We start from the raw sequence: 109,654 nt of genomic DNA on the forward strand, positions 1-109,654 counted from the left end.
AGAGGTCAATTTACAGTAGGGCTCCACGCTGCTTTGTTTTCTAGTCTGGATGTCATCAAGAAGTCATGCTTTGGCGCTTTTGGTGACTCCAGAGGGTTAAACAAATTGTTAAATATCTGGGAATTCAAGTTACAAAACATTTGGATCTTAGACAGCAGCTTAACTTCTACCCCAAAATTAAAAAAACAAAGTCAATTTTAATTTGTGGCTGCAGAGAGACCTCTCCAGAGTGTTGCTGTCAAAAGCTGAAGGTGTGTCAAGGTTTGTTTATCCGGCTAGGTCACTTTTTCTTAATGATGCACTCTGTAAAGAAATCAATAGATTGTTTATCAGTTTTGTCTGGAAGAATAGACACCACCATCTTAAGAAAGTAATTCTTAGTTTAGAGAGAGCAGGAGGAGGTTTGGAACCTTTTGGAAGTTTTTTCACCTGAATTCTACCTTTAAAGTTAAAAGGCTGAAAATATGTTTGGAACTACCAGAGTCACTATGGAATTTTATTCCACACAATTTACATAAAAAAAATAGGAGGCATAATATTTCTAATGAGCTGCAACTTCACAGTTTCCAACTTTCCACTGAAACTCTCAAAGTATTATCAGCAGGCTTTACTCTCTTGGAAATGATGCTATGTTCACAACTTTTCTCCTTCTTTCTCTACTTTGGAACAATGGTCAAATTACTATTAAAAACCAAAGTGTATAACAAAACAGTATGCTTTATAACAAATCATATGCTTATGATGGGTAAGTTTCACATCCACGAGATGAAGTTTTCCAAATCCCTCCCTAACTTTAGTGTTTTTACAATAAAAATGAAATTATATAGTATTATAGTATAGTTAGTATATTGAGACAAATAAGAAATGTGAACACACTCTCATACACTTTACAAAAATATTTTCAGAAAACCCAGTATAGTATAAAAGTAAGCACCTTATACCCTATGTACTTTATTATATTATTATTTATATATATTAATCTACAGTTACCATAACTGACATTTTTCTTTGAATGTCCGTGTTTCTCTAGTTGTTAATAAAGATCTGAAATTTAAAAATAAAATAAAATAAAATTAATGGATATATTGTATTTGAACGTTGTAACCTATGGTTGTAACAATAATGTAAAACTGGGGCCACACAAACATACATACTCACTTATATAACGCCAGAAAAATTAAATGTAGGTAACTATAGACAAAGGTTTTATTATTTCAGTTATTCTGGTAAAGTAGCAACGCCACAATGTAAAAAAAAAAAAAAGCTTAATTAAAGGTCATGCATTTAAATTTAAAATTAAAGGGGCACTCTACAGATTTTTTAAAATTAGTGTTTACCTATGCTCACAAGTCACCTAATTTTATAGAAGTGCAATACTAACTTCAAGAAAGTACAGAACATACTACAGGATCAATGGTTATTCTATATTAATCTCTATAGACAGATCTGCATATGAATACAGAATCAGAATAAAGAATTTGCACCACTAAATAAACTCAGGCAATATTTTATTTTAGGGCTGTCAAAGTTAACACGATAATAACGCGTTAATGTAAATTCCTTACAAATTACAAGCGCATGTTTTATGATGCCTTGCCGCTACTAAAGTACCTGTATGGGATCAGAGGCCGAGGGGAACTAACTAGTGGGTGTGGCCAAAACGCTTTCCAAAAAGTACTCAGTGGAAACACGCTTATGGTGATCCCGTGAATGTGCGATATTTGTGCCCTTTCATAGTGCAGTCCGGTTTTGCAGAACAAGGTGGGAGGAGACGATAGTGATGGGCAGTTCTGCACAGTAGCACAGTGCTAATAAGCTACACAGTTAGCTCTGTAGCAGTACAGTGTTATGTGCCGCAGCAGTATGTGCACAGTTAGCGACCTCCGTTTGTTTACAACAAGACACTCTGTGAACAATTAGCGATGCTGTTTGTTTACGATCAGCATTGGACACATTCTGTACAGTAAGCGTGCGGGTTTGTTTACAATAAGCAGTGTACACTGTGCACAGTTAACGACAGGGGCCACAGTTGTTGTGCTGCTGCTGAACGGTGATTCAATGACTGTCGGACCAAGTGGGATGGCCCCGTTCATAGTGGTCCCGCTTCCAACAGTCCCACCAATTTTCCACCTCTGTGGTTACCTCTAGAGGCAGAAAATTGGTGGGATCACTTGATGGGATCACTTCTGGTGCGTTCATAGTGCAGGCGAGACGTTACAGAGCCATAAATGTCCCGGCATGAAACAGCCCTGAAAGGAGCTATTGTGGTTGGTGTGCAGAAACATCCTCCAAATCAATAAAGAGCATCTTTTGAATGGCAAGTTCAGCTTTCCCCCCCTCGCCCCTCATATTTCACTCCTCACAGTACATGTGCAATTTATTTATTGTTTGTTTTGATATATTTTTTGTGTTTTGATCCCACTTAGTAGAAGAGAATGTTTTTGTGAGCCTTTATTATCCCCATGTGAGGTTAGAGACAGTTACACTGTGTGAGATTATTCACTTTAAGTGTCCAGGGAACTATCTTATCTAACTGACCAGTGTAACTGTTGTACAATGTGTCTGTTGTTGTGATGCATGAGGTCAATCATTTTGTGTTGAGCTGTTTTAAACGGGATGTTCAGTGTTAAGTTGGACACTACATGCTGTTAGTATTAGTGATTCATGTTACATTCATCTGTTGTTTCTTGTTGGGCCTCAGTTTGCCATGTTTTGCTTTCAGCATATTTTGAGCATGCAGGACCTTTGAGGTTATGGACAGTATTTGTCATTCTATTGGATTGTTGCAATAATAATAAACATGCATTTGCATAACATTACAATATGTGTCCACTCACACACTGATAAGAGTATTAAAAACTTGAAAAATATCCGTTAAGATATATTTAGATCAGATAAAATTATCAAATATTTTAATCCATTGACAGTCCTATTTTATTTACATAGATGGTCTTTCTTGTCCCAGGAGAGAACGTTGTTGTCAAAGCTTACACATGAACATACAGATACACACAAAACATACATTGGATATATGGTCATATATACATTCATTCCCCTACATCAGGGGTCGGCAAAAATAAGAGAAAAACAGTCGAAATGGAGCCGCAAACCTTATTTTAAGCCTTAGAATGAAGATAATACAGCCTGATAGGTCTAAATTAGCCAAGCCTTTTTTTTTTCTTTTTTTTTATTCTTCCTGTAAGTCTCTTAAAACTAAAAGTGTCTGCTAAATGACTAAATGTAAATGTAAATGTACCAGTCAAGTCATAATGAGCATTTATTTTTAGGATTTCTGTATGAAATATCTCAGGAGATTTGGAATCGAAAGCTAGCCTAGCGAGAGAAACTCAAGTCTAGACTTGAAGTTGGCAAAATTTAGAGTTTAGGTGCCAACCGGTAGACTTTCATAAGTTATAATGCACATTTTAGCTAATTAAAATGTTTTAAAAATCTTTTTACAGCCATGTATAATCTACACATTTTTACAATTGAAAAATACAAATTGCTTTGGGCCTACACCAGTGAAAAATAAAATGTTAAATGTAAAGAAATAAACATTTTTGTATAACGATTTTGTATAATTTTTTTGTCACAGCCACATGGAGCCACTGCAGATGGCCTGAAGAGCCACATGTGGCTCCGGAGCCGCAGGTTGCGGACCCCTGTCCTACATGTGTCCCCACATTTACATATATAACAGGTACATATATACACACATCCAATATATATTATTCAACAGTCCTCCTAATGTCTTGGCCTTGTCTAGTAGAGGAGTGCTGTGTTAAAATCGAGTGTTCATTTATGCACACTAACACACAATGCTAATATTAGTTCTTGTTGTTTGTTTTTGTTGTTCAGTCAGCTTTCATAATATTAAATAAGTCCATATTAATTATTGCGTTACAGCAGGGGATGTGTTATGACACAAATGCATACCCATAAACACACACTTTTAGACGTGCATGTAAATTGACACACACACATACACACGCCCTTTCTGCTGGTATTTTGCACCACGTTCTTGGTGCAATGAAGCATGGTGTTGTTAGTTTTGCAATTTGAGTCACCTGGGGCAACACATGTCCTGTTGTGTTAACCACTGTCACAGGCTTCAGTGTATAGTCTGTGGCAGGTGGCGATGCTTTCTGCCTCTGACTGTTTGTTTGTGTGTGTGTGTGTGTGTGTGTGTGTGTGTGTGTGGATGACAGACAGACAGAAAAAGATGTATTCAGTTTCATGCTACTTAGGATTTCTCTGTGTCTTTTTCTGTCTCCCTCATTCACACTGCAGCATGACAGAAGCCTTGAGAACAAAGACGTGTAATCAGGAACTTGAGTACAGGTGTTGTCACTGCTGCGCTTCTGAAAGGCTCTGTTTCATGCTGATAGTGCACTGCGAGTAATATCAATATTTCTCATCTCCCAAAACAGGATATGAAAGAGAGCTGGCTTTTTCTGTTACCCTTGATGAAACACTAGGTATCACTCACTAACATTTGTGCCTTATGACTGTTACACTTGATTAAATCCTCATATCACTCTGAAACATATGTTTAACCAGTCAAAATGATACTCTATGCTTCAGTAGTGTGTGTGGCCATATATTGAGCTCTGGACCATATGAGGAAAGAGCTACTTTTAAAGGGATAGTCAAGATTTTTTGAAGTGGGGTTGTATGAGGTACTTATCCATATTTGGTCTATTGACTACAGTAGATGGCGGTCTGCACGCCCCCAGTTTGGAGAAGCAGACAGCAGTACAGTCACAGAAGCTAAGCAATGTACTGCTGTTGATGGGGGCAGCAGCTAAACAAATTTTAGCCACCTATGGCCCACCTCAAAATCATAATTCCTCCAAATCAAACCACTAAATAGGTTGTTTCTTTCCTCAAATACATAGGGTTTCCAAAATTGTGCCCTTGCCAGTGGCAGGAAAACAACATGTCCTCATAAAAGGCTGTAGTTTCATTAGGTTTACGCTACTTAAGTTAGGGTTAACATTAGCCATGTTTCCATTAGGGGGGAAAGTGGCCACCGGGAAAGTCTCAGGCCACACCCTCTCAAAAGTCCGCTCACTCTGCGTGTCTCCTTTACAAGTTAGCCCCCAGAGGGATTTAGAGACTCTGGAGGTGACATACAGGTTTTCGCTGTCGCTAACTGTGCACAATGTCAGCAGCTGATCATAAAGAAAGCAGCATGGCTAATTATGCACAGCTTCTCCGCTGATCATAAACATAGTGATCGTGAATTAACCGGCATCACTAACTGTGCACAGTGTCCGGTGCTTGTTGTAAACAAACAGAGATCTCCTGTAGCAGCAGCACATACACACTGTACTGCTACTGAGCTAACTGTAGCTAACTGCTGCTAACGACGGCTCTTCTTAAGGAGCCGGCTCGTTAAGAAGAGTAAGAAAGAGTCACTGGATTTGTCTCCAGTCGCTTTCTTGAAAAATAGTCGCTAAGGGGGTCTGAAAATTCAGCTTACGTAATACAGCGTCTCCGCTAATCATAAACATCATGATCGTGAATTAACCGGCATCGCTAACTGTGCTCTGTAACTCATAGACTAAGGAAATGATCATAGATTTCCGCAGGTTCAAGCCCCCCCTTCAGCCAGTGAATACCTGTGGGGTGGACATGGAGGTGGTGCCAAGTTCTAAGTATCTAGATGTATACCTGGATAATAAGTTGGACTGGTCCCTAAACACAGACGCTCTCTACAAAAAGGGGCGGAGCCGCCTCTTTTTCTTCTTGAAGCTCAGATCTCTGGACATCTGTAGTAAGATGCTGCAGATGTTTTATCAGTCTGTGGTGGTAGTGTGTTGTTTTATGCTGCAGTCTGCTGGGGAGGCAGCATCACACACAGAGATGAAGGCGGTTGGACAGACTGGTCTAAAGAGCTGGTTCTGTGGTTGGAGCCAGGTTGGACACACTGGAGGAGGTGGTGGAGAGATGACCTGTCAACATGTTCCAGTCCATCCTGAAATACCCAGATCATCTGCTACACAAAACCTTTATGGACCAAAAAAACAGCAGTGGACAGTGGACTCCTCTCTCTCTGTTGCAGGACGGAGAGACAAAAAGATCCTTCTCTCCTACAGCCATCAGGCTGTCTCATTCTAACAGAGATTCTACCAGACTCACTGAATTACCCCTCAGGGATAAATAAAGTAATTTTGATTGATTTGATTGACTAATTGACTGATTGACAAAAACTGTGATTTCACCCTGCAGAACACAGGAGTTGCTGGTCTACCTCTGCCTTGCTCGGTTAGTTTGTGTTATTGTGTGACTTTGGTGTTTTAAAGGGTTAGCTCAGATTCACATATAAAAATAAATATAGCTTACACTTCTAAAATACACTACATTGCCTAACTTTCATGTCAGTATTCCTGCCTGTTTGCCCAAACTGTGGGTGTGCCAGCTGCCATCTACTGTAGTGAATACACTGACTATGGACAAGTACCTCATAGTACCCCACTTCAATAAATCCAAACTATCCCTTTAAAAACACATAAAGGTCTTAACTATAGAAAAAAGTACTTGTGGCATCCCCACTTTGGGATCAATACCAGGATCTTTAGCTCAGGGCCAAATAAAATTAAGAATTGCTTTAGGATAATGACAGTATCGACCAGTGCTCGGTAAAGCGTTTCAAGCTGTGGCAGGTTAATTCCCATCTATGAAGGTGTTCAGGGAGTCAGCCTGAGTCAGGTTTGACGGTCAAAGTAATTCTCTCCAGCATGGTGCTGCTGTAGCACTATGCACAGCACCTACTTTCCCCTGTACCACACAGCCATTTTAAGCTACTGCAATATAATTTACAACCTATTCTTTGGAAGACATGTGAGAGCCTCGATGCCATCACAGAAATGGAGAACACTTGGCAAAAGCTACACTCACATAGACCACCCTAGTAAAATCCAACTATTGCAAGGTTGCGGAATAATTTATCCTCTCTATTGGCATGTGCCTACATATCTGTAAACCCAAAAGTCCTCAGGCGACTCGCGGATGACATGTCATGAATTACAGGTCAGCATGAGTTATGGTCAGATCAGGCTACAAAGCATTAAGGCTGACACTGTAATATAACATAATAACACAATTACAGCTTAGAAAAAATGGTTAGGCAAACAATCCTAGGAAAGAATTAGCTCTTTTTGCATGTTAAACAACCACTTGCTCCAAGGACACAAAGAATTTTGGAAAATGCTAAAAGAAGTGTTTTAAGTTCTCCTTCTTCTTTTCAAGCTGATATATTTTTTAAGCAAGGTACTTTGAGTGAGCATTCCTTGTTGCGTATTCCCTCTGTGAATAGAAGTAATTTACCTTGCTCATTATGTGAGACGTTGAGGTGTTTTGATGTTTGGAGATGAAAATGCTTTGAGATGAAATATTCATTTTTTTAGTTGGCTTAATTATGTATGTGTCCACTGTCAAGTTGGAAACTGCTGCTCCTGTGAGGGATGTTTCAAGCGTACCTTTTTGCCATTGGCACAGAATACATTACCTCCTTATTACAGGGAATGCCTGGCGTACACTCGTATGCAACCTTATGGAAATATTAAATGAAGAGGCTGCACACCTCAGTGGACACACTGAATAAGCATGAGCATCTCTTGTTCGTGACTCATAATGTGAAGGTTGGGCTGATTGTCGTTTTTTTGCTCATTTACTGCGTCATCCATTGTTTTAACGCAGACTTGGTCATACAGACAAAGATTATACCTGGACTCTTTGTTCTTTTATTTCAAACAACCTTATTCCAACAGTGATGTAATGGGTTAGTGCTCTGGATTACGAGCAGATGGTAGGTGCCTCAGGTGTAATTTGTCCAACATCATGAAAGTCACATCCCTGTGTGTGTGTGTGGCTTTATGGTCATGTGAGGAATCAGCATGTCAAGCTGTAACAAGCTGAGGGGGATTTTCAGAGGGGCCATGTCAAAGGAATTGGTCAACATTTAGGGAAATACTTAAAATGAAAGTGACATGAGAAAATCAATACCACATGTTTGTACAGTAAATATGAAGCAACAGCTGGTAGCCAGTTAGCTTAGCTTAACATTAAAGGCCTTAACACACACCACCAACCATATCTGAAAACCAGAATAGTCATAGCCACTGCAGAGTGCTGGGCAAATAATAAAACTGTTGCTTGTCAAGATATAAATACATATAGGTTAAAAATAAAATAATACAGTGCATGTATTAGTGATCTTGAAGTGAACTAACTAGCTGGCAGGTTAGCTGTTTCCTCCCTACTGTATTTCCAGTATTCATGCTAAACTAAGCTATGCTATGCTAAGCTAAGCTAAGCCTGACTTCAGCTTCATATTCAAAGTAAGTGCTTGACATTTCAGGAAAACCATTTTGTTTTCTTCAAGAGTTAGATTTCTGTTAGCCAGTTGACTTAGCTTAGCAGAATACATATATACTTTAGCTTCTGCCTGGACGGTTTTACGATTTGTGGAGCGAAAAATGGAACCCCAAGATGATTCACGCAAACAACAAAGATAGTGGAAGGGGAGGGACGATTCCACAACATGATCGGTGCAGCAACACAGATTATTTGCATCGGACCTGGTGTCCATGGTTTTCATATGCAATTTTCTGTATCTGTACCACATTTTCGCAATGTACTGGTGTAAAACAGTTTTTAGTTGGGATTAATTGCTGGGTTCACTGGAGTCTCTGCTGGTTGTCTGGCAACCTCACATACCCCTTTTCGACCAAAGCAGTTAGGGAGCGTGTCTATGTTCCCCCGGGTTCTATGTTCCCCGGTCTGTTACTTTTTCCACCATTACTGGCAAATAGGCCTATGTGGGCATACGGGCTGTTTGGCACGCATATGCAAATAGGCCTAGACGTCGTGTTGTGTGAATTGCTGGCGTGTTGTGTGAATTGCTGGCGCGTTGCGGCCAATTGCTGGCGTGTTGTGGTGATTTTCTGGCGTGTTGTGTGAATTGCTGGTGTGTTGTGTGAATTGCTGGCGTGTTGTGTGAATTGCTGGTGTGTTTTGCACTTCAGGGCCACCGTACAAACCTGCAGGTCTCGAGCTAACCTTAACCCTAACCCTCCAACAGTGGGGAACATAGGACCCTTTTTCAGAAAAACCAAACTGACTACTTGTAAAAGTCTAGTCGTATATATCGTCTCTCAACTCAAACTTCATTCTCACGTTTCAAGATACTAATTGGACTGTAAACAATGATTGGGGCACAGAAAAGGTAGTCTTTGCAAAGGAAATCCATTATCTCTCTTCCACAGGGTGTCGTGCTGTGGTCCTGCTCGGCATCACTCCTGCTGGTCTCACTGCTGTGGATCTTGTTCGGCCCCAGATGGGAATGCTCCTCTCCTGGTCCTCTCTGTCTCTCTCTCAACCGTCTCTCTCTATCCTCCCTCCCTCTCCCCCTTCAACCTCTATCTACTCTATTCCACTCTGTTGATCTGTACAATGACATCTATTGCACGTCTGTCCGTCCTGGGAGATGGATCCCTCCTCTGTCTCTCCCTGAGGTTTCTATTTCTTTTTCCCCTGTTAAAAGGTTTTTTTGAGGAGTTTTTCCCTGGCTGCTGTGAGGGTCTAAGGACAGAGGGTGTCGTACCATGTACAGTCTGTGAAGCCCTTTGAGGCAAATCTGTGATTTGTTATTTTGGGCTATATAAATAAAATTGACTTGACTTGATTTATCCATACAGCCACTGACTACAACTGCAGAAATATCAGCCCTTGGCCCTATAGATTAAATCGTCATTGGACTGATATGGGTTCAAAGACTGACCCCACAGTTAAAACAATACTCCAGGTATAAAGTCAAGACTCCCGGCCAAGAAAGAGTCCTGCATCCCTCAAGTTAACCTTCTCCTGGCTGTTGCTTCATATTTACACCTCATCTAACTCTTGGCAAGAAAGGGAATAAGCGTATTCCCCAAAATGTCGAACTATTCATGAAACACTCCAACAGCAGATTTATACAAATCTTCTCATCTCACTCTAAGGAAGAAAAGATTAATTTAAACAACTGATCCCAGAACACATGGAGCGGAGAAAAATGGAAAAAAGTACATTTAATACTTTCTTTCTCCTTGCTGGATTATCTGCCTGTGTTCACTGTGTGTGTCCTAGCCTTTGTGCATGTATGTGTGTGTGGGATTTCCAACAGCCTGGCTCTGTTGCTCTTTTCAGACCTCTTCTCCTTTCCAAGCCATGAAGTCAAAGCCCTCTCGCTCTTTCCAAAGTTGTAAAACATGAAAATGAAACACTAGTCTATCTCACTTTCAGTTTTGTCCAGATGTCACCTTGAATATGTGATGCTCTCCACATGTTTCAAAATGAGACCTTTGGTGCACACTTGGCTTACACCTTTGGGGTAAATACTCAAGGTGATGAGGGTAGAAAACAGTTAAAAGACACGTGTGCAAATCTGCACATGTAGACCCACCGGAGACAAGGAAATGCCCACACATAAGCATCTGTTAGATCTGGTAAGTTAGATTATACTTAGTGAATTGGTAATGTAACTTTATGAACATGTTTTAAAGCGTCTGTATATATATCGCTCTTCAACATTTTTTTCTTGGTGTTTAAGGCCCATAGTATGAGCTTATGCCATATTCTATACATAATACTACCTTTTTAAATACAGCCAGGAAAAGCTTTAGAAGATTTCAGTGTTTAAGCCAAATCTTGGAATGCATCACTGATAATTTCCATAATAAAACTGCAAGAATCCCACTTGATTTCTTTAAACTTTTCCCCATCAGATTACTGAGCACTGTCGAGTGAGTTTCCCCTTCCCGAACACTTCATTACAAACACTAAATGAGGACTATCTCTGTTCATGTTTATTTCCAAAGCCTTACTGGCTGTTATGTTATTATTGCAGTCATTTCCTGTGCTGGAATTTCATTTTGGGGCTCCCTCCTTGCTCCTAAAACTTACTAGCGGCCTGTCACCCTTTCAGCACCTCTTGCTGGCTCTTGTAAAGGTGTGGGTGGCCATGGTTGGACCCTGAAGTGGCTGCACGGACGCTGAGCTGTGAAATTACATTAAGCCGCCAGCCTAAGGCCCATGGCAATCCTCCCTTAATGAAAACTGTTTCACAGCGCAGGCTGCTCGGAGCACCGGAGACAATCTGTTTGACAACCAGGGCTTAATATGGAGAGGTTGAGTAAAGGGACACCATAGTAATTGGCTGGCATTTTGGATGTTCATTTATAGTGCTCCGCCGCTATTCGTGTACAGAGAAAAATGTTCTGATGTTCTGTGAGTGTGTGTGGGAAAAGAGTAGGTGTGCGGTATTCATATTCATCCAGTGAAAACAGCAGTGGCCTATCACAGATTGAAACATAAGCACATACACAAACATAAACCACCCACACACTATTCACTCATAGCGCCTCATCATTGTACCTATATAACCACAACGTCTCAGATGTGTTTCCGTCTAATGGAAATGTGATGTATAGACAAATACACTCATATAGGGGAATGTAACCTTTTAACTTGTATTAAAAGGTTACTTTGTTCATCAGTGAAGAGTCCGCTCCATCATATTTAATGAGCTGCCACATTGAATTTCTGTGAAGTGAAGATGGTTTATTCTCTGAGATTTCTGCAATACAATGTAGGGTATTGTATTTTTATTTGTAGGGTATTGTATTTTTATTTGTTGCGCACCACACATTGCACAAATACATTTAAAGCTGCACTAATATTTTTATTTTAATAAAACAATGGCTCAAAGAAACATATGTTATAAGTAATGTAAAAGGGCTTGAAGTGATAATTATCACACAACTCTGCCAGCCTAGCCTTTTTCTTTTTGCATTTTATGTTTCTGCAACTACAGATGCGTTGTATATTACATTTAAAGCCATGTAGGTCCCTAGCCTGGCTAACACCAGACTATATCACAAATGAGATATAGTCTGGAGACCACCTATTCATTTTTCCTTAGAGGAGGCGTGGTTTATTATCATCCAGAGCCGCTTATTGGTCGCTACGAATGTCTATCATAAGCATCTGTACGTAGCTCTTAGCCAATCATATCAATTATAACAGCTGAACTATGTAGAGCGACATACATTCGATGAGGAAGCATCGAGGAAGAAGACGACTGATGTTTACACGATGGCGCCAAACGATTATTGCCGTTTGTGCAAGATATATATGAAGGAAGAAGGACACTCCACATATGCACGCCTCCTTTATCTGGTCCTCCATAAAGGCGATCAATGGCGAGACGACCACAACGACCGTGGTCTTGTTAAACCCCATTAGCTTAGCCACTAATGGGGCTAGTTGGTAGATTAGGCTTTTGCCAAATCCTGTTGGAAGCAAGGCTAAAACTTTTGGTGGTGATAAAGGAGTGTAAATCCAAACATTGCTCTTCTTTTAAACTTTAAACTTTTATACTTTGGCTCTAAACTATCTAGAACACTGTCTACAGCTAGATCCAAACAGAGCTTGGCGTCTGCTGCAGCCATGTTGGATCCGTAAGCAAACTACAAGCTTCCGTCTGTCCAATAGTACGCATCATCTTCTTGCTGTCCCTCCCCGTTCTGTGATTGGATACCAAAAGCAGGGCTAAGAATCGGCCATGGACACCATGCTGCCTTGAAGTTCGAAACGAAATTGAGCGTGTGAGGCAGCATGGGTATACCCGGGCTAGTAGATCCTCCTTAAACCAGGAGACTGATGTTTGTGTGCCGTTGATGGAAGTTTTGTTGTTTAGAAGTTATGTCTGGAATTAGTGATTTTTTTAAGACTAACCAGTGGTGGACTGTCTAAGGGGCAGAGGCAAAAAAATTAAAAGGCCACCAGCTGTATGTAACAGGGCACAGCATGAGAATGTTTTCTAGCATGTATCAGCCTATATGGCACTGCAACGTGTTTTCTTAAATCTAAGGCTACCCTGGAGGGCACTTCATCATGTTTTATATCTACCATACGACTTTTAATGTGTTTTCATTTGAACACCGGTGCCTCACCAACCTTTACTCTAAACTCTAAAAAGAGTTGTTGAAGTATTTAAAACAGTGATAGTCATGTGTTTAAAATATGTTACAGTCATCATGTGTTTGCAGTGTCTTTAAAGCAGCAGTCATCTTGTGTCACAGCCGCCGTATTTACGCCTCTGTGACACTTTGCCTCCCAGAGGCGTAATGGGGGACCAAGTGATCCCGGCTCTGTACCGCCTCCTGAGGTAGTAACAGAGACATAAAATTGGCGAGACTGTTCAAGGAAGGGGGGGGGGGGGGGGGGGGGGGGGGGGACATTAAATACGTGACACGTAAGTTGTTATTCTGTTTTGTCTAATTACTCGGGTAATTACAAAAGAAGTGGACCGTATCATCAGAAACATGCCATTCTGACCGTAATCAAATCACGTTAAGGAAAATGCAAAACAACTTGTATTTTGAATCTGTGCCGCGGGAAACAGCACAACGGCAGTTATTCCACCATCATTGTTTTGAATGCTCTCAGCGCTGCCGTTGCTTATTGTACACAAACTGCCGCTGCTCTGTTACACGGTACTACTGTCTCCTCCCACTTTGTTCCAGATGTTAGATCAGGCATGATCAGGCACTACCTGTTAAATCAGGTAGTGATGGGAATTTGGTCTCTTTTTAGTGATCCGGATCATTTGTCTCAGCTCACCAAGAAGATGTGGCTCTTTCGGCTCCCAAATGGCTCTTTGTTTTTTCAGATTTTGCGCTGTTTTGACTAGTGATTTGTATTTGAACACATCCCTTGTTACTCTCTAACTTGCTTGCAGAACCACTCTGGTACACAAAGCAGATAGAAAATGTCTATAAAAGCCTAAGCATAGAAATTAAAAAAGGACAGCTATTGACATTTTTTTTAATTATTCAAACACACACTTTACAAAACAAGTAAAGTACTGAAAAAAATAAAAATTAAATGCAGCAATCAAGTAAATGTGCTTTATTAATGTTAACTACTGACATCTGGACAAAAAATATATATATATATTTTTGGTATAGAGAAAAAGTAAAATAAATAAATTAAAAAAACATCTAGAATCAGGCTTGTAACCGGAAGGTCGTCGCTTCGAATCCCAGGACTGACAAGTCAAGTAAAATGCCAACTTTTATTCCGGCATCTGGGTTGGTTCCGTGGCACTCTTTGGTTCTACTTAGCTATTTTGGTTCTTTGTTTTGGTTTTACTGCCACCTATATTGTTTTGGTTCCATCAGCAAAGAGGCTCTGATAAACCCACTGTACACTACTTCCCCAGCACTTAATAGCAGAAACACAAAGTTTGCAATTACCTGATTACATGATGGAGTATTTAGTAAATAAACAGACTTTCTCTCAGCAATTGGTAGGGACCAAAACCAGAGCTAAAAGGAAAGTAGAAACATTCACCAGGTGGTGAGTAGAACCAAATATCTCTAAATCGATGCTAATGTTGCTCTGTGTCTGACGGATGTGTAAATATGCAGTTAATTGCTACCACATTAAGCATAACAACTTTAAATAATTACGGTGAAGAATCTAAAAATGGAGTGAACCCTAGTTTACACAGACTGTATTATGAAAACAGATCTAGTCTTCCACACTGATTGTTATTCACAACCATGATGGCAATCTGTCTCTGTCCTTCAGACTTGTGACTCACCTGCAACACACAGTTGTTTGGACACCACTGAGACTTTCTTTTGTCCTTTTGTGTTTTCACTATTTCTGACCCTGACAATAAAGCTGAGAGAGCCACACCCAGCTCTTACAGCAGCACAGATGCTCCTGCCAGCCTGGAGTGTGAGATGATTTAAACAGGATGTGTTTCAAACAGTAAAGTTACAACAAAAATGCATGTGTTGAATGTTGTTGTATGACTTCCTATTAAAACTTTTACAGCACAATTCTTATGATATGACATCATGTATGATATGTTTGTTGACATGTGATGCCCAATGTCACGGTTGCAATTACTGTTTTAAACATATTGTTAATGCTGTAAAGCAGTTAGAACATGGTTAACCACTATCCAACAAGTGAATTACTCTTAACACTATGTTGCTTTCTCATTGAACAAATCTTTGTGTAATACCTACAAATTCAGGTGAATTACTTTTTGTAGAAAATCTAACAAAGTGTTCATGAGGACAGCTTGATGTATTTGGGGACTACTGAGCATGGAAGAATCAGATTTGGATTTTACTGCATGTGAGCTTTTAAACAGACGTTTTAGAATAGTCTTAAGGGCTGTTTCTGGGCAATACCAGGAATGAAATGGCCATAAATTGAATACGAGCAGTCCGGAGCTGGCTTTTGTTCTTGTAGAATAGCAGGGCATTTTTCCTCCCCTGAAAAAAGCCTGGTTACTGATTGGATAGAACACTAAGCAGGATGTGACGTAATACTCTACACGACAACAACACTTAAAAGCCGGAAAAGCAATGTTCCCAACTTAACGGCTTTGTTGCTAAATTTAACGACTTTTCAGACCCCATCAGCGACAATTTTTCAAGAAAGCGACTGGAGACAGATCCAGCGACTCCTTCTTACTCTTCTTAATGAGCCGCCGTTAGCAGCAGTTAGCTACAGTTAACTCTGTAGCAGTACAGTGTGTATGTGCTGCTGCTGCAGGAGGTGTTCACTTAGCGATCTCTGTTTGTTTACAACAAGCACTGGACACTCTGTGCACAGTTAGCAATGCCGGTTAATTCACGATCACTATGTTTATGATCAGCAGAGACGTTGAAACTTTACTGTTACATGGCCCCCATTTACTTCTTTTTAAGATGATAATATGTCAGCATGGCATTTTCATGTTGTTCTGCTGCCCCCAAGTGGCCAAAAAATGAGCTGATGAAGCTTTTTGTTTTATCTTTAAATCAACTGCAACAACTTAGCAGCAACAGCGCATGTGGAAAACATTTTGATTTCTTTGAAAGAAAGTAGTTTCAGTGAGCTCATAGTGAGGTCACATAATGTATTTCCACTCACCTCAGAGACAGATAAATCAAAACCTCGACACATAAAACAGATGACCTCACTTGCCGAAAATATGCATTTTTTAAAATTGGATGCAGAACATACAAAAAGTCAACTTCACATCCAACTTAAATTCCATACAGGAAGGAAGTGGAAAAAGATAGAAGCGGAAAAGTCAGAAAAAATAATTTTTTCTGCATCACCTGATTATAAACATCATCTAGTCTCTCATAAAACAGTTCACACGTATTGTTTGACCACACGTTGCTTTTAACTGTGAGAGATGATGCCTCCAAAAATAACGCCTTGATCGACTGAGTCTGACGTCTTCACAGAGCGCACAAATACTGTTCCAGCCACGAGGACAAATGAACAGTAAAATGCAACAGGCGCTCCAATGAATACAGTATAAATTTACACTAGGCTGTCCAGAGGATGGCTGTCTCCTTTTGACAGTCACAAGAGGAGGGAGAAGACTGGGGCAAGCCTGTCTGGAGCACTGAGGTTGTGTATGTGCGTGCATGTTGGGATAGCTTCACACACACTTCTGGTCAGCCAAAACAAGTATATATCTTGGCCTGCCTTGGAGACAGGCAGCGTTACGTTCACCCACAGGTCAGGAGCACTCAGCCCCGTGGCCACCCACCCCTGTGGAATCATGGGAGTGGGAGTGTTTTGTGTTTGTTTGTGTAACTCTGAGCATTAGATGAGGCTTCTTCACCCCCATTGTACGCCAATCCTCCCTGAGCGTTATTATCTAATCTTCATTTTTAACTCATAAAGTGAAGAAAGAAAGGGAAAAAGGAAGTAAAGTAAAAAAAAAACAGTATGTTTCTTTCAATTTTGTCTCAGATTAAAAATGCACTATACTAATAGGATTTTATCCAAGAATCTGCTATGTGACTCATTATGCATGTTGCTTGGGATATCAAATGGCTTTATTGTTGATAAATATGAGAAAAAATTGTACAAAATGTTAACTTTCTGTGTTAGAAAATGTATTCTCTTAAACTGGATAACAGATAAAGCTCCCTCTAGAACACAATGGCATAATGTTATAATAGAATATATATATTTCTTAACTATCTGATATGTATGCTGCATGATAAAGATGACATCTATCATAGAATATGGGATCCTTTTATGTTATACATTGGTATGAATATTTCCACCATATTTACATGAGGATTTACATAGAACTGGAACACGTGGGGTGCTTAACTGTCATTTATTTTGGTATCTATATAATTTCTGAATCATCTGTCGGTATGTATTTTTCTTTGTGTCTGTGAGCTGAGTTGTAGTGTAGTATAGCCCAGTGTGGGTTTTTTTTTTTTGTTTGTTTGTTGTGTTTTGTTTGTTTTTTCACTGTGTGCTGTGATTGTTAACATATTGTTAAAATTAAAAAAAAAGCACTATACTGATTGAAAGACTTAGAATTGAAAATCAATTTATTGATCATGAGGAGTCATACACAGCATGTGTGCAAGTTTGAAAGACATGAGTGCCTGCAGGGCCAACTCCTTGTTGACAAATCCTTTGTTCTTCCATAATGGAGTCACAAGTGACATTTTGTCAAAATCAAAGCAACAAAGGCCAAAACATCCTGACTTTCCCCCCATAATGCAGTTTGATTGCATCTTTAATCAGACCCACCCTATCTGGTAGATGCAGAATTAAGATTCTTTACTTAAATGTGTATAACACTTAAAACAATGTTTACCACGTCATGTTGGTATCTTTTTTTTTACCAGCACAACCTCACCTTTATGACCTGATCATTATTTTTTCACTTTGACTTACTAGATCAACATTTTTAACCCAAAGAAACACAACAAAATGTTTCAAATGTGGACACAAGTTGCATATAAGAGGTAAAATGAGGATAACATCGAGTTCTATATTTTTATAATAAATATATTTGACCTTATCACCAGTTTTACTTGGCCCATCATCATCAAACAAAAATTGGCCTGGAGTTTTAAGCCAGTATTTTAGAGGGAAGTTGATGGCAGGGAAACACACTGCTTCATTTTTACACCATGACATCATGAAGAAGTCATATGATCGACAATGTTGGTGTGATTGGTGACTCCAGAGGGTAAAGAAGCAACACCACATTGTAAAAACATCCATTATAAGTAATAAAAAAATAAAAAAAAAAATATATATATATATATATATATATATATATATATATATATGTCATCACTCATGTTATTTAAGTAAAAGTATTATCAGCTAAATGTAGCTAAAGAATTGAAAGTAAAAGTACTTAATACATAAAAAGGCCCCTATGACTATATTATATAATATATGTATATCACAGTATATCATTGGATTCTTCTTACTGATGTATTTATGTTTATGCAGTATTGTGGTTCATTAATTCAAGGTCATTTCATTTCTGCATATGTTATTCCAGATAACCTCGGTTTTTTGTTCTGTTGGTTAGTTTAATATATAACTATGCATCATATTGTGTAAGATAATGGTTGTATTTTGTGTATGAAATCTTATTCTGTAAAGTGGAGTAAAAAGTACAACATACCTCTGAATTGTAATGAAGTAGTATAATAAAGTGGGATGAAATGGAAATATTCAATGGAAAAAACCCAGGACATTCGCCCAGGAGACTGGGAGAATGGTCTACATGTCCTATTAGAAATTGTGTATGAAAGTTTAAAAAAAATCCTGTCCCTGTCTTTTTTCCAAACCTTAACTAAGTAGTTTTGGTGCCTAAACCTCACCAAGTAGTTCTGTTTTACAACATTAACAACATGTTTAAAACAGCAATCATCTTTCATAGGGTATCATATGAACCATGCTGCAAAATATTTTAGTAAGAAATCAAAAGCCAGAGCAAAAGACCTTATTGAACACCTTTCATGGGCTGATTAGTCGTCCTCATGACAAGTGGAGAGGGCTGTTTAAAATCTGTGGAGTTCCCGTTTGAGTATTAGAATAATTTTGGGGTGTCTGAATAGTACACTTCTATCCTATTCGCCTTTTCCCTCAAACTAAGATGTTTGGGGTGTGGCTCACTCCAACAAGTGTGTCAGCTACTTCCTGTCTTGAGAAAAATCCATAGAAGAAGACGGAAGTGAGTTTCTTGGTGGAGGAAAACCAAGAGATTGACATCTAGTCCTCTAAACATTGCATTGTTGTGTTTCAGACTCTGACAGCACGCATTCAACCACTGTTGAATACTCCGGCTGATATTTGTTTCAGGAGCGTTCCCAAGGGGGCTGACTCGACCTCCAGAGAGAGACATGAGAAAATTCTCAGGCTCCCAATAAGATCTGTTTATTCGCTGCGAGCCAGATTGTTCTATGAATTTATAAATCAAAAAACGGGGTTTCCCTTCGAACTCGGCTCATTCTCACAGTTCTCTTTGTGCAGAGTGGTGCTTCACTTCTGGGCTGAAATTGATCTTTTCTCTTCTCCACAGTATCAGTTGCAATGTAGGCTCCACCTGAGCACTTTTAAAGTGTGTGTGTAGGTGTGAGTGTGTATCTTTTAGCTGGATAACTGCAGCGGCAGCTGAGCAGAGTGCCATGGCGCTGATAGTGGGGGTTGCTGGTCTGTGGAAAGGGGAGGAGGAGGACCTCACATTTAGCTGCCGTCCCTTGGGACAGATTAAGCAGTTTAGTCTTTGCTGTGTCTCTCTCTATCACTGCCACTGCCTCCTGCTTCTCCTCTCTATTTGGAGCAGGGCAGGGTGTACCTTTTCTGCGTCCTCCTCTTGCACTTTCTGTTCCTCTCTCCTACTCTCGTTTCCTCTCTTCTCTTGTTTTCTTTCCATTCATCCCGCCTGCCTCGCTCTTTCGCTTTCCCCCAGACTCTTTCTATTTTACGCCTTCTCCCCTTCTTTTCACCCCTCCGACCCCTAGACATCCAGCTGATTCTCTTAGCTGACAGCCCAGATGGCACATAGCTAGTGGGGTTTTTGGTTGGATGTCCGGGCCCCCTCCTCAGCTGCACCACAGCCCCTCTGTCCCCACTCACCGATAGGCTGCTCGGGCTCGGCCGTCCCACTGAGCTGATCCCCTGGTCCTGCGTGGAGCACCACGGAGCTCAACCACTACTCACATTAATCTCCTAAACGATCCTGGACCTAAGAGGATCAATACTCATTTTCAGGGAGCAGCATGATCCCTTAATGTAGTGGAGGATGGCTGCTTATCCCTCACTCTCTCCCCCCTCCTCGTTTCAGTTTCAACTCCCCATAGGAAGAGCAGGAGTCAGCCTTTCATTCCATTTCATGGCCCACTTTAGTTAAGACAATATCTCCCTTTTACTGCTGATGTCGTTATTCAGGTGAACAGCACCTGTATGTGCTCTTTGGGCAGGCCTTCATGATGCCAGTCTTTATTAGCTGACATATTAGTTTTAGTGTGAGGTGGCTGTTTTTTATGATTTTAGATCAATGTCTTGTAATTGACTTCTCTGACCCTGCATTCATTCAAATCATAGAGGGGTCGCCAGGACCTGCGTGTATTTACCAGCTCCATGTACTTCTCATTTGCTGCAGTATAAATTTGCTCATGAACAAAATACACAGTGATGTGCCAGAGAAAATAAATCACCGTTTTACTCCAGTTCCTCTGAAACACACCAGAGATGTCTTCAGGCTATTTCGTATTAGTAGTGGTCGTATAATTGTTATTCTTTGTTTTCCACAGACGCTGAAAAATGACTTCATGCTAATAGCGGCGTGATCCAAGGAAAATGGGAAAGATCGGACTTTCCATTGGATAACAAGCATCTTATTTTTCCAGGCTCGGTGTGCAGGGAACACCGCTACGGCTGCACGGTTAGCCGAGCGTCTTGTCATTGATCTTTGCTGATGTAGACTGTTTCTGGGGCCTTTTTCATCAGGGAAGGCAGAGAGAGGAGTCTGGGCACCCTCCCCTCACCGTGTCCCTCTCAGGCAGGCTGTCGATTGGTGGAAGAGGCCACCTGGAGCAAGTTTGGAGGTGTTGTTTATGCTGAAGCTATTACTCTCTGTCTGGGCAGCCTGCCCTGAGAGCTGGACTGTTCTGCTGCTACTGAATTATTCAGCCCAGAGATCTGCCATCCTCTGTATACAAGCTGTCACATGTGGCTGAGTGATCAGCTGATTGTCCAGCTATGAGAAGTTTGTTACCTTGAGTCTAAATTTAGATTTACTTCAAAGCTATATGCTTGGGACGTATATGGTTATATCATTAAATTAAAAGTGTAAAAGTGTAATCCATATATGTCCTGTATAAAGACAGACGTTTACCAAAATATAATGGCCTAATTTAAAGGGACGGCATCTAATCTTTTGTCTTACTTGTAGTGATATTTATCATTCTGGATTGTTTTGGTGTGAGTGTCTGAGTGCTGGAGATATCAGAATCAGAAGCCTTTATAGCATTGCACAGAAAAACAAGTACTAGTACAACGAAATTTGCCATCAACCCGTCCAAAACGTATAAAACACACATACAATATGATAGAGGTAAACAGGACAGGAAGACAGAGGTGAAGAAAAGAAATACAGTACAACGTGAGGAGAGGAAAGGAGGAAAAAACAATTTAAAAAAGTATGCAGCATGTCATTTGCAAGTGCCTTCATCATGTCAAGTTTTAATTGTAAAAAAACGAAAACAAAGAAAAAAGTTTTTGTTTGTCATTGAGATGTCTGTGTTCTTTTGAATATATTGAAATTATAAGGCAAGTTACTTGTGCACAAACCACCAAAAAATACATTTGAATCTAAGATCATATCAACATACAAGGCACCCTTTAGAGTCTGTATGTAACACAATGGGCTTTCCATTAAGTCCATCCAATGTAAACCCCAATTACGTAATATAAATAGAACAAAGGTCCGTTCAGAAGGCAGGAGGGGTGGTGGATGGGTCAAACAAACCCCTGGACTTTGATACCAGTATCCTAACCTGTATGAAACCAAGAGTCAGTGTTGTGCATGTCAGTAGAAATTAATACTACACATCTGCAAGATGCAAAACAAACATGAACTGTGGGGTCGGTGTCTCAGTAGATCTCACCATTTCTACATTGTGTTTGATTTAAGGCCTTACATATCATCTGCCATGGTGCCACTGTCACTTTTTCCACCATGATCTCAGTATTAATACATATAATATATACACTACAGGCCAACGTTTGAAAGCAACTTAAATTTTCTTTCTTAAAAACCAGTATGGATTCTTTAGATTTTTGGATGTGTTCACTACATGATCACACTTTACTTTCATTGAATTGAACCATTTTCCTCAATTGACCTTTAGGTATACATTGATGTTACCAGACCATTGCTGAATAAATGTTAACAACAGGAAAGAAGGACTTAGTTTTGGGGTTGAGAAGATTTGGAAGAGTCACATCTTCAAAGGTAAAAAAACAAATCACAGTTTGCATTATTCACTTTAGCTCTGTGTTCATATCTGTGACAAACTACCACAGAAATGGCCAGAATGAAGCAGCTGAGTAAAGAAACAAGAGTACAGATTTATACATTAAGGAAAGAAGAATACACAAAGTCAAATGTGTTCTAATAAGTGATTCTTTATATAATAATCATGTTTATTTTGTTGCAAAGTATAGCAATGAAACTATGATCTTTTTTTGGACAGATTTGATATTGCTTCCAAACTTTTGGCCTGTAGTGTGTGTGTGTGTGTATATATATATATTATTATTATTATTATTATTATTATTATTATTATTATTAATAATAATAACCCCCTGGAGTGTTGCCATGTTTGTTATTTACATCCCGCTAATCTGTTTGTTCAAGTCTATTTTGAAAAGCCAATATGTATGTAACTAACAAGAGGTGACACAACGCTCCTGACATTCTCTAAACTGATGCCTTGTGGGTCAGTAACTGTGACAAAGCTTCAGTATCTGATGAGTTGGGATGAGAATGCATTGGAAAAACCCAGCAACAATGTCTCTTTTTCAGAAATCATGGCTCGGTGACTCAAGATAATCCAAAGACAGTGTTATGTGCAGTTTTATGATGGAATTATTTTATTATTTCTAGTATAGTTTCTACATACACCACAAGGTCTTCAGATTATTTTGAGTAGTCTGGTCATGATATCTGGAAAAAGACATTGCTGTTGAGTTTTTCAAATGTATATATCAGCACTTGTCACATAATAATTATCCAACACGCTCTAGTGATTGCTTAGTGCTCAATGTTCCCCGGACAAATACTGAATTTGGAAAAACTGCTTTTATTTTTTCTGCTGCATCTACCTGGAACATCTTACAACATTCACTCAAACTCAACACAGTTATAACTCTGATAACCAATAACTCTGCCTTTCATTGTAACTGTTTTTAATGCTTTTGCATGTGTTTTGTCTGTCCTGTTTTATGTTTTCTCTGTACTCTCAACATCATTGATTCCTCGAGAAAATAAAGAAAGGAAAAATGAAATGAAATGAATATTCTGGTACTATGAGTACCCAAGTGAATTGCCATTTAGTTACATCATATTAAAGAGAAGGCTGACATCTCATCTGTGGATATCTCCAACAACTCACAACCAAACAATCTAGATTGAAAAACAACACAACATGTAAGAGAGAAACTGTGTGCTTTTGATTTAGGGGGCAAATTGTCCCTATAAGAGTCCATCGAGGACACCTAACTTGAGGTAAAAATGGGTTACACAGTCTAGCTGCCACAATAGACTGAAAGATGACAACATCTCACATACCAGAGGTCCATGCACCAGAAACCTTATAGTCATCTGCCTCAAGAATAGCCACAGCCCGGCAGCAACTGCTGCTCCTCTGACCTATAATTGCATGTCATGGGATCTCAAGCATCATTTCATTCTGTGCCGAGTTTATAAACTTCATCTTTCCTGTCACTATAAGTTTCCAGAAGAATTCACCTCAGACATGTGATCCTGGATTTTTTTCTCCCTTTCTATTTACACAGAGCCTACTGTGATAAGTGCTCTGTGTGTGTTTGTGTGTGTGTGCGTGGAGGTTTGTCTGTGTCCGCTGCAGTGAGCTCGGCTCAGGAGAACAGCAGGGTTTTTCTTTAGGTGGAGGATTGAATCAGTGATGACAGTCTCATGACCCCTTCCTCCAACACACACACACACACACACACACATACACATGACGTAAATAAAAGGTCGGTAGGTCGGGGTTGGGTAGGAAATTGACATACTTCAAGGCTCTTATAATAACATCATGTGAACTGATTTTTATAATTAATCTTCAACCAATTACTTTTGCCTTTGTGTGTGTGTGTGTGTGTGTGTGTGTGTGTGTGTGTGTGAGTGAGGGGGGGGGGGAGAAAGACAGCAACATTTGATATGAAATTACCAACTACGGTACAATATTATTTCTACCTATTATTTCTTCTAAAAATAATTTTGTGACAAAAATTTTTTTTAATTAATTATTAAGAAACAAAGTATTTTTTTTTATGTTGATGTGATTCTCAAAGTGGTCAATGGCACTCTGGTAGTGGGCTAATGTAAAGATTTTTCAGATTTTTTCATTTTAATTCTCATAATTTGTATTTGATTACGTTTACGAAAGGCTTCATAGTTAAACAAATGAAAATTTAATTTTTAGATCTGTATATTAAATCATAAATTCTGTTTTAATGTAAAGAATCTATGACTCTTACAATCTGCTAAGAAAAACATCTTCAAAATACATTATTTTTGTTGTTGTTCTTTAACATAATTAAGACTGTAGGGGTAAAAAAATAAAAATAAAAGAAGAAAAAATAGGCTACATCAAATTATTCCAGAGAAACAGATAAAGCTCTCTCTAGAACACAATGGCATAATGTTATAATAGAATATATATCTCTTGACTATCTGACATGTATGCTGCATGATAAAGATGACATCTTTCATAGAATATGTGATCCTTTTATGTCATACATTGGTATGAATATTTTAACCATATTTACACAAGGATTTACATAAGACTGGAACATGTGGGGTGCTTAACCGTCATTTATTTTTGTATCTATATAATTTCTGAATCATCTGTCGGTATGTATTTTTCTTTGTGTCTGTGAGCAGAGTTGTAGTGAAGTATAGCCCAGTGTGGGTTTTGTTGTTTCGTTTGTTATGTTTTGTTTGCTCTTTGTGTTTGTTTGTTGTTTACTGTGTGCTGTGAAAATCAATAAACATATTGTTAAAAAAACATTGATATTCCAAGGGACATATATGTACAATCTCTATCTTGTCAGAGGTCCTTGGCTAAAATAAATAAATAAATGAATATATCTATTTTTTGTATCACCTATACCTTTACCTTTGACTTTCTCCTATAAAAAGACAGGAATAAACCGCTGTATCTCCTGTTTGAAATAATTAAGACTATAAACATTAAGACTACTACATTATTTTTGTTGTTGTTCTTTAACATAATTAAGACTATAGGGGAAAAAAGAGAGAAAAAATAGGCTACATCAAATTATTCCAAGGGACATATATGTATATTCTCTATCTTGCCAGAGGTCCTTGGCTAAAATAAATAAATTAATAGATAAATGTATATATATATTTATCACCTATACCTATACCTTTGACTTTCCACTATAAAAAGACAGGGATAAACCGCTGTATCTCCTGTTTGAAATAAAAGATGAACAATTAAAAACAAACAAACAAACAACAATAAATACAAGACAACAACACAAAATGAAACAACAACAAGACTCAACACTTATTTGTGTTCAAAAGGAGTGGGAAGAAACCAAAGCTTATTAAATCCCACCCCTTCTCCCTATGTTAATGCACTATATTCAGTTATATAACAACAATAATATTTATATATGTGTATGTATAACACATAGTAATGTAGTATATAAACCTACTATTACCATTATTAACATACATAACTTGTTATTAACTTACACACACATAAGTACACATACACCCATGTAGTCACAATCAGACAACAATGAACAAACAAACAAAACAACAACAACACAAACACACACACACACAAAGAAAAATAGTAATAATACCTCTTGCCAGAGGTCCTTGGCTAAAATAAATAAATAAATGTATATATATATTTATCACCTATACCTATACCTTTGATGTTCCACTATAAAATGACAGGGACAAACCGCTTTATCTCCTGTTTGAAATAAAAGATGACAATTAAAAACAAACGAACAACAATAAATACAAGACAACAACACAAAATGAAACAACAACAAGACTCAACACTTATTTGTGTTCAAAAGGAGTGGGAAGAAGCCAAAGCATATTAAATCCCACCCCTTCTCCCTATGTTAATGCACTATATTCAGTTATATAACAACAATAATATTTATATATGTGTATGTATAACACATAGTATATATACGTATTATTAACATACATAACTTGTTATTAACTTACATACACATAAGTACACATACACCCATGTAGTCACAATGAGACAACAATGAACAAACAAACAACAACAACAACAACACACACACACACACACACACACACACACACACACACACACACACACACACAAAGAAAAATAGTAATAATACCTCTTGCCAGAGGTCCTTAGCTAAAATAAATAAATAAATGAATATATACATATATTTTTATTTATCACCTATACCTATACCTTTGACTTCCTCCTATAAAAAGACTGGAATAGGAATAGACGCCACATTAGTTAAGGCTGGGCAGGTACAGAGCGCATGTAGTCATCCTCCACTTCCAGTACTCTGAGTGGTACCATAGATATATGTGAGTGGTACTGGCAGCGTGGGTCGGGGAGGTGCGGGAAGGTGATGTCGTAAAGCTGAGTGTCGTAAACCAGGTGCGGAGAAGGGGAGGTGAAGGGGAGGGAGGCGGAGGAGGGGGAGAGGGGGTGAGAGAGGAGGTGACTCTCCGGCAGCATTTAGACACAACGAAAGGATCATGGCGGATGGCCCCAGGTGTAAGCGCAGAAAGCAGGCGAACCCGAGGAGGAACAACGGTGAGTTAAACTACTTCCGACGCGGAGCTTTTCTTCCAGGGGAGCCGTCTAGAGCCTGATCCGTCTCCCGGTAATTTCACCGAAAACTTTGGCAGCCCAGAAGTCCCGTTTTTAGTAACAGAAAGTGGTGTGAAGTAGCCAGTGAGCGCTGTATTGAGCCCTATGTGGTGTACCGTTATACCTGGGTCGCGTCTCTCCCTCCGCCTAGCGGTCCGCTGCACCACAGACCGTTATACGCACCTCACCCTCTTATGACTGGACCAGCTTTATCTGCACTTTATACTTGTTTATTAATTTAAATACACTTTGACCCTCTTTGTAGACTTTGCATTCATTGATTTTGTTTCATTCTGTCGAGTTTTTTCACTAAACTCGGACCTGTTTCTGTGTACAACAGCTACCTGATTGTTATTGCGGACCTCGACACACGGGTTGTCTTTAACAATCTGGCTCGAAAAAACACTAAATGTAGCTGTGTTTTATTGTCGAAAACGTCGTGGACATGTAAACTGTTTGTGAAACAACGTGAACACAACTGTTTGGGTTGTTCTTTCTTTCTTTTGCTCACTCATAGCAGGTAGCGACTGTTGCTGGGAGCTGCACTACACTGACAAAACGCTTTTTTCCCTCATTTAAATCAACCTGTTAATGCTACAAATAAGCTTCATATTAGAGACGACACAACAAACGGTGTTTTAAAGGGCAGAAAGGAGAATTGTTGTTGTGTTGGAGCACGTTTCGGGCAGGTCTCTTTTTCTTTTTTCCCCTTATCGTATAACTTATAACACTGTTTTAGTTCAATGCTGTTCACACCGTTCACGTTAAATGTTAAATGTTTTGGCCGTTATAGTAAAGTAGCGACAGAAAGCTGAGAGAGACGGTTGGGGGGTAACGGAGGTTCCGGAGAACGAGGAATATCTCACGCGCTGTTTGTGTGAGCAGGGCGAGCGCAGCCCATATAAGGAGAGCGGATCCTCTCCAGTCGCGCGCTGGGAATCCTGATTCTTGTCCGACCGGGGACACGAGCGACCCTTTAAAACACTCAGCTCCTCTTCAATATTATCTTATTTTAATACACCTTGTATACTAGTAATACTAGTATTACAAGCGGACATGTAATGTTTGCTTCGGTACGGGATTTCACCACGGTATTGTGGTGTTTATGCGGTTACAAAGTAGCCTATAGCAGTCTCTTCAAGGATACTTTGTTACTAGACGTATTCCTATTTGAGTTACATACGTTTATGTTAATTTGGCATAATTTGAAGGTCATTTTTAATCACTTTTGCGAGTTGTTAGTCTGTTCTAAAGCTTCGTCTTTCTTTTATTTACGTCCGTGACTCCGTAAAGCGATAACTCAACACTTCCGTTCCTACTTATAATTATTTGATTGTGAAATCAAGCCCTTTTTGTCGCGAGTGTGACAACATGTGTTGTCCATCAACTAGTCATGCTGAGGCAATGTGTTGTGCCACCCAGTGTAGCTCAAAGGAACTGGGGTAACGCAGGAAATTCAGCGTTATTTGTTAATAAAAAAAAAGGACGGAGTCGCTTTGTGGTGCTTAAAACAGAAATTTGTGGCAGGAAATGAGACCAAACGGTGCTTCCTTGTGCGGGGTCGCTGTCGTGAGAATTTTCGGTGGATACCTGATGAGTGATATGGAGAGTAGCGTGTTTTCTGATGACTGCTATCGATGTTTTCCACTGTCATGTCTTTTCATTCTGGGGTGTGTTCAGCTATGCATTTACTCCCCGGAGCATTGGTGCAGTTTAACATGTGCAAGGTGTGGACACACCTTAAATAACGGTCCTGCTGTCAAGGTGTGGACATCCCTCTGCCTTCCTTGTCTTATTATTTACTCTGGAGAGAGATTTCAGGACTACCTGACATGTTTTCTATTTCTCCAACTTAACTGGGTTTTATTCAATAATAACACATCCCTATTGATATTTAAAGTCACATCCTTAACCAAACAGATGTGTTCCCTGTTACTTTGCCTCATTTGCATTTGCAAGAGCCGTCAAGGTCTGCTTTTAAGTCCTCACTTCCTACCACCTCCAGTGACTACACTGCTGATCTGTCATGTAAATCAACATCTCTGCTTTTTTGAAGGGTAAAAAGTTAAAGTGAAGGCTGGTTTTGCATGCTGTCACACCTTTGGTTTGTTTACAGTTACAGCAAGTTGGCATTTTAAATAGGCTATGAGCTGCTGCCTTTGCAGAAACCACTTCCAGCATAATGGCTACTTTTTAATAATGAAAAAAGTTACAATAGGCATTGCTTGGGCTTTTATAATTAAGCAATCCTTCAAGTTGTGCCCAGCTTGTTATGGTCAGTGGCTTTTGCCAGGTCCCTGGCGAGCTGAGATCAAGGTGAGCTCCATTCCCTGCTGTAAACAGAGAGGTGTTAACAGCCTGCAGGACGACAGGTGTTTGCAATCGGTGGGATACTACAGCTTCCTTTGTCGCGTCTCCGCAGTCAGCTCCCCCTAAGGAATAGCAGCCGTTCCCTACAACGGTAATTTAACACAGCAATTTGGGAATAGAGGAATGCACCCGGTGTTAACATTCTTCGCAAAAATAAACAGTGTGCTGGGACAGCTTTGTACCCATGCACAGGAGCTGATGTTTGCAGAGCAGTGTACAGAAACATACAGGTAGATAGGGTTTCTATTTATTTGACGATATCACACGGATCATTTGTCTCTTCCCCTAATTTCTTCCATACCTCTCCCTCCCTCTTTTTCTCACACACACTTGCACCTTGATGACTCACCCATCAAATCAGGAAAATGAGGTTGTGGTCTTGGTGCTTGGCAACAAGTCATGTAATGTTGAAGAGGCTGTTTATTGGCCTGGTAAAACTATACTTAAACTATACTTAGTTCCCTGGACTCACTCGCCCTGTCTAGAAACTATTGAATGCAACCACATGCTGAAAGTTTGTGGGGGAACAATAAAAAACAATGCTTTCGCTACAGCTACAGTTTGTTAGGTGAAACAAGCTGGGGCTATAGTGAAGGCTTCGGAGGAGGTGTGGATTGGCTCTGTAGCTCCACATGCCACTTCAGTGTTTTAAAAGACATCTGTTTACATTTAAATGGTCCACCCCTGTTGTGTGAAGAGTTTAGCAGAGGAGGAAATTTTTCATTTATCTCACTGCTTTTCACCAACTTCCTCAGCAGCTTCATTTAAAAGTGCCAAGTAAGAAGAAAATCCCCCCACCCGCCTCCGCTCCCTCTCTCCGTCTCTTCCCTCTCGCTCCTCCTTCCAGAGCTTGTCCTTTATTTCGGGGGGTTAAGACACAGTAGCCAGGGGTGCTGTTGATTGCCCCCTGACCTAGGCACCCATGCGTGCCTAGAGTATGACTTCACTTTCCCCCCCTGTGCCATTGTGAGGCTTCCAGCATGTCCAATTGTGTTTGTGTTAAAGTCTGTTCAATGAAAAGGGAAGAGAGGAGGAGGAGGAGGGGGGAGTGTTGGAGCTGCAGCTTTTTCTCAGCTCCCTCCTTCTCTTAGTCCGCTCCTCTCTGACCCCTTAAACTGTGGGCTCCATGTTCCCTGTGGAGCCGAGAGGGGGGATGGAGAGAGTTGGTGAGAAGCGGCTGAGGTGACTAAAGAATTTTACAACAGGTGACAACTGAGGGACTGGTGCTGGCAGATGGAAAGCATGACACACATGGCAGCTATCTCCCAGACCTGTAGGGTCAAACCTAGGTGTGTGTTTTCACATGCATCAGCATAATTAATTTTAGAACCCCTGCAGGTAAAATTCACATCTTTTTTACTTGTTTAGTATTAACCACGTGGGTAAAAAAAAAAGTTGTGTTCCTGTCTCAGCCTCACCTCTCAACATGTCCCTCAGGGTGTGAAAAGGCCTGTCCTCGTCTGACCATTCGGCGGAATTAAAATTATGTGATGTACGACCACACTCCCACCTCTGTTAAGGCAGCTTAATGATTAGCTGCTCCCATGGAGGCTGAGAGCATTAGCCTATAAAAAGGTGCTCTCCCTTCGTAAAGAAGGAGTTTTAAACCCAGAGTCAGTTTCAGTAACCCCCTTAACTGCGCTTGGATGTGCTTTATTGGGGTTTGTGTGGCTGAATGCTTAAATGAACCATTGTGTGTTCAGGCTTTAGTGAGAAAGCCTGAGGAGAAAGAGCCTAGTTACCTTTGCAGTTTGCCTGCTCTACCTCATACACTTTCAGTGGCAGAAGAAAAGGCCCATTCAGCAGGCCCGGCATGGGGAGGGAGAGCCCTTTTCACACTCGGCTTGTGGGAAACTTCTCCTCCATACTGTGCATGCCATTTGCATATGACCCATTCTTTTCCCAAAGGTCCCCGTGAGGGAGGAATCCGTGGAACGTTAGCAGAATTCATCAAATCCCTCTCTCACGCAGCCCTCGGGCCCTCAAGAGCCTGCTTTGCAGCACTCCGTTTGACATTTTTGTCTAGGAAATGTGGCTTACGTCTGCGTCATGCTTGCTCGCTTCAACGTTAACGCGAACGCATCCCTGTGGCATTTTTATGTCCCGTGTATTTTAAAGTGGCAATGTGCTACCCAGTGTGCTATTTTTAATGTCAGGGTGAAGGCTTAATTTGGCACAGCAGGAAGGAGTTTCCCCAAATCCCCAGCATGGGCCATGAAGGGTCCATCTGCATGACAGGACAATGTGATGGGGGCCACAGGCCTCGGAGGCTCCCAGACTGACGCTGATGCAGCCATCCGCAGATCGCCAACACTCTCCCTGAAAAGACACAAATATTGAGCATAGGGGGTGATACAGGGATGAGGCGGTGGGACCTTGTAGCGACGCGTCAGCTCAGTGAACTGAACAAAAACACAACCGTTGCTCTGGGGCAGAATGTGGCCCCCCAGAATGGCCGCCTGGCTGCTTCTCGCTGGCGTTAAAGGAGACATATTACACTAATTTTCAGGTTTATACTTGTATTATGCTAATATGCTTTGATATTTAGATAAACATTATTTTCTCATGTGATCTGTCTGAATACACCTGTGTTGAGCCTCGTTTTTTTTAGCCCCTGTCTCTTTTAGCCCCTGTCTCTTTAAGCCCCCCTCACAAACCCCCCCCAGTCTGCTCTGATTGGTCAGAGTCTTCCATACCTGTGCTCTGGAGGTCTCTGCACCATCATTGCAGCCGGGGAATGACTGTAAATGCATTGTAACATCGCACTTTCTAATACAATTATGACATCACACATTTACTGAAGTGCTAACGGGTCATTTAAAGGCATAATTTCTGAATACGGACTGTGTTCATCTTTCAGTGGATTTTGATTATTTTTACACTATTTACCTTTTTACAATATGGGACCTATAGTAACTGACATGCTTATTGTTGCTAAGTGAGTTGTGTTGGTCAACTCAGACAGTTTTGACCCCTGACACTGATACTGACACAGAAAGTGGTGTAGACAGGTATTTGTTGCAGTGAATGAAAAAATGTAGGGAGGAGAGCTCAGTTAAGTGTATCATGTAAGCTAACTGAGCAGAAAAGCCTCCTCTCCTCTCCAGTGAGTCACAGGCAGACAGGTGTGTTTGCACGATGAATTCAACCTAAAAGGACATTCTTTTTTCTCTTTTCTTTTCTTTCATATAAACTGTCCCTTGTTCCCTCTTGGTCTCCCCCTCCATCTCAGCCCAACCCCACAAGTGTGGGGGTGAGAGATAATATTCTCGAGTAGTGTGTATACTTGAGGGAGAGATTACCTCTAAATTGCCATCCTGGTGGAGGTAAATATTGTGTATGGTTGGTGTGCCCAGCGCTGCTTGCTGATGTGTGTTTTTAATCATGTATTTGGTGGCTTGGCTTCAGGTCCACACTGAGTCCCTTTGGGTCTGTCTGCAGACCCCCTCCCCATCATCACCACCACCACCTCCTTCTTTTCCTTCCCGCCCATCTTTCCCCTCCCCTCCCTTGTGGTCCTCAGTGGAGCGGTTAATGAAAAAGACTGGACTGACACAATAGGCAGAAGGCGGGCCCGGTAAGGGGCTCTTACGCCAGCTTGTGTTTATGGCAAAAACTCATCAGGGCAAACCTCTGCTGTAGCTTCACTTCAGACCACCTGACTGTCACTTTGTGTGTCTTTTTGTTGTCTTTTTTGGCATAGACGTTGGATGTCTGGTCCCTTTTAAACGTGCTTGACCTCACTATAGTCCCACTGTGTCTCTGTCCACAGGGATGAAATTAGATGACATCAGATGAGGAGTAATCCGCTGCCATGTATTGTGCTTTGAACACAGCCTAGTGGCTGGCTTTTTGCCAGCCCGTTATGATGACCATATTGATTTTCCTCTCCGTAGCACACTGAACTGATAATGGCCCTCCTGAGGGGGTACACATTCATATTCACATACTGATTCCAGTTGCACAGCCTGAAAGTGATGTGACTGACAAATCAAGTGCCTCTCTGCCCCTTAAGTCTATGCATGGAGCTAGCTAGGCTAGGCTAGCCCTGTGACAGCTCCAGCCCCCTCCCCAAAAAAAACCTTAGTCACCCTGTTTGTTAGTCAGAGAGAAGGCCGGCTGCTATGTTGAATGTCAACATGGATAAACATCCACACAGGATTAATGAGAGGAGAATGGTCAGCCTGAAAACAGAGGGGAGGGCAGAATGGAGGGAGGCATGGAGCATCCGCATCGCCCCATTTAACTCATGAGTGTTTTGTTGGGCTCCCCATGACCCCGCTGGTGTGACCTAACCGAAGGAGGCAGCCAAGCCTAGACACACTCATTGACTGTTAGAAGAGATACAGTATGTCTTTGTGAATGAACATACAACACAGTGCATGGACAAACGGCAGAGGAAGGAATAACATTATATGCAGCCAGGAGTAAAAAAAACTCCATATACTTAAAGTATTCTGCATGTGACCATATGCACCAGACTAACTGTTATAGCACTATTCTATACTTAGACTGACTGTTAGAGCTGAACAGTTAATCTAAATGTTTGGACTAGTGTATTATCCTTTACAGGAGGTGCAATATTAGTTGCAGGAATAAAACATGAATGTGTGTGAAAATATAATTCTAAATGAAATTTAGCTCTTTTTTCCCCCAAATCGTGCAGCCCCAGTTCCACTAGACATTTAGTGTGTTCTATGTGTGAACATTTTTATCTGTCTTGGTGTTCGGATGCAGTTTCATTTCAAGTTCAACAAATAACTGCCAGTGAATGATTTACAGTACGTATACATGTGCTTAATGTACAATGTTTTTCCCTTGTTGAACAACCTATAAATGTAGTCTGCCTACCCCACAAGCAACTGTGATACATGACAGCCGTGTAGAGCAAAGTAGTGCAGTTTTGGGTCTTATGACTCTGGGAACTGGAATAAAGCCAGTGAACTTTGACCTGTCTCAGCCCACCTGTCCTGGCTCAACTCGCCGCTACCAGCGTTCAGGTGTTTACAGTGAAAACACACTGGGGCCTCCCTGAGCACGTTCCATAAATACATGTGTGGGTGTAATGTGTGTGTAGTAGGTAGTGAGGAGAAGGGAGTAGATCTCTGTATCCAGGAGATCATACATCTGTCTTCTTACTCACGCTGACAGGGCCCTCCCCTCTCTTGTTACACTGGCGCCGGCGCTTTTGCCTTCAAGTCAATGAAGCATGGCCTTTAATTGATCATGGAGTTGTACGACACTATCAATTAGTGCTTGCTCATCACTTGTTTGTTTGTTTTGTCCTACTGTTCCCATCATAACACCCATCATTAGTCGTATGATCTGTTAGCTGCATGCCAGCACGCTTACAAAGCCACACGATATCGCCCCGCCATCATGTACTCGCCTCCGCTTTCCCTCTGTGACCCTCCTTTTCTCACAAAGTGTCTCTGTCTTTCACTCCAATGTATTCTTCCCTTCTTGCTATCTCTCTTCCTCCCATTCCTCTCTCTGGCAGCTGCTTTGGCTCTGATTCTGTGACGCCAGCAGGTGCAGTAGGCATGCAGCAATTCAGCTATACAGCGCTCATAAATAACACCTGACAAAAGTATGAGAGAGCCAGAGCTACAGCCAGAGTGAGGGAGAGATTGAAAGTTTCCTCTGGCAGGAGAACAGGGTGTGGCTCACGGTCAAATGCTGGCCTTCTCAAGAAGGACATGTTCAGAATAGAGAAAGAAAATGTGAGAGAAGAGAAAAGCGGAGGAATGTGAGCTTTTATTTTTCACTGTAAATGTGTGAACGCGTTGCCTTTTCCTCTGAAGTTTGCGCTTCTCTTCAATGCCAACTTTTCAATAAACCCCCTTTCATGCAAATTTCTAGTAAATGGATCTTTTTAAACACAAGGCCGGCACTAAGTGACTGGTTAAGGAGGAACTTGAATTTGAAGGAAGGGAACGTTATCTTTTCTGTAATTAGGATGTAAGAGCTTGGAACAATGTTAATTGTGCTCTAAAAGCAAATGAAGAGGTCAGGAAAGAAATTATGTGCACACGTTCATAATCATCATCAGTAATTGAACCAGCACTCGGAATAAATGAACCCATAAATCAGCCTCCGATCAAGGACTATTAATGAACACAGCTCAGAATCAAATACGGGCTGTCTCTTTGTCATTTTATGCTCTTCAAATCCACTCACGCCACACACACATCCTGTCTCATCAGAAGCTATCGATCAGCTTCTCAGGGCGAAGGTTACTTTGTCATTTTCTCTTGCCTCACCGTGAACAAAACCAGGAAGTGTGCGAGAGATTACGGCCCAGGATGCAACCTGAAAGCCCTTTATCTCTGTGAAAACAAGAGGCTTCCTGCGGTCCTGCTCCCATCCAGGCCACCCCCCCCTCCCTTCACCTACCCAGGCCCCCCAGCACCTGTGGCAGCCTATTTAAGGCTCCTCATCAGGGGCTGCAGAGACCACAAACCGGGGCAGAAAACATGAAAGCCTGGGAAAAAAAATCAAGCTGTAGACCCGTCTGATTCTCAGCACACAGAGGGCAAAGAAAACAGAATCCCTTTCAGACACATTTAAAAGATTTGGCTCTGTAAATTTAAGTGTGAGCCGAACTGAACAAAAGGTCAGTTTTTTTCTCCGGTATTCCTCGCTATCCTGTTGAGACTTGAAAATATGGCTGAAGAACACTACGACTGGGTCAACCCAATGACTCTGAGTACTTTCAGTCACTGCTGACTTGCCTATAAAGAGCAAAGAGTGCCTGGGCTCAGTATGACACATTGGCCTGAAGAGAAAATAGTCCTGTCATGTCAGTGTCACTCTTATGAGGAAGTCCATGACTTAAATTAGTTGCTTGTGTGCCTCTTTTGTTTAGCTTAGTGAAACAGTTTCCTAATCTGCCGGATTTCAACATAGGAATCCACCTCTCTGGTGTTTTTGATGAGCAAGCAATTGTGTTGTCATGAAACCGAAATTACTTCATTAAGATCCCCTGCCTAAAGAGCTCAATACTCGTTACTGAAACGATACCCTGGCAAAAACCTGAGAGATCAAAACCAAAACCAACAAAATTATATGAAATTCAAATGAAGTTCTGCGGGGAAAGCTGTACACGGTGTTGTGTCAAAGTGGTGTTTGTTAAGAGAACTCAGTTGACTTCTCCTTTTTTTATGTCTATTTAATAATAATGAATAACGCTGTCAAATAATACTTTAACAGGTGCTCTTTAGTTAATTATGTGGTTTGCCAGATTACAGGAGAAGCTTGGACAGATTAAGAAAAAATGGAGAGTCTAATTTCACTGTTTTTTCCCCAGTATTTCTCAGTAATTTTTTTTTTATTAATTTGTCGCCTCTATCCTTATGGTTAGCTGCTGGATCTGTGCTCATTAAATTTGAGTTGCTAGCAGAAGGTTTAGCAAAATGCTGTAATCCCGATGAGATCTACAGCGACAGAGAATGGGGCGGGTGGCCCTCGGGTGTGCTAGCTAGCTAATTCTTGTCATTCAATTGTGTTCTGATAAGTAAGAGAGCTAGAGTGGGGCAGGGGGTGTGGAACAAACAGATATGTCATATTTCCTTTCAGTTTTCTACATCTTTTTTTCAGTTTGAATTGTGACTGGAGCTCTGTTAATTCCGTTATTTTGTTGCATTATCTACAAAATCTAACTGCAGTAACTTCACAAAGGATAAATCTGAGAAAAACTGCTTTAAAGTTATTTAATGCTTTTTAACTGGCCAGCCAAATTGGTTATATGTAGATAAGTGATATGACACTTATTTATACATTTGTTGATGATGTAATTTTTATGCTCAAAAATAATGATGATTTTTTTTTTACCTTTGACCCCAAAATGTAGTTCTAAAACAGAGTGCAGTAACTACAATGTTGTCGTCTTCTTTCAGCTTTTTGTTTTCAGTAAATAAACATTTTCAAATTGATTTTGTTATAAGTGTATTTAAGTGTTTAACAACTCTATTCAAAGATTTGTGTATTTTAGACATAATATTATAAAGAAATTATATATTTGAGTCTTAACATAATTATATCTCTGGAGTAAATTTTTAGTTATAACTCAATTTTGACCAAAAATGTATTTACTGCAGTTCGACTTTGTAGGGCAGTACTGTTCTTCTCAATGAACCAACTCCTAATACGTAAATACAGTAGGTGATCAAAACAAGCTTTAATGCAGCAAAGTTTTGCGATACCTTTCCAGTATTGGTATTCCATGCAACACAACTAAGAAATAGCACATGAGAATCTTGTTGGTCATCTAATGTTGTGTTGTTAACCCAAGTCCTCCACCACAGAAAACACTGTCTTGCTCCTTTGAGTTGCTGCCACAGCTGGCAAGGGTGGTTTGTCTTGACAGTATCCTGCGTTGAATTTCAATGACCCCCGTCCTCCCCCTGGTCTTATTATGCCATCGCTGCTAACTGGCTCCTATTCACTGCAGTGTCCTGACTTCCCAAAGGGGCCTAGATAAACAAGGGCTATTCAGTGAGTGAAAAGCCCACCCCCTGCCAGCCTCGGCCTCTCCTTGTTTCAGTGCCAGGCTGCAGCGCGTCTCGCTCGCCATCGACGCCAGCAGCAGCGGGCACCGTGCCATTGATTCTTCTGCAACACACAGCACACTTTTAGAGAGATTAAACTTAGACTTAACCCGTGATGACTGATAAATGGCCGCCGCTAATGTAACGTATGGATGGTGAGGAAGTGCTGCTTATGTGGCTTTTTGTGTTAATATGTAGTGTGCGAGAGAGGGAGCAGTTATCTGTAGGCGTGGTGTAGTGTGGTGTTGCAGGCCAAGCTCACTTCCTGTTGTTATAGTCCATCAGGGAGATCAGGGGTGGGGGATGCTCCCATGAGACTACCCCGTGAGAGTCACATGGCCTGGCTGCAATGCATTTAAAGGCCATGATTTTTGTGTGTGTGGCTCAGTGTGTTAAGCGTGGTTTTTGAGTGCATTCCTGACCTCCACCTGAATTCTGACCTGAGTGTGAACTGTCTCTTCCTCTCCTTTTTTTTGTTTCATTTTCTGCTCTTCCCTCCATTCTTCCTTGTAATCAACAGATCTCAGAGGAAAACCACACAGCTCCCCAGGGTGCCTCCCTCGCTCTCTCTCTATCTCTCCTACCCAGATGTTTAAAAGCTGTTTGTTTGTTTATCCAATGGAAGTCACTTTGATTGATGGCTACCATAAAACCCCGCCTGCATGCCGAAGCCACATACCTCTGTATTAGAGTCAAATATTTTAAAGAGAGAATCAGTGAAATTGCATCATCCTCAGCCATGTAGCTGAAAAGCTCACAGACGTAATTGTGATGGCTGGCGACTGCAGACCATTGGTAAGCAAGAGGGACAGTGTCCCTTAGACTGTACTGTCCGTCCTGTCCAGCCCCCCTCCATCATTCCCCGACTCGCCAGCTAATTTAAAGCAGTGCCCTTCTAATCGAATGGCTGTCTGATAAATCTATGAATCAGGACAGATGTCCGGCGGGGTGTGGCAGTGACACAGCGTCTAGACAAGCTGAGAGGTGAGCGGACGACTCCAACGTGATTCAGATCCGAAGGAATCTCATCCCCCTGTTCTCTCCTTCACTCTTGTGTCTGCTGACGTGGCGCAGCATTTTAACCAAATCTGTTCCACCTGAGGGTCAAGTCCTCAGGAGGACAGGGAAAATGTCTCGGGCCAATGTGGATTATTATGGATTCTAAAGTGCACCCTCAGAAATGACATTAGAGTTGATTGAAGCGTGCGACAAGGTAGCAGGCTTGTATTTGGGTCAGGCTTTATCTAGCCCTCTTCCTAGGGGCCCAGGGCTGAATTCCACCTAATAATTGTATTGCCCTGTGACAGATAACATTGATGTAAAGCTGTTTATTGTTGATGATGAGTCTATTGAACCCAGCCATGCTCTTTCCCTTGTCCTTGGGGAGCTTATCCCTCTGGCAGAGCTGCTTGTGTTTTTATTAAAACCCAGGTTTAAATGGACCAGGTCCTCTGATCGACAAGCAGATTAACCAACTAATAAAACATACATCACGATATATAGAGAGGCCCCCTCGGAGACTCCGGCTATTAATATACAAATATGGAGGATTACTGTCTGCTTGTCTCCGTGGCCGTGGAGAGGGGATTAGGGTCCTGGTCCAGACAGATTGGATTTAATGTGTGTGTAAGACTAAACGATTGCTGTACTACAAAGCCCCTCTGCATGTGCAGACTGATCTCTGCTCTCAGGCTGACATGTCATAACATCCTGTTGTGGATCAGTTACATCCATTACATTTGTGTCACAAACATATTATTATGTTGATGTACCATAGCACCTAGTTAGTCATCTGCAACTTTATGGTTCACAGCCTGAATTTAGTGTTATATAACACTTGTTTGCTCGACCAAACATGCTGGTTTGCAAGAATGAATTTGATGGCCTCTCTGTAGCATTACAACTTACAGTTTTCTTTTAATAATCATAAAAAAAGTATAAAAATTAAGTCCTCTGTGCATGACCTTTTAAATTTCATGCTTCATGTATGTTTTCAAAGCTTGCAGATAGTTGTAAACCAGTCAAGTTCCACAGAAAAGTATCTTGCAAAATGAATAATTGGCTTTATAAAAAAAAATCTAATTGATCTCTCTGTCTGCCTGCACCTGAGTTACTTTGCTACTGAGGATAGCATAACCTCTCAGGCTGAACTTGTTTATGAATGTCTGAGTGACATTAACGTTTGAAACAGATGAATTTAGACCATAACAAGCAGGAGGCAAACATGCACGTAAACACAAAGCACTCTCACAAAAAGAAAATCATATGACTCTCTTAACTGACAATCAACAATTTCATAGTCTGCAGCATGCGCAACACTGAGAAATTAGTCCCAGTCTGGCTTGCATATTGTTCACTCTGGCAATTAATGTAACTCCTTTTCAGCCTGACGCACTATTGAATTGACAAATTGAGATGAGATAATGTACAAAAATAAGGCTCTTTCAAAAACTTTGATTAAAAAAAGCAAGCAGCGAATATTTAGATTTTTTTTCTTGCAGAAGAGTCGTTCCTCCCTCTCTTCTCAGTGATGAGAGGGAATATGTGCTGGAAGCTCCGCAGCCACACTCTGTAGAGTGTAGAGAAAAACTCCAGAGATTTGTTTTAAGTCCCAACTTCTGCTTCAGCATTAAACTGCAGCCTGAGGGGAATCCTTATAAAGACAACCTGTGATCTTTAAGGGAAGATGGATTAATGCACAGACAGACACAGATACTGGAGGTAAACACTGTGGAACTCTCAGTGGGCTACAGGTGACTCAACTGACTGAGGATATAATCACAAAAAGTGAAAACATGTGTAGTATCCCATCCCACAGATGTCCTACAGATAGCTCTCGGTGTGTGTCCTTTACCTGTTTTAACATGCGGCCCACACACACACACACACACACACACACACACACCAGGGCTGTTTATCCCCAAGGGCGCCCAGCTAAAGGAGAGAGAGCCCCTTAATCATGTCCCTGTCCCACGTCCTCGTTATCAGCCACGATTAATGAGCTCTCCATTAATGAAAAAAAAAACAGGAGGTGCCAACCCCTCCTGTAGGAGAGAGAGGCAAGGGGGGAGGGTGTGTGTGTGTGTGTGTGTGTGTGTGTGAGCAGACTGATAGTAAACGCTCCCCAGGTGCAATGACATCACCCTCCAAGGTAGATATGATAACTGTCACAGCTCGCTTTTGTTGAGGATGACAGGGCGTTTGTTTAAGTGTGTTTGCATGCACTTGTGTGTGCGTGTGTGTGTGTGTGTGTGTGTGTGCACATGTGGCCTCACACACAATACTGTGTTTTGATTGTTCAGACCCAACCTCTTGGGTCTAATCCATTTTGCTTTTGTATATCTGTCTTCCTCTTTTGTCTGTGGTGGCTATATGGCGTGAGGAGGGCAAGAGGGAGGGAGGCGAGGGGAAAAGGAGCGCTTGATGAGACAGTGGAAGAGGAGGAGGAGGAGGAGGAGAGGGCGGCAGGTGCAACGGACACCCGGCGCAATCACCGGCGCTCGGCAAAAGCGGCGACAGGAAATCAAGGTTGTCTTGGCAACCTGGCAGTATCGATTAAGCGCGGCCGTCTCCGAGCTCACATCAGAGTCCCGGTGGAAATGGTGATGCGTTGGGTTTCAGGAGAGGAGGAGGGGAGGAGGTGATGCTGAACTAAGAGCAGGACAAAAAGGACTATCAGGTGAGGAGAGGATGAGCATAGGTGGTTGCATCAAGTGTCTCACCAGCACTTAAGTTCCTTAACTGGACATCCACCTTTCAGATTTATGAATGAGGAATATTTGTCATCAATCAGTCACTGCTTGAGGCCTTCTCAGAATCTTGTATTCAAAGGGCGCGTCCATTATTATTTTTTTATTTTTTTATTTTATTTTATTTTTTAAAGTTTTTTTAATCATTCTGTAACTTCCCAGTAGTGCTACCTATGTTTTTAAATCTAAATAGTCACATGTCTTCTGAAGCACTTGCGAAAACTTTTTCCCATGTGACCTGACAGGTTTCAGGCTGTTGACATTGCTACATATATATCCTTATCAACAACCAGTGCATATTATCAATAGCAGCTGTTGGGAAGCTAAGTAAAGTAGTGCTGTGGACCACCTAAAAAAATAAATGTCATTTTAATTGTATGCTATATTAAGAATATTGTCACCCCTTTACCTTGACACTGGGGAACTGAAGCAGTTATATTTGATTTCTCCAAATCCACCAGACTCCATTGACAAAAACAGCATTTTTACCTCGCATAGCCCAAGAATGGTCTAACTTTACCAACTCATTCATTCTATTGTGTGACTTCTGGATTCAAACTAACATAGCATCAATACACTGCAAAAAACACTAAATCTGAGGGAAATGATCTTGCTGCATGGACAGATAATTTCACTTGACAAGATTTCTTAAATTAAGATTATTAAATCTAGAAATAAACATGTTGAACTCTTAAAATAAGAAATTAACTCTTAAAACAAGATAAATTATGTAACACTTCTAAATCTTAAGTTTTTTTAATCTTGATAAGAAACAAATCATTTGCAGTGCACTCCGTTCGGGCCAGTTCATCGCTGCTTGCAGCTTTAATTAATCTTGTTTTAAAAATTAATTTCTTATTTTAACCGTACAACATGCTTATTTCTAGATTTAACAATCTTAATGTAAGAAATCTTGTCAAGTGAAATTATCTGTCCATGCAGCAAGATCATTTCCCTCGGATTAAGTGTTTTGTTTTTAGACACCTAGACCTTTTTTGCAGTGTAGCATTGTATTCTGTGCACTGTTGATGTTGACTCAGCTATTGCTAGCATTCACAGCTTGCTGTAATAACCTACGTCACTGCTATTTACTAAGGCTGAGAGGGCGTTCCATTTCAAAGAGCCGGAAAAGAGCGCTGATGGCGTCCGCCTTTAACACGCCCATGTCCCTCCTGCCACCTTTATCCTCCATCCCTGCATCTGTCTCTATATATGGGTCTATGAGAGCACAGTTCTCTCAGTGTTTCCAGGCCATTAGTTCACATTGTGCAGTTTGATTTAAGGACCCCGTGGCACACATGAAGAGTTCACTTTCCTGTCTCTGCAGGGCAGGCCCGGGTCCTGTGTAAACCCCTGCGTGCACACAGTGATTTCACCACAATTGTACACTGAGGTGGTGATGTTGCATAAGCTCTGCGCAGAAGTAATCGATACACAGTATTGATTTGTTAGGAGGAGTATTTTTGGCTGATACTGCACTCAGTTGGTGTATCTTAGACAGGCCATGTCTCTTTCACACATGCTCCCTCATTCTCTCTCTCTCTCTCTCTTTGTTTCTTTCTCTGTTTCTTTCTTTCTTTCTTTACGCCGTCCCAAATCCCTCACAGATGTATCCTCTCCTCTCTCTCACACACACACACTGCAAATGATTTGTTTCTTACCAAGATAGAAAAACTTTGGATTTAGAAGTGTTAGATAATTGATCTTGTTTTAAGAGTTAGTTTCTTATTTTAAGTGTTCAACATGCTTATTTCTAGATTTAATAATCTTAATTTAAGAAATCTTATCAAGTGAAATTATCTGTCCATGTAGCAAGATCATTTCCCTCAGATTTAGTGTTTTTATCTTGTTTTTAGACACACCTAAAAAAATATATTTCCTCTTTTATTATTAATGATCTTTTTTTCTATCAGGACTGTCCTGTCTGTCATCCTAACAAACTCTGTCTCCTCACCTACAGTATGAAGTAAACACTTGTTAGATTGAAGCTGTGTTGCTGGAGGAGATCTGCTGCTGTCTTCTTATTGGAAGGACAACAGTACAAAAAAGTCCCTGTCTCCTTCCCTCCCTCTAGCTCGCTTCCTCCTACCCCCTGCAGGCAGAGGAACACAGAGCAGTCCTCTGTCCTGCCATCATGTGGGTTTTACAGCCCGGTTAACCCATCGCTATCTGCTGAGCCAGGCTCTATAACGCTTCATTTAGTGACTTCCCTCAGGAATAGTTTAGATATTTTGGGTAATATGTTTATTTGTTTTCGTGCTGAGAGTTAGATAAGAAGATTGACACCAGTGTCATGTCTGTTTGGTTGATATAGGCTACAATTAGCAGCCAGTTTGCTTAGAATAAAGACTGACGAAGGGAATAGAAGTAGTAAAGTAAATCTCACAAATTCAAATGCGATATCTTCTGTTAAATCATTAAAAAAAAAAAGAAATGTAGAAATAATATGCTTGAGAAGATGGAGCTTATTTGAATTGTGTTATATATTGCAGGTTGACATCACTTATAATAATATATTAAAACCTATTTGCAAATGTTGATTATTGATATAAACTACAAATAAACACAAAAAATGCAAGTAAAGCTTTAAAATAAATGTAGTTGGTTAAAGTTGTGCTGGATGATTAATCAAAATTAGTAATTTTTTAATTGTTGTATTTAATATGTGCCAAAACAAAATTCTAAATTTAATATTGCAGTTCAACAGAGATGTCTTTGTTTGATAGAGGTCCTCAACAAAAAAAAACAACACACCATGATAATTTTAATATATTTTTCAGTGAGAATGAGAATGGTTCGAAAATGTTCATTGCCTCCAATAGAGTGAATCATATTGCAATATTAATATATGTTGCAGCCCTTTGCCGCATGTCTCCTCCTTTCTATAAATAAATTATCTAATAAAGCAGTAATATGCAAAAAAAAGTACAAAATTTGCCTCTGAGGTGAATTGGAGTAGAAGTATGAAGCAGCAAGTAAAGTCCAAATACCTCAAAATCGTACTTTAGTAGAGTAATTAAGTCAATGCACTCTATTATTTCCCTTCACTGTATCAGACTAATTCACTTATTATAGTTCTTTAGTAGGTTTAGATGGGCTGGATGGTGTATTTGTCACCTTCAAAGTCAGTCAATCTTACTGCTTCCCTCTGTTTCTAGTCTTCATGCTAAGCTAAGCTAACACGCTGCTGTTTGCAGCTCCATATTTACTGTACAAACATAAAGTGGTATCACGCTTCTCATCTAACTCAAGTAAATATACACATTCCCATTCCTTTCAACTCTACTTCACACATTGATGTTCCTACATTAGCTGCTCATCATTCTGTCTCATTATTGCTACTTGTGGAGTCATACAGCCAGCTAAAAATATGTTCCCTGCTCAGCAGTGTGGAAATGCTGAAGGCCGTTTCTCAGCTTGCTTTTCTGTTCAATCAGCGCAATAGTCTGACCAGCAGCACCCCACTGCATCATGGGTAGACTGATTACAACCATCAGACTTACTGATGATTTAGTGCAGCTGACTCAGAGACATATCAACTAAGTTAACAAGTCTCTAGTCAGCAAATACTAAAATTGAGATCTGTCCTTGTCACGGTTCACTTTCTGTGTTTGAAAGTTATTGTTTTTTAAATGATTCCTTCATGACTTGATGACTTGTAATGAAAATGTAAGGAGCTTCGAACATTATTACAGTGCAACATCATGGCTCCCAAAACAATTATATGACAGAAATAAACCTCATAACAATTCTACAAAGGCAGGAAGAAGTTATTACAGTGACTAAGTTCCTAATAAAATGAATCAAATAGTGCTAAATTGGACACAATCAGACTCAAAATGAACACATTAACAGGTGAGAATGAAACGGAAGTGAACAAGACAAAATCATATGGCCTGGAGTAATGTCTTACAAGACTGTAGGGGCGCCTGACATCCCAACTCCCCTCTCATCTCTCTTTATTTGGGGCTATTCTGGGCTGGACTAATGTGGCGGCGGTGCTGCGTGCTGAGTGAGTCAGCGGTCATTAGGGCGTGCAGACAGCACTCTGCCGGAGGCCACAGGAGCCAGTCAGTCTAATGATGAGGCCAGTGAAGTGCCAGGGACCTGAGCGCTCAGGACGTCCTATAGCTCCATCCAATTAGCCCCCTCCCCCTCCGATAGTCACTTTGACCAGGCAGGACAGCTGAGAGGTGGACATTAAGGTTTCCTCATTGTGCCATGTCTGATCAAAATTCCTCTTAAGTTTTTCCTCTTGTCTTTCGTGAAAGATAGCAAGGATTTCCCATTTGTGAATGCGTCTTCCAAGTCCCAACTGTACGCTTGTCGGCTATGAGTAGCCATGTAACTGACTTGAGCCATGAGAGAGAGAGAGAGGCTCAGCCACAGTGCTTAGATCCAGTCATCCTCCCCTGGGAGAGGCTGACTGGACAGGAATGTAAACATGGCAGCTAAATAAACTGCTGTGTGGGACACAGAGAGAGAGACAGAGAAGAAGACAGAGAGGGAGGAGAGAGGAAGAAAGTGCATTCGCAGAGTTCAGGATCACTCAAAGCAAAGGAAAGACTATTACAGGCTGGATCTCTGCAGTTTCAAGTGGACTATATCTCAGAGTAAATCGTCTGAATCAGGACGAGGGGATTTGCTTTGACCATTAGCTGGCGGCGGTTGTAATCAAAGAATTGAACCTGGAAGGGTGGATGACATCCACCGTGCATCAAGGCTTACAAGGACAGCTCAGCATTCCTCTCCCTCCCCTCCTTTTAACACCTTATCTCAACCTCTCACTCTAAAATAAGATGCACTCACACCATGTCACATGGCACCAGACATCACCCACAGCTCCTCGAATACTCTGCAGATTCTGAAAGCTTGAAAGAGCAGGAGGCTGCTTCACACTGCTCTGCATTTTATGTGAAATAGTGCACTGCCGGGGCACTATCAGCAAACAGGACTGAACACTTTGTTACCACTTCCTGTTATATGAGGAGTAACTCTGCTGTTGTACTGTTACTGTACCTATTTTTCCAGTATTGGATTGTAAACTGTCAGGTGTGGTATGAGGTGAAGAGCTGGAATGGTTTGGCCTTCACAGCACTGACAGTCCTCTTTCAACTGGTCCCAGCATCCTGAAGAGCGTCTCTGTGTCTGTGGCTTCTTACGGCGCCCTTCCACTCCACTCCCAGTAGTAGTCTAATCCTTCAGGCTTGTTTTGATGTGGTGATCTGACTGTTGAGCACAGGTGCTGCCAGCTGCTGCCACGAGGTCTTTCTAGTTGCTGTAAGGCAGGGCAGGTGGCAGCCATTACAAGTCTGTCTGAGGTAGCAGACTGGCAGGTTAAGCCCTCACCGTCCCACAGCCAGTCTTGCTCTCAGCCCACAATGGCTGCTGATGGATGGCTGTTGACATAGCTGAGTAAGCTGTGCTGCCATGTCCAGTGTCCCAGGACCACCTGTCCCTTATTACCTTCTCCAATTGACTGTATAAGAGAAGTGGATGGAGCAATCACCCATTGGTTTGTGGACTACTGTTTTGAAGCGTTGTGTTTTTGGCTGTCGCCATCTTGAATTTTTGCTGCCGACAGTGACAATATTTGAAAAAGAGGGTGGTTACCAACCAAGCGGTGGTATTGTTATGGCTTCCTATTGGTCAGTTGCATGGATGTATGGGTCAGACAGCCCAGTTGTTAAAAAATAGATACTGGAGTCCAGTGACTGCAACATGCGTTTTACATTTTTTTGTAACATTGTGGTGAAGGAATCATTAGGTTTAGGCACAAAAAACACTTGGTTAGGGTTAGAGAAAGATCACTTCCTCAGACTATTGGGTTGTCAAAACAACAGGATGGTACTGGTTCCACAAAGCAAATGCTAAGGCACCAAATAACCCTAGAGCTAGCTAGCCAGCTTCCATTGGTAAGCAATGGTAATCCGTAATTCAAGTCAACTGTGAAATTAATTGGGATGCTAATTTCAACGAGCAAAAACGCAACTACTTAGTGTCTGTTAGCTGAACACTGAACAAGACATATTAACTTTGATGAAGTCTGGCTGGGCCAAAGGTCAAAAACATGCAAAACACCCAAAAACAAGTTGACAGCTATTTAAATGTACAAAGTAGCATGAATATGCATTGCTACGCCTCTATTCTGATTTACAGGATGCCATGGTGTCTGTTGTATTTTCTATTTTACTCTAAATGGGAACATCATTTACAAAATGAACATCATGCTGTATTGAAACAAGTGACTGAGACTATGAATCAAGTGATCATTTCCTCATAGACTCCTATACAAATAGACGTCTTTTTGCTATCAGTGGAGTCGCCCCCTGCTGGCCATTAGAAAGAATGTCGATTTTAGTCACTTCTGAATTGGCTTTACCTTTCAGACCAGGAGGCTTTGTCCACTTCTTTTATACAGTCTCTTCCTTCTCCACAATAACACCAGCACTTGTAAAAGCACTGCTTTAGATCCCTCTTCTCAGGTCTCTGTCCTTCTCTGTTTTTCTTTTTTCTCTCAATGCCTTTCATTTTCTCCCAAGGTGGATCAAAGAAAAGAGGTCTGTGGAGGCGTATGGAACCAGACTCACTGTCAACAGGAAGCTTTCATTGCATTCCCCACTTCTTACTTAGAATATACTGTGGGAAAAAATCCCCTTACAACTTCTGAGCACTATATATATTTAGCTACGTAGGCAGTGAAAACTGGTACCACTATGTCCTCCTCTTACACTATGTTACACTTAAGCCAACAATATATCTATTCTATCAGCCACCAGCTCATCAATGCATCCTGATACTCTACCTGATGTCTTCCTCTCATCCCTCTCTTTGTCCTCGCGCTACCATCTCTCCCTCCCTCCATCCCTGCCTCCAACACCGGGCGCCGGGCCAGAGGTGCTAAACAGCGTCTTAACCTGGTGTCTGAGCCTCGACTCATCCTTTATTCATTCCCATTAAAGGAGCATGAGAGTTGTTCTCTGTCTGTAGTCGCTGCTGCTCCCCCCTCCATTAGAAAGACAAACGGCCGCGGTGCGAGTGTATCTACCTAGTCTCCTGTACATAACTAATGGGTGAGGGTGAATGAAATATGCATGCTGGGTCTTTTCTGATACCTGTGAGTATAGTAGTTTGTGACAAGACGGACCATATGGTGACGCCGTGCAATACAGGGCTATAGATATTGTTGCAAAACAAGGTATTTTTCTGACATTCTAAAAGCAATTTAACTGATTTTTTTTTAATAGCTCCGTGGATTTTTTAAATGTTTTCCTGGCAGGCCAGTAAGGAGGATTCAACCCACTCTATACTCAGTTTAGATCCGCATTCAGATATCTCCACACTTGTAATTGTTTTTTTGTTTATTAAATTTGGTCTCCAGCTACTTTCAAAGTGGCATAAAAATGTGGTAAAAACCTTGAAATTTTAATTTGCGGAAGCTTGCAATCATCTTGAAATATTTATACAGTAAAAGAGAGACACAAAGGCACAGAAACAATGGCACAGAGTACACATGTGCACCCAAATGCCTCCAGCAGTGCCATTTAGCTGGCACTGTGCCAAAATCTTCCTTACACTATAAGCCCTTTGGCTCACTTGTATGGTACTTCATGTAGAGTGAACACACACATACACACAGGCCAAACAATATCAGCATCTCCCACCTTTACAACCTTGTTTCACTGTGAGGAGTCTGTTGGAAAAAAAAAGGAGAGATAAAGAGAAGAGCACGGCAGACGATGGGAGGAGAGGAGTGAGATAAAGGTTAAGAATGGCGATGAAAATGGAGAAAAGTGCAACGCCAGCGACTCCGGGCAGGGAGACAGACAGGAGTGAGCATTTCTGCCCCGCTGGTGGAATTTTGAGAGTGTAGGGAGATTTGTGTGTGTGTGTGTGTGTGTGTGTGTTTGAGTGGGGCAGGTAAATTGAATATCAGCATATCCTGTGGACAGTCACCGTTTCTCTTTCTCTCTTAACCCTCACTGCACTGCTGCATCTCAATTACTTAATGGGACAGTTGGTTGAGGACCAAAGATCAGACAGGACTCTTGAGTTTAAAGGGTTTTTCTGTGTTTTGCATTTTTTGCATCTGAATGCTTTTTTGCTAATGTTTGTCCGTGGGGATTGTGTGTTATTGAGTGTAACGGTCTGTGTTGGTTGTTCTAGGGCTGGGCGATATGAACCAAAAGTCATATCCCAATATATTTAGGCTGAATATCGATATACAATATATATCCTGATATTTTTATTACAAAGTGAGAGCAAATGTTCAGTCAAAGTCAAAGCCAAATATGACATGTCACAAGTAGTTTATTTAGGTGAACATAAATACTGTATAGCAACAGGAGTACCTTTTTAAAATAAATCAAAGCTCCATAAAGTGCACATTTAAATAAAAAAATATCTTAAATATAAACGGCCTATGAAATAAAATGGGCCAATCTTTTCCTGAAATAAATATATTTATATGAGAAAAGAATAACGAACATTACAAAAGAACTAAATATGACAAACCCTAGTAAGGGCAGCATTTATATATAAAGAAATGAAATGTTTTTGAACTATATTGATATATGCAATATGGTCTAATTCCATATCACATTTAAAAATATATTGATATATTTTTTATATTGATATATCGCCCAGCCCTAGGTTGTTCTTGTTTGTGTTTTCATTCATCGTGGTGACTCAAGATTGTATATATACAATTTATATATATATATATATATATATTTATATCAGCAGTAGGACAATACCTGTGTTATGTTAACCAGAGGTGGGCGGGGATCTGGTGAACACCTGAGCAGTAATCCAGCCAGTTAGTTTTGGAAGAGCCATTTAAAAAGAGTGGAGGCATTAAAGAGAGGTGGATGAGGAGGTCAGGATTTTCCTTTAATCCTCACACTGCTGCTGCCAAAGGAGAGTGACGGGGGCAGAGAGGCAGTAAACTACACTACTGTCACAGTGTGTTTTGGGAAGCTTGAAGTTGGCACTGTGCCACTGTAACACTGAATATTAACACACACAAAAAACACTGGACACTAATTATAGTCAGTTGGAATGGAATAGCACTGGAGTTACATAGCTGCACAAATATAAACACATGCACGAAGCAGATGTGTATTAACCCTCAGATGTGTGTCAAAAAGCTGCAGAGACATGTTGGCACACACTCACACACAGTCACACGAACATCGTGAGCTCTTCTGATATCACCCACCATCCTATTGTCTCACAGAGACCTCTCTCATTAATGAAAAGCCATTGTGTATAGAGGTCCAGATCAGCCCTGTACACACACACACACACACACACACACACACACACACACACACACATACACACACACACACACACAGACTCTTCCTGTCCTAATCACCAGGCCCTGGATAAGGGGCATTACAGTAAAGTAGCAGGTGCCTGGCCATCGCAGCAGTGCACGGGCTGATTTGATGGTAATCTATAATCTGTAAGGCTTTGATGCCACCGCCGAGCTTATCAGCCAGGTTTGTTTGGCCAGGCTTGGAGCGCTAGTTCTAACAGGATGACAATGTTCCACGATTAACCTTTGGTGGTTTTTCAGCGCTAGTCTTTGTAGCACCTTACAGCTTCATTGCTGCTGTTTTTGTTATTTCAACTTAAATATTTGGGTGTCCATGCTGCGAAAGAATTGTATGTCAAGACAACAAAGACAATGGAGTTCACTCAAATGAATCTTGCTATTTGACTCAATATTTTTAGTTAAAATTGCACAAATCTTTGTTGTATTGAAAAGGAAAAATTAGATATGATAACAAACAAGCAACATTGGGTTTTACAGTGTGCATGAATGAGTTGATTTTTTTTTTGTGGTTTGTCAACTAGAGGCTTACAATCATGGTTTCTTAAAAATTTGAATCACTTCCTGTGCAGCTTAGTTTGTCTTTAGTAGATGATCCCAGTTAAAGACTGTGGCAGACTGCCTCCTATACATTATACATGAGAATGCATTGTTGATTTCATTTGTGTTTCAGGTATTTTTCCACCCCCCCCATTTTTCTTAATCTTTTCCTGTTATCTGTGCTGGAGCTTTGTGTATTCACTATAGTGGTGCTATTAATCTAAATTTGCTGGTAGATGTTACTTTGTGTAGGCTGGAAACGCAGCAGACAGTGGAGCTGTTGGTGGTGACATGTACGGCTCACATGGCGCCAACTGCTTTTATTGGACAATAATAGGAGGCTGCCATGGATGACTTACAGGGACGCACCCGCAACCTTCCATATGGAGGGGTTTTATTTGAACACAACTGTGGTAACGCATGTGAACCACCTTATGATGTATTTTCTGGCCTCTAAGGCTTCTCACAACAACACCTCGAACCGCGAGTGGGTGTTGGGTGTATGATTGATTGTGTTTGTGCCTCATAGCGGAAGACTTTGCATGCATCATAGGTGAAGCACTGTGGAACATTAGCGGTAATACATTTGTTGGTTACTGTTTATGATTTCATGTGCTTACGCTTGTGTTTGTGAGTCATGCCCTATAAGCCTTTATGGTGCTTTAAAAGTCCAACTTCTTGTATAAATTGGACGTGCAGCTCTTGTGTTATGACGAGCTGCTAAATGTCAGTTCCACTAGGGCCGGGCGATATATCGATATGAAAGATATCTCGATATATTTTTAAATGTGATATGGAATTAGACCATATATCGATATAGTTCAATTTTTCTTTCTTTCTTTATATATAAATGCTGCCCTTACTAGGGTTTGTCATATTTAGTTATTTTGTAATATTCGTTATTCTTTTCTCATATAAATATATTTATTTCAGAAAAAGATTGGCCAATTTTATTTCGTAGGCTATTTTTATTTAAGATATTTTTTTATTCAAATGTGCACTTTATGGAACTTTGATTTGAAAAAAGTACTCCTGTTATACAGTATGTATGTTCATATAAATATACAGTTTTAATAAAACTACTTTTGACATGTGACATTTGGCTTTGGCTTTGACTGAACATTTGCTCTCACTTAGCGATAAAAATATCAGGATATATATCGTATATATTCAGCCTAAATATATCGGGATATGAATTTTGGTCCATATCGCCCAGCCCTAAGTTCCTCTAATCGGGACAAGACTTCAGGTTATTAGTGTTAGTTAGTCAGTTAGTGTTATTGTGTGACTTTGGCTGGAGCCTGCAGACTACCATCTGCTGCAGCTAATATACTGACTATAAGTAGCTCATACAACCCCACTTCTGAAAATCAAAACTGTCCTTTCAAGGAGACCATAGAAGGAGTCAGGACACATCAGTTCATTATGGTCTTGAGATGGAGTGAGCCAGCTAATGAGTTTATAGTGTTACATTATCAGATTAACCTAGACACCTGTATAGCATTACCACACTGTGGAATTAAGTATACACGATGGTGTTATACACTCTATGTGAGGTACTTTACATAAATCAACTAATAGAAATTGTTTCTAAAGGAATTTTGAGTGTGCTTGACTCTGGCCAGTGACTCTCACCCAAACATTATTGACACTGCAGAGTAGTTTACAATATATTATCTCTACCATTGCTTAGTTATGTGACAGATCAAGCCTTCAACATGTGTGTATTCATATGCGAGAACAAATTAGGCTGTTAAAAATGTACCATTGACAGTTTGCTGAGAAATATTGTCAAAGGACGTAAGAAATAAACTGCATTTCCTCCAGAAAGTGTGGTGTGGATGCTGAAATGCCCCAAATGTTTTATTGACAGTCATTGTTATTATACAGAGAGTTCTATACTATAACTCTGACAGCTTTAGCAGGCAAATATGAGTGAGAAGACTTATTCTTATACGTCTCTATGTATAGATTATTTCTGTAGAGTGGCATCTGCTGACTTGAGCGCAGTTTCCAAATTTCCAAATTTTTGTCATCCACTCTAGCCTCTCCATAAGGTAACATTGGGGGGATTTTTTGGTGTGTTTTTGCCAAATAATTTGAAAACTGAAAACCCTTAGAAAAGTCATAGCACACTTGTCATGGCCGAGCCAGTCGATTCGATACCTTTTTAGTGTATGTGCGACCAAAACTCAAAACTGGGAGTAGTAGTCGACCGAAAAAAAACACGGAAGAAACAGAAAAAGAAGAAGAAGCCCAGTGGATGCTCTTACAAGCACACTCAATTAATGTAAGACATAAACCGGAAGCAGCTGGCTCTATGGTTTCACCTGTAGCTCATTGGCTGTTTTAGTGCGAGTCACATTCTGTCTGGCATAATTCACAGACAGACTAGCTTCCTCTGAAAGTAGTCACCATCCTGTCTCCTCTGGCAGGTTGTGGAAGTGTTGTGTCAGCTCTGCGATAGCCCCTTCAACTTCCTCCTGCTCCTAAGATAAAACTTCCCCTCTGCCTGCAGGGGCTCAGCAGCAGAAGATGTGTGGAAACACACTGCAATCTGTCTGTGGTGGAAAATGTACGTATTAGAATGTGGTTATGTAGTGATAAATGGAAATTTAGGCTAATTATAAATGGGACAAACACCAGTATTTGAACTGCATGGGTATTTTCTTGTTCCTCTGGAGAGCCACCTTCTCTCTCTGTTCTTTCTCTACTTTCTCCCTCCCTCTCTCTGTCGATGTCCAGTTAGAGCACCTGGGAGGAAGCAGCTGTAGGTGGTGATTACAGTTCAGAGACTCCAAAATAACCTCTCCTCCCTGCCTGCTCTCTCCCTCCATTCTCTCCTTCTCAACCGCCCTCTCCCAGCCTTCTTTTCACTGAATCACCCCATCATCCAACTAGAATATATAAGAAGTCCAGGATATAAAAAAATAGAAGAAACCCCAAAGAAAAGGAGCCAAAAATGCTCTAAATTGCCCCCATTCTCTGCTCTGTGGTGTGTTCCTGTGTGTATGTGTAGTCATGTAAATAGAGTGACTAATACACACTGCTTGGCTCATCAATATGGGGAGCGGTGGGCTCAGCTCACACAGATGAACACCGGATGAATAATGTTAGCTGAGCATTGCTGCATATGACCACCCCTCTCTCCACCCACCTCAAATGTGTGTGTGTGTGTGTGTGTGAAATTGTGTGTGTGCATGTGTTTACTGTGCTAAAGCTCCCATCAATCACACGCCCAGGACCTTTCAGCAAGCGCACACACATACTAAGACTCCATCACATACACACTCCTGCTGAGTTTATTAAAAGCCAGAGTGTTATCACTGATCTGTCTGACAACAGCTGCACACAAACACACACACACACACACACACACACACACATATAGTCAGCTCCAACACAACCATCAGCACAAGTCACACTCATGTTGGTGGTGTGACAAGAAGAGCTAGTCCTTGGACAGATCTGTCTTTCTTTCCTCTTCCTCTCGGCTACAGAGCACATCACCACAGTGGAACAGGAAGGCCAGTGTTCAGGGTCACGCACTGCCCAGTGGAATTCCCCCTGAACCACAGGGAGCACACAGGGGTAAAACGCAGCTCTGTCTGACCCAGTTCAGCCACCGTAGTGTCAGAGAGACAAAGAGCAAGCTCCTCTTTGTTCCACGCTGGTTTTTCATCGTACAGTCCTGCTCTTCCAACTGTACAGCTCTGATGAGTCGTTATTTGGATGGAGTAGCGCCCTAAAGCTGGGGTTGGGGCTACAGGGTGTCCTTGGTGAAAATCTGCTTATGTGCCCTTGAGCAAGTCACTGCGTCTCTATGAATCTGTCCTTCCTGGAAGCAGTACTTTATTTTTCTTACTGTGGCAAAGGCATGACCTGCCTTACTCTACTTCTAATAATAATAATATATTTTATTTGTAAAGCACTTTTCATAAAGTAATCTAAAAGTGCTACAGAAACCAAAAACAAAATAAACAAAGACGAAGAGAAAAATCAGACATGTTAAAATCAGCAGTAGATAAAAAAGACACAGAGGAGATTAAGGTCCAGAGACAATAATAAAAAAACATCTAGGGACAACCTGAAGATGCCTGCCTGAACAAAAAAGTTTTAAGCCCTTTTTTAAAAGTGTCCACAGACTGGGGTTGGGGGGTGGGCAGCGGAGCAGAAGGCTCAGTCTCCCATGGTGCAGAGTCGTGTGCTGATTGGCTTACATTGATATTCTTACCCTAACACTAACCAATCCCACTCCTCGTTCCTTAACATTACCAACCCAACCAGCAAAGGCCATGAGTCTTAGCCAGTCAGAGGTAGAGCAGGGCAGGTCATGTATTCACCAAAGCAGAGACAGTTCAGCACACTGACGAGTCATTTCCTGTATCTGTATCACATGGGTGTCCCCCACTGCCATACCAAGTCTATTCGTTCCAATGGGAGAAGTGAAAGTGAGCACAGATTATAAGTGATTCTTCTGCCCCCAAAGTAAATACTCAAGCCATTTTATACAAGGAAAAAACATTCTGATAGTGAAATGGTATTTTTCAGACAGACAAACCAGGGCAGAATTGATTTTGTTTGAGACCTTTCTGTGACTTAATCACAAGATCTGGCAACACAGAAGTGTTAATGTTAGCTGTTAGATGTTGTTTTAAAATTCTTAGCGAACGTCAACTAATGCTGGCGAACTAACTTCTGTAATGCTAAATGTTTTTACTGTGTAAATAATAGCTGTAATAAAATATTAAACAAACAATGATTCATATGATATCTTACAATATATATGTCCACCTTTTCTCACATCAAGGGACTAGAGACACTAGAAGCAGCTGCCTAACAACAAACATAAACATGGTTCATAATAATCTGCTCTCTCTGGTGACCCATGGAAAACAGTGCAAAAAAATATTTTCCCGTACAAAATAATGTTATATATTACATTAAAAACCAGAAGATAGGAGCGTTCCGGTGGCTCACACTGGTTGAACGTGTACCATTAAGACCGAATCCAACCTGAGGTCCCTTTCCCCTCCATCTCCCCCTTTCTGTCTGTCACTTTCAATGAAATGAGAAAGATGTTGGTTTTACCCCTAGACCAAAACCGTTATCAGGCTTTAAGTGTTTCTACTTGGGGATACTTGACATGAAAAAGAGGGGAGGTTCTATTCCAAAAAACATCTGGCTGTTCCCTGCTGAATGACTTCACAGTATGTGTGACATCACATGGGATAGTCCCGAGAGTCCGGTCCAATGATTGCAGTGTGCTTGGGTAATCGTGGTCCCACCCTGTTGGCTGTTGCATATGTGAAACCCTGGTCTGGCCTCCATCTTTCATCCTCAGGGATCTGACCAGAACAGAAAAGAACATGACTAAGCTGAATGAAGGACGAGACAGCTGTATGTAACTAACATCCAGTCAGAATGTAACATTGTTGTTTGCTTGGCACTTGTGTTGGTCCAAACTATTCTCACACAATCAATCAATGCAGCATTGGAGTCTGGCTGACTCACTTGTGTTGCCCTTCCACGCTCAAAAGCAACAGTTCATTTTTTTCCCTGTTTACAGTGCTGGAATACACTAAGCGAGGTGATATAACAGAGTACACAAGAGTCCCACTGCAACAGTGTTTGACTCACTGTAGGCCCATTACCATAGATGGCAGAGGGGAGTGAGAGATCTGCACCTATCGATCGCCCCAGCTGGACTGTCGATACTCCCCTTCGAATTCTGACACAGCGAACTAATGGTCTCCCGGGCCGAGGCAACCAGACACACGCCCACGCATCATCCCAGCACCTCTGGGTGTAATGGACAAAAGAGGACCCGTCAATACATCAATACATGACGGCCTGCATTTACCTGCTGCCTCAGCCATTTCACCAATCAGCACCGCTTTGAGAGGGTGCATTAACAAACGGCGTAGCACACACAGCTTGTGATTTTTCATCTGTCCACCCCTGATCTACAAATCATAGTTTAGTCATTGCAAGTACAGTCATAGTGAAGGGAGGAGGTGTTGAGCAGTGAATAACGTGTTCCCATGCAGGGGTTTGTATGATTTCCAATGAAAACATGCAGTGTGATTCGTGTATACACAACATGTATACCACATGTACCTTTTCTGACTCGCCTGGTTTAGCAAGACATATTTTGGTAGCTGTCCATCCGACAGGCCGCCTGTAGTCCACCCTCATGGTCATTTAACAGCAGGGTAATGGTGTGAACGGTGCTGGTTGACTGCTCTTCAGCTGTAGTCGCCCTGCAGGCTGTTGTTGTGGGGAGAAGAGGCTAACCCTTCCTGATCACATGGGGAAAAGCCACTTTGCCTGAGGAGAAAGGAAAGGACGTAAAGGAGGGGGTGTCGGTGGGGGACTGAGGTGACAAAAGAGCTTTTGTGGATGTAAGTTTACGGCGTTAACCCCTTTCTCTGCCTGCTTCACATGAATAACAAGAAACCACTGTGACAACTGAGCAATAGCCCGGGGCAGTGTGTTTGATTATGCGGTGTGTGTGTGTGTGTGTGTGTCAGGGGTTGTCCACGACGTTTGGCCCCGGGTGTCTTGTGACAGAGCTGACATTCTGGAGAAATGAACGAGTTGTTGTCAGAATGCCACAAAGAGGAGGATTTTCAGCAAAAAGGAAGAGCTTTCGCTGCACTTTTGTGTGTTAGTGTCAGAATTAGTGAAGCCACAGTAGGTTGTCAACATGGATCTTGGCCATGGCTTCACTGAGGTGTGCTGACCTGCTGATTGCCATAAATGGGGACCTTGTAACAGTTGTAAAATTAGATGTAACCAATAAACAAAAAGGCTCTTCTGGGTTATTTCTGCACTTCCACCTGTCCGTAAATGTACACACATTCAAGTGTGTGCAAATGTGTCTGTGTGTGTGTGTGTGTGTGTGTGTGTGTGTGTGTGTGTGTGCGCGCTGCCTGTTGCCCTCCGGCCCGTCCCCTCACTGAGACATCTGTCAGGCAGAGCCACAGCGTCAACGAGGCGACCTTTACTGAGGCACAGCCACACACACCAACGTAAATATTGTCCATCACCCTCTCACTTTTAGCTTCTATCTCTCCTGACACTTCCTTGTTGTCTCTTACCTTCATTTTATTATTTACTTGATTTTCCTCTTTTAACAGCCAACCTCGTTTCAACCTTTAACGTCTCCTTTTCCCAGCCTCCACCTCTCCTCTGCGTTCCCTCCATCTTTCTTTCTCTCAGTCTCTCTGACAGTCTGTGACACTCCCTCCCTGGGGCAGCCATCAGTTCAGATGAGCATCGTATGTGACAGGCCAGCTTTGTCTTTTTAAGCCATTAGCAGTTCCTCTCCTCCCACCTCACCAGCGCTACCCTCCGTTTACCTTTTCTTTTGCGTTTGCAAGCGCAAATCTCTCGCCGCTGGCTGGCAATCTTTGTAGTAATCTACATAACAAACACTGCCTCGACGAAAAGTGAAGAATTGACGAGTGTAAACATGTGACAGTGCTGATGAGGCCGATGTTCTGTCTCCTTAATGATCTGAGGAGTTGGGTATGAATTTACACATGCCAGTGATATATCTGTGCAGTAAGATATACAAACTCACAGGTAAGGAAGATTTAATGAGATGTCCAGTTGGAGAATTGTTAGTCAGCGTACCTCCCTCCCTCTTCATCGGCTAGTGTAATTCTCCCTGCTCCGCACTCCCCCACAGTAAACTGTCAAGCCTAATACAGGCAGGAATGTCCAGTCACCTGCTCCTAAAATGCAACAGCCCTGTGCTACACTAACCTAATATAGACCTGCGCTACACAAGCAGGTTGCTCATTGCATATATTTAAACACACACCTCAAGCTCAGCTGTTAGGCTACAATGCTGCACTGGGGATACTAAAACCATGCCATGCAATTATGCATGATAAATGGATGTATTAGATGTGTATGGTGCTTAGGTTTGTTCGTAAGCAGTGTACAAATAAGAAGTATTTATGATCCCTATATTTAATTTGAAATGAAAGCATAATCCTGTCCAGTAAGACAGCGTGCAGTGCTAACAGGCATAAAGGAAGACTGGTAGCATTTGTTAACCACAGCCGTCTGACCCATGTGTATCTATGACAGGGTTGGATCAAGCTTTGAAATCTGACTCTGTTGTCTGACAACACATAAAACAGGCTCAACAGTTTGGTCTGCCACTTGATAATGATTATCACACCTGCATCTGCCTATTGTCCAGCCTTCACGCTCGAGCGGGTGATTTTCACACATGTGGGCTCAAACGGTGTCTATGTATCTGCCATTAGTGCCGAAGTGGTTAGAGAAAAAGGACACGAGCTATGTAATGAAGTTTGATGCTACTGATGTAACTGACTACATTTAAACGGGCTGAATACCTTTAGGCAGTCGCTCTAATAATATCCTCACAGAGCCTCCACTCAAAATGTCAAGCCTAGACACAAACTGGCAAAATCAAAGGGGAAGAAGACCATTATACCACTGCGCAGCTTTCACAACCTATCAGTCTGTAACTGCAGTCTGAATGGAGGCTGACAGCAGAGGTGACAGGGACATTTCATTTTGCTTGCGACACTCCAATGAGGTTTGACGGAGGCTAATGCAACATTAGCCAGGTTTGTGTTTGGTTGCCTGCCTGCTGTTACGGAGGTTTTGCACTTAACTTGAAACAGCCGTCTACAGAAGGGAAACAACTGTTTACCCAGGTGTGTGCTGATGCTTTCCTGTGCGGGCTAAATATTTGCCTTGCTGTTTTCTGTTGTTTTTTGTGTTCAAGGTGATTTCCAGTGCAGTCATGTGTGAATAATATCAGGCCAAATACATGCTAGAGTATAGGTAGTTTCTAATTACTTGGTGTTATAGGTCGGATAGCACAAAAGGGAGAAAACAGTGACAGATGAACCGTAAAAAGCCTATAAAAGGAGCAGAGAGATTAAAGAGAGCAGAAGGAAGCATGGCTGCAGGTTCTCTGGGTTTACCAGAAGCTACAGCAGGTGTTTCCTCTCTTCACCTCTCTTTTTTTCTCCCCCTGCTTACCAACCTTCTACATCACTGCCTTTCCAGTCACCTGCCTATACTGTGTAGCTGGACTGGTTCACTGGGTGGGCATTCTCTCACCACAGACCTGCTGAGTGTTGGAAAACTGGAGCAGGCCTCTTCACTGATGGACGGAGGGAGGGAGGGATGGTGGCACAGATATTCTAAGTGGGTAGTAAGCTTTGTTGGTATCTGGTTTTTCATACCATCATACCTTCCTGACATTTCACCACTGTATAAGGTATATGACAGTATTTGTGTAAAAATGTAAAGGCTGAGCTGCTGGTGATAGAAGTCATTGGAGTTTATATGACATTGTCTAGTCTACAATGATGTGCATTTAAAATGCAAATAGCCAACTTAGACATGGATGACTGGTTATAAATACTCTTACAATCTGCATCATCCACTGTAAAAGCATGGTGGAATAAGCAGGCTAGTTAGCTAACTATCCAGCAGCTTATTGAGTAAAATGTTAAATGTAACTTCACCCACACACTTTTGTCACAGTGTAACAAACTAGAGATGTTCCGATACCATTTTTTCCTTCCCGATACCGTTTCCGATTCTTGTGCTGTGGGTATCGGCCGATACAGAGTATTGATCCGATACCAGTATGTTATAAAAAAAAATATCTTCCTACACCTGCATGACTGTGATATGATTATCATTGTGGTAAGGCCTGGCTCAGGTTAAACCCTTTGTAAAACATGAATACATATAGCAGATTCAAGCCATTTATTTTACATTTATTTTAAATAAAACAACATACATACATACATACTACAACAGTAGTGCAACAGCAACTTAAATAAATAAATCTGGGGGTCTGAGGGCATACTCCCCCCGAGAACATTTTTGCCCTAAAAGCCTAAATTTGGTGCCTCTCTCACATTCTAATGGCACTATTCCATCTTAATCATTGCATATTTTAGAGAATTATTGTAAAGGAGAATATGGTTTCTTCTATGTTTTATTTAAGGCATCTTATTTTGAGACGGGGGCCGGCGGCTCGTTAAGAAGAGTAAGAACGAGTCGAAGCAGCACACTCCTCCTGCAGCAGTCTCTCCCAGCTGCAGAGCAGGAGGGGATGTTAACCCCTTAGCGTACAGTCTGCAAATTGCTAATAGGCTAACAGTTAGCTCTGTAGCAGTACAGTGTGTATGTGCTGCTGCTGCAGGAGGTGTTCACTTAGCGATCTAAGTTTGTTTACAACAAGCACCAGACACTCTGTGCACACACTAAATACTGTTCCTATTGTTTGTTTAAAAGTAGTGCAATAAAAATACAGATGTTTTCCCTAACATGATGAATAATAATCGTGATTACAATATTAATCAAAATAATCGTGATTATCATTTTGGCTATAATCGTGCAGCCCTATGTTCATGGATGTTTTGTAGTCAGTTTAGGGTTAATAGTCTAATAATTCATCATGGCCTTCTGCGTTGGATATGTAGCAGAGGTCATATGACCACAGATAAAGATTGAAAGCCCTCTACATGCCTTTTAACAGCTCAACATACAGAACACACACACACTCTACACTCTCACTTAGGTGTATCACTGTTATTACCGTTGATGGGGCTGTCTCACCTCCAACATAAACATGAGCTGGGAGACAAGTGTAAACTTGGTGGCTGGGCATTGCTGAGGATTGTGTGTGTGTGTGGTGTGATCACACCCTCCGGTCCCTACCAGCCCACTGGCCTTATTTAGAAGAGCTGAGAGGAGCCAGATGCAACAACTCTCGGAGGACGCCCGGTGTAGCAGAATGTGTGTGGCTCATCACCACGCTCATTAGCCCCGGAGAGAAATACCATCGCCTGCCACTATGATTCGTACCCAGAACAGCCTGTGTAGAAATACAGTCTATTATCTAGGTGTCATTGAGGTACAGCAGCACTATTAGGACTAACCCTGAGTACAAAAAAATTCTTGTGATAATAGGCAAAGCAGATAATAGGCAAGGTTCAGTCGTTTTCTTTTTTTCAGACCATTCCACAATCTCTGAGGTGCAGTTAAGGTTTTTTTTGCTTTTCCTAACACTCATTAACAACCAGTGACTTCCTTTACACTTGGAAGTGTCATCATGCAGATTAAGAGAACAATAGGTACCATTAGCATTAGTGTTATCATGGAGAGTGCTCATCAGATGGGAGATGAGTGACCTGCGGAGGCCCATTAGCTCACATGCTAAAACCTTGATCAGCGTCATTAGGAAGACAAGAGCCCATTGTCTTCTAGCTCACCTCTGAAATTATTTCTATGAAGAGCTGTGCTCCACAGGTTGTTAAAGTGCTTTGATGGTATAATCTTAATCAATTGTCTGTTAGTTGAATACCTGAATCTATCAATGGAACATTTTGCGAGTACCTGTGGCACACTTAAACACAGAACTGCATCAAAAGTGACTAATTCTCAGGACTACTTGGTTTTATTTTTACCTCCGCTCCAAACTAGTGCTTCTGCTTTTTGCCTCGCAGCCTAACTTGAACAATGAGTAAGAGTCATTTGATGTTGTTTGGGGAGTTTTTGCATTTGAATGTTGTGCTGTGTATCCATGGAGAAACTATCAATGATGTGACTGCTCCTAGATGTGATTGCCTTCCTCTGGTATGGTTGGCAGACCCTCGTTTGCATTAGCTGCTAGGAAACAGTCTCTTGGGACCCCTAGTGCCCTCTCCAGCTAACTGACTGTGTGAAGGCATACAGCTATGTGTCCATATATATCCACTTATATCTCCTAACTACTGGAATCAAACAGCCCTTGCTTGACCTAAATGACCCAACAAGTTTGAGGCAGCTTGTGAACAAGCCAGCCATGAAAAATACCCAATTCTTTTGTTTCATTATAGGCACTTGAGTTGACCTTCCTGACTCTGTGGGAGGAAAGGCTGTTGTTTTAACAAAACCAGCAGCGTTTACCTCACTGCTGAATGAGGCACCTCACCTTGAAACGGCATACTTGAGGTTTTGAATGGCACGGCTTTGTTTTACTTTGGTTCGAGCTGGGTTTTTTGTAGTGGCTTGGCTTCCCTGAGAAAATGGCATTGCGGAGCCGCAAGGGCAGACTCTGTGACGACAGGGTCTGTACTCTTTGAGGATGCCTGTGGTAGTTTCACCGCTGCCTGCCTGGCCCTGAGCTCCGAGCGAGATAAGTGGCGTACCTCAACGAGGGAGCCTGTACCCGGGCTAAATATAGAGACAGAAGAGAGGTAGAAGGGCAGACAAATAGTGGCTGCTGCTTATGATGAGTCAATACGTCTAATCACAAGCAGAACAACAGCAGACCTCAGAATATGTGTCAGCCCGTTGGCTGAAATTAGTAGCGGGGAGAGAGCACACCCTTTGATCTGTCTCTTTAAGACAGGGAAAAGTGTTTTGGTTGGACATTCCAGACATACCTCCTACACATTCTGGTGTGGGGCTGTTGGCCTGCACATAAGACGTATAGGTTTACAGATGTCCTTATAGGTAATGAATCAAGATAAAGCTTATTTCAGACGGTAATGTGTTTGTTCACGGGCTATATATGTTTCTCTGTGTCCTCATCTAAAGCTCAGTTATTAAGCCAGTCACTCACACCTTGAGGGCCTCAAAGCGCACAGATAGCTCACTCCCACAGAGGTTGAGATACTGCCATTCCTATCTGGCACGCCTCAGCGTATGAAAGCACAAACCAAGCCATCTGCTGTCATACAAACACGACTCCACAGTGATTTTAAGTTCTTAATGTCTGTGATTCATCAATCAGGCCAGGATCAAATAGCATGAGCCTAAAATAAGTGCCAGCGACTTTACATAATTACAGGACAGAATTTACTAAATGAACCTGTGTCAGGGGGACACATGGTGCTTGATGTGGAGTGCAGAGAGATCAGTGATGATATGTCTGCCAAGGTGATCCTCTCCAATGGGGTAACGTTGGGCCTGTTTTGGGAGTAACCCACCCAGTCACCCATTCCTTTGCTAGTAATTGATACAGCCTGGCAGGTGTCATAACAACACAGCCCTCTCTCCAGCAGGCATTTATAAGTGTGGCTGACATGGACTGTCTGGCACTGTCTTTCAATAGACTCTGGGAACTTTGCAAGGGGAAAAGAAGGTGACGAGTGATGGTGAGGGGGGAGAAATCCAAGCAGCTTTGGCTTCAGATATTTACTAAGGTGTTACTGGAGCACTCCAGCTACAGCATGTATTTGTAGCATGTTGCAATAATGAGTAGGTGAAGAGTAAATAACATACTGAGAGGCTTCATTCCACGCCTGCTACCATCAATAACAGTTGGCATTGGGACCAGGACGGATTAGGTAAAAACCTGGCTTATCATATGATGTGGTAACAGTAATCAGGATGTTATCAGGATGTTATGTTGAGCCTACAGAGCTTGCATTGATTGTGTTGTATTACCCAGATCAACAGGCAGATCATGAGACAAAGGGCCCCGGGGCACAAATATGCAAAAGGTCCCACCATCTTTCCTCCATAGGAGTAAGACGCACATACTTTATAGTTGTTAAGCCTGTTTGTGTAGTCACTTTGGGTCACTAGTTTGATTTTGTTTGGTCTATTGCAGTTATTTTGTGTCTCTTTGAAGGTTATTTTGTGTCTCTTTGTAGTTAATCTGCGTAATTTCATAGTTCATAGTTGTTCTTGTGGATCTTTGCAGCTGTTTTGCATCTCTTTGTAGTTGTTTGTTCTGTGGTTGTTTTGCCCTTTTTGTATCCATTTTATGTCTCTTTCTAGTCTTTTTTCTGTATCTTTCAAGTCATTTTATGTTTCTTTGTTGTAAATCTGAGCCTCTGTAGATTTTCGCTCTTTGTTGGCCTTCTATGCTCTTTCACTTTGTAGTCTTTTTGTAGTTGTTTGTGGTCATTTTAAGTCTCTTCCTGGTTTGGTACATGAAATCTTGAAGTCCAGGTGGGCCTCTGGCCTGCCCAGCACAAAATGTTTGTGTGTGTGTGTGGGTATTGCAAAGGTGTGATCTATGGCCAGAGGTTACCGACTAACCTAAAAGCCAAAACCATGGTAACAGGCTATTATTTTCTCAGGTGTTGAACACATTGCAACCTATAGAGGAAAACAAACTTTAAGAAGTAAGCTCTTCACCTCCTCCACCTACCAATGCTTTCTCTCTCAGCTGCGTAGGAGTCGTCCTCCTGTTGTGTGCTAGCATGTTAGCGCTAATGAGGCCAGCTGTCCAAACGCTCAGCCGGTCAGCCAGAAGGGACTGTAGCCTTTGTTGATGCTAGGTGTTACATCTCCTATTGGAACACACATTTTTGTTTCAACACCGCCAACCATTTGGCACAGGAAGAGCGTCTGTGTTCACCCCCCCACACCACCGACACCACTCGCCATCCTTTGCTCCTTCTCTCAGCCCCTTTACTGTACTTTGCAGCTCCCACTTTTATTGTTCCGCTGGCCGTTGCCACCTCCCGTCTGCACACACCAGCACATTGATTTTCTCTCTACAGCTTTATATTTGATCATTTTCTCTTGACACTGCCGCCGGAGAGTGTTGCCTTTGTAATCGCTGACCTCAGCTCCACACCTGAGTGGTTGTGGCCCTAAACAGCCCCTCAGACTCGTCCTAAAGCACCTTCTGTTTCAGAATGAAGTGTTGCACCCTGTTTGGGCTGCTGAGCGGACAATACATCACCTGGCAGAGTGTCTCTGACAGAAAAGAGAGGTAGGGATAGGGAGAGAGTGGTGGTAGAAGGCAGACAAGGGAGACTAGTATACAGTCTCACAATGCTATATAAATCCAATTAATTATCAGTTATGAGAATGGTGCTCCACGGTCTTTAATTGTTGTATTGGTTTGCTTGGATAGCAATGCAGGTACAAAGGATGTATTGTACACCAGCCCTGAATGTATCTTTGAAACGAACAATATGGTGTTGGTCACATCATATTAAAGAAAAAAAGACAATATTGTGGAGTGAGGAATAGTGTGAAGAGAGGAAAGAGGTTGAGAATGAAATAGCTCTCCTGATGAACCCCAATAGGATTTCGCAGCTGCGGCACAGTGGTGTTGACCCTGTGAACGACTCGCCAAATAACAGCGATTCTCCCTCCTCCTCCGCCACCTTTTCATCCCTCCGCCCCCACACCTCCTTCCTCCCGCCTCCCCCTCAGCCTGAACCCTGTGTGTCTACCGAGTTTGTGTGAATACCAACCGGTTGTAATGACCTGCACAATGCAGAGAAAAAGGGAGAGACCTCGCCGAAACAATTCTCATTGATTGAAACGGAGGATCATGATTCTCCCAGATACGCCTCCTCCCGACAAAAAAAAACATTAGCAGCCACTTCAGAAAGAGGTGGGCGAGTGGGGTTGGGGTGAGTGAAGATAGAGAGAAAAAAATGTTCAGGTGCTTTGTACTGGCAGTGCATATTCAGCGAGTGAATGCAGGTGGTGTGTGTACGTGCAAGCGTTGCTGTGTGCAGTGTGTATGATGTGAGATAAAGTAGCTGGAGAGGTAGTTTCAGTGGTGCAGCCCGGGCCCTCTGCTGACTGGGCTGCTCTCACTGGAGAATTGATTTGGCCTCCAAGAGGATCTGTAGCTCTCTCAGTGGAACAGAGGGATGGAGGGGGGAAGAGAGAGTGGGTGGAAGTAACACAGGTGGAATTGAGAGATGGAGGAACTGTGGTGGAAATGAAAAGAAGACACAGGAACACACACAGTCACACACATCTGAGGCAGACAGTCGGTCAGGAAAATTTACTCCCCGTAATAACCCTCTCTGTAGGCTGGCTGTCTCTGTGTCTCCTGGCTCCTTCAGCCCATAACACAACCGACCAGGTCACACCGACTCCCACACAGCACACACACCACTTCAGCCTGCAATCTAATGATCTCACACACTGCTGCTGTATGTGTGTCTGCAAGTTTCAAAGTGTGATTTTTCTGTTTCTCGTCAACACGGAGCCTGTTGTTCCAGAGTTTGTTTTCACTTTGCATTCATATCTTTCTTTTTTTGTGATCAAATGTGATTTTTTTTTTCTTGTATTCAGAAAGAATATGTTATCGTTACAAAGAGTTACACTGTAATATTCAATAACCCATTTAATTTGTTTAGCATGTGGCTAAAACACAACCGAATCTACATGAGTTCAAATAACACCTTTTGGTCTGCCCAGAAAGAGATGTTTTTTCCATTAGTTCCATGAGTTTTGGCTACTGTAAGCTCCAATTTAATCGTCTCAATTTTGCAGCACTAATTCACTGCAAAATTGTAAACGGCCAACATCTTTTACACAGCAGTCAGTGGCCAACTAACATTATTTGTCTCTATCATAGGAGACCAAAGTATTTTAACATTTAGTATCTTTGATAAAATAAGACTAGCTTGTCTCCAAAAACGTCTCTGCACTCCAAAAACCTGTGCAATTTGATTGTCGGGGCAGAGATAAAAACATTAAGTTTTCAGGGTGTAAGATAGGATGAAGTTAAAGTGTGTCATTTTTTTTGATGATTTTTGATCTTTAATGAGTCCAAATTATTTTCCAACTGCCATCCCCTAGGTAACCCTAGGTACCTGCTGGCTTCATATCTGTCTTAAATTTCCATTTGCATACTTTTACTACATTGAACCATCAAAACTGCAGTATTTTTAATAGCCCTCCGTTCACTCTGTTGTTAATGCCAAAGCTTTTTTATTCTCTCCTGCTTTAACAACCCACTTTCCCCATGGGGACCCTTTAAAGTTTCATCTCATCTATTGACGTTAGGCCGTGGTCTGTTTAATTGGTGTTTCCAGCTCCTTACCCCCTCCTCCTACAACCATTCCCTTTAATAGTTTTGACATTTAAATGACATAGTACATATATTTAACCTCTCCGACTCATGGCCTTTCACATTCAGTGCTCATAATCAAGAAGCACATACAGTACACCTCCCATTATCCTTATCAAGGATAAAAATACGGAATGTGTGTAACCTGTTCACTCTGCTTTAAAGACTAATTAAAAAAGATAGACATAATCTGACCAGTCATTGTAACCTCTGTCCTCTGTGTCTCCTTGCGCAGTGACTAACTACAATAATGTGGTGGAGGCCGGCTCAGACTCAGATGATGAGGACAAGCTGCACATCGTGGAGGAGGAAGGCAGCCTGGCGGACGGGGCCGACTGCGAAAGCACCCTGCCAGACGAGGAGCACCCCAGGGAGCGCTGCTGGGATGGAGGTGAGACCAGATGCACACTCATAGGAGGCATTATTATTATTATTATCACATTATCACATCCACACTGAGCCATGCAAATACCCATTATGTCCGCAGTGTTCTCATTGTGTTCCACTTTTCTGCATTGCGGAAAAGTTCAGCACAAGTTCGCATTTAATCTCATTTTCTGCTTTAAAATCTTATTTAAAATTTTGCCAGTGGGGCATAACAGCACTTTATTCACTGTTTGCCAGAATTGTCTTTAGACAAGTGCCAGTTTATTGAGACAAAGCGCAGTAAGGTCTTTCATGCTGCTAGTATCATCCAAATTACACTGACAGATTTTTCTGTATCAGAACAAATGACTTGTTAAGGTGTATATTTTTATAGTGCCTCCTTTCACTGTCAGTCCTGCCATCAATAGGCTGGCAAAGTGTCTTTAAACGTGATGCCTTTTCCTATCTGCTCGAGATAAGAGCATTACTTTCAAATGCCTCCAGCACACTGATGCAAATATGTCACGCAGCCTCTTTATTTATTGTTGTGACAATAATTGTTTGACTGCTGCTGTCTCATTTTGACCTCAGCTGACGCGAAGCGAGCTAAGTTAAGAAATGTCTCGCTGACGTCTGTGCACAGCTAAGTACCAGGCTTTGTCTCATTGTGAAACAGCAAGTGTAAGGAAACAGGTACTACACGTGGTGGGGTTTCAACTAAGGCAGGAAGCGCGATATTAAACAAAGACAATGCCAACACAGGGAGAGACCTTCAAGCACAGAAAATAGCCTCGCATCTGAAGTGCCAGTGGAGAGCTTTATGGCACTGGTGGGCATTGGAGGGGCTGCCGTGAACTTCTTTTTACCTCAAACCATGTGGAAGTGACATCAGAGGCCGCTCACTGCTACAGGAAGGGCCGACTTCACCCCTCCTCCCCCCTCCAAAACAACAATTGCAGGTGCTGAAGGATGTCGGTGTTTCAACCTGGGCCCAAGGTCTATGTGCAGCTCTCCTGACCTCATACTGCACGTGCACATAATCTGTGTGTGAGGTACAAGCAGAAACCTTTGGGCCTGCATAAGCAAAGCCAATGTACACTGTAAAAAATGTCTGAAGATCTTACGGTGAAAAACTGCTAAACCATGACAGTCAAAGACCGTAAAATAATAAATGACTTAATTCAGTTTCAGTAACAATATATATATATATCAGCCAAAACATTTACATTACATTTTTATTTTTTTTAAAATGCATTACTCCATTGTAAAATACACTGGCACCATGTTTGTAGCCAAAATATAAAGTAATATATCTATACAAGCCATCATTTTTGCATTTATTTTTTGTAAAAAATACTTTTTCTCACTGTTAAATGTACTAAACACCATATCTCTACAAAAATATACTGTAATATTTAATGGTAAAATCTTTAATTCATGCTGCATTTATAAAGTATTTTCTTGTCAATTACATGGCAGAACAGCGTTTCTTTTGATGGAAAAACTTTTCATTTATACAGTAAAATATGGAATGAAATGGCAATTTTAAATGTGAAATCAACAGTGCTAATATCATTTTACCGTAATGTTGCAAAAAGTTGCACCGTATTTATTACGGTACAGTTCTGGCAACCACAGCTGCCGTTTTTTTTACTGTAAAAACAACAGGTTTTTTTTACAGTGTAGAAGTGCCTGAAACCACTATTCTTTCTTATGGCAGCAGTGACTCCAAAATGAAAAATAGAAGCCCATTTGTATGAAAGTCACCAGGAAATTAACCTACCTCTCACTAGATTTATTAGCTCAGCAAACATTATTTTCAATTAAAAGTTTATTAGCCTTTGAAAGGATTTCCTTGCATTATTATGCTATTAATTATTATGCTGTATTTACATTATGTCTGTGGCATTAAATGGTCTTAAAAATTAAAATAATGGTGTTTATACTGTTTATTAACTTAATGTAGTTATGTTGACAGGCCTAACTATATGCATAATTATCATGCAGTCTACGGTGTGACACTGTTAGTTTCGGACCTATGCCAAGTACAGCATGTGCAACACTGTGACAGCTCTGTATGAAATGTAATTAGATATTCAGCCACAAGGATATTTATTTTAGGGTGTTGCTGCTTGCTCATTTTGCCTGGATTTTTCATGGGTGAGAGATGTGTGAGACTGAGGGGGGCTTTGATGTAGCAAGAGTTAGCACATGCGAATATGTCCAGCGACCTATCACCTTCAGTTTAGGGAGGGATTTTCGAGAAATTCTTCTCCAATGAGTTTCAGCTCGGTCAGTTTCAGTTGCACGGTTTCGGTTGCATGTGCTCACATATGTGTACACACTCAAACCACAGACCTGTGCACAATGTAGCCACCTATTCCCTCGACCATGCTGTCATTTTCATTGCTGCTCTCCAGCTGTACCTCCTTGCATAAAGGGAAAGTTGGAGGAAGAATAATGTCATTGGTTTTGGCCGGAGCTCGTGAACATTAAACACTTCAAAAGCATGAGTTACACTGAAACAGCTCAGTGAGCTGGCTGCGCTCCACACTTATGCCTGATCAGGCATATTTTCTTTTGCCTTCACTCATGAGCACACACACACACACACACACACACACACACACACATTCTCTTACTCTCACACTGTCCCTAGCCCTCATATCATACATCAAGCAACATCTCTGCTGTCACTCTGAATCGGACTGATGAAACATGGGGAAAGCCGCAGTCCTTTAAACAAACACACTTCTCTCGTCTCTCATCCCTTCATCCCTCCCTCTGTTGCTTTCACTCCTAAGAACAGAGAAGTCTCTGGTGCAGCCTTGAAAAGTGACCACCACCCACTAATCTTCTCCTTAGCGTAGCCCAGTTTGCTTCACATTAGAACCTTGACACCCCTTCTCCTGAGACTGCTGCGCTCCAAAACCAAAAGGTGGTTTTTCAATGCTTTGCCATCCCTCCTTTCATCCCCTCCTTTTTCTTTTTTTACACTCCTGCTCTCTCTCTCTCTCTCTCTCTCTCTCTCTCTCTCTCTCTCTCTCTCTCTCTCTCTCTCTTGTTCTGAACCATTCCTCTTGATTATATGGTATCATGGGCACCCTGCTCGCTGTCATTACTCATTCACTCCTAAATGATTATGTAGTGGTGGAGCAGCCCTGTGTCGGTGCAGTAAACTGCAGCCTGTTTTCCTCTAAGAACAGGCTGAGTGACTCCAGGGGATAAAAAGGTAGAGAGAGAGTTGACCTGGGAGGGCTTCTCCTTTATATTTGATGAGTTGTAGAGCATGATTACATCTCTGAGAATGGGCAGGGTGGATCTGGAGAGCTTTGATATCGTGAGGCAGCAATGGCACTTAATGACAGTGAAAGGCTGGGTTTAACTGCATGGAAATATAGCCTAAGGCCTAGTAGATGAGCTGGTTGTTAGTTGAGTGTGCACTTGTGCTGCACTGCATTATTCTAACCAGCGGTGCAGATGCATGGCTCTCACGCACAATGACACTTACTATTTCCTCACTGTTGGCACTGACATGCAGTGATGATATCGTATGTTCCTTAGAACAAATCCATTTGTGCAGCAGGGATGCTGTAGACACACAGGAACACCTACATTCCTGCGCTCCTTATGTCACCATGTGATGTTAAAACTGAGCCACCCTTTTGAACAGGAAAGGGAGAATCTCCAGAGAGCTGGGAAGATTGTCCAGTGGAGACACACAGCCAAATTACTTGATAAGCTAGGATAAGCAAATCATCCTGGATTTGGGAACAGCTCATACGTATTCTCAGACTTCCCTCCTGTTGATGGGAGATAAACGGAACATCTTTACGAATGATTATGGAATATTTGAGCTGTTTGTGCAAAATCCTTATCATCGCGGTCTCTCCCATCCAAGCTACGAACCGGTCTGGATGCACAACCACAGGAAGCAGTAGGGGCAAGGGTCAGCCAGGGCAGGAAATGCATCATGGGATACCGTTGTATCATGTTGCAGAGAGGTTGGAAGAGCAGTATGAGAAAGGAGCGAGGAGGACAGAGTGGGTGGTCTGGTGATTTTGTTCTGAGACGTGCTATAGTTAGGTTACACTGTAAAATAAATACAGAAAAAAACAACTTTTGTACATGGAGCTGCAACAGAATGTCCTGCTACAACCTCGCGGCGCTTTCGTTCTGGGGTTTTTGAACTGATTTTCCACTTGTGCAGTGGTGCATTCACATCCCTGCGTCAGCACATAAATGGCCTGTGTGATGTTTCATGTCAGGGGAGCAGCCTGATAACACGGAGCCGCCTCAGCAAGGCTGTGAACCCTTCTGGCCTCGCTCTGTACTTAACAAAGAGCCCAGAGAGACACACACACACACACACATAAGGAGTGAAAACAAGCGCTTGTCATACCTTTGCACCACAGACCCCCAACTGGGACTCTACTTCACACACATGCTCAACATTTAGTAGCCTAGAGATGTGTTGGAGTGTTTGGATGATGCCTTTGAGCATCAAAACACTAAACATCAGCACTTTCCTACATGCAACAACGTTTGACAATGTCTTGTCAACAGCCAACAGAACTGTGAACAATAAAAGACAATTCATAAAAAAAGAACTATTTCTTTAAAGGGATAGTTTGGTTTTTTAAAATTGTATTACCTACAGTAGACAGTAGTCAGCAAAGCCCCAGTTTGGCAGGGGTAAACTGCAAAAAAGGTGTATCTAAAAACAAGATAAAACACTAAATCTGGGGGAAATGATCTTGCTGCATGGACAGATAATTTCACTTGACAAAATGTCTTGAATTAAGATTGTCAAATCTAGAAATAAGCATGTTGAACACTTAAAATAAGAATTAAACTCTTAAAACAAGATAAATTATCTAACACTTCTGAATCTAAGTTTTTTAATCTTGGTAAGAAACAATTAATTTGCAGTGTACCAGCATGGAAGCTAAAAATTGTACTGCTATGGACAGGGGCTGCAGCAAAATCAACTTAGTATAAGTGTTTAAGCCACCAGACTCCACTGACAAAAACATTTTATATCACAGAACACAGAGAGTTGCTGTTTTTTGCTGCATATCTGTTAGTGTGCTCGGGTTATTGTGTGACTTTGGTGTTTTAAAAGGTTTAGTTTGGCTTCACCAAAGTCACACAATAACAAAAACAAACTACAACATAAGATATAAGGCACCTTTATTGTGAATGTAAGAGTAAAATGAATTCTCATTTAGGGCTCTAGTCTATACATGTGTAGTGAAGGGTAGGACCAATTCAAAAAATGTGAACTCTCCCTTTAAGATTAAAAATGTCTGAAACATGTGTGGGGGGTGTTGTTGGTCATGGGGGGAGAGCTGTGTGATATGTGGGGGTTAGCAGCCCCTAAAGTGTTCCTGACTCTCAACTGGATGATGAGAATTCCACAATTTGACTTTCTCAGCACCTGCTGTTGGCTTCTGCTTTACAGGCACACACACACACACACACACGCACACAGAAACACAGAGTCTCTTTTTCTGTATTATCTATTATCTCTGGGGGATAGAGAGCGGGAGGTTTCTTCGAACGGTCTTTAATAACCCTAGCAACAAATGACTGCGCTCATATTGTTTCATGGCTTTGTTAAGGTGCACCAGAGGAAGCCGGAGTAAGAGCACTGGTATTCACTGTGCGTCGGTGAGTCATGAAGTGCTACACCTGTTCCCTTCTCCGAGGAGAGCACAGCTGGGCCTGTCTGTCAACACACACAATTCACAAAACACAATTCTCAAATCTCCTCTAAGCTGGAGGAGTGCTTAAATCAATACGTAAAACATCTGCCCAGTAAACAGCAGCGCAGTATCCACAGTAGCCTAACTTTGCTTTTAGCTGATAGCTTGTAATTACTCTCCGTAATGATACACATAGGCACACTCACACATCCATAGAGGAATAATGCTCAGCTTAATCGCCGCCCGACACACTATACTGTTCCGGTATCCACTTCAGGAAGCTCAGGGAGAGACGGAAAGAGGGAAGGAAGCTTTTGTGCATCCTAAACTCCATCCTCAGGTTACACTTCTTATAAGCCACAGTGTGGTAATTAGTGCTCGTTAGACTACCTAGCCGGGCTCATGTGATGTGGAGGTGATGTGGATCCCACATGCAGCCTCTCATTTGCTGGGATATTAAACACAGTCTGAAGGCCAAGCCTCTCCAGAGAGAGAGCAGTGTGTGTGTGTGTGTGTGTGTGTGTGTGTGTGTCTGTGTGTCTGTGTGTGTGTGTGTGTGTGTGTGTGTGTGTGTGTGTGTTTTAACATGTGTGCGTGATATCTATCCGCCGCAATACATCAGGACAAGATACATCACCTAATTATCAGCCCCAGTCTCAACAAGTACCTTACCTAACATTGTGAATAGAGGCTTGCCATTCAGTTCTTACAAAGAGCTTGATGCTCATACAGTAGCCTGTGGCCTTTGATGCTAATTAGTTTTCTCATCCTATTGTGAACAGCATTCAGGATGTTTGTTTTTTTCTCTCCCGGCGCCACATGCCTCATTCCAGGCTGGTGAACATGTCATGATCAAGGGTTTGGACGGGAAGATCCGGTTCAGCTCTAATGACACTCACTGTGACATTATTGGATTATCACATTTCATGTACAAAAGGTTATGGTTTCATATATACAGCCTCCATCGATGGAAAAACATGTACGTCTTGGAATAACAAGGTGATCAATAAGAGCTTTTTACAGGCATGACTCTAATCAGTGTGTGTTTGTTGCTTCACAGTGAAGGAGGATTGTGTGTCAGACGCTGAGGATGATGGGAGCACAGATGCCCTCATGGAGGAGATGCTCCAGCAAGGAGACACGGCCGTCATCTACCCAGAAGCCCCAGAGGATGAGCCTCAACGTCAGGGCACCCCTGATGCCAGCGTCCATGATGAGAATGGTACGCCATGCAGCATTCACACTCCATTAACACACACTCTTATGTTGTGTTGGCACAAGGTGAATTTATCGTAAGTTGAAAAATTTCAACTAGTGTAAGAAATTTGCGTGACGAAAGCCAATCAGCATTTAGATCTCCTGCACCGCATAGCTCGGATTAATCCAAGCTCCATTTAGAAAATGACCATTTTCAAAAGCATCCTTTTTATTCATTTATTGCAATGAAATCAGTGCTAAATGTATTTATTTTGGAGACATAGCAATGCACAACCATTCCATTTCCATTTATTTCATTTCATTTATTTATTTGCAAATCATTTTAAAATCCAAATGAAAATTTCAAATCATAATATACAGCAAGACATGATCTTGTAAAAAAGGGTAACCCCAAAAGCGATCAGTAGCTTATAAACGGGGGCCCAGAACATCAAAATAACAATACAATATATTTTGGAAAAAAATGAAAATAATAATTCCTATTTCTACCTGATTCCTATACCTAACCCCAAAAGTAATTACATAAGTATAAAGAGTATAAAGTTTAAACACTGACAAAAACACATCAGACACTGGTACAGCAAAACAAAACACAGCGACCCAGGTTTGAGCTACACATATTTCGACAGTAGTTTTTGTTTTAATCTCTTTTTAAAGATTGACAGAGATGCAGACTCTTTTATCGTCCTCTCAAGCTCATTCCAAATCTGTGGGCCTTTAATGGTCACACTAAGACTTGTACATTTCAGTTTCTAATTCTTTCCCTTTATAAGTTGTTTTCCTCTCGTGTTGTCAGCAAAACCCTAATCGATCTGAACTCAGCCGCCCACTTTGATGTTTTCTTCTGTGTTTAGCGGACAGACAAATTATTTGGTTCTTACCAAGATAAAAAAAACAACTGACATTTAGAAGTGTCTAGTGTAAAGTGTAATTAATCTTGTTTTAAGAGTTAATTTCTTATTTTAAGTGTTCAACATGCTTATTTCTATATTTAACAATCTTAATTTAAGAAATCTTGTCAAATCTGTCCATGCAGCAAGATAATTTCCCTCAGATTTTGTGTTTTTATCTTGTTTTTAGACACGTTTTTTGCAGTGTAGGTATTTGGGAATACTGTTTATCTGTTTATTGCAATTAAATCACAGCTTAATCATTTTATTTTGGGTACATATCGCTGTAAGGCCATACCGGCAGTCATCAAGGCACAGTTCTTGGAGATGGTGATGAAATCAAGCTATGTGCACCTCATGACTATTAGTCCAGATATAACAGCGTTTGGTATTCAGATATATCTGTGTCTTCGACAGCAGGTATGAAGAGACAACAGTGGTTATTTCAGCCATGTGTGATAACAGAAACTAATGTTGGTATTGAAATGAAAATTTGCCTCACGCCTGGTGTGAAAAAGCCCTTATCTTGTGTACACATCGCTTTCCATAAACACTAATATGTGCTTTATGCATTGATTGCTTTAAATGTCATTCATATCTCTATTAGCAGTGCACACAAGCAAAGTGTAGTGTCCCTAAATCACACACACACTCAAACACACACCACTTTTTCCAGCCGAGAGCTCACAGTCACTGAGCTCTCACACTATTACTGCACCTACCCAGTAATTACTCGCCCCCTGGGGATGGCTCTACCTGCTCTCCGTCTCACCTTAGGTGTTAACTCCACCCCATTAACGCCACTCTCCGACATCATTACACACACCGCTATTTGTTAAGTGCAGCACACTAGGGCCTTTATGGCTCCCAGGCTTTTGGCTTTTACCTGCTACCACGGAGGGGAAAAAAGTGAGGGAGGAGGGGAGGGCCAGAGGGAGAGAAATGGTAACACCTGAGTAAATTTGTCACGTCTGTGCGAGCTCTGACTCACTGCTACCTGGGCGATAATGTGTGTGCATTCCCATCCCGAGGCCCTCACCTGTCCCGCAGGGGAACTTAATACATCACCTGTTAACGAAGTAATGCTTTACCTGTGTGGGAGCCGAGCATCTGAGACCCTCTGTTAACCAGCTAGATCTCTGCAGGCAGTTGTTGTTTACCGAGCTCATTTTGCCTCATGTGTGGGCGTTCATGAAACGCTCTGAACGCACAATAGGCAATCAAATGATGGAATTTCAGGCGGGTGAAAGCTATAATTGCTGGGCAAGAAGTACAAAAGCAAAAATAAATTCCACTCCTGCACTGGCAGCATAGCATGCCTTTTTTAGGAGGACAGGAAGGCGTAACTATGGATCACAAATTAGCTTTTATCCATGTGGTTACCTGGGTGCTGTTTACCTGTGGGGGAGGATCTCTCAGTGATTGGTGAGCTAGCAGTGGAGTGTGACTGTGGCAGGTCTTGTGTAACATCAAAGAGCCCTCCCTACTGACCATGTGGTTTAACCCCCTCCTCTCCTCCCCCTGCCTCCACTCTCACATATGTCCTTACAACATTCTCCTCTTGTGTTGTTTTTTTCACCCAGGAACTCCTGATTCCTTCTCTCAGCTGCTCACCTGCCCGTACTGCGCACGTGGCTACAAGCGTTACAGCTCCCTGAAGGAGCACATCAAGTACCGGCACGAGAAGACCGAAGAGAGCTTCAACTGCCCCGAGTGCAGCTACAGCTTCGCATACCGCGCTCAGCTGGAGAGGCATATGACGGTCCACAAGAGCGGAAGGGATCAGGTAAGAACTGACAAACTGGTCAGACCTGGGTTCTGATTAAACGTCTTTACTGGGACAATATAACATCCTTTGTTCTGGTATCTTCTAATGATGTGATTTTTTCTGAGAAGTTGGTAGTTTGTTTTATTTAGCAAACCTAAAAACTTAATGCTGCCAGAGAGGTTCCTTGAATCAGGGCTGTTTTCTGACCACGAACAATGATGATCTTATATAATATGATGTATTCGTGTAGATTAAACCACCTAACAGTACATAAAGAAGTTAAAGTGAACATAAGCTTAAACATCAACAGCAGTAAAATACAACATACACATGCAGCAGTAATATTAATCAGAAAACATCATCTCTAATTGTAAAACACTAACAAGGAACAAATTTACTGGACAATCAATACTTTTAAAAATACTTTAACTCGTTTTCTTTACATATGTTACTTAAGTAAGCTTTTTAATGCAGAACTGTTACTTGTGCTGTACTTGTGTTTTCACAGTGTGGTATTAGTACTTTCAGTCAAGTAAAGGCTCTGAATATTTCTTCCACTGCTTTACCAGTCTACACAGATGACATGTGATCAGTTTCAGCAGCACACTCCTTCTGTAGTGCAGTAGTAATTATACACTGACAAATTGATTCTAAATTATGCAGACCAACATGGAAGCTTGGTCTTGTTCCTTCAGCAGCTCGCTTCCAAACATGATAAATAAACATGAACTTTTGCCCTCGATTGATTAATGACATTGTGACATGAATTAGCTGCAGTTCAAAGGTTGTGTTTTCATTGTGTGTCTCACTGAACGTCCCCTCTCCCTTCGTCTGACAGAGACACATCACACAGTCGGGAGGCAATCGTAAATTCAAGTGCACTGAATGTGGCAAAGCATTTAAATACAAGCACCATCTGAAGGAGCACCTACGCATCCACAGCGGTGAGTGGACAACCCCTGTCACCATGGCAGCATTCTGTGTGTGTATGGGTGTGTGCATGCATGTGAGCAGGTCTACTGTATACGCCATGATTCTCTGTTGGCCACAGATGTTTCAGCGGCCATTGAAGCAATATTTATGTTATATTTATGTTTTAGCCAATTCCCTGTATTTAGATATCCTTCATTGTGTTTCAGTAGGATCCTCCTTAATGTGCCATAATTGTGTTTCTTTTGGCATTATGGGACAGCAATTAGAGAAGGACATTTCCCAATGGTGCCATTACATCAGCGTTTAAGCATCATTGAAATGCATTAGAGCTTTTTCCTACCGCACTGCTCATAGCCTAGCTTGCTCATTTAGCTTCATTCACTAATGGAAATCTGTTTCTCTCCCCCCCGCCCTTTTTTCTTTCTCTCCCTGTTATACACATTGTGGTTTTATCCAGGAGAGAAACCCTATGAGTGCTCCAACTGCAAGAAGCGCTTCTCCCACTCAGGCTCATACAGCTCCCACATCAGCAGTAAGAAGTGCATCAGCGTCATCTCAGTTAACGGCAGACCGCGCTTAGGGAACGCCAAAACCCAGACCCAGGGTCCATCACCAGTGCTGCCCACGCCACCCTCAGTCCTCCGCACCCAGATTAGAGAGAAGCTGGAGCACAGCAAGCCCCTGCAGGAGCAGCTGCCAGTCAATCAGATCAAGACTGAGCCTGTGGACTACGAGTACAAGCCCACGTTGATAACGTCGCCAGCAATGGCCGCCATGAACGGTGGGGTTTTCAATGGAGGTGCCGCAGCTCCTCTGCAGGGCACAGTGCAGGCCGTGGTCCTGCCCACTGTGGGGCTGGTGTCGCCCATCAGCATCAACCTGGCAGACCTGCAGAATGCTCTCAAAGTGGCGGTGGACGGTAATGTCATCCGCCAGGTGCTGGAAAGCAATGCCAAAGGCCAGGGGCAGGTGAACTCGGGGTTAACCACTGGAATGCTCCATCCCGCACAGCAGCAACTCATCTCAGCCATCAGTCTGCCAATTGTGGGTCAGGACGGAAATGCAAAAATTATTATAAACTACAGTTTGGACCCCAACCAGGGCCAGCTTACAGCCCATAACCTGAAGAAAGAGCCTGAGCCAACATCACCAGGCCAGGCCACCACTGACACCTTCAAGTCCCAGAAACTCCCAGAGGATCTAACCATCAAAGGCACCAGGCCCATTGAGACTACAGATAAAGAGGAAAAGACCACTAAAACTTGTCTCCTGTGTGATAACTGTCCCGGTGGGCTGGAAGCACTCCATGCCCTCAAGCACTGCAAGAAGGATGGTCTCAGGCTAAACGGAACAAGCCTGGATAAGTCTGAGTCTGCTGTTGCTGCCCTGCTGTCAGAGGGAGGACTCTGTAACCAGCCCAAAAACCTCTTGTCCTTGCTCAAGGCTTACTTTGCCTTAAATGCAGAACCCACCAAGGACGAGCTGGCCAAGATCTCTGACTCAGTCAGCCTGCCAATCCATGTGGTTAAGAAGTGGTTTGACAAAATGCAGGAGGGTCAGATATCACTGGGCGCCCCAACACCTCCGTCAGAGGAAGAGGACACCTGTGAAGCTAACAGTGTGGTGTCTCTGGTCCCAGGGAAGGACATAGCCAATATGAGCCCCTCTGTGACCCAGGACAGCCCTACAGAGGCCACCCCGGCGGAGGTCAATGGAGCTCACAGCTCACCTGCCTCTCCCTCACCACTAAACCTGACAGCTGGCGGTCCCGTCCCGGCCCAGCCTCACCAGAGCACTGAGGGACCCCTAGACCTGTCGCTGCCAAAGCCCGCCAGAGAGGAAGCGGAGAGAGTTGTGGCAAAAGCCTGCATTTACACCTCCTCTCCCTCTGGCTCTACCAATGCGGAAGAACCCCTAAACTTAACTTGCACAAAGAAAGAGGCATCGCCACTCTCAGCCATGGGCAGCAGCCCCATCGCACTGTACGCCAGCCAGCCAGGTGCCAAACCCCTCGACATTGTGACCACAATGCAATGCCTAAGGGCACTAGCCACTAACAACAAACAGACTGTCCTGATCCCCCAGCTGGCTTACACCTATACCACTACAGCAAACAGCCCTTCTGGGACTGAGACGCAGGAAACCATCCACCTCAACGGAGTGAAGGTACGCAACCATTTCTATCCTAAATTTAGCAACAGTCAATGGGAGCGTGACTATGTTCCCCGGGTCCTTTGTTCCCCTCTTTGTATGAGACTGGGGAACGGGGTGGCAAACCTGCAGGTCTCAAGCTAACCCTAACCGTTTTCAGAAAAAGGGTCCTATGCTCCCCGGTATGTATTGTTACAGGGGAACATAGGACCCTTTTTGGGAAAAACGGGGAACATAGGGATGACCCCCAGTCAACTGCTGCTTTGTCTTTGTGGAAGGTATAGTTTGATGTTTTCAGAAATTATTTGCTTTTGCTGCGAGTTAGACCACATATCTATATGCTAAATATCAGGTTACAGCTAGCAGCCAGTTAGCTTAGCTTAGCACAAAGACTGTGAACAAGGGGAACCAGCTAACCAGACTCACACTGCCCCAATTTTTAAAAAACCTGTTTACCAGTAAAGCAAATGCTCACTGATGTTATAATTATTTCATCCAAATGAGATAAAACATGTTACTTATACATAAGTTAAATGTATAAGTGCTAGCAGGCAGATTGTATGACCTTTGGGCAGAGATAGGCTAACTGTCTCCTGTCATTGTGCTAAACTACGCTAAGCTAAGTGGCTGGCTGTTTATATTTAGGTGAGTGGTTTTAGAAAATTCTAAGACAAAAACACACAGTGTGCTGTGGTAGTGACCTGTCAATCACAATGTAGCCCCACCCTAAAACATACCCTGCGTTTTTGTTTATTTTACTCTACATTGGACTGTAACTTACAAAATGAAAATCATGCTGGATTTCAAAAGACTTGAAGGATTGACACCATAACCTCATTAGGAAAATGTTTACTGAGGTAATAAATCAAGTCTGAAATTGTGTCACTTTTTTTGCAACCGTTGGTGTTTTTGTTCCTCTCCTGTCATTGGCACAGGTCCGACAGTAAAGTTGCTAGACCTGGTGACCTGTTCAGGTCAGCCACAGCAAACAGATCTGACTCTGACACTCCAACAATTGATTTAGCAAAAGTGCAGGAAAGAATTCAGTGTATAATCTGGTAGCCATTTTGAGAAGCAAGTGAGTTGGAATCAAGTTGGCTTTTCTCTTTTTGGAGCCATCAGTCAAAGCCTTCAGTCCAGATCATTACTTCTTATTGTTCAAAAGCACCAGGACATGATAGATAGTGTGGAACCATCCAAAATGTAATCAATAAGTCATATATAGAAATGTCAGAATTCAGCTCTTTGTAAAAATGATAGCCCTTAATAGTTCTTCATTGTGCCGACACCTAATGGGCCAGTAATGATGGATGTAGATCTCTGTGGGTGTATGAGTGATCTTCCTGGGCTGTCACCCAGAGGACATGAGGCTGCACTTTACTGCAGAGTCCCTATTGATCTGCTGGAATCTGTTTAAACGGCACACCTCTGCCTGCCTCATTGATTTATTGTTGTTGTATTATACTTTCGTGTTAAGTGGATTGGCATAGACCTGCCTTGTAAAAAAAAAAAAAAAAAAGCTCTGTGTATATATCTTCTCCTTAATAATGCCCCACATCCTCGTTGACTGCATCAGTAGATGCTTTTAACCAGCTCAGCTACAGGGGAAAACTGTAGGTGGTTATGTTTTGGGCTGGGGAAAAGATTGCTCATGCATAATCTGAAAATTCAGAGCGATTTTGCTTTCATAACTGCCTCCAGGGAGAGCTATGAGTAGGAAATGACAGGGCATCATTTCCTGCAATGCTCTCACACAAGTTTCTCGCCAGTATTGGTACTTCTTCTGAGTCAATCATTTGTGGTTTCTCATAATCTCCAGGAGGAGAGGCAGGATACCGGCTCAGAGGGCGTGTCCACCGTGGAGGAGCAGAACGACTCCGACTCAGGCCCCTCGAGGAAGAAGATGAAGAAGACGGACAGCGGCATGTATGCCTGCGACCTGTGCGACAAGATCTTCCAGAAGAGCAGCTCGCTGCTGAGACACAAATACGAACACACAGGTAAATACAAACTCGTGTTTTCCAGGGTTACATCCGAACATTGTGAAAAATCTCAGTTGAGAATAACAAAACACAGAACCGGAACTTGTCTCACCACCACTCACTGCTGGGTCTTGGGAAAGATGAGTCAGAGTAAAAAGGGGGATTTTGAGCTACAGCGTAAAGAAGGGTGGACACCTCCATTCCAGCAGGTATTACTCAACATGCACAGAAGAGGTCTGAGAATTTCTTTCCGCCAACTCCACCTCTTCACTGCCAGCTTCTCATGTGAAGCACCAAATGTTGCAAGAGTTGAGCTCTGGTAGTGATTTGGATAGCTTTAAGATGATGATTCCGTGGCCAAGTGCAGGTCAACGCTCTGAGAGGCGTTTTATTTTTTTTCTTTATTACTCTGATACCTGGCTTGCAACTATAGTTTTCAGCTCCAAATGACCTCATGGTAGGTGAAACTAGCTGCTCCCTGCCTGGATAAAGTTTCCTTGAAGGTTTGAATTGTTGTGATTTAGTTGTATTGTTTTGAAATGTTCTCCTTGGATACATTGATGATAGATACTGTTATGATCCTTCCACGTAACAATGTGTGGGGAGTGTTTATTGTCTTATTTCTATGTCTGTGCCTATTTACTCAACAGTCTTTCCATTTTTCTGAAACAGAAATGTTGCTACATATTTATTTTCTCTTTGTCTGCAGGGAAAAGACCTCATGAGTGCGGCATCTGCAGCAAGGCCTTCAAACACAAACACCACTTGATCGAACACATGCGGCTCCACTCGGGGGAGAAGCCATACCAGTGCGACAAGTGCGGCAAGCGCTTCTCACACTCGGGCTCCTACTCCCAGCACATGAACCACCGCTACTCCTACTGCAAGAAGGAGACGCAGAGCCAAGGCGGCGGCCGGGAGAGCCCCGAGGAGGAAGTTGATGCCCAGGCAGAGATGGAGGCGCTGAACCGGCTGCAGCAGCACCTGGCCGCCTCCCAGCTGGACCTGGACGAGCGAGGGAGCAGCACCAGAGAGGACGAGGAGAGCGAGGAAGAGGAGGAGGGCGCGGTGGACATGGATGACATCCAGGTGGTGCAGATAGGGGATGAAGGAGGGGATGAGGAGGAGGAGGAGGAGGAAGAGAGGAATGAGGAGGAGACAGAGAGAGTATTGATGGAAGGAGAGGGAGAGGAGGAGAAGACAGAGATGGAGGTGAAAGAGGAAGAAGAGGAGACTGACACGAGGCAGGAGGAGGTGCAAGGGAGCATTCAGGAGGAGGAGGAGGAGGAGGTCAAGATGCAGGACGAGGAGGCGATGGATACAGAAGAAGGGGTGACGGAAGAGGGGGAAGCAGAGGGGGAGGCGGCGGAGGAGAGCGGAGGCGAAACAGACAGGAACGCGGTTTCTGAAGAGCAGACGCCGCAGGAGAAAGGAGATACGGACTAAAAGAGGAATCAGACTCCTCCACGAGACACAATCAGATTCCTCCTCTCCCCGAGCAGAGGAAGAACGCAGGAGATGATGTCCGGTCACTCTGACAGTTCCTTTCAGTTCACTACTGTGTAGAAATCCAGGTGTGCCTGAAAAAATACTAGTGACTTTTCCGCAGGAGAACTGTTTCTCACTGTTAGAAAAATTTGTAAAGAAAAAGATGAAGACGAACACAAATTTTAACAAGCGAAGGAAATGCATTATACAGACTTTGGAAGCTAGAGCCGACACGTTTTAGATAATGTTTTATTACTAAAACACCTTGGGTCATTTCTTTTTATCAGTGTTACTAATTTTATCACTCATATTTTAACCTTTAAAAGCTGTACAGTTGGGAGATATTTCTATACCTTTGTATTGCCAATGAACAAAAAAGTCAGTATTTTATTAAGTTGGAAGGAAAATAAGAAAAAATCCTGTGCACTACAAGTGGCTTGGTTTACCTATGGATTGAACAGTTAAGTTGTGTTGTCTACCCTTCAGTATTACCGCACTAGATATACCATCACGCTAGCAGATGTTAGCATTACATTTCTTTTTGATGTTCTTTTGATTGGATTGTGAGCCTTAAGAAGAAAAACAATGAAGAGCGGACGCCGGGTCTTTTCAGTCATTCACTTTTTTTTTTAGACTTTTAGACTCATTGTTGTCAGAGTTTCTTTACAAATCAGTGTTTTTTAGTTAATAGTTTGACATTTTGGGAAATATACTATCTAGTTATTTTCTTGGTGAGAGGTAGATAAGAAGAATGGACTCAACAGCACACTGCTGCTTAGTTTAGTCATCTGTCTATCACTAGCTAGCTTAGCTTAGCTTAGCTTGGTTTAGCTAAGCATGAGGGGGTGAGAACAAAATGAAACAGCTAGCTAAAGCTTATCTAAAGCTAGCAGTCATTTCCTGCCGGCAGTAAATACATAACAGTGTATTTTGGACTTCCATACAGAGTGAGGTTGCTATTTTCCCCCTATACATATATGCAAAACAAAGCTAATCATCTCTTGGCTCAGGCTGGTCTACTAAAAATTACGTTTCCATACAACCAAACTGCATTGTCAATTATGTTTTTGAGGGAGACGTATTGCAAATATATTTTTAATCAAAGCAAAGTCTGTATAATTTTGCATGGGGAGGAGTCCAGAGTAAATGGCTGGGTCAAAAAACAGAGGACACTGCTATTCATAGGTTTGGGTGACATGGCCAAATCTTCTATCCTGATTAAATATATATATCACAAGATTGCATGTTTTCTGAAAATTCCAGTTAATTAGAAGTCTGTATAAAATAACCACACGGTAAAGAATATTTTTGTATACTCCATACTTCATGTTAGCAAAACAGCGCTGCAGTTCGGCCAACTGATTTTGATGGCCACAGTTAAGTTAACTTGCATTACACATTTGTTCCTAAATGTAACCAAGTAGCTATGTTTCAATTCACAACTTTTAACCACGTTTAAGACTGCAATTGACCGTAATCTGGGAAAAAATATATTTTCCTCAAAACGCAATTTATAATGCAGTTTTGTTGTTGTGTGGGAATGTTGTTTGCTAGGAGATAGGGTTGCCAGTGTGTAGCTTTATACCCAAGAGTAAGATCAAGCTCTTTGTCTGATTTTCATCTAGAAATCAAATAAGTGTCTTTCCTTAAGAAGTCAAACTATTGCTTTAAATGTTCAGAGCGAGCAGAAAGGGGATGTAGAAAACTGTCTGGCCCTCCCTATGCCTACCCACCCCCCCACCCCCACTCCGAGCCATATGCAAAAAAAATTAAACAGAAATAAGAAAATCATGCATATCAAAAGTGCCATTGAATTTTGCTGTTGAAGCCTAGCAGCTGTGATCAGGTATTGCCGGGTCCCAGATCAACCTATAAGCCGGAATACTGTTGACTTTTGAGAGGGCAGAGTTTAGCCTACCACATATTCATGTATCCTAGATTTTAGACAGGTTGCTTTTATTTCCAATGTGAGCAGCTAAAAGAATTACAATGCACATATGTTCAAATGGATGATGAAGTATGATTTCTAATTGTGTCCTGCCTTTTCAAAGCTTATTCGGTGCACTTGTTTAACACACCATGAAACGCTCAGATGTCTGTTCAGGTAACAAAATGTAGGCAAATATGAACCCCAGGAGTTTAATTCAACCGTGTTTTTACCTGTCAGTATTATTTTTGTCTTTTCTGTTGTTTTCTGTTCGTTTTCTGTGTGTGTACTGTATGTTTTCAGCAATGGCAGTATTATCCCCACCCCCAAGGAGATGGGTTTGTCTGTTTAGTCATAGAGAACTTTTATATTTATGTGTCTTATTTTTTATATTTCTTTATGGTTATTTATTACACTATGTAGTGTACAATACTGTAGTTTGTATTAATACGATAATATATTTTAGTATGGGAAAACAAAAGATTCAAAGGCAAATAACTACAAGCCTGGAAAAATGAGACTCCGGCATACTGAAGTATGTTTTTCGAACAAACAAAATGATGTTTTTCCTCAAAAAAAAAAAAAAAACTCGCACCCTGCAAGCCTGAAAATTGGAACCTGTGACCTCTGTGCATCCATTCTCATGTTAGTTTTCTTTCCCCTCTCTAATATGAAGCTACTGAACTTTTGAAAACTAATCGTATGTCTAATAGCATGAGTGTGTGCTGTTCTATTGAAGGATTATCCTTAACCACACAAACTGTCCTTTTTGCCAAGCCAAAATAATATTGACGTTTGTTCTTATGTTTTTATTTGTGCCAATTTGTTACTTTATATGTCATTGTCAAGACCGCGCCCACTTTTATATGCCCCTCCCCCTTTAACACCCTCATCTTTTTTTTTATAGTGATTGTTTTTTCTTTGTTTTCTTTTATTTTGTTCATTTTTTATGACTCCCCATCTCACAATAAAATACATCAATTACAAGCTGCTGGGTTTGTGCTGATATTGTTATTGAGAGTTTTAAATTCACACAATAATAAGTTGTTGCTTAAACTGCAATATTCAAATATATATTACCACAAAGAAACCCATGAGGAGACACTTACATAAAATGTCAGCTGTCATTTAATTATATTCTTTATTAGATTAGGGTTGTAAAGGTTTTCTTACAGCTTACATCAATCAAACCTGCTTACTATGTAGATGTAATTAACATACCATTGTTACAATTGAGACTCACAATTCCCTTTAATTTGTTTTCCCTATTAAATAACTTTAAGTGGGTTATGGCAACAGGCCCATATAGAACGAAAATATTTCTCATCTAGGTAAAAGAAAAAATCAGAGTAAAGGAGTAAAAAAAAAATATTGCTTTAATTGTGCCAACTCTCTAATGGGTCTCCTCAGCTGAGCTGCAAGGTTAGTTAACTCAAGTGAGCCAGCACTATCAAACTATTCCTTCAGCGCAGTGATACGGTCAGTGGGTGTACTTAGCTTGTGAAACTGCTCATGAAATATCTGTTGAGTTTTTTCTTGGCACTTTGAGCACCACATTCATTTTATTCAACACTTGGAAAGTCACACAAAAACTATTTAGACTGATAAATGGTGCTACACTGCAAAAAAGGTGTGTCTAAAAACAAGATAAAAACACTAAATCTGCATGGACAGATAATTTAAATTGACAAGGTTTCTTTAATTAAGATTATTAAATCTAGAAATAAGCATGTTGAACACTTAAAATAAGAAATTAACTCTTAAAACAAGATAAATTAAAGCTGCAAGCAGCAATGAACTGCCCCGATCAGAGTGCACTGACAATTATTTGTTTCTTACCAAGATAATAAAAACTTTAGATTTAGAAGTGTTACATAATTCATCTTGTTTTAAAAGTTAATCTTCTCATTTTAGGCGTACAACATGCTTATTTCTACATTTAACAATCTTAATTTAAGAAATCTTGTCAAGTGAAATTATCTGTCCATGCAGCAAGATCATTTCCCTCAGATTTAGTGTTTTTATCTTGTTTTTAGACACACCTTTTTTGCAGTGAGGCTGCCTCCAACACCTGGAAACTCGCACAAAAACTATTTAGACTGATAAATCGCACTACAGTTAGAAGGAAAAATATGTATTTTTGATGTTGGGGTGAATTGTCCCTTTAATCTAAACCCCATTTTATGTGTATATGAATAAAAGACCTGCACAGAAGCCTCAGTGATCAGTCGGATCACCTCTTTCAGTCCAGTCTGCCTGTTAACAGCCCAGCCCAAGGTCAACCCTATTGATCCAGATCAGGTTTCCAGGAGGGTCGACCCTCCTCCTGCCCCCCTCACCCCCAGCCCCTCCACCAGCATTAATTAGTAATGGAATGGACTAAAAATCCATAGTCTGTTGAGGAGTTGAAAATGATACAATAGCTGGTGATCATATTTGATAGTTCTCTCCCTCTCTCTGATGGTGTTGGTCTTCCCAGAAGCATGACTCCATCTGCCTCCAAAGGGGCTTGGGGGGCACTGGGAACAGTATAACTACCTGAGTGTGCATGCCAGTGTGTGTGTAAGTGTGTGTGTTGGTGTAAGCCAGTGTGACAGAGAAGGTTTGGCTGTCATTATGTTGAATGGGTCCCCAGAGACACCCTGGAGTGGGGGTTGGTGGAGGAATAATGCTTTATAGGACAGCTCACACCTTAACATTACTGTGTCAAACTGTTCCAACAGCATCTTGTAATTGTGCCTATTATAAATGTCTTTAACAGTGGTCACAGCAGCGCTGAGGCACCACTCTCAAACTCCAAAAGGTCAGAGAGTGTGTAGCCTGTGGCTGCATGTTCAGGATGCGGGACCATTTTACAGGCTTTCAGTCCAATCCGGGACTTAAAGCCAAGATATTGCCATATGTTCTGCTGGGCTCAGCATTTCAAAGGAAAATTGAAAAGCTATAACTGCTAAGAGGATATGGAGTGCTCTTGCCAATAATGGTGCAAAAGCCTGATGAAGTATCATGGCTGCCGGGACTCTGACACCGAGCCAAACCCAGGGGGCTGAAGCTCCCCGGGGAAATTTAGAGAAAAGCCGGGAGGAGGAGGAGGAAAGAAAAGCCTGCTCTCAGGAAATAGCAGTCACTTAAATATCATGTTCATTTACTCAACCACTAAATAGCAGAACGTACACAGAGACATTATGTGTGTGTGTGTGTGTGTGTGTGTGTGTGTGTGTAAGGGTGGGTTAACATGTCACTTCATGTGACAAATTGCTGTTTCAGAACTCCATTTTTAACCCGCTGGTCAGCATAGGCTCATACCTGTCTGAAAATCTATTTATTTACAGATATAAGCTGCAAAACACACAGGAAGATATTATAAATATACTTCTGCTGTTTACAATAGATCTGTCATATAAGCAACCACACTTTCATGGTACAGTCACAGCATGGCTGCAATCATACATTTTCTATTGTTATTTGAAGAAAGATATACAACTGTGTGTATATTTAAAAATGTATTACATTTTTTAATTTCAACAATAACTGAACTTCTTATTGATTTGACTTTCAGTTGGGTGAATAAAAACCCACATATTAAATCCACACAGTATGCTCAAATTATACATGAATATTAACATAATGTTACATAACAATAAGCATAACACAAAAAGAACAGCATAACCTACCCTTGAATTACATAACATGAAGCATAATAAATCATAACATATATTATGTAACAAAGCATAATATAACATTCATGGTCCCATATTGTAAAAAGTTAGATTTTCTTTCTCTATTATAAAACAGGTGCTAAAATACTGTGAATGTATCAGAAACCTCCAATCCACAGAAAAACTCATAGCCCATATTCAGAATCTGGGCCTTTAACTGATCTGTCAGGACTTCTGTAAAGTTGTGATGTCACAAGTAGCTGTCTATAGGTAGAAAGCGCTATTACAGTCATTCCCCAGCTGCAATGATGGTGCAGAGACACAGAGAGTGGAAATGAATGAAAGAATGGTCACACTAAATGTGCAAAATTAACAAACGGATATTCACCTTTCGTTCACTTCCATTTTGTACATGGGAGGAGTCAAAAAAAAAAGTTTTGACTTTGACTTTAGTAAAGTGTGACTAGTTAGGTTGCAGGCTCAACCAATAGCAGAGAAGTATGTGTGATTGTCCTCACTTGGCTTTCAAACAGACTTCAAACTAGCAAACTGATATCAGTGTGTGTCACATGGATGTCAGTCACCTGAACTGTACCCTAACACCAAGAAACACTGACCAATCAGAGCAGACTGGGCTTTTTAGGAAGTTGGGCTTAAAGACACAGGTGCTAAAGCGTTTACAGATAGAATACAGGTTTATATTCAGACTGACAGTATGAGAAAATAAAGTGTTTTTTGAACATTAAGAATGGAAACAAAAATACATTATGAACCTGAAACTGAGCTTAATATATCTCTCTATATATATCCCTTTAAAACACATGGCGTACCATAAAAATTATGTCTTAGTTTCGGTTATGTTGTGGTTCTTTGTTATGACAGAAAGCATTCCTAGACAGTAAAATAAATCATGACATAACATAACAAAACACGTTATGTTATGTTATGTTATGTTATGTTATGTTATGTTATGTTATGTTATGTTATGTTATGTTATGTTATGTTATGTTAGTAATATATAATACCTTTATAGTTTTTTACCTGATGTAAATCACTTTGAATTATTTTCCACTTGTACTGGATATAGTGTTCTCTTCAACTGTAGTCCTGATCATAACAACAACATATTCATTCATTTTCAGAATCTTTACCCTTTATTGCCAGATTTTTCATAGTGTCACTGGGACCAAAGACAAAATAAATGAATACATTTAATTGTTTTATGTTTACTAAATGCTAGGGAGAATTTCTTGTTTGTGTGTCAGATTTTAAAAGAAATTATTACGTGAGAGGTCAAAAATGCCCCCTCCCTAAAACTGCTATAAAAAATATTATATATGAATATTATTTTCCACTTTAACTCAGTGTCAAAATATTGATGGACTGATTGATTCAAGTTTATTTTGAATATGAAAACAAGATAATAAAAAAGTAAGACAAAACATTTACCATGACATGTAGAATACATATTCGAAAACTCCCTCTCCATAAATATGACGTTAAGTTAAAATCCTTGTCTAAACATGTCTTGTATCACAAAAACATAAATATAATTAACCTATACACAGTAATTATACATACATACAGACACAACATATGCATACATACACAAACACACACACACACAAACATAGGAAAGAAAAAGAAACAACAACACAAAAAGATAACCAGCATAAAAAAGATAAAAATAAATTAACACAGTATCCTCACACTGTAAAAAAAGATAAACAATAGCTACTCAATAAAATTGAGGCAACAGATTGCACGCAATATTATTAATTAAATCTAACTACGTTACAAGTTGAGTTCATAACAATTTAACAGGAAGTGCCTCTCAATTAAAAACGGACTAATTCTATTGTGTTGGAGTCATTCGAAATTCTCTTGATTTAGAATTACATACACATAAAGATTATATTTAATGTGATCAAAATAAGTAGATTCTATCTCAAACATTTTTATATTAAAGTTACTTGAACAACTGCCTCAAAATAAAGGACACATTTATATTGACATGTATTCACATATATTGATTTAATAATACATTTTATCAAATATATTAAGTAAAATGAAAAGACTTGAAACACTTGGTGCTACCCAACATCTCCCTCATCCCTGCACCTCTGGAAAGTAGTGTCTTTCTACTTATGTAAAATACATGCCATATGCATTAGCACAGCCAAAATGATAAAGATATTAAACAGCGGAAGAGGTCCAGGGGTCAAGCTTCGGCCACTTTGTAACAAACAACACAGCCACTAAAGACAAGTGTGTGTCCAATAGCAGCGGTCAAAGGAGTCCAGGGTCAACAACTGAAGAGGTCAGTGAGAACATCTTTATGTATGTGTGTACCAAAGGGTTGATTGGATTGTCATTGTGCTGTATTTAGCTCGTACCATAAACATCTCCCTGGAGAATTACCCTTCAGCTACAGTAATATGAAACCAATCGTTAACCATGTGCAGATCCTCCGAGGTTTCAGGTGTCCTTGTTTTTCAGGGAGTCATTATCCTGAATCCTGGTCACCTTTTACCAATCACCTCAATCACAAATAAAGCTTAGCTTCTCCTCAGCACATGCACACACACACACACACACACACACACACACACACACACACCTCTGTCCACACATCTTGCCTTCCAGCTGAATCCTATTACAGTGTTTCTCAGAGATAAGCCCTGGTGAAATCTATCTATAAATGAAATTTATGCATCATCGTTTAAGCTTGTAATTGCTTAGAGGCTCTATTCATTTTATTAGACAGCATATCTTCTCTTTTGCTGGAGTGAATTTGTTACTAACTGTGTTATTTTGTCCTCTTTTGTGCACTTTGGGTTGCTTTATAATAAGGACAATGAGTTGATAGCTTCACATGAACTCATTCTCAAATCACTTTCTCTCACTTTCACTCTCTCTCACACACACACACATGGACTCACATATATTTAGTATTAATGTTCTGGCAGTTTCATGCTTTCTTTTCAGGGTGAGGTTCAGGGCTGACTTTCACCACTTCCCCTCCTCGTTACCACATCGGGACTCGAGTTGCGCTAGAAAAACACCAGCGCAACCACAATCACCTCACAGCTTCTACACACACACACACACACACACACACACACACACACACACACTCACACACACACACACATTGCAAACCAGCCAGTGTTTGCAGGTACGGCCGGCCCTCCCACACTGCTGGGACAACATGGAGCAGCTCTCAGTCATGACTAGAATAACAAGGAGCTGCACAGAATTCAATTAAATGGTCTGCTCTTTGAAAAGCTACCACCCACCTGCCTGCACACACACACACACACACACACACACACACACACACACACACACACACACACACACACTACACTATGTTGTAAGTAACACACCTCCACCCATCTACCCACTCTTGTATGCTTTGGTCCTCCCACATGTACAGGAAAGCATGCATGAACACACACACACACACACACATACACATACACACACACACATATCCATTTCTCCTCTCCCCTGTGTCTCCGCTGTGTGTGTGTGCTGTGTAATCCCATTGTCCCGTCCTCCTCACAGAAGCCTGGACCTTCAAGTGTTGTCGCCAAAGCCGCCACCTGATTGGCTGCTGGAGGTCAGTGGATAAGCCCATAAAAAGGCGTGACATCTCTTTACACCCCCTTAAATGTTCACCTTTTTGTCCTTACAGGGCCCGTGTAGGACAAGGACTATATCTTACTGCCTCGATGTCATTCACTTAGTGATGGAAGCAAATGAGACAAATGTCCTCTCGGCTGTGACCAAACAAATATCCTCCGCCTCCTCCTGGTCTCTGGATAGAAATCAAGTTGAGTCCTCAGCTGTCACTTCCTTTTGAGTTTGTCATTGAAAAAAAAAAAAAAAAGAATAAAAATGGTGTCACTTCTTCTTTTCATTGTCACATTATAGTTGTGACATATCTTACTCCTCTGTCTCAACTGACGAAATGGACTAAATTAACCATAACTCAGAAGCAACCAATAGCAAGTGGAAAGAAGTGAAGTCAATGCAGAAGTGTCGTAAACTCCTAAGCATTCTTTCTGTGGGAGCGACTCCACTGGCTGCAAAAAGAGGTATAGAAGTCTATGAGAAAATTATCCATCTCACACTTGATTTATTAACTCAGTAAACATTCTCGTGATGCGTTTATGGTAAATGCTACTTTCAAGTCTTCACCAATAAAGCATGATGTTAAATTTTGATATGTTTAAAATTTTGGTCATATTTTGAGTAAAACAGATGCAGGGTATGCATTAGGTCGTGGCTGCGTTGTGATTGATAAATCATGACTACATTACTTTTTCGTCCAATCATTTTTTTAGGTCATGACAATTTTTTGTAACATTTTCGGCACCTAAAAGTATACTGCGTTTAGTTTTAGTTTAGTGTTTAGTTGTACTAAACTGGCTGCAAAAAGAGGTCAGATTGTATAGAAGTCTTTGAGAAAATGATCCTACTTCACACTTGATTTATTAACTCAGTAAACATTCCCGTGATGCGTTTATGGTAAATGCTACTTTCAAGTCTTCACCAATAAAGCATGATGTTCATTTTGTAAATTTTGGTCATATTTTGTGTAAAATAAATGCAGGGTATGCATTAGGTCGTGGCTGCGTTGTAATTGATAAATCATGACTACAACACATTTTCGTCCAATCATTTTTTTAGCTTATCGTAACATTTTCGACATAAATGTCTAAAAATGTTCTGTGTTTAGTTTTAGTTTAGTGTTTAGTTGTACTAAAGACATTAAGGAGTCTGTTCTGTTCATTAACAATTATGAATGCCTCTTGCTAGGTAGCAGTAGCGTTAGCTGGTAAATCAGACAATAATTCCCCAAGTTCACAGCTATTTAAATGTACACTCTATCCTGATTGGCATGTCACCATGGTAATGACTTGTTACAAAATAAACATTGACGAAGCAAGTGACTGAGTCCATAAACCTATCAGGTAAATTTTTACTGAGATAGTACATCTAGTAAGAAGTAAAGAAATTTGTTTACTTTACAATAACCAACTAAGTAATGTTTATAGATGGTTTATAAACCAATTATTAACCACTTACAAAGTGCTATACATATATAATCGTTAAATATTTTCAACTAATTTCTTAAAAGTATATGAATAATTTCAAAATCATTAACATACTTAATATGGTGTTAAAAATGTTAAAATGAGTGCAACTAAAACTATTAATAAAATATTAAATATAATTGAATTGTTTGTTAATGGTAAAGCAACTATAAACTTACATTAATATACCTTCTATTAGCCATTTATAAATGACCTAGTTAGTTAAACATTAATAAACTATCTGTTTACCATTCTAAATGGCCTATATACGGTTTATAAATGATGATTAGACATTAATAAACTATCTGTTTTCCATTTATAAATGAGGGTTATGTAAAGTGTTACCAGTAATTTCCTCATAGACTTACAGACTTCTTTTTGCAGCCAGCGGAGTCGCCCCCTGCTGTCCGTTAGAGGGGATGCAGGTTTAGGCTCTTCTGATTTGGCTTCAGACCCAGAACTGCTAGCATGACTATAGACTCTTGTTTGACTCGTGTAAATATAGTAGAAAGGCCAGGCTACATTTACCAAAGCTTGACCATCAGTCAGAAAAACAAACCACAAGTGTTTGTGGTAGGACCCACCAAAACTATAATCAAGGACTGTGAGGTCTCTTTACCACAAACAGCTGTGGTTAGCTTTTCTGATTATGTGTTTGTCTTGTAGATGCCAGCACCTCCTGCCCTGATCCTGTGCTCAAAGCTCTTTTGTCTTTCTCGTTGACCATCAGCACTTTAAAAAGCTTTTCGGGTCAGGTTTAAAACGTTCTGGGGAGGTAAGGTGTCTGCTTGGCCTTATGACCTCAACTTCTCTAAAAAATGGTTGCTGTGTTGACCAGTGGGAGATGAGAAAAGTCATGGAGCAAACATCCAGATGTGAGTCACTCAGCACCGACAGCTGAGTGCAGATAAATCAGCTGTGGGCCCTCTCACGCTCAGCTCGCGTCTCCACTGAGAGCTTTGCTTTCTGCCCGTCTTCTCTGCAGTTTTTAGCGACCCCCTTCGTCCTCCGTCGCTCCTATTACAAATGTGTCCACTGCGTCCATCCCTCTGTGCTCGACCTTTGGTTCCTCCCCAGGTGTACACGCCTCTGTAGAGATGATCTTTAACCTTGGCCTTTGTCTGACTCTGCTGGGAGATGTTGGTGTGTGTGCATGTTTCATGAGAGCAGAGGTTAAAAGAGGGGATGTTATGTGCTTTAGAAACCATGGTCATCACTACAGGACCCACCTCTACCTGTGCTTCTATCCTCCATATCTCTCTGTCCTTACACTCCCAGCTGCCTCTCAGTCTGCCCTCTCTCTTCTCCTCCCCTCCTCCTCCTCTGGAGGCTCCAAAAGCACCAAAGCGTGACTTCTTCATGACATCCAGACGTAAAAACAAAGCAGCGTCAAACCCTACCATAAATTTACCTCTTAAGAACTGACCTGAAACTCCATGAGGCCAGTTTTAGTTTGATGATGATATACGTACCAAGTAAAACTGGAGACAAGGTCAAATATATTTAGTATAAAGATATAGAACTGGATGTAAACCTCTTATATGTTATATTTGCAACTTTGGTTCACATTTCAAATTCTTCATTGAGCGTGATAGTGTTTGGAAAGTAGAAAAAAGATTCAAAATCACATTTTATGTTGGGCGAAAGGACTAAAAAAAGACACAAAATTACAAAAAAAAACACAGAAGAAGACACAAAATGACACAAAAAATACACAAAGTAACTAAAAAGACACAACAAAAGACACAAAATGACCCTCTTATATGTTATATTTGCAACCTTTGTTCACATTTGCAACATTTCAAATTCTTCATTGAGCATGATAGTGTTTGGAAAGTAAAAAAATTATTCAAAATCACATTTTATGTTGAACTAAAGGACTAAAAAAGACACAAAATGACCAAAAAAAAACACAGAAGAAGACTCAAAATGACACAAAAAATGCACAAAGTAACTAAAAAAGACACAAAATGAATTACAAAGACAGACACAAAATGACTAAAAATACACCGTAATGACCAAAATTGTTTCAGTAAACACATAAGACACAAATGAAATTCAGTCACACTAGAATAAAAACCAGAGTTGGATGACAGGATCACACAATCACATTTATGTTGTTTTTTCTTTGTTTCTTTTTAGTTCAAAATGTTGATCCAGCAAGTCAGAATAAAAAAATAAATTATTATTAGGAAATATGTGAGGTTGTGCTGAAAAAAATATACCAACATGGCATTTAAACATTTTTTAAATGCTGTATACAGGCAGGATGAAAAGGATTCAAAAATAGACAAAATAGCCCAAGACTCCATAGAGTTGTTAGAGGAGATGTTATGTGCTTTATAAACCATGGTCATCACTCCAGGACCCAGACTTCACACCTCTACCTGTGCTTCTATCCTCCATACCTCTCTGTCCTTACACTCCAGCTGCCTCTCAGTCTGCCCTCTCCCTCCTCCCCTCCTCCTCTTAACACCAATTTCACCCTCAAATATGTGTTTTTTCCCTGCTTCTCCTGCAGCTAACCGAGCCGAGAGGCTTGGACGGCACCTGTTGTTTCGAATCCAGCGATTATCAACAGTGCTGGTCTTCCTCCCCTCTGCTAACAGCAGAGCCTCACAGCTCCGGCTGTTGTGTCTAAGACAGCGGCTCCAGAGGCTCCAGAGCTTTTTACATAACAGTGTAAAAAGTGCAAATAATGAAAGGAGTCTCTGTTTGCTAATTAGAGACAGAAACTAAGAAAGCGAGTTGTGTTTGTGATAATTTAATATCCACACTGCTGGGTGAATACCCTGTCAGAATGAAGAGCCACAGTGGGTTTTGGGTTTGATGATAATGCATTTTTCAAGTGGCTTTTTGAAAGTGTTTTCTTGGTCTTGCTAAAACATAGTAGATTTTTTTTCACACAATAGAGGAAAGTGGAGATTTGAGCCAGTGGGAAGTTGAGCCAGACTATATTATTCACACAGTGAGCACAGGGTCTAGTGCTTCAGGATGTCGTGACACAACTACAGTAAGTTGTTGCCATGAATTTTGACCTGATTGCTGGATGATATTTAAAATGGTATGAAGCCAACTCACTTGTATAATGTTAAATTATGATAAATATTTTTATGATTATAGATTATAATAGTTGTAATCATTACTGTTGACTACTAATTTGCTGTTATTCAAGATTCTGAATTTTATTCTGCAACATATCAAAGACAGATGCTAACTCACTGAGTCACATTAAGACTTCTTGCCATAACTTATGACTTATACTGAAAATGAAGTAACGAATCAATTTTTGAACAAAAATCAACATGCCATAGTATGACTTTTTTTTTTTTTTTTTTTACATCCCATGATATGGTGTTTTTTTCACTATTTTTGGCCAAACTATACTACCACATGTATAAACAGAGTATAATAGAGCAATTCTAAAATGTGACCATTTTTGACAAAATCAACTTTTTCTTTTACATCCAATAATACGGTGTGTCTTTGTCATTTCTGGTCATATTATGCTCCAATATGTACCAACAGACCATAATTGACCCATTTTAAGATTTTTTTAGGCATTTTAAATATGACAATTCTAGACAAAGACGACATGACTTTTCTTTGAGGGGGTCATTTTTGGACATCCCATAATATGGTGTTTTTCTGCAGTTTTAATCAATCAGATTCAGATTCTGTGTTGTGAGACACAAAAAATAAATGTCCTACCGTTTTTGTGTCCAGATGTTATGACGCCAAAATGCTTTGCTATGTGTCCAAACAGGCAATATTTATTTCAGTAGCAGACTGCAATGAAGCATACTGATACATAGTTAGTGAATGGGCAGACAGAAGAGACATGTCTCAACCAGAAAGATTCTCAAATTGACCACAAAGACACATTAAAGGGCTACAAGGAGGCACAAAGAGACTCACAACTTCCTGCACTCATTTCCTGTCCAGCATAACTCTGATTGATCCATTTATGTGACCTGACAAAGCACGAATACCGACTTTATACACATCAGAATCATGTTTGACTTATTTCAGCATACTTTTCATCTATTTATTGCAATTAAATCACAGCATAATCAATTTTTTTTATTATTATTAGTGCTGTATTAGGGACATACTGCAAATAGGGGCCTGTGGTCTCATAATCTGACCATTAGCATACAAAAAAGAGGTTATTAAAGACATGTAGTGGAATTACTACCTCTCTTGAGTGAGAAAATGAATCAAAGAGCACGTCTGGTTTCTTTTAGTTTTCTTTAATATCAGACCTCAAATTACACAGCCTAGGTACAGCGGAGGAGAACACTTGTCAATCTTTAAGGGCTGCTGAAAAAAAGGTGTTCCGACTCCAATAAAGCCCTGAGTTATCTGTCTTTTCTGTCTGTGTCAGGGCATTTAAACAATTCTGTAAACCACAATTGTAGCATCCCACACCTCCAACGTATAGAGCACATTTTTCATGAACATGCACGCTGCTAGGTGTATTTTTAACCTTAAAAAGATACAACTTATACTGTTTATATTCTGCCCCCAAACGCCTCTAATATCTGACAAATCCCAGATCCTATAGTACGTGATTTCTGGTTTAAACCGGCTTTTACATGATCAGGAGGTCATACTGGGGCCTTTTAGTAAAGCAGACTTATGATTAAAAGTAACAGAAAATATACCACATGACATGTGACTAGTACAGGATATAAGAAGCTCTTCAGAGCCACTGAAACAACAGATGAATCATCAGGTGAGATAAATCCTAGTAGAAAGCACAAATCAGCTCCCTGACTGACACCTGGTTGAGGTAAATTATGGAAATGACTTTGATAATGAATGACATTTTAATAAAGGAAGGTCAGACAAATATCTAAGAGACAGATTGTTATGAGAGGATGGCCCACTGTCAGACACAATGCTGGTTAGCTTAATTAAAAGCTGTGAAAAAAAGTGTTTGATCCACTTGACCACAGAATTTAATAACAAGTTTAAAATGAATAAATTCATGAATGTAAAAGCAGGATTTTACTGTTTCTGCCCAATCTGACACTTTCACAACGCCTCCAACTGGAAGTAAAACACTTAAAAAACACGAAGTTAAAAAATTTAAATAATTAAAAGGATGTCAAAATTCTCACATTTGTGAAGCTGAAACCATAATATTGCATGAAGAATTAAACTATAGTTCATAATTTAAAAAAATAGTGACTGTAGCTGTCAAACAAACTGTAGTACAGTTTCCAGGGTACATTATTTTCCTCAGTGTCTAAAATCTGTTGTCCTTAAGTACAGCACACTGTTAAAAAAACAACTGTTGTTTTTACGATAAAAAAACGGCAGCTGTGGTTGCCTGAACTTTACCGTAATAAATACTGTGCACATTTTTTCTAATATTATGGTTAAAGGATATTAGCACTGTTAAGATTGCCATTATATTCCATTTTTTACTGTAAAAAAAATCCATCAAAAGAAACGCTGTTCTGCCATATAATTGACAAGGAATACTTTATAAATGCCGCATAAATTAAAGATTTTACCATTAAATATTACAGTATATTTGGTGTTTCGTACATTTAAGAATGAGAAAAAAGTATTTTAACAAAAAAAATAGATGCAAAAATTACAGTGATGGCTTGTATATATATTACAGTATATTTTTGTTACAAACATGGTGCCAGTGTATTTTACAGTGGAGTATGTATTTAAAAAATAAATTTAAAAAACTGTAAAAACTACAGTTTTGGCTGATATATATATATATTATATTATTATATTATATTTACGGTGTTTCATTTTTACTGAAACTGAATTAACCCATTTATCATTTTACGGTCTTTTATTGGGTGTTTACATGGTTTAGCAGTTTTTCACCGTAAAATCTACAGACATTTTTTACAGTGTACGTTACATTCTACCGTTCATGTAAAAATATCGATTGGTGGAGCTTTAAAGAACCACCAGTTATGTATAAAGAGGCATTTAAAAAGTTGTCAGATTTCTCCAGTGTACATTAAACTATGGTGTCACCAACGTGTCACTGTGTGTTCTGCACTTTCATGTCAGTCTGTGATTTCAAAGCAATTTGTGCCTCGGCTACACTTCCCCCTCACCCTGACAACTTGAGCCAGTCGTATTTATGAAAGTGTATATTTTAGAAATAATCTGAAGATTTCAGGTGATGCACGACATCCTGAAATATATGTACAAATCTTTCTCGGAGTCACCGTCATCTCGCCCCGAGGGAAGCCAGGGCGGCTCATCTCAGCCCTGTTCCTTCAAATAAAGTGAAAAGTGCCAAAACATGACTTATGAGCTTTCCACACATCAGTAGAGATACGCTCTCTCACTATCAGCGTACAGAGATTCTGACAGTGATTTTTCTGTTTAAAGTACACTAAAATGACAGAAATGAAAGCTAATTCCTGCCATTACTCAAAGTATCGATCATACAGACACACTTCATTTGCTTTTCTTATCATAACCTTTAAAATGACCCTAGAAATGAGGCTCCCAGTCAGAGGAAGGGCGATAGAGGGAAATGAAGTGGAGAAGGGGGGGAGGGTACGCAGAGAGATGATGAGGAGGGATCCTAATCAGTGCGGGCAGCATCCATTCTCTCCTTCTGTCTCTGTCTGTCCCCATTTCCTCAAGCTCTTTTCATTAGGACACCGGAGGCTTCGTTTTCTGCGCCGGCGTCCATCAGCACCTTTGACCTTTTGATGGGCAACTGGAGGCCCGGGGGCCGCATACGGCCCGCACCCTCACTTGAAGTGGCCCTCAGTACAACTACATGCATTTGAGCATGAAATCTTAAAAGTGCAGTGTAAAAATGCACAAAATTACTTCTTGGAATTAATGTTTGTGTGCTGTTCTTGCACTGAAAAAAAAATAAATCACAGTAAGTGGTTATTTTTTATTTGCTTCAAACCTTTTGTATTCCTATTTATACTGTTATACATGCATTTGAGCATGAAATATGTTAAGTTACTGCACTGTAAACATATTTAAAATTGCAGTTTCATCATATCTGGTTAAGTGCATGCTCCTATATGTGACCCATGAAAAATTGTGGCCCCCTTCAGCATTTAAGTGTCCCATCCCTGATGTAGAAGCAGAAGCAACAACGAAGGTGGGTGAAAAAACAAGAGACAGAGATATCATAAAATCCCAAAGAGCGTGTGTGTGTCATGAGTGTAATCCAACACCCCCTCCCCTCCACCTCAGGAAGGAGAACAGGTTGGAGCCCCATCTTTCTGTGCCAGATGGCTCCACATTGACAAATCAATTAGGCTCCACCTCATCACCAGGGGGACCGGGGCTACAAACCTGCCCCTCCACCCCCACCACCCTGGGGTCCTCGGTCGGCCACTCCTCCATCTCTCCTCGCCTTAATCACCCCCTGATCCCCAGAAAGCTTTGCCTGGGTAAAGAGGGCGAGGAGGCAAGAAAAAAAAAAGATAAAACAAAGAGGCTGGCAGCACATGAATCACCTAGCATCAATATGGATGACTTCCATGCTAATTCTGAGGGGACCGGAGAGGAGCAGTGGCAAAAGCTTGATTTTGTGTGTGTGTGTGTGTGTGTGTGAGTGTGTGTGTGTTTACAAGCTCAGTCAGAGCAGATTTGCCATGTGCTGAAGAGCCAAGTTGTTTTTGCTTCACTGTGTGGAGGTGGGAGAGGAGGAGGGAGATGAGGAGGAGGAGGAGGAGGAGGGTGGACGTTTGGGGAAGTTAATCCAAGGAGAATAAACAGCGCAGCCTGGAGCAGGTATGCATCTGGGTCGCTGAGGAGAGACTCAATCTGTGTTCTTCACTACACCCTAGTGGGGGAGGAGGGACACGGCAGGGAGACGCACACGGAGCACACTCACACTATGTTACAGGACATGTCTAATGACCGGCCAGGGGGACGTTTGATTGTTACAAATGTGTGATCTGAAACAAAATACAGGAAATGTCAAATATATTTATATATGCAAACAGAACCAAAAGTCTCTGTTGTGCAAAAATCATAAATGCTGCTAATAAAGCAAAGCAAAGGGGCTAAATAAAATAATACAAATACAAATACAAAATGAATGTTTTATATTGTGATTAATGCACAGCATGCAAGACAAAATGCTTTACATCGACACAAATAATGACAAACATTTACAGTTAAAGGATCAGTTGTAATTAAAGTTAATTAGAGTTCTGTAAACCCTGAAGCAGACTTCAGGTAAATCAATCAAAAATCAAAATTACTTTATTTATCCCCGAGGGGGAATTCAGTTAGTCTGTTAGCTCTGTTAGAATGAGACAGAATGGCGGCTGTAGGAGAGAAGGATCTGTTGAATCTCTTCGTTACAGGACGGAGAGATTCAAAAGATCTGAGGAGCCGTCCACTGCTGTTTTTTTGGTCCATAAAGGTTTTGTGTAGCAGATGATCTGGGTATTTCAGGATGACCTGGAACATGTTGACAGGTCATCTCTCCACCACCTCCTCCAGTGTGTCCAACCTGGCTCCAACCACAGAACCAGCTCTTTAGACCAGTCTGTCCAACCGCCTTCATCTCTGTGTGTGATGCTGCCTCCCCAGCAGACTGCAGCATAAAACAACACACTACCACCACAGACTGATAAAACATCTGCAGCATCTCACTACAGATGTCCAGAGATCTGAGCTTCAAGAAGAAAAAGAGGCAGCTCTGCCCCTTTTTGTAGAGAACATCTGTGTTTAGGGACCAGTCCAACTTATTATCCAGGTATACACCTAGACCATGGATGGGCAACTGGAGGCCCGGGGGCCTCATACGGCCCGCATCCCCACTGGAAGTGGCCCTCAGTACAACTACATGCATTTGAGCATGAAATCTGAAAAGTGCAGTGTATTCCTATTTATACTGTTCTACATGCATTTGAGCATGAAATATGTTAAGTTACTGCACTATAAACATATTTAAAATTGCAGTTTCATCATATCTGGTTAAGTGCACGGTCCTATATGTGGCCCTGTGGTAGTGTCCATGAAAAATTGTGGCCCCCTCCAGCATTTAAGTTGCCCATCCCTGTCCTAGGTACTTATAACTTGGCACCACCTCCATGTCCACCCCACAGGTATTCACTGGCTGAAGGGGGGGCTTGAACCTGCAGAAATCTATGATCAGCATGCATTTATTATTTTAATGTGCTGTTGATGGATTGTATTGTTCCATGATGGAATAAAAGAAGTACTCACAGCTAGAAAAAACAAAAAATGTAATTATTCTTTATTTCACCAGGAAATATCCCATTAAAATTAAGAAGCTCTTTTTCAAGGGAGCCCTGGCCAAGAGGCAGCAAACACAAAGTACAGTTACATATTTACATAAGACACAGGCCTTAAACGCGTTATGAGAAACAAGTGCATATTGTGGAATTGGCCTCAATAACTCAGTTTGGATTTAAAAGTTCTCAAAGAAATGAAGTCAGTTAGTTTACAGTCTTTCTGTAGCATATTCCAGCATAAGATGCAGAGTAAACAAATGCCCTTCCTTTTACCCAACTCTGTAGAGCAGAAGGGACAGAAAGCAACAATTGATCTTGTGAACGAAGAGAATAAGATCCAGCATTTCTCACAGTAAATGTTTCAGAGAAATGTTTTACATTATGACAGAGCTCCAGGAACACCTTGGAAAACAAAAACGAAGTATTCAGTTTTAAATCTTGATTTGTCTCTGTTTACTGCTTGAATTTTGATTTTAAATTGTAAATCAGCAGCCATTTTCCAAAATTGTAAACACACATAGACATAATATTATATAGTTGATATGGTGAACATGTAACAAACAGTTACAGAGTACCAAGTTCAGCAGATGAAAAGCAACATTATTATTCATTTGGAGTTGTGTTTGTGTCAAATGTCCAATATTCACTCTCTTTGAGCTGAGTTTTGGTCTCCACCAACTGTGTTCACCTGCCACTTGATGGTTCTGTTAGCTGTTGAGTGGTGGGACTACTCAAGTAAAAATACTAATATCACAACCTAAAAATTCAGCTACAAAGTTCTTCTAAAATGTGTGGTTATATTACAAAAAAACAGTTATAGTGCTATATATCACTGGCTTTACTCCCATATAAACTGTTGTTTAGATCACTCTATAATAATGCATCATACACTTTAAATGTTTAACCTTAAACATGATTTTAAAAAATGGGTAACACTTTACAATAACCAACTACATTTTTAACCATTTACAAAGTGCTATACATATTTAATCTTTAAATAATTTATAATAAGAGCAAAACTATTAAAAAACGAATAATTATAATTTAATTGTTTGTTAATTGTAAAGTAACTATCAATTACATTAATATACCATATTTGCAATTTATGAATGATAGTTCAACATTAATAAATGATCTATTTACCATTCTAAATGGGCTATATACGGTTTATAATGATGATTAAACTTTAATAAACTATCTGTTTACCATTTATGAATGATGGTTATTGTAAAGTGTGACCAAAAAATGTTGTTACATCATGACTTACATTGTTATAATGTGATGCTCATGTTCGTATGAGGAAACAATGTGCAGAAAACAGATAAAAAGATATAACTAATACGGCTCATTTAAATCATTTGATTAAACTCTACTTAATGCTTGGATAGACACATGGTGGAATATATGTGATGAGTATGCACAAAAGTTTTATATATTAACAAGTTTGTATGTACTTGTTTGCTGTAATAAGCCTTCCACATTAAAGGATAACCCCGATTCCACAAAGCTTGGGTCACTGTGTAAAGCATTAATAAAAATGAGTGCATTAAATTCCATATTCAGAGTATTTACAAGAACTAAACTCTATCAGCTGAACATGAAGTAAATTGTTGGAATTTGAAAAAATAAATAAAACTATTTCTTACTGAAATGAAGGGGAAAACGTTAAGTTGTAGTTTAGTTTAGTTTAGTTAAGTAGTTGAGTAAATGTACTTAGTTACCATCAGCCTCTTGTGTTTGGTGCTGAACATGTGTTTTGCAGTGGGGTTTCTACTGATGTGGAAAATGGTTTGGTAACACTTTATATTAGGGAACACATATTCAACATTAATTAGTTGCTTATTAGCATGTAAATAAGTAACATATTGGCTCTTAATTAGTCATTATTAAGTAGTTATTAATGCCTTATTCTGCATGGCCTTATTATACAACCAGTAAGACATTAACTAAGAGTTTTCCCTCCATAACCTCAGAATTATTGCTTATTAGTAGTAAGTAAGGAAGTTGTTGTATATGGCTGTGGCTCAGTTGGGAGAGTTGGTTGGCCCCCAACCGAAGGGTTGGTGGTTCGATCCCTGACCATCGCAGCCTACATGTCGAAGTATCCTTGAGCAAGATACTGAACCCCAAATTGCTCCCGATGTGCTGTGTTCATTGGTGTGTGAATGAATTCCCAATGGTGGCAGGTGGCACCGTTTAGGGTAGCCTCTGCCACCAGCATGAATGTGTGTGTGAAAGGGTGAATGAGCGCAGTCTGTAGTGTAAAGCAAAGCGACTAGAAAAGCGCTATATAAGTGCAGGACCATTTACCATATGAGTTATGATCTTAATATGCTTTACTTTGTATGGACTTTATAAGTCTCTACATAGCGAACGAAAGGTGAACGAAACCATGGAAACAGCAAATAGCCACCTTCTCCAGACCTTTGACATGACTGGTGGCTCCTTTTGGATGATTGGAAGAGGATTGGTAGATTGTAATGTCAATCATTACTTTACAAAGTGGCTCACTGGTAGACTAACATTGGCGCAAAGTGACCAACTTTGTAGAGTAATAGTTGACATTACAATCTACCAATCCTCAGCATGTTAAGTTTGGCTTTAATAACTACTTGATAATGACTAATTAAGAGCCAATATGTTACTTATTTGCATGCTAATAAGCAACTAATTAATGTTGAATATGTGTTCCCTGATCTAAAATGTTACCAAAGGTTGGAAAGCAACAAAAAACTAAAGTTGCAGGTAAAACCGAAACAATGAGCTGAAAGATGCTAAAATCCCCGTAGAGCTGGTGATGCTGCTCTGCAGCCTCATCACCGTGAGCAACACCTGCCACATTACTCGCAGTCAGTCGATCCATTGTTTATAGAAAAATAGTGTCATGTGAGGATTAGTGCAGCTTTAAAGTTAGTGGAATCTGTGAGTGTAGAGTAACAAATGCTCCACGATGAAGCCTTGAGCTCTGATGAAGGAGTGAGGGGGAGGTGGGAGGCAGGTTTACATGTTGGGAGGGGCGGAGGGGTGATGGAGAGATGTGTGGGTGCCCTCCTGGCTCGCCTCAATCCCTGCGTCCCTTTACTCATCCGATCTGGGGGCAGCATCGAGACAGAAAGAGAGAGCTGATGCGGAGACCCCTGGGGAGAGATTAGCGCTGACAGCACAACAAAGAAGAATTATGCCAGGGGCTCTCAGCTCTTCGACAAATTCAAATGTAATGTATGGCTTTAACTGCGCCAAGGAGGATCAACATAATATATGATCGACCCACTTTGCGGTGCGCTCTGTTGGCAGTGATGTAAAAGCGATTTATGCCCGTAAAAATGTGCAGGCTAATTAAGTAAGACGTTGGCACGGGAGCAAATCCAATGAGCTTATGAGGGAGCTGGCAGAGTGGTCCGGCCCTCCCTCTGAAGGTCTACCTGCGGTGAGAGAAACAAACTTCTCCTGCACATCACAAACCTTCACCATCCAGACTCGTCTGATCACATGTCCACGTGTGAGGCTGTTGATCCTTTAATTAAATTCTTGTTTGTGATTTGTTTGGGGTCCCCCTGGCAGCGTCGGGGGCCCAGGGCCTCTGTAATTACGCAGGGCCTTTCCTCCAATCAGACAGCTGTGTTGAAAAGGCTGCGGAAGAAATGTCCTAATTACAGCCTCAGTGGAGAAAGGCTCCACCAGGGGAATACATGTGCTGTTAGCTAACAGATTCTGAAGCCAACAGTGTTAATGAGACCGAGAGAAAAAACACAGACAGACACCCTCCTTCTCACATTAATCAGAGCACCTAGTTCTTCCTGTCTCACTGTCAGTTCTTATCATGGCCAACCTCAACCTCACATCTCCATCCAGGTTGCAGGATCACTTCCCTGCTGCTCTGCTTTCCAGACAGAATATGATGCATTGTTATAGAGCTGCCGGCACCTTGTCCCTCCACTATGTTTTGTGTTTCTTTAGGTTTTTATACCATTCTTTAACTTTAAGTGTTTAAGTGTATTGAAACATTCACATTTTAATCCAAGTATGTGTTTTCAAGTTTAAAATGTTACCTTCCAAAGCCCTTCTGAAAACTTTTTTTCCCATGTGACCTGATTTTTCTGACAGATGGTGCTGCTACATATATCCTTATCTATAGACCTTAGTCAGTGTGTATTACTGACAGATGTATGTTTTCACCCTTTCACCTTGCTGTCAGAAAGCTCTAGATCTAAAAATGGTATGCCACTAGTGGTTCAGCGTGGTGTAATGTGTGACCATGTAAAACATGCAAAAAGTACATTTCTGTTGATGTCGATTAGTCAGACTGGCTCTGATGGCTAGGCTATCAATAGCAATGTTAGCTTATGCCGGGGTCATCTCTATGATCCCCGGGTCCTATGTTCCCCTTTTTTAGAAAAAAGGTCCTATGTTCCCCATTTTTACCAAAAAGGGTCCTATGTTCCCCTGTAGCAACACATACCAGGGAACATAGGACCGTTTTCCAGGAAAAGGGTCCTATGTTCCCCACAATCTATCAATCTTTGGCCCACCTTAGTTCAAGCAGCCCAAAAATTTGCACAGCAGCTACTTTCTGGTTACTTTGCAGTTCATTTTTTTGCTTTTTAAATCTAGAATTACTCATGTTTGTATATTCCCACCCCTAATCATATTGTCTTGCATCAAGGCTTAGCTTCTTCCTTTTAGGGTTAGGGTTAGGCCTATTTGCCATGGAATTTGGCAGTAGTGGTGGAAAAAGTAACAGACCAGGGAACATAGGACCCTTTTTAGGAAAAGCAGGGGAAAAGGGTCCTATGTCCCCCAGTCTCATACAAAGAGGGGAACATAGGACCC

At 41.1% G+C, this 109,654-nt stretch overlaps 1 protein-coding gene across 2 annotated transcripts; it reads left to right on the forward strand.

Moving 5' to 3' along the window:
- The first annotated feature begins 26,895 nt into the window (after positions 1-26,895).
- Positions 26,896-87,802, forward strand: zeb1b (zinc finger E-box binding homeobox 1b). Of its 2 annotated transcripts, none has more exons than XM_059326864.1 (8): positions 26,896-26,954; positions 68,632-68,787; positions 75,531-75,692; positions 78,162-78,364; positions 79,185-79,290; positions 79,737-81,445; positions 83,250-83,430; positions 84,122-87,802. In XM_059326864.1, the coding sequence occupies exons 1-8, from the start codon at positions 26,897-26,899 to the stop codon at positions 84,856-84,858; spliced, it is 3,312 nt and encodes a 1,103-aa protein (XP_059182847.1). In that variant the 5' UTR covers position 26,896; the 3' UTR covers positions 84,859-87,802. The 2 variants fall into 2 exon arrangements, with proteins under 2 accessions (XP_059182847.1, XP_059182848.1); XM_059326865.1 differs by having other exon boundaries at positions 26,906-26,954; positions 68,668-68,787.
- The last annotated feature ends 21,852 nt before the right edge of the window (positions 87,803-109,654 follow it).

Source organism: Centropristis striata, chromosome 23, assembly GCF_030273125.1.
Source record: "Centropristis striata isolate RG_2023a ecotype Rhode Island chromosome 23, C.striata_1.0, whole genome shotgun sequence".
Taxonomy (NCBI): domain Eukaryota; kingdom Metazoa; phylum Chordata; class Actinopteri; order Perciformes; family Serranidae; genus Centropristis; species Centropristis striata.

Bases quoted from the DNA above. Each gene is read 5' to 3' on its own strand.
- zeb1b (XM_059326864.1), top strand. From the start codon at position 26,897: ATGGCGGATGGCCCCAGGTGTAAGCGCAGAAAGCAGGCGAACCCGAGG. The intron at 75,693-78,161 runs GTACGCCATGCA...TTTTTCACCCAG, and splicing joins CAGCGTCCATGATGAGAATG to GAACTCCTGATTCCTTCTCT. The intron at 78,365-79,184 runs GTAAGAACTGAC...TTCGTCTGACAG, and splicing joins ACAAGAGCGGAAGGGATCAG to AGACACATCACACAGTCGGG.